Genomic DNA, 131,327 nt, shown 5'->3' on the forward strand with positions numbered 1-131,327 from the left:
TGTGTGAATGGGGATCTCCGTGTCTGCGTGCTCATGTTTGCTCAAACACATGCAGCAGGGTGTGATAATGTGTATGTGTGCCTTGTTTTATTTCAGTGGAGGAAGGTTGCTGGCAGTAAAAGGATTTGAAAAGTGCGATTTTGAACTTCTTCATGTAAGAAGTCAGTTTGATCAATGTCTTCTGCAGCTCTCTCGCTTGCTTGAGGGCACAGTGAGCCTCTGATGGATGAATTCCTCTGTGTGAGTCCGTGGACTGATGTGTAGGTGTACGGTGAGGGAAAAAGAGAACAAAAGCAAAGCAGAGTCTAAAAGCGTGTGCGTGTGCATTTACACCATAATATCTACATTCTGTATCTCTTTAGTATGGAGGAGGTGTGGGTGTTGTGTGTCTTGTGTGCCTCTCTGTCTGTCTGTGGGTCGTGTTTACTGATTCAATCACATAGACAAAGCCTCTAATTAGTATCATCTTTCCCGTGGACTCGCTAACAAAGACACCAATGGGTCTCTGGACTTTATCAGCCAGTCCAGCCGCAGAGTCCGCCTGGCAGTCAGGCCTCAGTGCCCCCGTCTGGCCCTGGAGCCCTGGAGCCCTGGAGCCCAGCAGCCTGCAGAGAAACCCATGTGCAGAAAACCTTTTAGAGCTCCAGCAATCCGATTAAGGCAGCTCTTTTTCTGCTGCACTGTTGATGCAGAGATAAGTGTTCCAGTGGACTCCTCAGATCAACCCTAAAAGCACTATTTCACTAAACCGAGAACTCAAATTTCTGAGTGGATCATTTTGGGTTTCTTCGTACATTTTGAGGTGAGATGGTCCGTGCACACACACAGATTCACATACAACAGCAACCATCAAGATGTGAAATAATAATGCTGGAAAAAGCTACTGCTGATAGAGTGAGCGGTACTTAATGGGTAGGCAGAGAAAGGACTTTTTTTTTTTTCACACTTTTAATTTGCAGAAATGGATGGAAACTACCAGTCTATGTATGCTTTCTCTATGTGGGCTTATGATTGTGTGGTTTCACATAGACAGGTACAACTTGAAAAAGCCCCCATATTTATCTCCAAGTGTTCTGGCAGAGCGTCAGTGGGATGATGGATGATGTCTTCATCGGTGGCCAATTCTCTGAAGTTGTGGTTTGAGCGCTGGACTGAAAAACAAGATTACATTTAATGGACATTCACTCCCATCTAGAATTAACTGCAGGCTAAACACATACAGCTGCTCATAACACGGCATCCAATAAACCATTTTGGTATCCAGTGTTTAAAAGAAATGGCTTAGGAATAGACGGATAAATACAATTTTCACAATAAAGTCTTAAGTATTTTTCTGGAGCGATGGAAAAACTAATACTTGACTGTCATCTGATTTGAATAACATGTTTTTACTCTGCCATTGGCAATTTTCAAACAACAATTATTTTGCAGTTCTGTAAGGATGTGTTAAACTTTTTATTGTTGAATGACAATAGATGTAAACAAAATGTGTTTTTTCTTGGAAAATTGTGTTCATTGTTCTTCTGACTGTGGTTTAGCAAAAAGGTCAAAATGTGATTTGTAATGTTGAGACATTGAGGGGTATAAAATTGTATATTTAGAAGTTATAATGTAAATCTTTATTTTGCAGTTTAAAAATATATATATATATATATATCTGGAACAAATGCATTACCTTTAGCTATTAACGGAAAAAAAATTGAAGAATGGGAAGTGACAGAAAAGCCTTGATAATATATCAAATTAAGTTAGTAGCTCAAACAAGCTATAATTTATACTGATAATTACTGGATTCTGCAGGTAACTGCTTAATCAACTTTCTCATAATTGTACTTTTTTTCATATCTAGTAAACAACTATTAATATAGTCTTGGTATTTTGCTGTTCTTCCTCCTCCTCCATTTGTCATGTCAAATTGAACAATCACTACATGTAAAACAGATTTTTTTTTTTTAAATTAAAGTGTGCGAGCATGTGGATGGGCTTAGTAATAATATTGTAAGATTGTTCAGACACTAAATAGGTATGCATAGCCAGTTGCAGCTCCCTATCTCCATCAGAGGGTGACCTTTAGCACGGCCTGTTCCTGTATAGTTTTCCTCTGGGTGTAAGGATGTGGGCAGAGCTCGACTATATACAGTTGGAGTGCTCAGTAGGATCAATAGCTCCTTCTAAAGCTGTTCCCAGACACATCTGCAGTACCTAGGGTGGCCTTTGTGACACAGAGATAAAGAGAAAACACTCCCCAGGCTTTTAGTGTCTGCCGATCTCCTCCTGTCCCTGCTTTCCCTCTTCCTCATCCTCATCCCGCTCAGAGGAAGATGGATAAATCAGATTCGCTTGGCAAAGGGGAAAGTATTGCTAATATTTTCATGATTCACAACAATATTGTTGTGACTTAACCTTTTTCTGAAGGCGAGGGAAAAATCCCCCCCGCCACCCCTCTCAATCCATCCACGCCGGGCTGTGCTGAGACAGCTGAAAGAGCTGGAGGGTGGAGACCATGTATATTTACTAACTCTCCACTCCATCCATCAAAAGACACGGCATGTTGGCTCCACCTGTCTGTCCATGTCCTCTCGCATTCCCGGGCAACTTCCTCTCCTCCAGCTGCTCCGTGGTATCCAACACTTGATATGTGCATGTTTAAGGAGAGCACTCTGCTCTTTGTCTTTGCTGACTCTTTTCTCTCTCAGGTCTTTCCCTTCCTTTTCACTCCTCCTTTTCTTGTCCAACTCCTGTTCGCATTTTCCCATTGCTCCTGGAACAGTAGTAGTGTGTAGTTTGAGTGTGCTGCCCGAGCAGGTTAGAGAGGGTAATTTGAGGCCCCCGAGAGAGCCGTGAGGCTGGGATTTAGTTTTGGAAGGTGTGCTGACAGTCAGCAATCTGGCACTGATCACACCAAAGTCACACGGTTTGGTAAGATGTGTAAAATCCTGGTGGGAAGAGGGTGAGTGTAAATGAGTCAAGGAGAGAGCGCAGTGGAAGGAGTGATTTTAGTTTTATCCACACGGACAGAGTCGACAGAGATGTCACTTTCACCGTAGGCCATGCTAGCTTTTGAGCTGAAGCCCATTTACACCTGACACGATGGGAAAGCAAGTTTTCTGCCTGAACCCACACGTGTGCAGGTTGGCCATGTGTGTTGGGCGTGCAGTGTGAGAACTCCGAAAAATTTCCTCCACTGTTTACATTTGTTTGACACAGAATATCCGACCTCAGCTTAGTTTACTTTTGACAGAACAATTGATACATAGTCACTTGTATACCACAGAAATACACTCAAAAAGAAAGAGAGTTGGAGTTGAAGTTGGAGTTGGAGTGCAGTAGACAAGCGTCTGGTATAGAAGCGGTTTTAATATGGGAGCCTGTCTCCCTGCTGGCCTCCCCTCCCCCTTTCAGGGACGGCACTAATGCCATTAAGTGTGGGACAGATCTGTTCCATGTCTGCAGGCCTGCCAGTCTACTGGTCTGCCCCGAGACCACTCTCCATCTAATCCTATCCTCTCTCTCCCTCCATCCTCCTCCTCCCCTCCGCGCCAGAGACAGGAAGAGGCGGCTGGGAGAAAAATCTAATAAATAAATGAGAGGATGCAAGAGGAAAAAAATATATAAATTAAGTTCTCCGTTCTCGTAAATCATGTTGCCAACTTCCAGTAGACAGGAGGGCGGAGCTTAGGGGAGAGCGAGGGGAGACCATAGGTGGAGGAGGCAGGGAGAGGCAGTGAGTAAGTGAGCGAGGGAGAGAGAGGGGGGAGATCGTGAAAGGGAGAGAAAGAGGTGCGGGAAGCGTTTCTATTCCACCCTCAACCAAGGCTCAGCTCTGGAGACTCGGCGGCGAGGTGTTTTTAATTGATTTTTGATTAGATCGACATGAGGAGGGTGGTTGTCCATTAGCATGAGGGGAATGAACCTCTGAGAGGAAATGAGTGAGAGAGGAAGAGAGAGAGAGAGAATTGTGAAAGACACTGAGACAAATGACAAGTAAATAAATGCATATACATATTTCATTTGATATGCACCAATGGGATATAACTTCTTTTCTTTTTTTTAATTCAAACTGTTTGCAGCTTAATTGACTTAATTATATGCTTTAATTATACCCCATCATTCGGGGGATTTAAGGTTTCTACTGATACAGGAACATTTTCAGACCCGTGTCAGGCCAGAAGCATTAACCATAGTTTCTCCAGGATAGTTCTGATAATATGAACATTCTGGTTCTTTCTCCCGGGCTTTTCCTGCTGAGAGACATATTAAGAACAATGCAGGTAGAAAGTAGTATTGTAGATGAATGTTATCTTACCTTCCACGCCACCAGCAACACCCAAGTATTTTCCTTTATCTAAACAAGGTGGAAAAAGTAGATATTTAAATTCAAGAAGAAAGCTCTGGGATTTCTAGTCTCTGAAGGCACCACGTTTAGATTTACAGTAAATGTGTTGATCCAGAGTGGAATTGACAGCTCTGTAAGTCCGGCTAACCATGCTATCCTCTCTCTTGCATTCGAGTCATCATGTAACAGGAGGATCCTTTGGGAACATGGAAATGTTGTGGCAGTTATATCAGACAGTAAAAGGCCCACTTGTAGAAAAATATATAAAATGCAACAATATAAAAACATATGGACAAAAGAGCCTGAAGCAATTTATTTTTTAAATGAAATGAACACGTGCGTACTTCTGTTGGTGCACTTACATGTTGGTACACTTACTTGTGTAGTGCGTCAATATTGTCAGGAAAGTGTTGTCTCAAATCGTGCACTGCACTTACTTAAGCATGATTGCTTCTGTCCAACAGCAGTGCAGTGGTACTTAGGAAAAAAATAAACACTTTTGTGTGGACACGTACAACTTGTCCCACAACAGCTGCAGTTTCCTCGGCCGCTGCAGTTTGGAAAATAGGTTGTTGATCCATCCTTTTGTGCTTTGTATCCATGTTGCAGACTGCTGAGGGGTAAAAAGTGTTCAGTGTTTCATGCTCAATTTGTACCGGATTGAGTACACCATCCGGGTACTCATAGTGCACTGCATGTTTCCATACTTTTGATGGTGTGAACGCACTTACATACTGAACATAGCAAGAACCAGTCTGTCATTTAAGACACACTCATACATCCTCGTAGAAATGAACAATATGTCAAGTGGCTGAAATGAGCCTTCGGTCAAACATGCTTTTTTCTTTTCTTTTTTTAACCAGATTTCTGGATTGAGTCTTCTTCAGAGGCTCCATAAAGGCTCTTTAAACATTCTTAAGATTTTCATAAAGTTAAACACAATTTCTGATCAAATTTATGGTCTGCATTTTTTAATAATAGTTTTTTCAGTGCACTGAAAAAAAAAGAAGACTTTTTGGCCTCGTAATTATTACCTCAATTGTTTGTGAAAATTCTACAACAAATCATTATTTATGTGCCTTTTACGGTGTTATGTGATGTGCTTAATTTCCTTGTTACATTCTTGTTTGCTTGCTGGTTAAAGTCTGTGTTTCCGTAATGGAAACTTCATATCAGCATTAGGTTATTAGGTTAGCTTGCTAGATAGCTAGTCATCGTGCTGTCATACGTGCTTCCAGCTTTTATTTACAGTCTGGCGTCGAGCACGCATGCTGCTAATGTTTGTGGCCAGGTTTTTGGTTGCAGAAGAGGATGTGGTGATTTTACAACACTGGTAAGAGTCACACTCATGCTGTATGCACCTTCTGCTCGCCAAAATGCCATACTTGACTTCTGTGCAGCATAATGTGCTGATGATAAATGTAAAGGCTAAATTATGTGGAGTAGGTCATTTTTTTTCTCATTTAACAAATATCCATCACACTCACATTTGCATGAGGGTTCCTGTCTAATATTTATCTGCAGTTGATTTGCTGTTTTGAATGAAAAACATGATCTTGGTATATTGTACTTGGTAACGTAAAGATATTTCACTTATTTAAGACGAGTATCTATTTCAAGCTGATTCATTCCTCATTTCTGTATTTCAGACGCAGCTTCTTCCTGTTGAGATCGGTAACCCCCGCAAAGCTTCGCATCATTTTGAGATGATGGCGGTCACATGAAGACACAGATTTTTTTTTTTCTTGGACAGTTTAGTTTTTAACATTGAGCTCCATTGAAGAAGTACTCGAAAAGGCAACATTAAAGCTTGTAATGACTCTCCACTTTTCCAATCTCTGGGTCCTGTGGAAGTATCAGATGTTGAATCCTCCGTACCGGTTAATGTCCCTCATCTGGATCTCAAGACCCAGTCCTGTTGTCCTCCTTGGATGAAAGTGGATCCTACAGTTCTCAATGGCGAGCTAAGTTTCCAATATCTACAGCCATCTGCTGCAGCTAATACACTGACTGTTGATGTGTGTCATACAACTCCACATAAAATTATTTAAACTATCTCTTTTAGACATCCGATGCACCACGGAGGTCAAATGTCCATTTTGAAAATATCTTTTAAGTCAGACTAAATGTTTTAATGAAAGTTATTAAATCAACGTTGACAGCACTGATTTGAACTTGACTGTATTTGTTTACCAGTGTTGGGTAAAGCATATTAAAGGTGCTCTTGTTAAAAAAAAACATGTTTTATTTCATATTTTTCAGAAGCCTTATATTATGACAATTATATTGAGTGAAAATTAACCTATGTTTAAAATGCAACAAATCCATATTGTAGTAAGGAAGATAATTGCGAGTAAAATCTACTTGAATACTTTTGATTTTACAAATATTAATAGTAAGTACATTTTACTTGAGTATTACCCAAGTAAAAATTACAAAGGATTTCTGTGTGGAAATGTGACCGAGCTTTTTCTAAGTAAAAGTCACTCCAAATTTGTTTCAGTGTATCAGAACTGTATTAAATTAATTAAAACCAAAGTCTTCCTGCTGCTGCTTTATATTAAGAGCATTCAAATGATAAAACATGGGATGGCTGTTATTGTGAAGCTGTCACAGGAAACACAATGTATTTGTGATTTTTTTTTTTTTTTTATCCAAAATGGATCTACAGTAATCCTTTCTGACATCTTTATCTCTCTGTGGATCATTTTTACTTTCTGCAAGAGAATGGTGGGATTGAAAGGTTCCACGGTGAACTGATTAAAAGCTGCATTTGACAAGCTGCTCCTCAAACTCCTTAGCCAACTCTTTATCGCGCTGTGCTTTTGTGTGGAAAACTACTCGTGCCATGTGCAGTGTAAAATCACATCAAGGTTGCAATAATTTTTTTTTTTTTAATGATTTCTTTATTAAAACAAGGTGCTTTTGTTTGGCTGTGTTGGGAACCGCTGCTCGTCTGTTGTATTTCAAGTAGCTTGTTAAATAATGTTTCTCGTTGTTTAATAATTTATGAATGTAAGCCATGGGTGTTGCCAAATCAATTGGGATTTAAATTAGCTACAACTTCAAATGTAGACTTTATCACTAATTTTAACAGGGTGTAAAATAAAGTCTGTAGTCTAATCCACTATACACCGACTTGCTACTGTACAAAAAAAAAAAAAAAAAAAACTACAACTGTGGAGAGATCATAAAGAGTGTCTCCTTTTATCTCATAGTTAGCCTTCCCTCAGTCTCAGTGCAGTTATTTGCTGCTATTTGGACATCAAATGGCATTGTTTTCACTCACAGTAACTGTTTCACAGTTCCAATAAACTGCTCCAGACATGTTTGGCGTGATCACACTAAGTGTCCCTTCATGCCAATAGCAATCAACACAATAACTCCCGCCTCAGTCAAGTGCTGAAGCTAAAACCTGGTCTCACTGTTTTATACAATTGATTCCTGTTCTTTAGCAGTACAAACTTCAACACGTCCATGATTTTTTTTTTTAAACATAATAGATCATGTTTGCATTAGACTTATTTATTTGTGTACGTTTCCAACTTTCACAAACCTTAATAAATATATACATTTATAGATTTTAAAAGATTAATATGGACTATAATTAAGTATTTAATAATTCTAATTCAATGAGCAAATCCTTTTTAACCTTTAGAGCTTTTTGATATAAAAGTATATTATAATTAATAATCAGTATTACTGTTTGTGTAAAATGACCCAAATTCCCCTGAGCAATCTGTTAGTACTTTTATCTTTAGCCCACCTCTTTACATATGCGGGCAAAGATCCTGCACTAATATGATGAAAACAGAAGGGAATTTACGGCAATTATTAGAAATCCCATATTGGATGACTGTATTCATCAAAAAAAAGAAAACAAACTATCCTCGCACAGAAAAAAGGCATTGACAAATGACCTCTCACACATTGATTGCTGTACACCCAGAGCCTCACGCACAGCATAATAACAACCAACATCGAGCACGACAGCGCTGATATTTGTTGTGTGTTTTTTTTTAATATTTCCTATTTGTCCTCCGGTTTAGTTTTAATGGCTAAGCGAACCAAGGAGAGAAACACAACATGGTATTCTCCAACCATAAATTAGATTTGCACCTCCAGCAAACTTTCACTTTGCTACTTGGTAACTTATCTCAGTTCTCATAAGTTTTCTCGTCTCCAGACGCCCACCCCTCCCCTCCTCAACTCTCATCCTCTTGGTCAGTGAAACCAGTCCCAGCTGCACTTAAACAGAAACCCAGAGCTGCGGACGTAGACACATTCACACACTCCCACTCCCTCACCGATTCCCTCCGAGGCACATAGGGTTAGAGTAATATCCAAAGTGCAGGTGGGACCTCGCTTTTGTAGCGAGACCGAACAAAGCAGGGCGAAAGCATGAACCACGTAATGGAGTGATGATCACTGCAGAGATTGAACAATCAAAATAGGGAGGCCGTTGGTGGGGGCACTCATGGACTTAGGGAACTTGCACACTAATTGTATCTTATGACTAATTGGTAAATTAGTGAAACCTATTTCAAGGCGCCAGGCTTAGCTTTGGGGGACACCCACAGCTCATTATAGACTCATATTCTGGGCAGAGGAGGAGAAAAATAAAGGAAATTATACAATTGCTCAGGTGAGAATGGCAATTAAGCAAGTGCTTAAGAAGAGCAGGAAATGAAGCCTCATACACACATAATTTACTATATTCTCTTGTGTCAGGCTTTAAATCACCACTGATCCAGGGCATGTATTTATGGTGGCACAGTGAGGGAATGTGCGCTCTCTGTTTGTACTTATTTGCATCAATATGTTTGCATACATGCAAATATGTGAGCAGAAGTATGTATTGCTGTGTTGTGTGGCTGTAAATATGAATAATTATGCATAATAACTCTTTATGATGCGGTGGTACTGGATATTTTTATCAATTACTTAAATGCAAAGTACAGGATTTTTTTGGTAATATGCCTTCAAGGTCCATAAATGGTAAGTGTGCTCTCCCAGTGAAACCATTATACATCTTCCCTGAACAATATTTTTTACACATTAATGTTTTGATTTGGTACAGTTTAGGCCTGATTCAATGCAGAAGCGCTTTGCCAAGTCCTGCAGGGTTTAAGAACAGAAGAGGCCAAGTTTGTTGAGAGTGATACACTGGCTAATGTAATTCACTGGATATATAATCATATTTTTTTAGATTCAGGCCAGTTAGTTTTAGAGGAAATGAAGCTAATTCAAATCCATGCTGAAAGATAGCTGCATAGATGAAAACACTGGTTTACAGATGAGAGCTAACTGTTCCGGTTTTGAAAAGTTGATTTCAGTGTAAATTGTGTTTAAGTGTAGATTTGTCCTGCTCCACTGTGAAACTCCTGAGAAAACTGTGAGCCAAGTAATAAAAAAACAGAAATATGAGGCTCTGCAATAGTTCAGTTGTTAAGAATTGAAAGTTAGAACTGTTAATAAACGGATGACAATAACAAGGTTAGATTTGTGTCCTCAGTCTAAAGGTGTAGCTTTCCCACAATTGCAGTATGTGTCCTCAGAAGCATTAGAGGTCAGACAAAGGGTTGCTTTGGATAAGATCTTAACCTTCAGTCCTGCTCATCGCATCCCTTCTTCTCCATTCCCCTCTATAGCATCCTCTTGTCACACTATCACTGCATGTTAAATATTTCTTCACCTAACACGGCCTTCTCTTACGCTTTTGTTCTGTGTCTTCATCACCATTTTTGGGACATTTACCGTATTTCCTCAAGGACACCATTGATTCCTACAAAACACCCCCACCCAACCCCCCCTAACCAATTTGCCAGCAGTAAAACTAATATTGTCTTTAATCAGATGCAATTAGGTCTGCAAGTTAAGATCTTCTCCCAATTAAAACTCATTAGGCCCATAATGTCATTAGGGGGAATCTTGAGTAACCACCACTTGCACAGGCAGCCCACTCGTAACAAACAAATGTGCAAGTCGGTAGCTTGGTAACTCGTGAATGGTTAATTGAAGGATAGCACAGAGGAAAGGAGGTTCAGGTGTGAAGGTTTATGTCGTTATTCCATTCAGTCGCTTCAACTTTAACTAGAGAAAAGCAAAAATTCAACCTTACAACTGTGACAATTACTTGCGATTAGAATGTTGGCTAAAGCGGGAGCCAGGAAGATTTTCTATATGACTGACTCATGCAGTATTTTCTCCACTGTATAAAAGGCAAAGCCACAGTTGAGAATAACCACTGCTGTTGGCATGTGTTCAGAGCATAACATTCATGTAAAATGTGTGACAGTTTTGTACATTCTTATCATTTATTAATTTTATTGTTAAAGCAGGATTTGGTGTTTTATCTGTTAAACAGATAAAGTGTGAGCAAAATGGTTCTTAGAAATAGAGGTTTGTAAAATTTCACAAAAAGGTATAAACTCACTCAACTACTTTTTAAGTGTTAAAATGTATTTTGTGAGCTGAAACAAAATAGGCATGATGTTTTCTGCTAAAATACGGCCGTACAGATGTTCTGTGAAAGCAGCTTAATACGACTCATGTTTCAGTTTATTGCAACTTCTAGTGGCCGTACTAATTATGATGGGAGCAAAAGAGGAAGTCAGGTGACGTAGTATATAAAGCCAAAGTCTGCGTGGAGACAAACACAGGACTTTCATCCTAGAGATGGCTATTTGTCCCATTTGACGACAAAAGACTACATTTATTTAATTTTAACTTATATATGTAAACTACATAACGTAATCATGTACCTAACAAAACCTCTGTCGCATACATAGCGTATCTCGTAACAAATGTACTCATTTGAACCCAAACCGTGATTTGTTTCTCAGTTTAACCAAGTAGTTTCAGTGCCTACACCTAACCAGGCTGCACTTGTTACACAATATTAACCACGTGATCATTATTGTTACCATGACGACGGAGGTGTGCTACATCTGTTGCTGGTACTGTCCAATGTCATGTAGGTATTGAGACATTTGAGTCCTACAGAGGGCGCAGAACATTTTTATATCTGTTTTTATGGGTGCCAGTGAACATTTGGGGTGTTTTGATGATGACGGAAAAAAGTGATGGATAAAATGGCGACTCTGTGCCAGCAACATGTGTTGCTTATGCTCACGGCGATACTTCCAATTTGATGAACCGTTTAGGAAAACTTCACCCCAGTGTGTGTAAGAGCAACTCCTTCCCTGCAGCATTTAAACAGCCACTCAATGCAGATTCAGACAGGGCAAAATCCGTAACTAAAGCTCTAGAGAAAAATATATGCAGCCCTATATAGTCATGCATGGTGCAGGTTTTTAGCACAAGATAAAGTATTTAGAGATCGCTATAGTATCCCCTCCTGCTGACACTTCATAAACGTAATAATTCACAAACTTCATGAACAGACATGATGAGAAAATGTGAAAGAATTGTCCAACACAGCCTTCATTGCTGATACTACTGAAGGATGGACCTCCAGAGCTACTCAAAGTTACTTAACTGTGACTGGCCACTGCATCACTCTGGAGTGGGAGATAAAAAGCTCAATTTTGCAGATACGCCCGCGTTATGAGTGACAAACAAGTGAGCGCCTCTCTGATGCACGCTTGGGTCCACTTTGTTGATGGCCTTTATGTCTTTAATTTGGCCATTTTTTTTGTTTTTAAATAACAAAGCTGTATTTTTTTGTTTAGCTAATTAGAAAATATTTTCTTTCATAACAGATTTGACAATTAAGAATTATATTCCTTTTGTTCTTTCTGAAATTGGCATTGCACTCCCCTCATGCTTTACCATAAATGTACTGAACTCTGCTGAAAATCGTGACTGCAGAACAGTCCTACGAACCAACCCATAATTTTTGTGAATCGTTCTGACCCCAGCGGAAATAGACAGATTTGATCGTATCGGTATGAAGACGTGTTGGCAGTGATTAACACAGTGTTGCAGCATTGCTGGTACAGCGTTCAGTAACTATATCATGGTGTTAGGTACGTTCAAAATTTTCCATCAGCACTCATTTTAGTCTTCAAATATACTAATGCAATACTGATGTGATACATAGATACTGTGAAGTGGTCATGCATTTTTCCAAAGTTTAATTAACTTAGGCTCAAACTAAATGAAATTATATTAACAGAATGTACATTTTAAATAATACACATAACATTTTGAATAGAGGCATCTAACAGCATTAAGGACTATGCAAACCTGTAATGATTTTGGGGAGCTCTGATGACTAGCTAGTGAATAAAGTAACACTAGGCATTAAGCGCAGTGATCAGCACCTGGCCTACATATGTGCATGTTGCGGTGCTACGTGTATTTGTCTTCATAATTGTTCAGAGAACAAACAATCCATAACATGGTAGACCATGGCCCTTCTGTAACAAAACTAAACAAAAGCAGCGGCAAGGTCAAATTTTAAATTTTCATTACTGACTGCAAGACAAACAAATAAATAGATCACAGCGCACAAAACCTAATAAAACACAAGATAACCACGAATGCACAACAAAATGAAAATATATGAAATAACTGATTCCTTATTTTGCCTGAGCTACCCTACATTAGGCTCTTATAAAATGTTGAACAAACCCAGACAGCGAAACTGCTGAAGGTATATTGAATCTGTGGGTCTCTCCGTCGTGCTCAAAAGCAGTTCATCATTGATTCGTGTGCCCACTGCTGAAGACTTTTTCTAAAGCCTTGAGACTGAACTACCTGGAAGTTAATGTGCTAAAGGCTCACAGACATGGGGCTCTTGGTAGATAGAAAGTCATGCCGTCTCGGCTCTGCCTTTGAAAGCTCTCTCAGCGCACCATTTTCCTTCGGCATGTAAAAAAATCTTAAAGGATATTATGTAATTCTGCTACTATTAAAAGACAAGAGCAGCAATCTATTTTAAATGTACAGAACGTTTGTAATAGAACCGACATGTATGAACACAGGGGTTTCTGCTCTGTGGGCAGGGCCTGTAGATTGTCTGTGCGACACCAATCAGCTGTAATTACCGTAGGGGTTAGAGTTTTCATCCCGCCTCTAATTGGCCTTTGCTGTCAATCAACAAGTGATTTCTGTTCACAATTGAACTAAGGGGAATGATAGAGGCAGCGATGGCGGGATAATTGAAAATAATTGAGCAAATTGCAGATTTGAGAAGTTGGCTTCATCAGCACTGCGGGGGAAGAATATGAGCATGTGGAGAGAGGAAAAGCCAGATCTTAATGATAATGAACAAAACACTCGTCTCCATTTTGCTTTCACCCCCGAGGATATATGTGCTTATCTGAATAATCAGCCCGTACATGTCTCAATGTCACATGCATGGGAGAAGACGGCACCTTTGATCTCTGTATCCTGAGCTTCAGCAGCTATCCAGCAGCCCGAGGGCTTACATCCTGGCCCTGTACTGAAAAGCCCCTCAACCACAGAGGAAATGTACCTCTGTGGTGCAACTATGTTGTTGGAGTCTCTGCATATAGTTAAACGTGGGAAGTCTGCACTGGGCATGTGTGAGCCTGAGAATGATGGAGAGTGTGTCCACATATGGAGCATTTGTGCATGTTAATTTTATTGTAGGTGTCGTCAAAGTCACATTTACAAATGTACGATATCCTGGCTGATGTGTACACTTTATATGCAAACTTTATTTGGGCTTTAGTGTGTCTGTGTGTAATAATATAAATCAACCTCAGCCTAGAAAATGTCCTTCCGTGGGTGGATTTGTGTATCTGATAGAGTAGCAATACTGACAAGCTATTGGGACTTAAGGCAGGTCCTCAGTTTCAGTTGTTTGTCATCTCTTTCGTTTCTTCCTCCTACTCGCTGCATCCTCAAGACCTTCCACATCGCTCAAAAAAAAAAAAAAGAAAAAAAAAAAAAAGCATCTTCGCCTGTAATTTACATTTCCATATGCTGCCAGTGGCGCCAGGGAGAGTGGATAATTGGGTTGAAAGTGGTGACGGTGAGAGCAGGATAGAAAGGGATACAGAGAGAAGGCCAACTGAAAAAAACAAAAAACAAGCCATTACAGGATGGTTTCTTTTTTTCCTCTCCACTCGTCATTTTGCCATGCTGCTCTTAACCACTTGTGCAGCTGAAAAGATTTACCATGGCCTCCCATTCTCTCTCACTCAGTGCTCACCTCCCCCAGAGCCTCACTGCCGCCCTGCTTCTGCCTCATCCATATTCATCCTGTGTCTGAATCTCTCTCTCTCTCTCTCTCTCTCTCTCTCTCTCTCTCTCTCTCTCTCTCTCTCTCCCTCCCTCCCGCTAGCTCCCTCTCTCTTCCTCTCTCTCACTGTGCTGTGTCACCCACAGCATGGCGTTAATACACCAATTAGTACTAAGAGCAGATAATGGACTATGTCATATTGCAATAGGGAAAGAGAGACACAGTCAGAGCAAGTGAAAAAGAGTAAAAAGAGATTGTGAGTGTGAAAAGGAAAGAGAGACAGAGGGAGGGAGAGAGAGAGAGTTGGTGGTGGTGGTGGTGGTGGTGGTGTCTTTATGGATGCAGTCTCTGAAAATATTGAAATGCTGCATTTACTGTGAACATCCCAATGGAAAGAGGGTGATAGGAGGAGCGTTCTGGTGGTCACAGGTTGCTGTATAAAAGTAGAGGTGTTACACCAACGCTTTGCTGGCTCCAAATACTGACGTCTGTTTGGCTTTGTTGGACTCTTAAACCCTTTTCATTGGTTTCCTCCCCTTTGGAAATGCCATACAGTTTCTTTCCCTGCCATTGTGCTCATATCTACGCCTACAGGTCTTCTACTCCACTACACTGCATACACAGGGCATGCACAAAAGACTATAAAGACTTCCTCCAGTAATGGTGCTTCTGTACGGACATGTTTTATTTTTATACTCTCCACCACGTCACAGAAAGCATTGATTTTTTTTTTGAGCTGATGAAAATGTACTTATTAATGTTTTATGGCAACAAGCTGAAAAGAATTGCAGGTAATGTGTCGATTATTTTTCCACAATTCATACACAGTGCATAGTAGTGATTTTATGAAACAGACACACTTTGAATTGCAGGTTTTAATATATAACTAAACATCATCAGTCCTAATACCCTGAATTCATCACAAATAATCATCCTATCTCAACTAAAACACACACAAACATTACTCTGCTGATTAGTTCATGCAGCACATTGTAAAATGTTTTGCGTTTTCATAACAAGTCTCGCAATAAGACAAAATTTTGATTTGTGTTTTGTGGTAAAGGAGATAATTTGTCAATCAGTGCTAAACAAGGAGCTGCATAACTGTGAAAATAGGAGCTATTTGCAAATAGGGTAAGGGGTTATGTAAATAATGGTGCCGCATAAACATGAGCTCTGACTTGGAAAAATTGGCATTAATCAAACATGAGCTCGAACAAATTAAAATATGCCAGATGTACGAGTCCATTTTCTCCTTTTCAGGAGAAAACAAGAAATATTCAGGCAAACAGCCCCACTGATGCTTGGTTGATAAAGTCTGTCTTATCGTGCAAGACATCGCTGTATTGAGAATATAAATGTAACATGGACCACAAATGAACAAAAAGAATGATTATTAACAATGACTGAGATTTTCAGAGCCATGGTCGAGCCTGAATGAATTTATTCAGTGCTAGAACATCCCCACACACCAGTACAAAGCCGTTTCAATGCTGCACAGTGGCACAGGCTCTTATCTAGGGTTCTCTTTAATTTTTTTTCCTGTCCTCTGTGTTCTTTAAGCATGATATTTATCAACATTTATCTGGATGATTTTATGTGAGCGAAAGCAGGAAAGTAATTACGATGTGGTGTCTGAAAACTGAAGTCTATTTTTGAAAATAGCTGGACTTTTGATGTGTATCCGCTCCAAAAAAAAATCAAATGGTTTCCTGTGTGTCTCCGAGAATGCATCTTTTTTTTTATTTGAGAGCCTCTTCAGACAATACACTCATTGTTGGAAAGATTGAAGGCAGATGTTAATGATATTTGAGCACAGTGAACTTCAAAACTAGAAAATGTTTAAGTTACTGTAAAAGCACATTGACAATACAGTCCATTTGGAAATGGAAATCTTAATGAATATGATATGCTTTACTTATAAAATAACCCTATTGTCTGCAGAGCGTTTTCGGATAAACTGTTCATTGTTTATAATGTATTTATTATGCAACCACAGACCATTGAAAAACCATTCATGTAAATGTAACATAAAGTATAGAAGTATAGAGCATGTAGAAGTCTTTACATAGAAATCATTGTTTGTTTATCTATCTTTTACATCATTTAACTTTCAAAGATCATGTTATTTATGAGTTAAGTGATCAAGCAGTGAGAGCTGCACTATTTCTAACAGACCACTGCTACCATTTAAGTCGGCCAATCAGCACTTCATCATTTGTAGTCTTTATTGTTGTTGCTAAGAGAACAGGGTGCGATGAACAACTGCTCAGAGCCTGCAAAGCTCGATGCTTTAAATCTGTCCACCTTTGGTTCTTAGTGGTAGTACAGTATGATGGGGTTTGTCTGCAGACTAATTACACGGTGGACACTGTGACTTTGCATGAATAACATCTGATCTTGGAGAAAAAACAAATACTGAGAGTGTGAGACCTACACGGAGCACAAACTACATTATGGTAGCTGTTTATTGACACAATGATTCTGGCGGCCCATGAAGGTCAATTGACTAGATTTGAGAGCAGTATAACAGAGTAGGTACTGTTTGACAGAGAGCTAAGTGGCGAAGGCGTGTAGAGCCTAGTCAGTAGAACCCAACATTGGCAGTCATAATAGAAACTGACAAAAAGTATTTTCAGACGAGAGAGAAAAAAATGCAACATGCACTGTGCACTGGTGCAATTATTGCATGTGATATGGAAGTTAAATAATTTCATCTGGCAGCGGAGAAAAGACTGCCCGGGATTAATACAGAATTATTATCACTTTTGGCGAGGATAATCTGAAAAATGTAAACAAAACAATATCAGGAATTCTGTGTTCAGATATTTTAAGTAATTGGTTAAAAATGTAATATATATTTAATGGATTTAAAGCGGATGCAGCAAAATAGTTTCCACTAAAAACACGTACCAAGATGCACAGAGGAAATCTGCCTATGCAACTTTTCCCAGTATTTGGAGGACAATAACTAAATTAAATTTTCTCACACTTCAAGCAAGGACATTACCATTAATTGACCTCACTAAAATCTATAGTGGAATTAAACCACAAATAGAGAACAGTAAACATGTGTGTTAGCTTCTCATTGTAATAATGTCTGATTGTCTGTTTGCGTAATGTAATAGTAACGCAGTGGAGAAAAATCTACAGACAGATTGATGCAATAATGTCAGTTGCATCTACCTAAAATGAGATCAAATTAATTAACAATAGTTATTATTATAACCTAGGCATCATACCGGATCAAGTGAGGCTGTGGCAGCAAAACCCTTCAGCATGTTGAATTGAAAAAAGACACTTTTTATAGCTAATTAATTTGGCTTTTCATTCATAGGAGAAAGAATATTACTTGCTTTTTCAAAAATTGTATGGTGTTGCTTTAACTAGAATATATTGGTTACGGGAGGAATGTTACCGTCAAACATCTAATGTTTGTATTCATGGTGTGTAATATGTTTGAATATGAGCGTATTCAATGCACTGTGTGCTGCATATTATAAAATATTGTACTGGGTATTGCTTCCACCTGCTAGTGCACTTCGCTCTGTGCTATGAATTTGATGTGAATGGTAATTTATATGAATAAGAGATCATACATGACGAAATATAATGACATGTGGTATAGAGTATAGCATAAATGCTGGAGACGATGTGCAGTGTATGCCCCTTGCCATACATCAGTACTGTATATGGCATGTAGAACTTTTCTTAGCTATATCACTATGTAGATTATTTTGATGTGTCTCATCACTAGAAAACAAACTACAGTAAATTACTAACAAATGCTGTGAGTTAGTGGATAATTAATTTGTCAGTTACTTTGTGCAGTTGCACCAATCTGCACTACCACAGTGTTTTTACAGCATACAACTAATGTGGTTTCTCGGCAGGATTCTATTCATACACAAGAAAAAAAAAGTGGTAGTTCAGCAGGCTGAAGACAAACATGTACTTCTAGTAGGAGTTCATACTCGGGTTGAAACTGTTGCTGTGTGTCATCCCCTGACTCGCTCTCTTCCATTGAGCATCTTGTATGTGCTGTGGAGCAGCTAAATCATGTTCCAGTGAAGGGTTTAAAGTTGTTCATAGCTTTGTATTCCACAAATTATTTTTTCTCTTCACACTCTCACCTGTGAACATCCTGGAGAGCACCTGAACTGCCAGTTTATGACACTCCTTCAGCCCATGCAGTGCAGATCTCCATCTTGTTTTTTCAGCAACTTGTCTGTCAGTGAAAGGACCAGAAAAATGATCTTTAGAAAAATCTGTCTGTGCCTGTGACGAGGGGCAGAAAACTGCAACCTTCTGGACGTTGTTATTTCTGCTTTGACAATAGTAAGAATTGTTATCTTAAGTGCTATAAAACTAATGAAAAAAATTATAGACAGCCCATTGAGATACATTTGAATTCACATATCAGTACAGATTCATTAATGTTGTTGTACGGTTGCATTTAAATGACTCCCACACAATGCCATTGTGGCGGTCTTTATTAATTCACTGAGAATTCAGTGAAAATTATTGAATTTTTTTAAATAAATCTTTATCGCTCACTGAAACACACTGTCCAACACGGAGGCTCCGGCTCCATCTTCACATCAAAATGACTGAGTTTAAAGTCTCGCACAGCAAAGTTCAGTAGTATGCTGATTGCTTGCAGCCACATTGGCAACAACGTCATTGAAATTTCTACTTTTTCTTTAACTTGAATATTTTTTGGTGAAGTACCCATTTAAAGTTAATGCCCAGGTACTACGTTGCATTTCTGAACAGATGTAGACACCACTTTTGTGAAGTATTGTGAAAAAGTTGTTATAAAAGACTTTATATAAAATTAATTAATATCTTAGTGAGCTGGGAGATGTGTGTGTGTGTGTGTGTGTGTGTGTGTGTGTGTGTGTGTGTGTGTGTGTGTGTGTGTGTGTGTGTGTGCGTATGTGCAGTTAACCTGTGAATTACGTTTGTTTTTTTAAAGCAGGTGCTTCTGTAGAATTACACTTGTGCTATTAAACTACACCTATAACTTAGCAGAACAGTCACAGACGACCATTTGGCGGACCTCTGTTGGTTCTCGAACCCCACCTTGGGAAACCACGTGGGTGAGGCATTTTGAAAATAAAAAAATAAAAAAAAAGGTGCTAGTGTTATACCAAGAAAGCAATTTAACTAGTGGGCGGGCAGGAGTGGTACATTTTCCTGCCTTGAGCCAACCTAGGTTATAAAAAGTGTCTTGAAACTGTCTTTAGGTCACCAAACTGTATGTGAAAGGCAATGACGAATGCGCTCGGTTGTAATAGGCCTGATATAGAACTGCAGAGGTTGAAAATACCGTGTGAATGGTCCTGATGAGAGTGTGCGCTGCTGCCTGCCGACAAAGAGGGAAACTAGAGACGAGTGATCCGCTCGGTGCGTCAGGACGCACAAGATAACCCCATTTGGCCTGTGTAGACTATTCTAATTCTAACGGGTGATTTCAAAGCGTAGAGCTGCGTGAAGGTGAAGCGTACAGTTTGAGGGGGGGGGGGGAAAGCGTGAACAGAAACACATCAGACATTCAAGAGTCTGATTTGCCTTACGCAGACGTTTTGCGACGGTGGCACATTTGCTCACCATCTAAGCAGCGACGGACGGACAACACGATTACAACTTAGATTTCGTTCATATTCCACGAGTTTAGTTTAACACTCGGTCATCCTCAGCGTTTTAGTTAATCGCATGTTGTTTTTAACCTGGACAATGGTGTCGTCGCTGTTATTTATTTTGATGCCCACACGGGCGCATTTCCGTGAGAATCTGCTCTGTCCGTGAGGATTTTCCCCCTCTGCCTTTTCGCATTTTTAGTGGGGTGGATTTTTCCCTCTCCTGTTTTTTTGTAGGTTCGTCTTTAAGATAGCAGGCTATTAATTTTTAATTCTTATGCATCCACACGAAGACAGTACCAGAGAGGAGAAAACGAGTGATAACCAGCGGGGGAGAAAAGGAGCAGGAGGCAAGAGGAGAGAAACGAGAATGAATGAGACACACTGAGCAATCAAGGAGATTGGAGGAATCAAGGTAAGACCGACGCACAGTTTTTACTGTAGCCTGTGTTCTTAATACATGTGATACCAGTACGACTATAATAGTAATGTGCACCAGCCGGGCTTCACGTAGGCTATCAGCCTGCTTGAGGTGTTCACGCGTGTAATCCGATTTATATATTTAATATTTTATGATTTGAGGGATGCGGAGTTCATGTTTACGGTGCGTCAACAGCAGTCGCTTCATATTTAAAATGCGTGCTGGATGCTCTAAATTTAGTCGAATCTGTGAAGGACTCCCGTTTGTGGGCCCATATGCATTGCACCGTGGCCTGCACACTAACTGATTTTGGCAATTTTAATTAATACATACAGTCTGTGAGCTTGGAAACGACAGTTTGCTTGTCCTGTAAAAGCGAAGTGGTGTAATTCAGGATTTTTAGTTGACAATGGCAAAACTAGAAGCAAATTCTGAGTGTGTTAAATAACCCACAAGTGTTTATCAAAGAAAAAGAGACATCCTGTAATAGCTACACAAGTGACTTTAGTAAACATCTCCATCATTGTTTTCTCTGTATTTTCTTTACCTGAGCAGAGCACAAGTTGTTTCCTAGAGAAGAACAAATTAAGTAGTTCATTGACAATTGGAATAAACACATCAGAGCAAAGTGTACAGCCTCAAAGTGAACTACTGTGTCCAGTCCCCCATGTCCAAGACTACAACATTAATCCTGTACCTCAAATCAGTACCTATGGGCCAGCTGCTCTCATACAGGTCTGGGGAGCCCCAGGAGTCCTTAAAGAATGTGTCAGGGTGTCCCCAACTAAATGACAAGTCCCTCCAAATTTAAATTAGATAATGTATACAAATGGCATCCTGAGAGGTTGATGTCCTACTATCACCTCCCTGCTGCATAAATCCACACCAGGAAAAATATCCTCATGCATCCACATTTAATCGAATGTGACCCCGTCATGTTTAGGAGTTCATATCCCTAAAAACTGAGCCGCCATTATAATGTTACTGCTGATCTAATTCCCAATTTAATAATAAAACATCTAATAAAAAAGCATCAACAGACTGTATTGTAGTTATGATGGATGAAATTAAACATTTTGTCTTTGTGTGTTATTATGATAAAACTGAACCTGAGGAGGCATAGCCCGAAAACAGTTATTTTCAGCTGGTAAGCCTTTTCCTCATTTCACTGGGGGTGCATTGTGTTTGTCCTGCCAATTCTTGGGGAAAAATTGGCATGTCTACTATTCTGAAGGGGCTGAATGAAATTCAGATTCTTCAGGTGGTAAAACAGCAATATTGCAACTGTCTGATTGCGTTATCTGGCCATTCAAGAAGCCAGACTTGGAATTGGTTTACTGCCAAACACACTTCTCAGGAAGACAGAAGGATTTATTTCCCCCTTGTCTGTGTGTCACATCACCATCAGAAAAATTATTCCCGACTTTCAATGGTTGAATAATAGTCATATATTAACATGGCATTAATGATCGTCAAACATTTAAAAAGTCACTAATCATAATTCGATTTATTTCTCTGTGATTTTCTGGAGGCTCTGTGATGCTGTGGTCAGGATTTAATGACCGTATTATTCTGTTGAAAGTAGTTTTGAAGGAAATACTTTTGATCTTTGCACTGAAAAAGTAGGATTATTTATATTTATTCAATGCATTCGGTTTTACAGAGTGTGTGCTGAATGCACATTAACACGACACAAGAAATGCACAGACTCTCTTTCATTTACAGTCTGTGTGTAGATGCATGCGTGGAGTTGTGCAAACTCAAACACACACACACACACACGCACGCACGCACGCACACACACACACACACACACACACACACACACACACACACACACACACACACACACACACACACACTCAAAACCTCATACTCTTTTTATGAATAAGAATAAGAGTGTTAAGGTTCCAAAGTGAGTAATTTTACATTCCTTTTGCATTTTTGTTAGTCTCTCTTTTGTGGAATACGTATGTGCCCCTTACAACTCTTTGACAAGGAAGACTAAATGAATATGTTAATAGAAAATAAACAGAAAGATAAAGCACTGATGTTTCACTCTCTCAGGACAGCTAAATGTAAATGTGTCGATGCTGGTTTTGAGATCAACATTCACTGAATTTGAAAGAAGGCTGAAAGCTTTTGGTTTCATGGTAACACTAACATGTTTTTATGCCCCCGCACTTCACCCCATGGCTATTAATCACAGCAGCACATATTGAATGCTACATGCCAGTAAAACGATTGTTTATTTTGACACTGCACGGAGATTTATCCTTAACCTGTGAGGGACATTGACATCTTTTTCACGCATAGGATGGTGTGAAATGAAAATGACTGTGGCTTTTAGTAACAGCATAACAGTACATTATTGTACAGTTGCATTGGGCTTTGGGGTAGCAAATTGACATAATTCAAAAGGCAGAGGAACAAAAATACATGTGATGTCTGAAAGAATTCATAAATCCACGATGTAGTTATATTTTCTCTTTTGAGATTAAAATGATTTTCTAATTTGTCCCTCATCTCAAAGGGAAATTAGACAACTAATGTCACTTAGCAATCTTTTGAGTTATGAACAAAAGTATAATAAATATAAAAATGAGCAGTTTAAAGCCACCGTCGGTCAAAACGAGTGCAGATTTTTTTTAATGTTGTGAACAGAACAAACATGCTTCAGTTAAATCTATTTAGCTGCACAGAACAAAACGTTTAGCCTTGGGACTTTTTTTTGACTCCGTAAAAGCATTGACCCTGTCTATACTTAACATCAAATCATTTTCAATCGTTACAATTGTTTATATCCAGCTGTGTACTTATGTAGTCTTTGCAAACACACTCACTTTTACAACACACACTTTACTGTACACACATGCTGCAACTATAAGCTTGTTCAATCTCCAGGAGGGAATTATTGGAGAATATTTAGTGCCAATACACAACAGAGGACTTCTACAGGGGTTCTGCAGTATATTCTGCTGATAAACTTAATCTCAGCGTTGCCTTTTGATGATGAAAGCTTCCCAGATATGATATCCGATTAGAACTACAAGCCCTGCATGCCAGTCTGCCAGTCCCTGGCCTCTCAGACTCCATAGAACAGGGGAATATATTTTGAATTATCATGCCCGAAGTCCTTTTAGATTTATCGTAACTCTGAAGATTATTTGCAATTGTAATGAATGGAAAACAAACCTTTGCAAGATTGAATTGTATCTGGATGTGAATTTTGACCTTTTGTTTTTATAATCTCATTTATCCAATAGCGTAGCACACTAAATCATTCTAATGTCTGTTATAGCATCATTGCACTACGTGCTAAGAAAACTCTTTTCTGCCTATTTCATCTCATTAGGTTTGAGCTATCCAGTGATGGATGTAGCAGGGATAGGATGCGTGCCTATTTTTATAGTTGTCTCAAGAGGTGCTTTGTACCCGTGTACCCTTTGTGCATGGGCAACGAGTAGTCTTTTATGCCTCGTTTTGTTACGTCAAAAAGCTACGTCTGTCGGGTAGATTTTCTCAGGACTGACCTAGAAGCTCTTTTATTGTGTACAGTGCCAGGTAGCTTGTCCTCACTCCTTCCCTTTGTAGGCAGCTCTATTTACCTGGCAGTGCTAGTCCTGCAGTGTTCACCGGCCTGATAAGACTTGTCCTGACAGGAAAGCCATTATGATTATAATGACAGTAATTGTGGTTCAGTGTTTTACCACTGCTAACAAAACATACTGGAAATGGTTTTAAACAGCTGCTGTTGGACAAATTATTGCAATCAAAAATACCTTATTGTGTTTTCTAAGGCTATTTGTAATGTGTTGGCTGTTTTCACCTTAAATGTTAGATTATATTTTGGGAGCATAAATATGTAATAATGGATTGGAAATGAAGGGACAAGGAGCGAAAGAGAGGAAAAGAACAGGATGAAGGTTAGAGCGTGCAGTAGTAAGGGGGGAGAGGTACATAATGGGCAACAAGCAGAAACGGTCTATGCTGTGGCAGCGAGGTGCACAAGCGATGGGCAATATACATCCATTTTGAAGCGCGCGGCCTTTGTGCTGTGGAGATTTCTGTGAATGTAGCCTTGCACTCATGCAGCAGCCTGTAACTGCAGGTTATCGGTTCTGTGGTCTCTGCTACATCTGAAGAAAGTCTGAAGGTGTGGGTTTTGAGAAGCCAATCTTACAGGAACCCCACCACACACTAATTCAATTCAAGGCAGCCAGCCTTGAGCACGTGTAGGCGCCGGCATGGCGAAAATGAACAGGAGCAACAAGAGCACATGAACAGAGAAAATCGATGAGGACTCTTTTTCATAAATGGAGTGGGTGTTAAATTAGCTGGATTGGCCCATGTAGCAACACATTGGATTGAGTGCCTGGTGTATTTGGGTTGTGTCTATCGACTCAGAGACAACTTGGTGTACAGCAGTGAAAAGACTCAGTGATGCTCAATCAATGTGACCAATCAGCCTCACCAGCAATTCATTCGGTTTTCCACAGATTTGTCAGGGGGTAGGGGACTCTGGTGTTTTAAAAAGTGTGTGTCGCTGCAGTTTCAATGACCAAATTCTAACCTCAGCTTTAAAAAAATAAAAAAAAAAGATATATATATTTTTTGGTAATTTTCTGTCTTTATTAAATAGTCACAGTGGTGACAGGTAGTGCAAGGAGATATGTATCCTATAACCACTTGGCTATCAGGTCAACAGTAATCGTCAGCTCTAATAACCCTTTAAGCCTATTGGATTTTTCTATTAATGTTGTTAGAAGCAACTTCAAATACCCGTTATAAGCTCACTCTGTTTGCCAGTTTCCATTTCTTAACATGTATTTCATAGGTTTTCCGAGGCCCTTTGCCAAGATAGGAATTTGAAGGCACTTGAGAATAATGATCACAAATCAGTATAATTTTGCCCTGCGGGTTGTCTGGCACTTTAGGGAATCAGTTATGGCAGCTCCTGCCAAAGGTGTGCAGAATAATGGCAATGGTGCTCTTAACATCTTGAGATCCATTCCAGTTCTTCTGTACTGGTAGCAAACCACAGATGCAATCCCAGAGAATTGTATGAATGCTAATATATGCATAGACATACAGGTTGCCAACACAAACACGTGTTCATACACCTTTTGAAATCTTTTGACACAAATTGAGTGCTGATTTTTATACAAAAACTAAAGTCCCCGTAGAGCAGAAGAAAGAAACTTTGAATAAGAAAACCTGTCCATCTGAAAAGGGAGGAGCACACAGATGAAAGTAAACAGGGATCAATTGACCTAATAGCTTGTCCAATCAATCCTTATGTTTTTCTGATAGCTTGACGGAGGGCGGAGACCGGAGTGGCGGATGAGCCCCCTCTAATTGGCTTGACCAAAATGGACAGAGCGGGAGGCTGAGTGGTAATGGCAGCAGTAGTCGTCACTCCTCCTCACACCGGGTGCTTCTATTCTACCAGCGTCAATACTGACACCTTTATCCTCATTACCTTCAGCTTAGTGCCATGTACAGACCCTTCATCTGCTGCTGCCGGACTCCAATGTTCCCTCATTACACCACCATTTACACAATTCCCTTTCTCACTTTCTGCCACTTTCTCCTCACAGTCAATAACTACAGGAGTTACTCAGGATTGTCTTTGCTATTAACACATTTAGTTAGGCAGTAGAATTAAGAGAGACATGTATATAAACAAGCCATTTTCACTTGAGACTCACCTGAGTCATTCCACAGAGGACAGCTATTGTGTGCTCGTATTTGTGTCAGCAGCACTCCCCTCGGAGTATATGGTGTTGGACTGGTGTGAGCATGCTTGTGTTTGTGCGTCGCCGTGTTCCATGCTGTGAGCTGTGAGAACAGGCAACACCACGTAACAACACGCGACCGAGAGAAGCTGCTTGTTTTCCTGTCTGCCAAGAAGGGAGTTGGAGGGAAGCAGGTAGATGAAAAAGAGACGTGGGGAGGGGGAGGGGAGATGGAGCTCCGAGAAAGAAAGAGAGAGAGAGGTGTGAAAGGGCACGTATATTCATAAACAGCTGCAAAAACACCTAGAGCATTATACATACAGTTGGCACATGCCAGATAAGACAGAGGGGGGAGTGCACTATGATGGAAGAAGCTCCTAGAGCAATGAACTTTGAGAGGGAGTGAGAGCTAGCGCATCCGGGGTGGATTAATTAAGGATTATAATTACATTGGGACTATGCATGTCTCACCTGAGACTACCCTGGGCCGCGCCTCTCCAATCCTCATGGCCTCTGCTCCTTTTGCGCATATGGACACAAACCACTGAAAAATACTAGCCACACTTGCGGTATCATAGATTCACCTCTCTGACACTGTGCAGAAAAGTGAATGAGTGCAACAGCGCATTAACCTTTTTGCTGCTGTTTTTTTTTAATCAGTCCACCACAACATCCGTCTTAAAATGTTCACCGTTGTACTCCTGGAGCAAATGTGACAAAATGAATCTGTGTGGTACACAGTACACAGTGCAATGAGACCAATGCTGAGGGGAAAGTGGGTTTGTGACCAGACACTGGTTCACATCCCCAGTATGTGGTTTATGGATTCAAGACAATAGTGGTGTTCATAAGAATCGGTGTTTAAAAGTAGTTACATAGCTTACTATTTTTAAAAAAAGCACTTATTAATTTAGAAAATCGATTTAAACATTGACATTATATAAACCTTTTCAAGCTGATAATTGTGATTACAAACAGCTGCTTATTGACACATCCAGTGGATATAAAGTAGTAGCATTTATTTGACGTCTTTCTTCCAGCCTTACATCAAAAGGATAACACTGGCCTATTCTTTAAGGGGGACCAAAATTGATGTAGGCGACCTCTGGTGTTCATAGTAACTGCGACAGGAGCTGAGGACGAAGTCGGGTAGTTTCAAATGGATATGGTTAGTTGGATGGATCAAACTCAGGACTTTCCCCCAGGAGAGCGCTGTTTGCGTCCCGTGTAAAAACAAGTCAGCATTGATTTATTTTAACTTGCAAAAGTAACTTGCTTAAGAAATGTACTTGTTTTCAACCCAACCAGGATTTTTTTCCCCCCTAAACCTAACAAAGTAGTTTTGGCGTGTAAATCAATCTCTAACGTTAACGATTTCTTCATTATTGTCACTATGACGATGAAGGTCCGTTACACCTGTCGCCGGGACTGTGAAATGGTCATATACTCTTTGGCAAATGAGCTGTTCTGTTACGTAGGAATCAGTGCATGTTGGTCCCATAGAGGGTGTTATAAATGCCTATGTGGTATGTTGTTGTGGGAGTCATTGCTAATCGACCTGCTTTGTTGTTTCGGTATATGGATGGATGGATGGATGGATGGATGGATGGATGGATGGATGGATGGTATGAGGACAATGCATGTGTAAGATTTATCTTCCCATTACAAAGATTGATGCTGTAATGTCCTATGCCACTAAGTGGAATAAGCTTTGTGTTTTACTGTGAAACTGCTCAACAACCAGCAGCCAGGTGTGGAATTAGGATGCTGCTGAAATGGACCATGCATGCTCAGCAAACCCTGTGTGGTTTGGGGATTTTTTTTTTTTAAATTTGTTTCTAAAAACTACACTGCAGTGCAGCAATTTTTAGCAACTGAGTACTTTCAGTTGAAACCGGGACAGAAAAATGTGGAATATTTTGTAAAATAAAATAAAATCTGATTAGATGGTGAAAGACATATTTCTATCAAAATAAACCTTGTCTTGTCTATCATAATAACAATGTGCTTATGGACCAGTAACGATCACTATCACACCACATTTGCTCCTATAGTGCTATTAGAGAATGAACATGAACCACACGTTGTACGTCCTCTGACCACAGAAGATATTTGCTAGACCACAGCCTAACCTCTGGTCATCGCTCAGACACACACACACACACACGCACGCGCACGCACGCACGCACGCACGCACGCACGCACGCACGCACGCACGCACGCACGCACACACACACACACACACCATAACATCAGCTGACCACCAAAAGCACACATACACACATTTTCTCCAGCCACAGAGGCATTTATGGAACAGAATGGGAAAGGATTTAATTGAGTCTTTGATCATTATAGAATTACCATGTGCCTTCTTGGCACCCTGGTTATTGTTTCATGGATTAATCATTCAACAAATTGTGGAATCCACACAGAAAATCAGTGTGCTGCCTGCTTGACATAGATATGCAGTTGGACCAAGGGAATTTTAATGTGTTCTTGCCCTCCAATTGGCTCCAGTCATCCATGCGACTTGATTTATTTGACAGATTGGTTTTATTGATTTACTGAATTAATGTGGTGCCAGTTTAATCAGTGCACTATGGAACTATGTGGAATTTGACATCTCTGTGAACTCAAATGAGTGTATAATATTGATCTGGTTATCTACAGTATTTATTCAGCTATTTGTCTGGGAGCTGATTAAGTCTGTGTACAAAATAATTCAGGCACGTGTTTATGAGGCCGTGCAGGTGTTGAAATTTGTCTGTCTCTCTCGCTCTGTGTATTTGCGTAACTGGCTGTGCATCTTTTATAGACCGAAGCTATCACCCAGTATTTAAAATTTACACCTTTTATTTTCTGCACATGCAGTAGCAGGCTGCTACTTTATATATATAAAATGACACATGACATGCACGTTCAGCATTAATGCAGATGCGCACATGGGTGCACGCACAAATTCAAACAAGCACATACTGCGAGTACTTGATATAAATGTAATGAGACTGTGCTTGAATGTGCGCCATGTGTGGGGTGTCATTGTGTAACAGTAGCATGTGCTGTAATTGCACTTCGTATATTGCAGGGTTGGAGCAGTGTTCAGCTCCGGTATGGTGATTGAGAAGTATCTGTCAAAGAGGGCCAGAAGAGGGAGAGCGGCTCTCTAATTAGAGCTCACTCAGGATGGATATGGATGCTTTCTGACAGCTGTCTCATCTGATTCGGCTGCCGCTGGAAGAAGAGCATTTGTTTGTAGATGTTTGTTTAGGCTCATTATGGATAAAGGTAGAAGCTTCACGCATCTCTTTCCACCGATTGCATGTGTAATGGAGGACCACCAATGATGTTGTTACACCGAATCTCTGATATCAATTGGTTGCCTGCGTTTATAGCGTAGTTCTATTCACAAGACAGTTTGCAGTCCTTAATGCATTCCTGCAGTACACGGTAGTAAAAATAACTGTCTCATTAGGAAGTTTACCACTGATATATCTCTGCAGGCTTGCCATGTAACACTACTGTAGCACAAATACTGCATGGTATTGTATACGCTACTATTTATCTTGAAAGAGAAAAAACAATTGAGAAAAGTGGTTATTAGTTATTAATGGAGGATAAACTCAACCATGTAATGTAATACAGTCGTTATTAAAGCTCTTACTCCACGTGTTTATTTAATCATGTGACATCATGGACCACAGATCAGGTCATAATTACCATACAAGTTCAGACACATGCAAAGGGCAGCATTCTGTATTCCATTGACATTTCTGCTGCGCATTATATTACACTATTTAATAACATGTGCGACAAAAAAATACTGTGAACCTTGGGCTTATGGACAAATAAAATTCAGGGGATGGGGGGTGTTTTCATTTTATAAGAATTAGTCTATTATTGTTGCAATTCATTGTGGTTTGTATTGTTGGAGGTTTTCAACAACAGCGATGGAGCGTAGCTGTAGATTATACTGTGTAGATTGTGGATTTAAAGGCACGCAAGGACAGTAATATACAACATTTTCATACTATGGAATGTTTTTTTTTTTTTTTTGTATACCACAATGACATCCAGGTAATGTGAATGTCTTAATCTGGTTATTATCAGTAAACTGATAATAACCAGATTAAGACAGTCAGGAAGCTGTCTTGTGAATGTGTTATTTTAGCTGAATTAAAGCCAGAATTGAAGGATGGATAACTCAGTTCACTGACCTCAAAATCAATCTTTTGCTGTACTCTAGTTTACACATCCACTCCGAATTTATTTTTCTTTAGTCTCTGCAAAGCAGTGTTTCTGTTTAAAAAAAACAACAACAGAGGCACGGCTAGCGACAGAGAACCAAGGAAAAAAAAATGCACGGCATTCTTCTGGGCGTCTTTTGTGTTACAACTTGAATGTCAGATCCTGTGTTACGGGGCGCTGTAAATTCATCATCACAACAAAAACAGACACAATGTCCCTACATTTTCCTTGTGCTGCTAAAAGCACGCTTTGCTTGGCTGCTTTGCATCAGACAAATCATGTGAACACCGTCTACCGAGCAAATCAAGTAACTGCAAACTATAATCAATCGCCTTGAGGTGGTTACTCACAATAAACGGGTGATAGCGTATTTAAACAAACAGCTCCACACCGATCTAGTTCTTTGTGTCTCTGTAAAAGCTGCTGGACTACATTTTTAAATTCCTCTTTCCATAAACCTGAATGTTTGTTTCTTTGTAGCAAAGAGTCTGAAAGCATCTGCATTAACCTCTTTTTCTGTGCTCTTCCTGTTAACCTCTAAACAATTTGTTCTGCCCTCACAGACTCTATTTGTCGTCTAGTCTAAATAATTACGGTCCTTCAGCCCACATATGTGTTTGCTCACCTACCATTTGCAGTTTACAGACCTAAATGTCTATGTGCTCACTGGTTCTTTTAATATGTGCCTGTTTACGCTCTCGTGCCCCTGCGCCCTGCACTTACATGCACCTGTGTGGACTCCCCTTCCTCTGCGAGTGTGCTAACGTTTGCCCTACACTCACCTTCTCTCCTCTCAATCACCTTTCGATGCAAGCAGATATGGATGGAAATACAAATGACCCCTGATGAACCCAGATATTGAGCTGTTTTAAACCTGGAGGCTTTAGACAATATCCCTTCCTTGCTCCGACATGCTGGAGAAGGAGGGACCGTGCTTTCTCACTACATCAGGGATTTTATGGGATTTATGACCCTCGTCCCTCCACTGGCACTTCTCCCACTGGGTAGAATTAGCAGACGAGGAAAACAAACAAATTACAAGGAAACAAACACAACATCTAATAAGCATGTAGTGACATGGAGAGATGGCTTTCAGCAGGACACAAGCTGACAGAGGCAGAGAGAAGGAAGAGCAGGGTATAATCTTCGCTCCCTCTGCCCTGTCTTCCGTTTTAGCATTTCCCTCTAATTTCCCCCTGCCCTGCTGTCCCCTTCACCCTCTGACTCGCCAGTGGGCCTCTCTGAGGAGATCATCTCTGAGCATGGGCAGTGCGAGGCAGATGGGCGGATGATGGATCTGACGTGATAGACAGCAGGGTGATGGATGGCTGGCTGGCTGATAGGGGATTAATGCAGTGCTGAGGCCGCTGCTGCACAGCGGATGGCTTAGTGATAGATAGATAAAACTGACGAGCAGATAAACAAGAGAGCACTAATCCACGCCCCCTTGATGGACAGAAAATCAAAGTGAGGGAAAAGAGCCACAGAGGGAGAGGTGGACCTTTATATTGCCATCGCAGGGTGTAGAGCTTTCACGGGAGGGAATGTAAGTGGATGCAAGGTGAGATGAGGTAGGGTGCTGAGGAGAGTTAAGGAGGGGCATTGTTTTGCAGTATTGTGTAGGCGTGGGTCAGTGGCAGCACGTGTCTGTCGAGGATTTTTTTTTTTTTCATTATTTTTTTAATGGACAAGAGTGTGAGATTTGGTGATACAGCATGGCGGGTGACAGTGAGGGCCGGTGAAATGCTATTTCAAGTGACGGCGAACAGTTTGACTGCAGAGGAGAGATTAGGCATAGCAGCAAATTGGCCCTGGAATGTGATGGGATGATTGGACAGCAGAGAGCATGCTGACTGGGAATAGAAGTTGTTTTTGTTGGTATTTTTTAATGCACTTCCCTTAGTGCAACAGCTTAACCTTCTGTGTAATGTACGAAAATAAAGGTTTTGGGTCTCTATGTTTATTCAATTCAGCTAACTGGTGAGTTGAAAAGGCCTGTCGTGATGAGAGGACAAAAATAAAAAGTGAGACGAGTGGCGAACAAGCCCAGGGAGAGTTCCTCTGAAAATAAGGAGCAAGCTGCCTATCCTTGCGTTATTATCGAGCGCTAAGCTTTGTCTCTGTTCACCGTTTCAGGGGACCCCAGGGGTTCTGGCATCGATCCGGTGTGCTTAGAATGCACTCCAGTGTCACCTATTTAAACACAGTGCGCCGCTAGCCAACAGAGACAAGCCTTTATTTATCAAGCCTCTGATTTTGGCTGCGTGGATGACAACCTGATTAGCAGTTAAAGGAGCTCTTAATTCTTATATTGGAATGAGTGGAAGCAATCTATACAGAGCGAGAGACAGCAGTCTTAGCAGGAGAGAGTTATGGAGGATGAACAGAGAGGTGAGGGCCTGTGTCATCCAGGGGGTTAATGAAGGAGAGGGACAGACTGGATGACAAGTGTGTGTGTCAGAGACGAGCAAAAGACGAAGAGAGACAGGGACCAATGGGTAAGAAGTAGAAGGAGCAAGTGGATGAGAGCAAGCGTGAGCATGTGACAGAGGAGTGATGGCAGAGATCGGCGGACCAGATGAAAGCACAAGTGGCTGGGACAATGAACGGATGTCAGATGAGTGGGTGAGAGTATTGTGAACAAGTGAAGGCCCTGAGCAAATGAACAAATTGCTAAGCAAACAAGTGGGTGATGACTGTGTTTGTGTGTGTGTTCGCACCGATTGCGGAGGCGTCTGTGCACATGTGCGGATGCAAGCAAATGAATGAGTGAGGCATGATGGAAGAGATTGAGTGAGTGAGTAATGGGGGTTAGTGATGGGTGTGTTGACAGAAAGTGTCAGCTTTAACCACACTGACCTGCGAATACAGGCTGCATGCACAAGTGGCTGAATTTGAGTGCCAGCTTGGACGTGAACTGACTGTAAAATTGGATGTGAATTTAGAGTTGGATGTGAAATGAATGTAAATAGGAAAAGTAGGTGGATGGTGTTTGCACATTTATCTCCATGTGTCAGTCTCCTGTCGTTTCTACATCATGTTAGATGAGCCCAGGAGATGAGCATCTCTCCAGGATCTTTGGCACACAAATGCAGCTACATTTGAACACCTAATTTGATCTTCTGTGTAATTATAGCCAGTGGGTTTGAGCTGTGTTATTCTTCAGTGAGGGTCTTCTATCCTTGCCTCTTGTCATCATCGGGGTACCAAAATTAAGGTTTATATTTTTAATTCAGATTAAACTCTATTAAATAATAATCCCAACCTTCTTGGCACGCTGAAAGTGGGAACCATTTTGTTTTCTGTAATAGACGAGTATATTTACTCTCACAGGGAGAGGAACACTAAGCGATGCCAGTGCTCGATTAGAGAGGAGCTGTTACTGGAGAGCAACAAGATAATTTATTCTTGCTTTCTTTCCCATGGGATGCAAATGGCCGATTCTCTTTCGACGCCAAGAAGTACATGTATGTTTGTCGATGTGTGTGACACTGGCGGTGGGATGATGTACGTTAGTGATGAGGCTGTTGTCTCTCCTACACCCCGTGCTACACTAAAATCCTTCCCCTTCTCACCTTGCATCCATCCGTAACGGCAGCCACAAAACAATACTGCCTATGAAATGTCAAGAGAATTTGCATGGCGTCAATGCACACGCATTATTAGCTGTCCCTGTTTCTCTATCAGCCTTTCACTTATTTCTGCTCGCTTGTCTCTCTCACCTTCTTGTCTACCACGGCTCTGTCTCCTGCCCTCGCCACCATCCTTGCCTGCAGCACTCTTGTCTGACCCTGTCGTAGTCTCCTTCAGGGTCTGTCTCTTGGTGATCAAGCTCCATTATTTATGCTGTATCGTGTTCCACCATCAATTCCTGCAATGGAACAATTGAGACAGATTTCCTTGACTGTCACAATAGCAGTGAGACTCAGCAGAGGTTGGAAATGGGATTAGCCTTAAATGGAATTTAATTTTCACCGTTGTTGTCTATGAAGCCTGTCTACCACCCAGACACCATGACTCGCCACGGTAGTGCTTTCACCATTGTGTGTGTGTGTGTGTGTGTGTGTGTGTGTGAGAGATTACTATTGTGCGGCATAATGGCGACCGTAGAATTCGAAATGTGATGCACATGTGCAACTGCTTATTTTTTCCTGAACCACTGTAATGTCATTGTGCTTCAGTTTTGCTCAGTTTTTATAAGAGAGTCTTACACTGACATCCTACAGTTAAGATTATAAGATGTCAATGCCTTAGTCCATAATACAGCAGGAGATGGAGAGGGCTTTGTTTCTTTTTTCTTTTGATTGATGGGAAAATACACAGGCCTGGCAAAGTCTTACACCACAAACAAAAGAAGACAATTTTGTGTCTAATGAGTAAAAAATAAATAAATAGAAATAAAAATCCTCCATGAGTCAATCAATTATCCGACTTCAGCCACAGCAGCTGGCATTCCTTTGACATGAAATGTATAAGCGAATGAATGAGTAAATAGATAAATGAATAAGAGCTGTCGAAGTGTGAATCGATGTTTATAGATCGGCATCCAAAGACCTGCTGTGCTGCAGATGAAATTAATGTGGCAGGGGTAGTGTGTGTGTGTGTGTGTGTGTGTGTGTGTGTGTGTGTGTGTGTGTGTGTGTGTGTGTGTGTGTGTGTGTGTGTGTGTGTGTGTGTGTTTGTTAGTAAGGCGGGATCTGTGTTCGGTAGCTGCAGTGATGCTTTGAATGTATTTTCAGCTGTATTGGTGTGCATGTATATGTAAGATGCATTTGTCTATCCTTAGGAGTTGAGGTGTGTGCGTGTGTGCGTGTGTGCGTGTGTGCGTGTGTGTGTGTGTGTGTGTGTGTGTGTGTGTGTGTGTCAGCAGCGTTTTTGTTTCCTGAATGGCAATGGTGGCGGTTGTTTCTGATGAATTCTGTTTGGTGTTTTTCTGACTTCTCTGCTCTCCTTTTCCTCGTGCTTAACACAAACACGATCAATACTTGAATTAATGTGTAAGTAAAGAGGCAAAACATGTCACACGGGCCCTGGCACTAGCTGCTGCCCTGCCTCCACCCGAGCAGCCTCCAACCCAGCTGGGCTCAGCGAAGTCAAGGACGGAGTGAAAAGAAAGCGCAAGAACGTGGGGAAAAGAAATAAGTGTTCATAATGAACACATTATGGAAGTAAATTGGAATGCATTCAGAATATGTCTCTCTTTTTTTTTTATGCAGCTGTAGTCATTTTACTAATCATTAGTCTAGAGGTAATTATGTCTTGCTGCATGGGTGATGCTATTCGACAAGGAAGACAGCAGAGTGGTGAATGATGTGTGCACTCAAGTGTTGTGGGTGATGTTAGGTATAAAGAGCAGTGACTGCAGATGGCTAGACGGGCCACAGGTGTGGGCGTCGGCTTAAGGTGTGTGCATGTGATGTGAACATTAGCATGTGTGTGTGTGTGTGTGTGTGTGTGTGTGTGTGTGTGTGTGTGTGTGTGTGTGTGTGTGTGTGTGTGCGCGCGCGCGCGTGACACGGTGCGGTGATTTGTGACTATTGTATTGCTGTAATCTACTCAGATCAGATCAACCAGAGCCAATAATGCAACACTGAGCCAAATACCACACTGTTCTTTCTTTATCTCTCACTCCTCTTTCTCTCTCAGTCTATGTACTCCCCATCCAAGTCTTTTTTATTTTCACTGCAGTGGGAGCCAGCTTTGCTGCAGAGGGAAAGGTGGAGAGAGAATGAGAGAAAAAGACAGACTAGAAAGAGTCAGGAAGATTGATGGTGAGAAATGGAGATAGGACTAAGAAAGTGACTTGGAGAACAGAGGAGGAAGGTGGACGGGATTGAACAGTAAACGATTACTGCTCTGCTTGTGTGTGCTCCTGTTCGAGCCTGATACCGAATCAAACAGTGCTCTTTCTCTCTATTGACACACTCACACACAAGGCACAAACAGACACACAAACACACACACACGCACACTGGCCACAAGCATTTGAGTTTGTTTTTGGCCAGTGCTGGGTGGTGCTTGGCAGAAGAAATTAAGCCTAACAACCGTGGCATCTGTCTCAGCAGCAGGAGAGTCCCGCCTCCCCACCCACACATGACCTGCCCTGCTTTCATTCACTGAGCTGCCTGCTGCCAGCCTCAGGATGGGCCGCTGCCTCCGCCACTGCTTGCCACCCCCCTCCACCCCGGCCTCTCTGTACTGCCAACCACTCTGTGCCCGAGCCCATGTTTCCCCCTCGAGCAACAACCAGGAGCCTAGCGATATGGCTGCTTCAAATATTCATAACAGCCACGCTGCAACACACAGCTCCCTGCTCCCCTCCATTTTGAGAGGCAGTTCTCATGCTGTAGCTGCTGTTGGCCTGAACATGGTATCAGTGCTCCCAGTTAACTACTCTGTGGTCAGTGTGTATTAACAGTACTTACTGTAAGTATTAAGCAACGCTTTGAATCTTCGGTACTGTTTCCAGACTGATTATGTGTGAAGCTAAATATAAACACTTATCTTTTCTCTTTCCCACCATCCCTCCATCCACGACTAACCCTCCCTCTCACCACGGGCTGAGCACAACCACCAGCCTGCTAAACTGCTAAAGGGGTCGTGCTGCTTTACACTCCACTGAAACCCAACCGGAGCCAGGGAACAGCGAACTAGTACGCATGCAAAAGAGACGTCAGTGCTATACTTAGGCACAGGCACACCACTGGGCCAGTGCGTAATACATGCAAAGACTATTAGGAGCCGAAATGTATCTGGGTTTTTTTCTGCACACACAAACATGAAGGCCTGCAGAGTGATGTGAAAGGCGTCTTCCAGTGGAAGAAGTTCTACTATGTGCCTCCCAGGAAGCCACAGGCTGGATAAACATCCATGTGGAGCAGCAGCAGATGCCTCCGTCTTCCTCCAATGCCCACTCCTCTTCACTTTCATCCCCTTACATCCTACCACCTACTCATTCCTCTCTCACTCTCTCCTTTCTGCCTCCTTAATGTCTCTTTTCTGCTTCCTCTAATGAAGAATACCCCCCCACTTACTCTAGCTTTTCTTTGGTTTCATTGAGCCGTATTCCTTGTCTTTACTTAGTTTCCCTGTGTTGTCTCCAGTTCTTATTTTTCTCTCCATCTTTGTCCCTCTTTCTTTTGTTCTCTTTTTCTTCTCATCATGCAGGCCGCCTGCCAGCACAGGGCCCTGCTGCTTATCCCCATATTCGCTCATTGTATCTCCAGATTATTTCTCTGGGGGGCATCCTGTGTGTGTGCTCTCCACCATACTGTGTTATTTCGCTCATCAAGTGGGTTGGAGTGGATCGGGATGGGTGAGGGTTAAGGCTTGATGCTCTGGCTTATGGCAAACAGGTGGCCCATTGGGACAACCACTAACAGCGATAAGTACAAAGGCATGGGAGGAAGGTAGCGTTCGTTTCTATAGCAATCATTTAGGAACTGGCATGGTTTCTAAACAACAGGCCGTTATTTGTTAAGGCGTACCATCAATATCATGAAGTTGTGAAGCTACACAGTGGGCCCCCCTACCGCTGGTGAAGAACAAGATGAATGAGATGGCTGCTGGAACTAATGTGGCAGTGGAGTCTCAGGGCATGAGCCTGAATAATATCTTGCTTAGCAGTTAAGTTCTAGAGATTGCTTTTATGCGATTATTTTAACTGCATTGGGGCACCTGCAAATTGGCATTGATCATTGTTGGCTGGCTAGTTTTTAATGGCTAGGCCACTTTTTAATGTTCCTGTCAAGGAGGGGTTATCATGTAACCTGTTTCTCCTGTCTCCTGTCCTCGCAACTGCTAAATGGCAAGCCATCTTCCACAGAGAGAAGGTGAGAGAGCATAAAAAAGAGAACGGTGCAGCACAGAGCCCTTATTAAAGCTGTCCTCCAATGCTGCCCTCTGACTGATTCCCCCTGTAAATCTCCCCTTTAATTGGAGAGGGCACAAGAAGAAAGGTGCTGTCTCAATCACAAATTTATTCTGTCTCCACTGGATGGGAGACAGAGAGAGGGAGAGAGAGAAAGAGAGAGAGAGAGAGAGAGAGAGAGAGAGAGAGAGAGAGAGAGAGAGGGGTGGGGGGGGGGGAGACAGACAGCATGTTTGGATGGAGACCAAACACAAGTCAGGTATAAACACCATGAGGGATTGAGTAGTGAGATGACATATTTACATTTGCCTGGGAAGTAGGAGGCAGGAGGTGAGAAGATGAAAAGGTAGCATGGTAATAGAGATAGACGGGCAGAGAGTTGCGCCAAAGGTGATGTAAGGAGAGGAGGAGAAGGACAATGGGTGAAGAAGAAAAAGTAATGGAGGGAGACAAATAGAAATGGCTGGCACTGAAAGAAAATGAAGGTGTGTGTGTGTGTGTGTGTGTGTGTGTGTGTGTGTGTGTGTGTGTGCGCGTGTGTGTGCGTGCGTGTGTGTGTGTGTGCGCGTGTGTGTGCGTGCGTGTGTGTGTGTGTGTGTGTGTGTGTGTGTGTGTGTGTGTGTGTGTGTGTGTGTGTGTGTGTGAAAGAACGAGAACGAGAGAGAGGTAGAAGAGAGACAGGCTGATTTCACCAGAGTTGCAGCCCTACTGTCCTCCCTTAATGGGGTTGCCATGACAACAATGTATAAGAGAGTGAGGCTCCAGTGGAGTGTGTGGTATGTGTATGTGAATTTGTGTGCGCGTGCACTCCTCCTCCAAGTGATTGATTGTCCGTGAGACAATATACAGTACAACACTGTAACACAAGTGCACCTTAGGCAGTTTTTTGTAAAAAGGTAGGTGGGAGTTTATTTCCTTTTACTGTTTGTTTGATCCTATGTCCTTCTTTGAATGATGAAAAGAAGGTGGGAGGGAGGGAGCGGGAAAGAAAGGAGCAGCTTCTGTGTCTATGTCATTGCCCTTCCTGACAGAGCCAAGGATGTGTGCAGTAGCTGTTGTGGAGTGGCCATGTCCCTTTTACCGCTGGCAGCCATGTTGAATGAGGTTAGGTGATGTCATGCCAGTCAGGTGACGTTGTTTGCAGGACCCAGCTGTCACAGAGCAGAGGCAGTCCCACAGGAGCGCCAATCTGTCATCATTATATTAATGACACCCGTAACACTGCAATGTCATCTCTTGTATGTGCCAAAGCTAATGAGCAGAGCCTTAATTGTAAAATTAATTGAAAAACATTTTGATTAAAGACCACTCTCCCCCACCCAGGCCTTCCTCCATCTTCATCAGCTTCCCGTTCACTTTCTGCTGCCATCGCTCTATCCCCCGGTTAAATCCTTTTGAGTTTCCTCCCAGGCCCAGAAGCTCTCTCATCCACACACTATTCTCGCTTTCTTTTCTCTGTCTCCTTCTGCATTTGCATCTCTGACCTTCTTCCGTTTTAGTCAGTGCTCTATTTCTCCTTCAACCTTTCCAACCCAACATGTTCCCTAGCCCATCATTTTCTCCTCCCCTCAACGTACTCATTTTTACTGTCTGCCACTCTCTCCTTTCGTTAGGCAAATTACAACTCTTTTATGTGCTCAATCTCCATCCTTATCCTTCCCTCCTCCTTCTCTTTGTCTTTTCCCATCAGGCCCCCCTCTGTGCTGCTGTCTCTCTTGTCTTTTCTCCTCATGTCTCCATTACTAACTGTTTTGCATCCTCAGTATGTCTGAGGATCAGTGTTAAGATGCAGAGGTGGAGTTGTAAGGATGGGAAAGGAGTCGGTATGGTGGTTGTCTGTGCCCAGATTTGCCTTTTTACTGCACCCTCACTCCTCCTTAGCCTTTTGTAGTCTCAGAGGTTGGTCTGTCTCTGGTCTGACTCTCATTCACTCACATTCTTTCTCTTTCCCTTCTGTCTTGCAAAGCCCCAGAGCCTGAGGGGGAAAAAAAGGGAGAGAGTGATATGGTGGTGTACATTCTCTAACCTCCCCTCTCATCTTGCCTTTCCTCCTGCAGCTCTCCATTTCAACCCTCTGTGGAGGTAAAGTTTATCATTCTTCCACAGACTCCATACCAGATTTCTGCCTTTTGTGTGATCATGCCTGTGTGGGTCTACACGCGTTTGTGTGCTTTTTTGCACATATCACAGTCTAATTAAGTAAATGAGACATTAGGTATTATAGCTTCCTCTGTGTGCCTGAGAGTATACAGTGTGTGTGAGTACAAAATTCAAAGGTGTGAGAGAGTTAGAGTATATATAGACCAGGATAATGAGAGCACCAGGGCTCATTAATGCCACTCGTTGCAATAATGATACAGACAAGGAGGAGACATTGATCATCAGCGAACAATCAATAATAGGCCGTATCGATCAAAACAACAGTTTGTCACCATGCGGATCGACGTCCCTGTAGGACACCCAGCTCCCAGGGGAGGGTGTTACTGCCTCAAGAATTAACATGGGCATAAATGAATGTCTGGTTTGAGCATAATTTGGTAAACATAGCTCTGAGTCAATAGGAGAATAGATTCCTGAATTATATCTTCCTTTGTGAATAATGTGCTCTAAATATGGGTATTGAATAGAACAGGAACATCCCCAAATTCGTCATGCTTGCTTTAATAGCTAAGTAGAGAACATGAGTAAGGGAACATGAGGGAAACATGTCTTGTACAACAATATCAGGTGCTGAGATGAGAGAGTTGAGATTTCAAAGTTATCAGCCAATTACATGGCCATTATCAGATATCATCACGGCCATGAATGCACTTCGGACTGGGCAAACTTACTGCACCCACTAGTTATCCTCCAGTGGCTATAGTAATTATGACGGAAGCAAAGGAGGAAGTCAGGTGAGGTAGCATAAAGTTAGAAAGTCGGTGTAAAGAGGAGGTCCGGGGTTATTGGATGGTTGAAACGAAGGACTTTGAGACAGGAGGCTGCTGTTTGTGTCCTGTGTGAAAGTCAACATACAGTACATACTGTAACTTACATGCATAGCCTCAGTAAGTAATGTACTTATTTTAACTCAAACTCTGATCTTTTCAAAAACTTAACCAAATCGTGCCAAATCCCGACCAAACTGCGACCATGTCACGTTAACTACATGTTTATTGTTACTACCATGACAATGAAGGTCCGGCATGCTGCTCCAATGGGTATATATCTCATTGATTGCGGCCTATTGAGCCGACTAGGAGGTGGTCTTTGGTCCCTCTGGCAGCTGATTACAAACATTCAAAGGCCTCATAACATTTGAACCAGATGTTTCCACAGACATCTCCTGCTGGCCATTTTTCCAGGAGCTAAACTCTTTTGGGAGAATAGCTTGCAGTGGAAAAAAAGACAGACAAATCACTGTAACACCAGGTGGAGTGTTGCCATAGAAACGCAGTGTCACAGCTTTTAAGCAGATAACACATTCAGTGCTATTCCCTTCATCGTGATTCCCGCATCCAAGGATGAAGCGGGGAACAGGTGTGATCAACAGCTTTCTTAAATATGAGAAGGGAGGGGTAAGGGAGTGTTTGGCATCAGGAGAGACAGTCTCTCTCTCTGAATTTTGAAGCTTGAGAGTGAGACAGGTCTGAAGCTGCACCACCATGCAAGATGATGAAAATAGAGGGACACTTGGTAAATACATTTGAATAGTACAGTGCTTTCTGCATATAAGTATCTAAAATCCAACATTTCCTGTTATTGACAAGCAATGATGATCTGTGGCTGTAATTTCAATCATATCCCTCATGCACACCCTGCCTTTTATACTTGATTCTCTTATAGTCTAGAAAAAATTAGGAGATGGCAATGTTGTACAAGATGTTCAGTGTGTTCCTCTTCACATTCATGTGTGTATGCTTCTGTGGGGCTGGCCCAAAGGCAGATCACCAAACAGCTGTACGTTAGTGCCAGTGAGTAGACATTTGGTCCACTCGACCTGCAACGCTGGCACAGACGGTGAGGAACGGTGTCCAAATCTCCCTCTCAAATCCTCGGTCCATCCTTCCATCCCCTCTCATTGTCCCCGGGGCAGCAGGCGGCCTCGGCTAAATACTGATCTGCCTGAACGGGTACAGGTGCAGCAGGGGGTCTGTCCCACTGCCAAATGTTGTGCCTCTGTTTCTTTAGGGCTTATGAGATGGTTGTGCTTCTCTGCCACTCTCTTCTGGAGGGATTGAAAAAGCTGCAGATGCAAGTGTTTGATCAGCCTGTCGATACAACAGAAAAGTGTCTAAAGAAAACAGAAGCTATTGAAACAACAGAGAAGGGAAACTGATGAGGATTTTGCAGGACTGGAATAAATAACAACAGTAATGCCAGTGTTTGAAAAGTGTTGTGCAGCACTGCGACTCATGAGAAGTGGAATGGAGGCCTGGTTGTGTGGACGGACACTGCAGAATGCTTGCAGCTGTCCTCTGGGAACTGTGTTTGGCGTGGATTTGTGTGCCAGGGGTATCTTTAGAGAGGCGCGCTGCAGGCATCCCTTTGGGATTGTAGGAAGGGGAGGGAATAGAAGAGAGCTTTGGTTTCATGTTTCAATCAGGGAGGCTTCAGGAGTGCCTCTCAAGGCTCAAGTAGAAGCTAACGTCCATTTGTACTGTATTTAAAAGAGAATGCCTGCACTTAAGTGTTGCTGATTGCTTCGTGTAGCCGAACAGAGACAGCGAGCGAAAGTAGATACATGCGTAAAAGCCTCGATACACTTAAGAGATGGACACATAGCACAGCAAAACTCCCTCTCTCTCTCCCTCTCTCTCCCCCTGAACGCCCTTGCTTTCTCATACACTTTATGTCTCCCAGGACAGTGCTCAGAAATCTTGAAATGGGGCCTAACCCATGAAGCAAAGAGGCAGAGTCGTTTAAGATAAGTTAAACAAGGGCACTTAGATTTTAAAGGGCCATAATCTTCAAAAAGGGGCGCTTTAAAATCAATTGACAAGACATATAAAAGGTAAAGACAGATTGAGAGGAGGAAGGTGTAGTTGTTGGCAGTTAAGTCACTTATTTTTATGAGTAGGCATTTTTAATTAAATGTCACTGATACATGTTATGTGTATGCATCTTTGCGTATGTGCATGTGTCCACGACTGCAAGCCCTGTGCTCATGTGTGTCTGGGTGTGTGCGTCCGCGAGGCAGTGCAGGTGGGCTGGATCAGCATCCAGAGTAAGACTGAGCCAGTGATTCAGTCCGCACAGTTTGGGCCAGAATCCAATCAGGGCAGCCATCTGGTGACCAATCAGGGCCTTGCTGTGATGTCACAGCGAAAGCGATTGGGGATCCATGGGAGCTGGGAGGGGTAAATGAATCACACTGGACCTCTGTGCTGGTAAAGCCGGTTAGCTGGGCTGCAACTATCAGGACATGGCTATGTGAGTTTCAGCGGATTATGACGCATGAGGTTGGCGAACTGTGCTGCTGATCAGGATGCTGGGTCACTGAAACCAGGCTGTTGTGATTTGTGCGCCTGTAAACGTGGGACTTGTTGTGTTTGTATTCAATGATAAGCAGGATTTGTTAGCCTTTATAAAAGCTGCATCTTTATTTGCGGTTGAAAAGCCTAGCACACGTGTCCTCGCTTTCAGTGTCTTGAATGTACATATTTTGTGGAGAAATTTGCCATTTCTGTCTGTGCTTCACTTTTCTGATGGTGATAGTGACACTGGAGGCCACGCACTAAGGGCATGAGGACAATGCACTGTAGCTGGTGTGATTGACAGCCCTGCTAATTCTAACGTGATTAATATTTTAAGACTCTTCTCTATTTGAATGCCTTCATAATGTTAAACAGTCTCAAGAAGCGTAAGCCAGGTCTCCAGCACCCAGTGAGTCTCTCTGACCCAGACCTACAGTGGAAATGTTCCCGGCTTTCACACTACTCGCGGTTAGCGGGCCAGAGGGATGGTCGATGGTTGGGTGACAGAAAGAAGGAAGTCACAGGAGTGTGGCTGTCACTCACAAAAAGGCTCTCTGCAGGGCATCAGAGGGGAAACAGGACAGGCTGGCAAGAACGAGCCTCAGTAAATGTTGACCTTAAAAAGCTTCACGTCAGATATTGCTGTGACACTCAGGTCTGTGAATATTTCATCACCCTTTAAGCAAGTTGTAGAATGTAGCAAGTTGCCGATGGTGGTACACCTATACTGCAATTCTTTACTGTGAAGTCACATACTATATTTCAGGCTTTATAGAACAAGGGGGTTTCATTTCAATGGCAGCAGAGTCCAAACTAGCCTGTAGTATTAATGCAAATCCCTCAGTTGGGATGTACAGTAGCATGGATTTATTGTCGGAGGGGGATGGACTGTTGTGATTACTAAAACCAGTTAAATCCACCCTCCTTCCCTGCGGTGCTTATCTGATCAATCGAGCAACCATCTAGCCCCTCCTGCATGGGATTTAATATCAAACACAGGCCATAAGCCATGTTTAATAGGCATGACAAGGATAAACATCAGTGGAAACGCGCATTGTATTGCTGGCCTTGCCCTTCCCTAGATGGTCAGCAGGGGTGACGCGAGTGCAGCATCTTGACATCAGTGCATACGCAAGTAAGCAGGGGAGAGCCCACAAACTGGACCTCACATATTATACTTCACACAGAGAGTGAGTGCAGAAAAAAGCATAAAGAAATATCAGGGAACAGTAGAAGAGGAGGAGTGAGAGGTGGCAGCAGTAATGCGGAGAGAAACAAATCTAAGGCCCTTGCATGGAGGTGCAGGGGGTGGGAGGTGTGTGAACTTGTGAGACTGGTTGTGTGCGAGTATTTGTATACTCTGCGTGTGTGTGCCCACTCTGCTGCCACCCTGGTGACTTCAGGTGTTATCTTCTTAGCCTCCAGACGTGACAGTGAGATAATTAGAAATGTTAACAGTCACTGGAGCTTGTACCTCTATAAATTCTCAGTTTCTTTCTCTCTCTCTCTTTCATTTGCGCCATCTTTCATAAACACACACAGACATTTACACACACAAACGGACGCACTCTTGAATTCTATTATCTCCCAAAGCCCGTGTTATGAATGACACACTTAAAGCCTGGAATGACTTGGCCATGTGGCAGTGGATCACAATTAAACGTCAATGCCAGCATCTGTGGAAATAATTGCCACAGCTCAATTTTAATGTGCTGATTACTCCATTTTTCGTACATTAAATAAGAAATACTTATTTTAATTAATGTCTTTTAGTACATCGAATTAATCATTTGTTTGGTTTATTTGTTGCAGATTTGATCATTTATTAAAACTGTGAGAATTAATAACTGAATTTCTAGAAGAACTGGGAAAAAGGTGACAATTTAATGATAGATGTGTTGTGGCATAATTTACATTAACTGTTGGATTGATCAGGCTGTAGAATAGGGAATTAAGGATGGTAAATAGTCATTGCATTTTGTTTCCTTGAATAGACATAGACAATAGACATCTTTTTTTGGAGGCAGTCAACAAACAGAGCTCTGTTTATTGAAGCAGGAGGAGGACACTGTTGAAATTCTGACAAATGTCTTGGCTCAGGGAAAGGGAGGGAGCTAGAGAAAGACATGTTCACTGGAGTATTTCACATGGAAAAATGAAAAGTGACAGAAAGCTGACGGAGGGATGACAACCTTGTTTGTCCTTTACTGGATGATCAACATGTGTTATGTGGATATGGGTCCCCAAGGTGGACATGGGGCGGCTGATACTGAAAGTTCCACGCTCCACTGGAATTCCCCTGCCTTTAAATTAGCATCCTAACTCCGCTTACTCAGCCAGCGACACAAGCTGTGGAGCTGTGTGTGAACACCAGTAATAATAAAAATGCACACCGTCGACATCATTAAGGATAATCTTGGCTCATTTTGTGCTGGGACACATAATCTCAGGAAGATGCCATGAACAACAGGAGGAACTAATTTTGACTGAGCAAAGCACATAAACACCTTCCTATTATCATCTTGCTCGCTCGCTCCCACCATTCTCCACAGTTCTGATGCTTTGTTGGCGGGATGAAGTACTATAGGTTGGTTTGCAGGAAACAGATCCCAGGTCAAGGCAAAGGCTTGTCTGGAGGCGTCTCCAGCGTGTGTCTAATTGAGCGCTGTGTAGTTAATTGTTTGTGCGTGGGAGGGGAGAAATCAATCTGTTTTCTCACTGCCGTGACTTCTAGGCCCCGGGGTGAGAGACTGAAGCTGGCAGACACAGACACACACATACACACACATCAACAGCTCTGCCAAAAAACCCAAAACCATGCCTTGCAAGCACAAACTTGCACATGCAGACCCAATGCCTTCCTCTGCTGGCACACACACTCAAACCCGCACATGCACACTCATTCCTTAGAGGAAGAGGATGTGCATGAAAGGTCATTGAGTCAGGGAAAGTCAGATCCATCTATTGATCAGCTGCTTGCTTAGAGAAGAGTCAGGAATGTGAGACCTGCACAGGTCAGAGGGCTAAGAGACAGTGGGGATGAGAGAGAGTAAAAGAGAGAGGGGGAGAGCGAAACCCACAGAGCTTACAGCTAGCAGCAATCCCTCCACATCCATCTTCTCTGAATGCAGAGCCAGCGTTCTGCTTTGACGTGGATATTCAGAGAGGCTCTGTTCAGCTTCATGAACATTAGAATGAGATTTTTTCAATTTGTAATTTGGGTCAGCGCCATGTGTCAGATCAGTGGGACCAAAGGAGACGTATAAAGGCAGCTAATTGTTATCTTTTTATCGGTATTCACCGCAATAGATTATTCTATACTTAATATATAATATATAATTAATCTACAGTGAGCCACTGTGTCAATTAACATATAAATGCCTTCTACAAATAATGATTTAATTTGCATATTCAGTTAATCAGCTCACTTGCATGTGTTTAGTTATCTTTAAGGGTGTTTCAGTTTATGAGTGAGTACTGCTGTCACTGAATGCCTATTTGCATTTTAAATATTTCACTGTGCGGAAAAAAACATAGTTTTCTTCGATGCACAGGTCTCCCGCAGCGAGCAAAAACACGGCAGGTTTAGAGGGAATTTGCAGCAAAAACGAGTGCCACCTAAATTATTTACTTTTTCTGTCAATGGGATCAGAGCCCAAACTCACTTTTTATTTCGTTTGAGTCACCAAAGCTTCTTTCCCATTGGTGAAAGTAGCGAATGGTATGCCTGTGAGTCCCGCCTTGGTTGGCTGAGAGTTATTTATTTTCACCCAGTCAAAAACTCTTCCATTATTGATGGGAGTGAAGCAAACTGGGATCTAATGATGAGATGTGAAAATAGGATGAGAAATGCAGAGAGACGGAGAGGGAGCTTGCGAGTACAAAACAGTGGCAGTGGGGCAGAGAGGCATGGTTGAAGAGAGATATGTAGAGGGGAAGGGGTGATAAGGTGAATGAGTCCAAACAGTACTATCCTTCACTTGGAAAGCAGCAGCAGGCGCCATGAGATGTCTGTTGATTCATCTCCCTTTATGCGCTTGGTTCCTTTTCTTTGCCGAGCCTTTTTACCCAAACAAAAGCAGGAGTGGGGAGTGATTCAGAATGACCAGACGCCTGAGACTCCCAGAACGAAGCGGGAGAAAGGTCACATGAAACAGGAGGCTCCACAGAGACCAACGACCAGAATGAAATCTGTCGATGAACCGATGTACTTAGGCCTCCAGGGTGCAGGAGGAGATGGAGGGAAAAATTTGTATTTGAAAAGAAAGAAAAAGAGTGTGGAGAGAGGCTCATTGAAGGTGTGTGTAAGGGTGTACTCAAGGTGTAATGATGACAACAGACATCTCAAAGATATTGCGTGTGCAATGAATGCATGGGAATGTTTTCGTGCATGTGTTCGGCTGGGTGTGCGTGTGTGTGTGTGTGTGTGTGTGTGTGTGTGTGTGTGCGTGCGTGCGTGCGTGTGTGTATATACTTACTAATCCTCAGTCTGTTGGTAGAGAGGGAGGTGGTCAGCACAGACCCTCTGGGTCCTCTCCATGCACTAATGGGTGTTCACCTGGTGTGAATCCCAGAAAATGTTTCCAGCGCTGCTTTGTTGATAATTAACAGAAGCAGACAGTGGAAAGCAGCACCTGTTATTGCCTGGCTGACTGAAGCCCTGAGCTCTGGGCTTTTTCTCCCACAGGTCCCCCCCTTATAATCCGACCACCCCCACCACCCGTCTCTCCTTCAGGACCTCAGAGCATGAAATAATGCACTTTGGTATGTGATTGTGTGTGGTTCAAATCAAGAAAAAAGGAGGTGCAGACATGAAAGGAGAAATTGTCTAATCATTCCCAAAGTAACAGTAGTAGCCTCGTTCCATTCCACATATAGTTCGACGCGAATGTGCAAGCGTGTCAAACATTTACCTGTCCTATTCAGACAGCTGAGCAATAGACAATTTCAGAGGCTATTGTTTTGCTGGAGACATGATTTTACTGTTATGGTATAAATCTGTCAGTGGTATATTTTTGCCACTTCTATACAGTCTTCTTTTTAAAAGCTCTGTCACAGATTCAGTGTTTTTCAAATTACAGATACAAATGAATAAATGAGCGGTTGAGGTGTAGTTAAATAGGATGACTGCGAGATCATTTTTGCATGTGCCCATGCATGTGTGCACTTTAATCTCTACTCAGTTATTCCTGAGGGACTACGAAGGTTGCCGCTGTGCTGTATGTGCACCTTCATGTATGTATGTATGTATGTGTGTGTGTGTGTGTGTGACAAAGGAGCACAGAGACAGTAAGGGAGAAACAAAGTGACTGACAGCCATGTTTTAGAATTGGGGCATGTCAGCCAGGCCTGCTGTGTCAGAATCTCCTCATGCCCACTCTGCACATCTTAAAGCTGGATAACCTTGGCAGGCAGATTGGGGTCACTACTATCAAATTAGATAAATCACTCATATACACACTTTAGCACAATATAAATCAGTCGGACATGTGTATTTGGAAAAGGTAGATACTGCATGTTTGCGCTGACATACTGTACTGTGATGCATGACAAAAAGTGTCCTAAACTGGGGAATCTACTGCCCAGCTGTCTTGATGAGAGAATGCGCGGGGTTGATAGAAATCCAGATTCACTCTCCTGAGGTTTAATTAAGGTACTCGCATGGTAAAGGCTAAAGCATAATGAAGTGCTCAGAATGTAAATTGGTCTGTGCCAGTGTGGGTCATACATGCTAGCGTGAAGCTCTGACATAAGAACCGCTGATAAACAGCAATCTGGAGGTGTTGTGTCAGAAACCCAAACCGTAAAAAAACATCTGTTGGGAAAATTAATCAAACACCGACTTTGTCAAAAGGTAATCACACATTTGGTGGCTTCTACCCTGTTTAATTAGCGAACTGCCAATATTTGAATCCCAAATGCTCTCACAACCCATGAACGCACCACAGCACAACAATTTACAAAACAAAAATCAATCAAAACAAAATATTGACACATTTCACTCAATCAATTGATTCACTTTACTGTAAATGAGAGAGAAACGTGTTTTGTCTGCAACAATGAAACAAGCAATGATTGATTTGTTTAAACTGTGCAACATATATAAAGTTTTGTTTTTGTTTTGTTGGGCCCTCCTGCCTAACTGGCTCTTCTAAAACCAAACCGAGGCCTGTGTAAAGAGCCTGGACCTCCAAAGGGACAACTTCAAGATGTGATGGAATAATTAGTTGATTGTGCCACTGACACAAAAGATGGATACTTCCATTGTATGGGTCTCAGCAATGAGATGAAAAGAATGTCAACCTATTTTTAAATGTCACTGTCTCTTTTTGTTCTGAATCCCTGCTCTACTTTGTGCCACAGATCTAAACTGGGTCAACATCACATGTGGTGCCCCGGTGGGCTCTGCACTGTGTGTGGACGTGTGTGTGCACGCATGTGTGTGAACGTGTGTGTGAATGCTTACAGCCATGATCATGTGCATCTTACACAGCATACATCAACACTCGGGGGTTGGTGACTTCAGTTTGCCGAGAGTGAATCCCAACGGTGGCAAACAGTTTCCTCACGTAATTATTGTCTATCGTTTCCAATTAGGAGCGAGAACGTATTATCTGCAAATTGTTTAAGTCTGTTGCTGTACTCATTATTAGAGAAAGAGAGCTCTGGATGGGCGGGAGTGTGGCTGTGTGCTGTGCATCCGTGGCGTGTTTGTACATGGCGTGCGCTTTGCTGTTGTGTGCTGTAGTCCAACAGTGAGACGGGGGTTGCCCTGCTGGAGCTTTCAGATTAATAGACACTGATAATAACACACACAACTCACAGTGCTTCTGTCCTTAATGAAGATGGATCTAGCTGGGTCTGGCGGTGCACAGGCACTTGGGGTGGCAGCCTGCCAGTCACAGCCAAGTGACATCTGGGAACAGCTCAATGCAAAGGGGTGGGAGGGAGCTTCACGGGAGAGTACAATTTCATAACATTATCATGTTATATCATAATCCATTGTTGGTGGCTCATAAGATTAATGTCAGGGCTGGCAGTTATCACTCTTGTTGTTTAGGCTTAATAGTCATAGTGAATTATTCATTTCATTTCATTGATTTGCAATGCAACTCACTGACAAAGTTGACAGCGCAGGTTGACTGATACGGAGTGTACTTAATCTGACTGTGAGTTTGGGAAGCAGCGGGAAAGTACTTGAGTAGAAAAGCAAAGTCAAGAAACAAAATGAAGTTGATGTGATGAAGTAATATAAAACATTTTTAAAAACAAGCTTTGTCAGTTGTCATTGCAAAACTGCACTTTTGAGACTGAATTAATACTTTTTCCAGCTGGTCAGCTGGTTAAAAGGTGAGTGCCAAATTGGGTCAGAGGTCTCATTACCTGTAAGATATTAGAGCTCATTAGACCATGGCTGCAACCAGGTTTTGTGTGAGAAGACAGGTGGGTCACTTCCTCTGGCAGCTGTGGCAGGTATCACAGGGCCAACATTGATGGGTGGTGGCATTGCCTCCTGTTGCATCAGTAATAATGAACAGTGACAAGCTCTCCAGGCACAATAAATCACAGGCCACACTGGAGACACCGAGGACCAGGCCAGGGAGCATGCTCTCTCTGTACCACGGTGTCAGTGCTGAAGAACACACTGACTGGCTTGCTTTGCTTGATATAGGGGCAGGATATCTCTATCAGTCATTCACAGATGCAGTAGTGTTATCACACACAGTCAATCCCCCTTCATGCACTCTGATTAGCATGTACAGCTGTCACTCAGGAATATCAGCTAGCTGATATTTGGCTGCTTTATAGGAACTAGGACTCTTTTTAAAAAAAAAAAAAAAAAAAAAAAAAGATCTACTACTGTTTTGGAAATAATAACAGTAGTCAACGTGTAGACTCTAGAGATAAGGAGGTGTGTGGGTTGGGGTTTGTGGAGAGCTGCATCCAAGGGTGGATACTGAAGCAGGAAAAAATTGTACAGGAGTGTCGATTGACTGAAGTGAGAGTGGCTCTTTTTCTCTCTCTCTCACCCATTCTCTTTGCCTTTACCTTTTTGGCAGTAACACTAGCCCTGTTTGATATCCCTCCGCTGTGTTCTGCAGCTCTGCAGATTCCCTTGTCTCATTTGCATTCCCTTAAAGCACACTTCCATTAAAGTCTCCCCCTGTTTTTTTCCCCTCTTCCCTTTTTCCTTCTGTTTCTTCAAATAAGTCTTTTTTCCCTGGGTTGCTCTTTTGGAGGGAGTCTTATTCCCTGTTGACTACACAGCCTATCCCTGCTCTCCCTGAGTCAGTAATCAAACACATTCGCCCTAATACACAGGCCATTACAAAAGCTCTGATGTTCCATCTGCACACAGACAGCACAATGGTGTCATTATATAAACAGCCCTACTGCTGCAGCCAGCAAGATACTACCACACCAGAGCTCCAGCCTTAACTGACCCACCCCAGTAAATAGAGAAGTGTTGGGATGATCTGACCTGAATATGCTTGTGTTGTTTCTGCTATCTTAACAATATTATACATCCTGAATGACTCCTCCAATGTTAACATTACAGTAGGCTATCAGTTCTCACTATGGCAGAGACCATGTGGGCTGTTGAGCATCAATGCAAATGTAATAGTATCAGGTTGTTGTGAAGGAATAATATGTAATGCTATTATGTTGTCTTCGCTAGCGATAGCCTCACTAAAAAAGGATTAGGGAGATTAGCGATAGGCCCAACTGGAAGATAACAATGACGGGGTTGGGAGGGCAGCGGTTTATTAAAGCTAGTATCATATTATTTTTTAGCTGTGACGATGATTCAATCTTTTTTTTGGCAGCTTTTAAATGCACAGAGTTGGCGTTGTGACATTTCTGGAAAATTCTGTAAGTTATTTTCAAAGTTTCTAAAATTAAAAACTAAAATGTCATGGTTTCAGGTTGTTTTTGATTTCATGTTTTCCCTTAATGTCACTTTTAACACTGTGATTTAAGCAAACTCTTTCTCATTGCCACCATGATTTGATTCCATGTGCTTCATTAATGGGCAATTTTGTCACAAACACTATAAATGGTGAGTATGAGTTACCACTTTGGCTAATTTGAATGATCATTAAATCACTAAATTTGACTGTCATACCTCAAAATCCTGGAAGGCAGGTTTGACAGTAAAAACACAACCTCCCACTCAGCAAAGCTTGATTGCAGATGGTAATGGTAATGATATTTCATGGTATGTCTGTTACATTTCGAAAAAGAAAAGTAGGATAATTATATTCACTTTGGCGAGTGATTACTTTTATGGAGGTGAAGAAGTAATTAATGAATTCCATCTCATCCTCATCTATTGTTACACTTCCCTGTACTGCTCCCTCTTGCCTAACTCAGGAGAGTACAAAAGAGTATCGAGTGTGACAAAGCTTCAGCACCAATGAGTCAGTGGGAGAATTACCTCAGGCAAAGCATAGGTTTTTGTCATTCTCTGCAGTCTCATCATACTCCACACAATACTACATAGCTCGCCTGCACTGCCTGAATGTAATGATACTTTCCTCTGAAATATAATGCCTTTCTTGGACATGACTGATGCCAAATCCGAACTACATGGAGCAACAAAAATGCAGTTGTTTTCAATTTATTCCAATTTGAGTGGATGTCTATTTGCACAGAATTTTTACTTGATTACAAATATTTAATGCAGCAGTTTGCATCACTTTCTGATTTGTAAGTGAGTGATTGCCATTCAGTTTTGCACGCTCGGCTGTGCTGGTTGCTAGGAGGCAATCATTTCCCTCATAGCGGGAGCTTTGCCACTGAACCAACTATTTGTTGTTGAAGCATCTGAGGCATAAACATCATTCCTAATAGCTTGGGAAATGCTGGTGCTTCATCATGAGACGCAAAGGCTTCTCTTTGCATGAAGAAACTGACCGTCATAATTTATGACTGTCAAATCTTTAAATCAATCATGAGTGTTTTCCCAAGCGAATAAATTTGTGTTTGTGTTTTCCCGGCCCTCACGTTGCCCCCCATTACCCTGCATGATTTTTACTCGTTCATACAGCATACCTCTGAGAGTTGCACCAGCTTTTCTAATTATGCAGCAAAAACTGTAGACGTAAACTCTTTGTTCTCCCTCCTTTTGACTCTGGTCGGGTAATGTTCCTAAATGCCTCTTTCTTCTGCGTAGAAATTATTTGAGTGATGGGGTCAAAATGAATGGTTTCCGTGACAGACACACAGAGCCTTGAACAGTACCCACCACCCTGCATAAAAAAACCCGATTTGTGACACCCTGTTCTTGATGAGCATGTCTGCTAAAGCAAACACATCCTAATGATCATGGTGATTATCGTAATGATCCAATAGAAGTAGGTAATGAGGTTATTTGCTTTGGATCAGGGCAGCCTGTAAATTAATAGCCAAAGAAAGAGAATGTAGCATTTGAAACAAGATGACGGAGCTGTGTACTTAAGTGCAACTCTGCTGCCGTACCATACAGACAGCCGCATGTTTCTTTGTGTTCATACAACTGGCTGTCATTTGCGTACCTCCCACTTTCTCTACCGCTTACCATCCTCACCTTTCAACCAGCGCTGTGAAATCACAGGCCATTCTCCCATTTTGTGAGCTACAGTCTTATAGGGATATGATGTTCTGCTTTATTAGAAGAGAAACAGTGATGATAATAATGGTGGATGTGATCAGTACAAAAGGTCAGCCTCTGGCCTCGGGCATGTAACATCCTCCAAGTAGGGAGAGCGCGGAGGGCGAAGACACCCATCTCACACCCTCCAAAGACTCCTAACCTTCCAGCACCCAGAGGCAAACTGACTCAGAGACACAAGCAGAACGAATACTTTCTCTTCTGCCTTTACTTACTGATTTTTTTTACTATTCCTTTGCTGTTCTCACTTGGCTATTTTCAGCCATTTCTTCTGCCATTTTGTCGTATTTATTCTCCTCGTACAGAAAATCATACTGCTCTCCTTTTATTGTCCTTCACTTCCTTTGCCTAATGCTTCCTCAAATTTTTTCATGTCACCTTTTGTCTTCCTCCCTTTACTTTGGCCATTCTTCTGTTCTCCCTTACTACCACATTGAAATTGAATGCTGTGTAATGCCAGCTTTCTTTTGTCACAAAATAAAATCAATTTATCCGCCCTGCAATTTTTTTTTTTGCCTTTCCTCTGTCAGTCCCCAGGCTGCCCTCCCTCACAGCTCTCTTTCCCTGGCCTTCCTCATCTTCTGTGACCACGGGAGAGCTATTGTTGAAAAGCACAGACAGAAGCGCAGTCAAAAGAAACAAGAGAAAAGATAGATGTTTTCTTATTAAACGCAAAAAAGTTGTGGAAAAAGCAAATGCCTATCACTGCACAGGATGGAATCACTTTTTGACCATTAATAATAAAGTGAGATCAGGGGGAAAAAAGAGGGAGCGGGAGAGTAAAGGCCGCGTGAGAGAGAGAGCCGAGCAGCCGAGGCTTGTACAGTGCAGCATTGCATGTCTATTGATGTTTGTTGACTGCTTCTTCTACTTTTTCTTTGTCTTTCTTGCCCTCCCTCTGAGTGTGTCCTTTTCTCTCAGTTGCTGGTCATGGAGGGTGGTCACAAACAAACTCAAATTAAGGCACAAGCTGCATTAGTGCAGTGTGTGTGTGTGTGTGTGTGTGTGCGTGCGTGTGTGCGCGTGTGTGCGCGTGTGCGTGTGTTGCGCGTATGATGGAAATAAACACTGGGGTAAAGGACATCTGCTGCTGATGTGCTTTGCACTCTGTGTTCTGCTTTCGTTCTCTCTCCCTCTCTGCTGTTTGTCCTCTCTCTCTCACTCCGACTTGCTTGTACTGTACGACATCCAACATACTAATCCACGCAGCGACACCCAGGCAGGTCGGTGGCTGTGGGCCGTTATTGCCACAAGGGAGGAGGTTAAATATCAGAGAAGGTCACGAAGAGGAGGGGCTGAAGAGGTAGAGGGAAAGCCAAATCGGTGATGATGAAGGAGGAGGGAAGGAGGATGGGGGAGGGAGGGGGGTGAAACCTCCAGTCACTCTAGACCTGCCATCTTTGCTAAAGAAAGCCCCGGCACGCATGCATGTTATTTTGTATGTTGTAGAATACATCCATAAGGATGAAAAGATTTTAAAAAATTAGAAATGTTGGGACTTTTATAATCCTTAATGTCTGTTTTATTTTTTAGGGTCAATAATCAAGATTAGGATTATGTTGATTATGTTATTAGGTAAATAGTTTTTTTCCCCCACATTGTTTATGGACATTACATATTCTCCAGTCAGCAAAATCCGGCATCTTTAAACTTTATCACGTTATACATCTATTTTGTTTAAATTCTTTGGATGTGTGTAATTCACCTTAAGATACTTGCTGAACGTTGGAAAGTATTGGCTTTTGACCAGGATTACAGAAGTTTGAAAAGGTCTGTAGGTTTGTCGGAATAACATACAATTGTAGAGCTGGAGCTGCCAAACAGTTGAACTGAAGTGGTAATTGTGAAGGTTACCTGAAAATGTTAGAGCACATGCTTTGGAAATGAATAGAGTCATAGAAAACCAACAAAAGCTCCCATATAATATCCAAACCAGGGTGTGTGAGAGTGCTTGCACTGAGTTCTTTTATGCCCTTTTACAGTATGATCAAATAAAGGGACAAAGCAACCCGCCCAAAATGAATAAATAAATAAATTCTCAAATCGACCAATCTGTCTGTTTCATCAGCAAGCTCAGCAGGAGGAGTATTAGCGCTAACAATACCGTCTCTACTGTTTTTTTGTCTTTAAGCCCCTGGAGGGGCAAAGCAGGCTCTGCTGTCAAAAAAATCAGAGCTCAAGTTCCAGATTGTGATTTATTTCATTAGGCAAATGAGATGTGTGAGCCCTGCAGCACTGCTAACTGAGTCACCACTTCTCACTCTTGATTTGTATGTTTTCCTGTGCCTTTATACGCGCACACACACACACACACACACACACACACACACACACACACACACACACACACACACACACACACACACACAGAAGGCATGTATTTTTCACATGGATGTAGCTTTGTTAACAGCCCAAAAACATATGTAGCATGTCCGATTCAATCAAGCATCCAAACACTTCAGAGTGATAAGCTGGTAGTGACAACAGCTGTTGCCATGCCATCCTGCACAAAATGGCCTCAGATCTCCTGTCTGATCATTCTACCTGACCACCACAGGGGGAGCCTCTCCTCTCCTCTCTCCTCTCTCCTCTCTCCTATCTCCTATCTCCTCTCACTCTGATGCTGTAAGTCATGAGCCACGCAGTTAATTATCAGGAGTTATTATACCATATTGCAGTGACAAATGCAAAACACACCAACACCCTGTAATTGAAATACCTTACAGAAAGGGAAAAGAATGAAAAACAGAACGAAAGAATAATTACTCTTTAGTGACACAGTTGCATACAAGTTGTTATGAGGCACTTATCTCTGTGTTATTTGTAACTTCTTTGCTTGCAGGATCACCCTCAGGGAGGGTGTAAGCTGAGGAAGTGCCACCACAATCACCTGTGCCTGCTGACTGCCTCTACGCTTTAGCCCCGCCCCCAGCCCTGCCCCCTCCCGCTCAGCCTCCAACATGGCTCTTGCTGTCTGGATCGTCTTCACCTGTGCTGTGGCTTACAGCAATATCGCTCCATCCTCGCAAGGTATGTAATGAATATCAACTTTATGTGGTACTCTTACATCATTACATGCAAGTTAAGTAAAAATATGTGTATCTTAATTCAGAGTTTAAACTGCATGTATTTATAATTTATGTACGATTTGCGTAAGTTTGTGTCGATTCACTGAGCCAGCTTGTAATGTTGCACATGAGCTCCGGTTGGTTTCATGGCTCCCTGTAACTGGCCTGACCGGGTTATTGCAAATGAGGATGTAATATTTATATGTTAGCTACGTGATGAAGGTTGTAAGTATATTGACTTGCTGACCAGGCTAGAAACACTGCACTTGATTAACTAGACTGTCTCTACAGGAGACAGTGTGTGTGTGTGTGTGTGTGTGTGTGTGTGTGTGTGTGTGTGTGTGTGTGAGCGTGGTGGAGAGTGCATGCGAAAATGTCAATAACATTTCTTGTCATCTCGATGTTAGTTGGAGCATAGCGAGAGAATAAGGGGGAATCCGTGCATGTAATGGCGCCATACTGTATGTGTGACCTCCTTGCAACATAAGATATTTTAGTTTTGTGTTTGTGTGGCTGTTTTTGCGCCTGGTAGCAGGTGACCTGGTTGGGCTAAAGTGATGCCGGAGGGTGTGTGTATGTGTCAGAGCATGTGTATGAGGGAAGGAGCAGGGATGGGAGGGGGAGACAGCGGGCCGAGGAGGGAGAAGGAGGGGCTGTTGGGTGTCCTGCTAGTGGCCTGCCACGCAGACAGCAGCACACCATCTGCTTTATGCTCTCAGTCAGCCCTGTGCCAACGAGCTGCTGCTGGGTGATGGACAGCAAGGATGAGGAGGAGGAGCGTCATGGAAACGTGGTCAACACAGGGGAGGAGCTGGTAATAGAGAAGGAGGAGTCGAGGAAAGTGAAGGAGTGAGGGTAACATTAAAATGTGTTGTGTACGTTTGTATCAGTATTGACTGTAGCATTCCCTCAGCGAAGACTCTGATTGGTCAGGTGCAGCTTTGATTTGAATAGGTGCTGGGTTTTATTCCTTCCTAATTTGGCTGCTTTTTTAACATGGGATTTGAGTAGAGTACGCTCTGTTCCTCTCATTTAGCCTCTGTCGTTTTGTAGCTCTGTGTTAGTGTGTGTGTGTGTGTGTGTGTGTGTGTGTGTGTGTGTGTTGATGTGTGTATTTGGATGAAAATAAGCCTCCAACTATCTTTGTGACCTGGCATTTTGACAGTATTAATAATGCATTAATAATCAATTGACTGTTATCTGTATTTAGCCTTGAAGCACAGGCACAGCATCGGGTTTGATGAAATTAAGAAAATCTTTTTTTTTTTTTTGCTTATGGAATCAGGCACATTGACACATGCTCATGCACACCCACACTGTTGTGGTGCACATAGTTTTGGCAGTCAGATTTTTGGCACAAAACACATTCTCTCTTTTGTAGTGTGACCAGAGGAGCAGGAGAGAAAAAGAAACGAGAACAAGGGAATTTTAAGGAAAGGGACCGGGTTTTGATGTGACGAGAGCCGCCGAAATCCCTCTCAGACTAATCAAAGCTCATTTGGAAACCTGCGCGATCATCACACATGGCTTCACAGTATAATGTGTACTCCTGCTCCCCCTCACTGTCCCGGCTAATCTGCCACGCTTTAACCTCACTCTGCTCCTGGCTGCACATTCTAATATTTACCCCTAACACTCGCACATTTATTCTCCTCTGGAAGCGGCTCTTTAGTGCAAACGTTCCTAACCAGCATGAGCTTTGTACACATACTTCTTCCCTGCTCTCTCACACAAGCCTCACTCACACGATGAATATTTATCCACTTAAATCATCTTAACTTTTCTTTGAAATGCAATGGCTGCTTGAAGTAAAAACAATATTTGTTTTATCTGTAAATACAAAGTCACACCACCTGCACATAAAGTCATTATCATCGTATTGTATACTGCAGAAAAATCTGCACCACTCTATACTGGCATGCCCTTTGACAGACTGACATGTACCTTGACAAACAAAATGTCCCGCTGATTCCACAGAATGTTTGAGAATGTACCACCCTTCATACCCAGTGCTGTTTATCTGAAAGCCCATTAGGTTTGCTTAATGTGGCAGGGATTGCAAGCAGCTGTGTGTACGTGATGAAGTCCTGACAGACAACTTTCATTTAGCACAGCTAAAGCGTGAGTGTGTGTATGTGTGTTTGTATTTAGTATTTATGTGCACCAGTGGTAGCAGCCAGACCATTACAAGGCAATTTGTACGTCTTTTCAGTTTGAAGTGTGTGCGTGATATGTGTGAATTTGCAAGTATACAGTACTCTGCTTAAGTGCGTGCACGGTATGTTTATGAGTGCATAGTGTGTACATGCCAGAGTCTGTGGGGGTCTTTGTGTTTACATGAGTGTGCTCACATGTCCAGATGGATGCGTGTGTGTGTGTGTGTGTGTGTGTGTGTGTGTGTGTGTGTGTGTGTGTGTGTGTGTGTGTGCCGTGTGCATGTGCACACCACTCATATGAGGATGGCAGTGCCAGCTGACTGGTTGAATCTGTTCTCATCTCCCCTGTATTTAAGCCTTTGCTCTCGGATCAGTCGTGTGGAAAGGCCCCTGGTCCTTTAGTGCACACGCAGACATTTTTATCTGTCTTCCCCTCCTCTCCCTGCCTTTTTTCTTCCGTGCCTTTTCCCCTGAACAGTAGCTATTATTTAAGGACGGGGGACTAGCTGTTTTTACACATCTTCTCAACAAAGTGCTCGGTCTCTCGACTGTCCTTGGATGGTGACAGAATGTCTAAATGGGGACTGATCTTAATGTAGTATTTTGCTTTCTATATAATGCAGGGGTGGATAGTTATTTTTCATGGGCCACATGAAGAATGCACTGCCTTTGCAAGTCAGATGCTTTTTTATAACTGAGCTGAGTTATTTTGGGTCTAAGTGTTGCTCAACCCCAGATTTAAAATTCTGAGTGAAGATCAAAAAGAAAAAATTGTTGACCTGAAACCACATCCAATATTGACTTTTAGCAGAGAGAAAGAGAAGACTCTCAGTATTGCAATGCAATAATATTAAAATTATAATTTCAAAACTACGACCTACTCACAAATTCATAAGAATTGATTCTCTGACAGGCTCATAGCAATAACATTTTGAGAGGAGGCAATAAAGCGGTAGCGCCTCTAACCTTGCTACATGCACTTGGCTTCTTGTTGTTGTATAATTTGCTGAACAGCATATTGCCTTTGTTTTGTAAACTCATAGCTCCACTCTTTTTTTTTTTTCTTTTTTTTTTTTTATAGTTGCAGTAGTTTTGCTGAAAAACTGAACATATGTCAGGCAAAGCTCTGAAGTTGCTACTGTTATTAGTTGATCAGAACAGGTGACACTGGAATAAGAAATGACATTCACATTATGATAACCCTAGAAATTACTTCCACATACAACTAATTTGCCTCAGTAAATACATTCTGATTGGAAGTCATACCGACATATCATGATATTGAATATATAATTAAGATGTCACTGTCACTACACAGTATAATATCCACTTGCAAGTCTTTTAATGTCACGTTTCGGTAGTCACTGCACGTTTTCGTTTTGTGAAAAAGTCTACTGAAATTCGAGACATGATGTGTTTATTTTAATGTAACTGAAACCATAATCTTTCCCCAACTGAAGTGCTTCTGTTGCTTAAACTCAACCACACATGGGAACCTGGTGTTGCAATTATGCGCTTTGTATGCCCACCATCCACCCCATCCACCATCTGGAAGCTCCGCTGCAGTGAATATATGTTGCACTTCATATATTAAAAAGAAACAAAACCATAAAAAACTGTTGCCTCTGAACATAATCCAGCGATTATGTTCACCACCCCTCTGTAATTGGAAAAACATTTTAGTAATATATGAACTTAATTTCTTGGAGACAGGGTTGTTATAACCTGTCAGCCTCACATTTTCTTCTCATTGCTCCTGTACTGCTCCACCTGCTACTGTTAAAGTTGTGCTGATTTATTGTTTGTAATTATTCGTACATGGCGCCTTCAGTGTTGTGATCAGGATCAGTTAGGTCTTTTTCACATCTTTATGATATGTGAGTTCACTGAGTATTAAATTCATATGGGAACTACTCTCAAGAGCACAGTTGTTGTTTCACCAGATATAACAGTACGATGGGTTGCTATGGTCCATTTTCCTCTGACAGGAGTATTAGTAGCAGAAACAGACAGATAAATTACACTGGCTTTAAATGATTAAATTATACAGACAAGTTATCTTTTCAAGTTTCTAATAGCTTGGAGTTTTATAGACCAAGGCCATCAGAACTGACTGGTGTATGTTCAGAGACGAGTAAACACTCCCCCATTTTGTCTGAAAATGACCTTTTAAATATGTTTTACCATGATTTTTCTATTTCATAAAGCTGAAATCCACAGCCTTCTCTGACACTAATTGCTAATCTGGTGGCTTGTGAAAATTGCGTATCATCTGGATTTTGCAATAAAGAACTGCTGTAGAGCCCCTTTTTTTCTTCCTCTTTTTGTCTGTCTGCCGCTTGTGTGTGTTTTTATGCTTTTGTCGCTTCCCTATCTTATTAGCAACAGTCAGTGCTTCTCACTTCTCTCACTCCTAACACTTGCCTCTCATTTTCATCCAATCTCTCTTCTCTCTCTCCCCTAACACCTCGGCTTTTACTCCCTCTCTCTTCGTTGTGATGTCCCTCCCGCCAACTGCACATTTTTTCTGGCCCTCTATCTGTCCTGTGGCCCCTCTTCATATTCCTTCTATCACAGACTTTGCTCTCTTCCTTTTTCAACCATCCCCAGCCTTTACTCCACTTTCCATCCCACCTCCTTCCTCGAGATTAACCCTCCCACCTCCCCCCAGCTGCTCTGTTTTCCTTTCCTTACCCTTTGTCTGCCATCTGTTAAAAGCGCACATCTCTTGTCATTGTCATTCCTTTCTCTTGCGTTTCTCTATCTTTTGCCTCTTTCTGTCTTTCTCTAATCTTTCTTTTGCTACCTCCCTTGTTTCCTTCCTGGTGCTGGAGGTTGCTGCGCTCTTCAAAGCCCTTGGCTGAGAGCAGTAGATCACAGAGAGGCCTGTGTGAGTGAAAGGTTAATGGATAGCCTTTGAACATATATTGGGAGTGGGGGGTAGGTGGGAGACGGAGGGAGCGGCCTGGGCGGCGTGGCGGTGTGTTCTTTCAAACCTCCCTTTGAAGATGACGCACGCCACTCTGATGTGTCTGTGCCTGTATACAGAGGCTGTGCCTTTTTGTTTATTCATTTGTACACAGCGTTAGTGTGCGTTTGTTTGTGCCCATTTTGTTTGTGTGTTTGTGTTTGCTTGTAGTTGTGTGTGTGCAAGGGCATGTTAGTTTGTGTACATTGATTTGTGTACCGCAAACAAGCTCCTACAGAAAGGGTTGGGGACTGTGTTCCTGTTTGTGCAGTCGTGTGAGCTGCCTCTTTTCTCTCAGGGCCCTACTGGGTAACTTTGAGGCTTTGTAGCCATAAAGGACTGTGTGTGTGTGTGTGTGTGTGTGTGTGTGTGTGTGTGTGTGTGTCTGTGTGTATTTGAAAGCACTGGTGCCTGTGTGTGTGTGCGTCAAATATGTCATATGCTCGAGAATGTGTGCATTTGCTTCTCATGTGTTTTGTGGACTGCAGATTGATAATTACCAACAGCAGCTTACGCTGGCCGCCAAGGGCAGAGAGGGGGAGAGAGAGACAAATGCGGGGAGAGAGAGATGGATGAGAGTGGACGGGCTGGTGGAACGGTGAGATGGGAGTAAAGGAGGTGAACGGAATGGGAAGGGAGGAGGGGGAAAACTGGAGGTGAAGGGTTAGGACGGGAGAATGAAGACATGGAGGAGATGAGGGGAGGGTGAAGAGGACGGGTGGGGAGGGTAAATGAGAGCGTTTCCGGGTGGACAAAATTGGATGAGGGATCGAGGGATGGTGCTGAGGAGAAAAATAAAAAAAAATAAAAAACATAGAGAGAAGAAAACATATGGTATATGTTCATCGCACTGCAGCTCAGTAAGATGGCATACAAGCAGTATACGAGGAATTCAGTGGGGTCTTGATCATGATCCATTTTTTTAAATACGTATAGGTATGAAAAAGTAAAAGTAGAGGAGCACCCAAAACACTGTAGTAACCTGCACGTACTTGCAAACAGATCGATCAGCTCATAAACATGCACAGTAAAAACACACACAGATGCACACACTGTCCACACGCCCAAGCCTTTGGCTGAGCGTATAAGGAGGTTAATTATGTGTCTAATGCAGCGGCAGGGCTGGGCTTTGACACTCATCTTCCCTAACAGGTCTCTGGATGCGACTAGCAACTTTTCCAAATGCACACACACATCTTTTTGACAGCGCACCCTGCGAGCTACTCACTCAGTCTCCCCACTCACTCCTCCACACTTTATCTCTCACTTTCTCTCCTTTTTCTTATCACTTTCTTCTCTTCAGTCTCTCACCATCTTTCTCACTTTCCTGCCTCTGCTCCGTTCTTCCCTCATCCCTGTGGCTGTTTCCCTGCAGCACCTGCAGTTTTACTCCACCACAGTTTTCATATGAATCTAGGTCTGATTCACTGTCTGCCTGGCCTGCCTCCTGTGATATGTGCTGGAAACAGAGAACAGAACAGAATTCTGCTGGGCCTGTAGCACAGCTCCCCTCCCAGGGGAGATGGAGGATATTTTACACCGGGTGAATCTCCTACTTTTTAGGCAGGCTGATTTTTATTTTGGGCTATGTCGTTTCCCCCTGTTGAGGCGCTTTTATTGCATAATTAGACGCCGGGGCCAGCAATGAAGTGGTTTGACAGTATGAGCACGTCTCGTCTCGCCTCCCTCCTCAAGTTTGTGCGAGTGTGTTGTTCAGTGTCTCTGTGGCTTTTTAACCGCCCGCCTTAATCTCTCGACCATGCCTGCTAGTTCCCCCCACAGCAAAGTTTGTCAACACATAGAGTTCTCGAGGTTGACGATGGATGAGGGTTAGGGCTTGTATGTATCCGAATGCAAGAACTTGTGTGTGCGTGTGTGTGTGTGTGTGTGTGTGTGTGTGTGTGTGTGTGTGTGTGTGTGTGTGTGTGTGTGTGTGTGTGTGTGTGTGAGTGTGTGTGTGTGTATCCCATTTCCAGTGGGAGCAAGTTTAATTCTCTTATGAATGATGTAATGTTATGGGCTGTGCTGTAATCCAGTTCAGTCAGAGGACTGGGCTGCTGAGGAGAGAGGCTGTCTGTGGTGAGCAGATCCGAACAATAGAAGGTCTTCTCTCCCACGAATCTGTCTGCCTCATTCCTTTTATGTCGGTGACCTTGTGCCTCTACAAAGAACGGTCGTTATGCTCATCTTCTGCCAGCATTTCGTTTGAAGGTTTCTATCTTTTTCTATTGTTACTCTGTCTCATTTACTCGACCATGCCATTTCTCCTTCCTTGTGTGTTAGCTTGACTCGGCTCCATCACAGTGGATGTGTGTCATTTTGGCGCTGCTTTGTGTTCTGACATTATAGCAGGGCTGGTGACTCCCCATACAGTCACTCTTCATCTCATCTCCTGTCTCCTTTTGCCTGTAGCAGACAGGCAGAGGAGTCAGAGATGAGATTGCATCCTAGCTTTCAGGCCAGCGTTACCCCCCCTGCCCTCCAATCCATACGCATAGACACACGCTCACGCACACGCACACACACACACACACACACACACACACACACACACACACACACACACTGTCCCACAAGCTCATAGTGCCCCCACCCCCTGCACCCTCATGTTAGGCCTTTAGGTTTGTCTCAGCATGTCACTTTGTCACAACTCCTCAGCTTGAAGGCTGCCTGAATGTGACAGTTCTGGCCGCATCGCCTCAGCTTGTCTGCGGTGACAGGCCATGCTCCAGCGAGTCATTACACTAACTCGCAGTGCTAAGTGAGTCGCTAAGATGCAGCGCTAAGATGATAAAGGGCTGTATAAATTGGTCAGGATGATTTTCTGCTACAGAGGGATTCCCATCAGTGAGACCTCTCTGTTCTGTCCAATGACTGTAAAATTACTTGTTCTTCCCCGCCAGCTTTATGAAAAAAAAACTAACCTGAAACTCATGAGGGAGTTTGCTTTTTTAGCCAGTGCTGATGTTGAGGGCATATGTATGCAGTATACTTTTAATACTCCAACGCTGTAGCTGGCCAAAAAGAGGATAATCACCTATTAGCTGTGGTGCATTCACTTAAAGTTCAATTTAAGGACATTGATATAACAAGAATCCCACCTCATCAGCAGGGTTTCTCAAATACTGATACTGCCTGGCGAACATGTTCTCTGGCACTTTGCTTCAGTGCTATGCTAATCCATTAGGAGATGACTGCTGGAACAGACAAAGGGGCTAAGAGGGGTTGATCACATTTTGGCCCACAAAAGACAGTTTGCCAGCCACTAACAAGTCAGCCACAGGGCCACAGAGCTCCACAAGTATAATCTCCTATTGTGACTTAATTGCAAAGTCGCTGGCTACCATGCAAGGCCAATTCTTTTCACTCAATTATTACTGACAAAACACCCTATAGAGCTTCTGCGATAACACAGACCAAGGTCAAACTGCAGGAGATGTTGAAAACAAGGTGCTTTTGTGTTTGAAAGCACACTGCGGCTGATTAAAAGTTATAGGGAATTGAATATAATTAATTCTTTTTTTGGCCAAGTATGTTTCCACAGACAAGGACTGCAGGTCGAGTGTCTATCAATGTGCTTTCACAAAATAAAGACAATACTTAAGTGAAGTGTTTCAATGAGGACAACTCTTTATATATTAAAAATGTGAACTTCTCACAATTTGAAATGTCATCTCTCCTTGTCGGTTTTTACATAAACAAAAGACTTGCTTCTAGCGTTTCTCAAGTGATGGTGACGCCTCTGTGTTGCGAGTCACATCTCTTTATCTCTTCTTATCAATCATGTTGGAGCTTCCTATACATTTGCGTCTGTCTGCGTGAGAGACTTACAATGGTAGAGTGAGTGTGCGAGTGGCTTCTGTAAAATGATGTTCTTGTCTGATGGTCCAAGCATCTATCCACCCTCAGGCTTTAATTACTATGTGAGCATAATGAGTCAAATCTAATCAGTTCTCTCTCTTGCTCTTAATTTGTATGGAGCTTCATTTTTGAAGCCAGCTCTCACACCAGCTGCCCTGGAGTGACACCAGGCCCTTGTCTGTTGTGTGTCTGACCTCTGTCTTTTTGCACACTGCCACGTCCATGCAAATCAGCTGGTATAATTACTAAATTGGCTCATAACATTATCATTTGTGACAATTGGTACCCATTACTTGCAGATGACAGAAAGAAACACAGTTTTATATACCATGGGAGATGAGTCAAACTCTCACTCTGAGGGATTACATCCACCTATACATATGGCTGCTGCTGAGAAAGACACTTTGTCATTCAGCTATTAAGAGTCTGACAGGCTCGACTAAATGGCTAAGTGTGTGTGCGTGTGTGTGTGTGTGTGTGTATGTGTGTGTGCGTATGTGTGTGTGTGTGTGTGTGCGTGTGTGTGTGTGTGTGTGTGTGTGTGTGTGTGTGTGTGTGTGTGTGTGTGTGTGTGTGTGTGTGTGTGTGTGTGTGTGTGTGTGTGTTGTGTCCGTCCGTATGTGTTGGCTAAAGAGACCCTGAAACCTTAATGGATTCCTGCAGAGTGAAGGACAATTGTAGCCCATGGCCAGTCCAAGCTTATCCTCAGCTCATCTCATCTCAGCTCAGCTCAGAGCCAGCCACAGCTCCAGCTAGGCCTCAGGCCATCTGGCTGACACACTACCACACACACACACACACACACACACACACACACACACACACACACACACACACACACACACACACACACACACACACACACACACACACACACACACACACACACAGACACTGATTCCCCCAAGTTAAGTTCCATGCTTGTTTGTGAATACACCATTCAAGAAATCTCTGCATGAAAGTAAAGTGCATCCTTCTCTATTTACACAGTAAAAGCCACCTTAGACCAGCGACTTGTCAATAAGTGGTTGTGTAGGTGTAAAGTACACTGGTGTGGAACATGATACAATATGGGAGGAACAGGGTTTTGCAGTGGTGCCAGAAATAGGCTAGTTATGGTGGTTGCTGCCACCATTGAAGTTTACTGGCTTAGTAAATGTCTGTGTTCAATTATGGCTAAAAATGTACGGTAAAAGCTGCGCCAGAAAAAGAAATGCCTGAAAACAAGATAATGGATTTCATGGATGGACTCAAACAACACAGTAGGCATTAATCTGAACTAGTCAATTTTTTCTAACTATACATCATTGTGATTCAACAGGGTCATGGTATTTTGCTTTAGTCTTTACTCCAAAACAAATCTGTCTTAATAAGAAGCTTCGTTTGACTAAATAAATACTTGGCAGTGAGCTACAGGTGACTTACCAAACAAAACAGTGATTGTAACTAGCTGCAATTAGTAACACTTAGATAAAATGATCACTAGAAATAAAACTGTTGCAGACCGTGGGTTCGTGTGGCGGTAGATGGCCCTGATCAGCCAGAACTATTTACCATGTAAAGTGGGCTTTACTATGTAAAGTACATTTAATGTGTGATATGCCACCTCTGGTGTGAACCAACGTTCCTGTTGTGTCGGTCCTCAGTGAAAGTGTACTAAGTGTGATCACTCCTGGTGGCCCCCTTCACTTTCACCCTCCTCTTGGCTGACTGTGTGGTTCTAATCACTGGCCAGCTGTACACTGCTGTGTATTTACACCACAGGGTAGTTAGAGAACAAGGCCACACACTGGCACTACGCATTGTAATCCCACTGTGACACCATAACTTTGTGGATGTGTGTATGCATGTATGTGTGTGCTGGACTGTGAACATACACACTTCTCCACCCAGTACGTCTGTGTATGTACTAATTTGCTTGTGTGGTTTTTTGCATTTGAGTGTGGACTTGTTTGTCTGGCCTCTCCTGCTGTTTGCATCTCCGTGTGCTTTAATTAGTATGCGCTTTTGCATCTAGGCCTTTGTGATTTGGCACTGGCACTGCATGCTGGCGAGGCATAAAAGATTTGAAGTCTGTCTGAGCTGGTCATTCAGCCTTAATGGCGTTAGTTACACAACTGAACTGAAGTCCCCGCCGCATAAATGGGTGGCATTTAGAAATATGAGCAAGTTCGATGGCAGTGAATCATGTAGCACAGTGCTGTAGAGCATGTCTGGAATGACTGACATTGACATTGACCCAGATAGGCACTCCTCCTGAATGGACAGCGGCTGAAACTTAAGTAGTGCTAGCTCAGTGTCAGGAAGGGAAAACAGCCCCGCTCTGTGGGTTTCAGCATTAACAGTAGTGGGGGAGAGGGGCTGACTCAATGCCCTTGTCTGCTGCTGGGCCCGTCTTGCAGGGGGACGTGCTGTGCAGTAAAAGCCTCAGTTTATAAAGAACTTACCACCCTGTTAAAGTGGAACTAGCACTGGTCTGTTTAGGTTTGACAGTATGCACACCGTCAGCCTAATGGGTCCCATGTCCTTCCTACTAACATTGCAAAAGAGATCTCAGTCAAAGCCCTCTGGTCCGTCAGGACAGCGGACAGCTCCACACCTACCAGCCTGATGTAGCTCCAACTCTTGGGACGTTATTTTCCCAAAAGTTGTTTAGTCAGTTCAGCACCATGGACAGCAGCTCTCACAGTCCCTGGCATGAGACTCTCCACAGAGGAACGCTGGCTGTCCTTCACTTCCAGATCACTCACTCTGTCTCTACTTCTCTTGTGTTTCTGTGCCCCTGCCTCCACCTGAGCTGTAAAGGAAGCTGGCAGCCATTTTGTTACTTTTTGTATGCGAAGCTGAATGCTGAAGCCGTTGGAAAGGTATGCAGTTATTGAGAGAGCTGGAGAGACAATGAGTGTCTCTCTCAGCACCTCTTTGCAGCCCTCTTTCATGCCTCTCAGTCTGGCTCAGCGATTAACCCAGAGTACCCCGCTGTCCCTGCTGACCCTTCTCCACACAGAGCCACAGCAGTACAATGACATGCCTCTCAGGCGGCTGATTACCAGCAGTGGGTGTGCAAATGGTGTACACACCAAAGGTGAAAAAGTACACGGATGCTAATTCTCTGTCCTTTTTTTTTTTTTTTTCCTGCTTGTTCTGTCATTACTTCCTCTCTTGCACAGACTGAATCCAAAAGTTATTTTCTGATGCCTGGTTGAGGTGAAAAGATGCCAGGAAGGAAATAGAGTTCTTTTCTTTTCTGGTGTGTGGATGAGAATGATGAGCTGCTGCCTGGCTGTGTGTAGGAGTTTGTTAACATTTGAATCTCTCACAGTTTGTTAGACAAGTGGCTCAATATCTCGTTGGAGAAGCTGGTATGGCTGCAAATTTGTCGTGCCAATATGTGATCTGGTATCATCCAATGTGGAATGTGGATGGCCAGGCTGTGCATCAACAGGACTGAAATATTACGACTCAGTAAAAGGAAGTCAATAATACCAAATTTGTGTTTCACATCAAGACTTAGAAACCACTTTCATTGCACCTGCTTTTGTCAAACACTACATATAATATTTACAATTAGGTAGAATAATAAAGTGCCTCCTCAAAGTATTAAGGTTCATTGAATTATCAATAACTTTGCCTCTCTCCCTCTTTTTACTCCAGCTCTGAGCCGGTCAATGATGCCCTTCGGCTTGATGCGTCGAGAGTTGGCGTGTGAAGGCTACCCGATCGAGCTGCGTTGCCCTGGAAGTGATGTCATCATGATTGAGACGGCCAACTACGGTCGCACTGACGACAAGATCTGTGACGCGGACCCCTTTCAGATGGAAAATGTGCAATGCTACCTGCCTGACGCCTTCAAGATAATGTCACAGAGGTAACTATTGATCTGTTTAGATCTTGTGTATGTGTTTGTGCAGAGTCGGAGCCTGTTGTTCGCAACGGAAACAAGACACTATTTCACAACATAATTCCTTCAGCGTTTCTGGCTTTTTTTTCTCAATTTTCCTCCTGAGGTGTGTTGTTTGCTCACCTCTGGGCAAATTGTCATTTTGTTGAGTTTTGAAGTGAAAGAATGTAAAAAATACAACCCCGCTGGTTTTTATTTTATGGGTTTGAAAAGATGGGAAAAACTTACAGTAACTGCACTAAGTCTCTGCTGACTAGTGGAATTTGTCTGAGAATTACTTATTTAACAAGTCAATTAAGGTCTAACAAGTTAATGAATTTCTGAGAAGTAAAATGGTGCCCAAATTTAACAGTTTTTATTCCTATTTTTTAAATATAAAGGAGCAGTGCCTTAACTTTAGTCTATTTTGTTTAATCATTGTTTGCTTCAGGGGTTGTATTTACTTCAAATCATACAAAAATTAACTTAACAATTTGTTCAGGGTTATCCAAACTTTTGCATACAGATGTATCTCGTGTGGAATACCCAAGTCAGCATCCTTTTTCTGTACAGAGCACCGCTGCATCCTGCTGAGACATTTGTGTGTTTGCTGGTGTGTGTAGTGCATGAGTGGGTGTATGTTTAGGATCGTTGCAGGAGTATTTGTAGGGCTTCCTACAGCTGCTCTCTTGTGTTTGCTTTCAGCATCTGCTTCCTCTGAGCTCAGATCAATGGAAGCCCTTTCCCAGCTATCCATCACGCTTGTAATGGAGGCACAGGGTACAAGTTGGGGATGAGCGCAAGGGAGGGAGGGCAGTAAGAGGGGGTTGAGGAGAGAATTTAGGGGGGGGGGGGGGTAAAGGAAGAAAAAAGACTCCTAGAAATGATGGGATGATAGAGTGAGTGCAGCAGAGATTTCAGATATGAAGGGAGAGAAAGACTGCACTGTGGAGGAATGCTCAAAGCTGGATCGAGAGGGATTATGTGTTTAGAATGACTGAGTACATGCGAGAGCGGAAGTGTATTTTTTCTTCTTCTTGTGTGTATGTGAGTCCGCAAATGTGAGAAGGCATGCAGTGATGCGGTTTAGACGTAGGTATTATGTGCATATAAATGTTTTCCCAGTGCATTGTGGTGTAGCGTATTTGCCTTAGCCCCCCCTCGTCCTTCCCTGTTCTCTCACCTCTAATTGCTCCCACTCACAATCCCCCAGGAGAGGAGGCTCTGACGTCACTCACCCTCTCTCTGCCTATTCCCACCCTCCTCGCCTCTCTCTATCCTTCATCCCACTCCTTTTCCCCCGTTCTCCCTCCCTCTCTGTTTCGCACCTCCCCTCGGGTGCAGCTGTCACATGATCTAGTCTAGTGTGAAATTACTCCCTTCCCTACCGTTCCCTCTGTCTTGCCGAGCCTGAAGATGTTTTTTTTTATTTATTTATTTTTTTTATAACACTCCTCTTTGTCTTTCTTACAATGGCACTCGTCATTTATTTTTTGTATCACTTACTTCCACCCTTTTCTCTCTCTTCTCCCTTCCTACCCCCGCCTGTCTCATCTTGCAGGTGTAACAATCGCACTCAGTGTGTGGTGGTAGCGGGGTCAGATGTGTTTCCAGACCCCTGCCCAGGGACCTACAAGTACTTGGAGATCCAGTATGAGTGTGTCCCCTACAGTGAGTACTGAGACACCGTCACCCCCTCCCCGCCTCCCCCCCTCCTCACCCCATTCACCACCCCTCCCATCCCTTTCTCTACCCCCAACCTGAACCTCTTGCCCCCTCTTCAACCCCTCAAAAAAATAAATAAAAGAAATGACATTCTTACACTCACATGCTCTCTCTGGATCTTCTCAACACAATCCAAACAAAACAGGACAAGACTTTTACCCTCACCTACTCTCTCTGTCTCTCTCTTCTTTCTCTCTTCTACACTGCACAGGCACACACATGCACACACTCACGAGCACTAAACTTTTTTTCCTCATCAACAGAGTGAAGCACCAGTAGTTGAGAGGGATTTTCACATGGGGGAAGGTGCTCCACAAGCACAGGGTCCGATAAGCTCTTCACGCACACCCACTGCAAACACAGGGTCAGCCCTTATTGGCAATCACAACAGTGTAGCACACACCGCCCCACACTCATGCACTGATTAACCCAGGGGCATGTGACTGCCTTTATCTGGTGGCAAACACCTTTGCTGTCCCCCTGACTTTCCAATAAAAATAAAAATTGGGCGCAGTGAGACTTTGAGGCAGGAGGTGTTGTGTGTAGGCTGCACCGCACAATACGAATGTTAACACAAACAGCAAAGGCCTTATTTCAGACCACATGACCTGGAGCGCCACACGTTTTAATGTCCCCATGGCAACAGCTGACTTCCTCACAGCGCTGCTCCAAACTCTGTGGCAGGTGTGACGCACACACACACACAGTCTACCTCACACTTACAAAAGGGGGACACACAGTTGCTCTCTTTCTCTCTCGCTCTGACTCTTCCTCTCTGAGCAAGCATGTACACACAAACAAGAGCACACTCACACCGCCAAAGGAGCAGACACAGCAAGGATTAAATCATGTTGTGTTGATCCTCGCTCATGTGAAAATCTCCGCTCAGCCTCCCCTCCTCCCTCTCATGTATTATTACTCTCAGCATTGATCCCCTCACTGTGCAGGAACACCTGGCTGGAGGGGAGAAACAGTGGCACTCCCCTCCACTGGGCAGAAGCAGAATTGGGATTCAGGAGAGGGTGGAGGGAGGTATGAGGATGTTGGGGTCCGGGAGGGGTGAGGGGTCTTATCGGGGTGTGGGGATGTTTCATTTATCGGGGTTGGGTATCATGGGATGATTGTCTCTTTTTCCTCAGGTGCAGATGTTGTGGTGAAGCCACCGGACTGGGACCACGCCAAGCTGCTAACTTCCTTTTCTCTTCTTCCTCCTCTTCATCTCTTCTCTCTGAGGTCTCTCAGTCATGCTCACTTTACCTATTATCTCTCACAGTCAGCATCGCCTCTTTTTTCATGTCTCTTCACTCCTTTTTTCCTGTCCTCTGCTCCTCTCTCTTTCGATCTGCGCTCCAAGTAAATCTTCAGTCCTGTTACTCATTCTTCTTCTATTTTTACTCTCTGTCCATCAATCTACCACATCTTAGCTTTCCATTCTATTCTGTTTCTTCTACTGTCTCTGTTTTTTTTACAGGTATATGCAGCCATCCGGGAACATCTAAGCACCTTCTTTCAGCCTGTGCCTTTCCTCTGCTCAGTGCTTTTCTGCCCTCAGTTTGCCTTGTGAGAGACTTTGTTGAGTCAGGTTGCAGCCTCAGTCACAGATAAGAAGAAGTTGGGTTTCTTGCATTGGGGATTATTCTGTTAGTCTGAATCTTTTCTTCACAGCCTTCCAAGTGGCAACAACTGTTTTTCTCAAGTGTTCTCTACCCTCTGTTCCCCTGCCTTTCAGTCGATGTCATTGGAAGTCACATTGACCCTCTACAATGGTATGACTTTGCTTGTTAGTCCTCTGATAGTCTCAAGCCGTAGCTTGGTGTCCTGTATTGTATTGTCCATAGAGGGTCACGTTAGCATTGCTTAGTAGTAGCCACTTTCTTCTCTTCATGCATTCTAACCTTGTCTTTTTCCGTCTGAATGCACAAGGGAGCTTGTTCTCTCTCTGCAAGGCAATAAAAGGGATGATTAAATAGCTGCTGACTTGCATTTTTCCTCCCCGTGTTTGGAAAGAACTTTGTTGATTGCGTCTGAAGTATGGCGCGGCTTCGAAAATTGGAAGCTGATCCCTCTGATGAAAAGTCCCGCCAGACAAAGAAGAGCCAATTACCCCTGTCCTCTGCCACTCTCCTCCACCGTAGGAACGCTAGCATGCCATACTCACTCACAGCCACACAAAAATAGAAACAAGTATGGATACAACGGGTATGCACACAACTCACTGCGGGTATTTGTGCCCGTCTGATAAACTAAATACGACCTGACACATTCTGACTCAGAGCTGAAACTGTTCATCCCAAAACCTAGTCACCATCGCACCACACGCCACTCAACTCGGCCACTTTTAATTACCAGGAGAGGGGGGCGCGTCGCTCTCCTCAGTTCTGCCTCAGCAGAGATTTGTCAAGATTAATTGAATTTGCTGCTACTAATCGCTCTGGTAATGCCCCATCATTCACGTCTGGCTGGGAACGATGGGCACTCTGGTATCATCCAAGGCCGACGCATGTTTTTTTTTCTTTGGTTGTCTCGACAAAAAAAAGCGAACAACTGAGAGATGATATGTAGAGGTTGTATGTCATAGCAGCCGAGATGGTGTGCAGCCGTTTTGATGGCTGTGTGTGATGTTTGCCTCTGACAGGGTCCTCCATGTGAGTGGCGCCTGTGTCACACGGGCGCCATGTTGCCAGTCACCTGAAACGGCAAGGTGACAGCCAGAGCCGAGCTGACACACACACACACACACACACACACACACACACACACACACACACACACACACACACACACACACACACAAACACACACACACAACTCTGCCCAGCTGAGCTCAGACATGGGTCCAGAACATGTGTGTGCTGTTGTGTATGGCATCGCCTTGGCAAAATACAACGTCTGCCAACAAGTCAAATCATATCTCATCGAGCCAAAAATCCCTGCAAGGCCTCCCTGTCATGTAGCATTGTTTTTGGCCATCCGGAACAGAGCAAGACAAAATGGCTCAACTGAACTCTCATTTCATACTGTCACAGCCTGCTGTAGCCTGCTGGATTCCATTAAGACATCACAGATCCATGGATACAGCTGCAGCATGTGTTTACTGCAGTGAAAACCTGACACTGCAGTCTTAACACAGATGTACGTTGAGTCAAAGTAAATCTACCCCACAAGAGAACTCTACCTGACCCTCCTCCTTCTCCAGGAGACAGTGCTACATCATTATTGATCCCTAATGCTCTCCGTGGAGAGCATCCATGCTAACCAATCCAGGGCCATTAGACCTAGTGTTGAGCCTCTGCCATTTAATCAGCTGTGATTTATCTTGTTAATATGCACAAGGTACAGCAGGTAGCTGTACAGGTTGTACAGTAGAGATTTTGAGCTTCTTAGCTTAGCTCCATATCCTCCACTTTTCCATTCACATTTTGTTACTCTGCCACCGTTCACTATAAAATTGATTCTCCCCCTCAAATGTATTCAGCGCTGCCTATTCATTACGAGACATTGCTTTTTGGACACAAAGCCGCTGGAAATGATAGTTGACTTGTCGGGAAGAGTTTGTCAGTAAAAGGAATAATGGCATTGTAATATGACAAGTTTTCAGGGGAGGAAAGGAAACACTTTGATGTAGCTCAAAATGAAATTCTATTAATATGTATAGGGACACCATTAGACGTGGGACTCATAAATGTTTAGTGAATGAGAAGCAAGAGGCTGTGCTCGGGCCACGAAAAGGGATGACTCTTTACCGTGAGAAATGTAAAGTGTGAGAAGGGGAAAACAGAGAGGGGAGAGAATGAGCACTGTAAAACAGACAGAGCAGGGTAAGTTGTCCCGCAATGCCCTTAAGAATATGTGTGTTTATTTGAGAGTGTGTGTTTTCTAGCTGTACTCATTAGTGTGGGAGTATTTGATAGGGTTGTAGAGAGCACTGAGCAGAGTGATTAAGGTGGGAGAGGGCAGTGGCTTATTTCTCAAAAGAGCCCTGAAAGAGAACTGTTGAATGAATCAGACAAACAACCAAGGTGGCCTTAAACTAACCTCCGGCTCACTGTGAGGACAGTTTGATGAGTTTCTGTCTCTTTTCTCTGTGTGTGTCCTCAGGAATGCGTGAGGATCTTGTGTGTGTCTGTGCTTTCTGTCTATTTTTCAGGACAACCCAAGAGTAGAAGAAACACAAGTCAACACAAGTCTTCCTTTTTTATATATATATATATATATTGTCTTTCTGCAGCATTTGAAGAGATTGTATTTCCCTTTCTCTCTTTCTCCCTCTTTACATACCACAGCTATGCATCATACATCATTTTCCTCCTGCTTAGAAAAACATACACAGTGGTCCATTTAGAATACATCATTTATCACACCATCTTTTAAGGACTGTAGCCTCACACGTGGAGAAGCTCTGCGGTCAGTCGGTTCCTCAAACCTCTGGAAAAGCTCCATACGTTGGAGCTCTGCTGATTTCTGGTGTCGCCATGCACCCCCTGCAGCTGCTACAATGAGGATGAAAGCTCTGGATGCTCCGTGGTCTCTCCCTCCCCTAACCTTGGAGCTAATGATTGCACTCGCAGCTGGTGGCTGGGATGTAACACTTTCTTGCCACTACCCCAGCTTCACAAGACTCGCACTCGTTGCTCTGCCATGTTTACCCCTCTAGGCTGAAAATGGATTCCATTCCCCAGGTCTTCATGGAGGTTGTTTGTCCACTTTGATCTTGGCATAGGATGATAAATGATCAGTGTGGCTACTGATACTGATGCTGCCTCTGCCAAGGTGCAAGGCCATCCCCCCCACAGCTCAGGCTGCTGCTGCTGCTGCTGGTAATGGACCTTTCTTCCTTTTGATTTGATATTTTGTCTCTTTAAATCTCTGTCTCTCTCACAATTTTTTTTTTTTTTTTTTACGGGCAACCCTGCGAAGGTGTCGTGACAGTTTCACAGGCCTCCCCGGGGACATCAGACTTCCCCTGACACACACACGACAATCACGCTCGCGGCGGGGAATCCATCAGCCTTGTGCCTTTTGACACGTCTTTTCCCGAGAGACATGAAGATACTCTGGTATACCACTTGTGCCTCAGCAAACACATAGGCAAGGCGAGTGCCAGCGCTGTAACATGAACGGCAGAGATGGGATCCTTGCTTGCTCCTCCTCTATTCTCCAGCTGCTCACGGGCCTCCCCAGACGCTGCGACACAAACAGGTTCCAAACAGCGTCACAGATATCGAGGGAACCACGCCTCACCTGCTCGTGTCAGCTCAGGCCTTAGTGTGACTCAACAGACAACCTATTGATTTGTGTGTGATGAACCCGCTGTAGACGTTTCTCTCATCTCTCTTTTGTCTCTACCCTCTATTTTTTACCCCCTTCCCCCCGACTGTGTCTTTTGGTTTCTGTCTGTGTTTCTGAGGTAGCCCACTCTGTCAAGCCCTCCCTTTCCCCTGTTGTTTGTTCTCTTTTTCTTTGATGAGCCAGTCTCGGCCAGGCAAGCCAGCAGCTCCCCATTGATTGGATGGTCGATGGGTTGAGTGTTTTTGCAGCCTTCTATAGCAGGCATCCTGACTCTGTAAATTGAGCAAAGCCAAAAGCACCGCTTTCTTCAGATCAAGGGACCGCTCTAATGTCAACATAGACTGCGCTTTGCGAGAGAGAGGTTTTCAGTGATCTCTCTGAATACAACTGGACACAAATAGAGACATATTCATCACCACCTTTCCATCCTCCATTCCTCTACCTCTTTCTCTACCTTTCCCAACTGTTTGTTTACTTCCACAGCCTAAAAGAACGATGGCACCAAGAGGCTCCTCCTTCGTTTCTCTCTCCACCAGGTTTCCTGGAGCTGCACTTCTGGCAAAGTGGGAGGGAGAGAGAGAGGGATTTTGCAATAAAATGGGTGGAGGTGGGGTCGAGAGTGTGTGGTTGGGGTTGGATTGTGTTGTTGGGGGGATTATTGATAAATCTGAAATGAAATGGAAATGAATTTAAACCTAGGTCAGGCCATTTTCCCCTTCTCATTTTCCATTTGAGCCATCCTTTCTCTGAGTAGCCAACCATAACACAGACAGATAACTTGCTTTAAAAAAAAAAAAAAAAAAAAAAAAAAAAAAAAAAAGAGAGAGAGAGAGAGAAAGGACAGCGTTTTATTTAATCTAAATTTTCTCTTTTTTCCTGCACCTGTTTTTCTTTCATTCTCTTTACTTTCACTCTCTTTCTCTCTCTCTTTCTCTCCTTCTTGCTGTCTTTCTCCTTTATCTTTCTATCTCCTTCTTTCTCCTTTTTCCGATGCTTGAATAGAAGTGGATCAAAAAGGTAAAGACCACAATGAACATAACAACCACAGCTCGCCCCTTCCTCCCTCCTCCTCCTCCCTTGTCTCCCTTCCTTCCCCCATATTCCCTCCTAACCCAGCACCTTGTGTAGTGGTCATGTTTGATGTTGATATCCCTCCCTTTTCTTTCTATCTCTAATCGCCTCCTCTGCCCTTCTCTTTCTATCGCTCTTTGACTTGTAACCAAAATTCTAAAATCCTTCTAGATTTCCTCCTTGGTTCTGATGACATCAGCCTAACCTGCACTCATGCACGCACGCACTCACACACTCACTCACTCACTCACTCACTCACTCACTCACTCACTCGCACGCGCACATGCGCGCGCACACACACACACACACACACACGCACACACACACACACACTCAAACTCAAAAGGGCATCATGGAAGGTCAGTCCAGTATCTATGAGAGATAAAAACAAGAAATTAACTTCATTCCTTTCCTGTACCAAGTATCACATCTCAACCTAAATGTACAGACAAAATATATTCTTATCATTTCATAGATAGCAAATCTCTCTTTTAAATCATTTTTTTCCATCCCTTTCAAAAAAAATTTCGTCTTGTCACACACTTGACAATAGAATTTTTTCATTATTCAGATCTCAAATTCACATTTCTCAAGTAGTTCCACTCATTTTGCTTTTTGCAATTTGCCTCTACCTACAGATCTAAGAAAAAACGTTCTCCTCTCTCTCTTTACATTATCTGACTGTTTCTTTTCTCCATACTCTCTCTACCCCTCTTTTTTAATTTCTCAGGACCAATTCAGAGTTTGTTGTTGCTGTAATCCCAAAGCAAAAAAAACATTGTGTTACGATATAACAGTAACTGGGCAAAGTTGCTGTCAGATCATCGTTATATCCCATTTCCAGGTTCTTCAGTGTCCTCTCTTTCTGTCTCGGTTCATTTTTGAATCAATCACACTTCCATTTAACTCCTTTTCTCTCACTGTCCCCTTACTTATCGCTTATTTTTCTCTGTTGTGTTTCACATTCTCTCTTTCTCTTGCCTGTCTCTGATTGGTTTATCTCTCAGATCACATCTGGCCATCACAAGCAACTGCAGGCTCTTTTGAGCATCTCTTACACTTCTATCCCTTCTCCTCTCTTCTCCCTCTCTACCTCTTTGTACAGTTTGTCACTGCCACCTCTCCGTTTTCTTTATTGCACAATCATGCGCAGTAGCCCCCATCGCCCTCCTCCTCCTCCCTCTCCCCTCCCCCCTTCTCCAAATACCTATCCACATCAGTCCATCCCTTATGGTTCCTTATGTGTTAACAGAGAGGGGAGGGGATAAGGGAGGGAGGTGCGTCCCCTGTAGGGAGCGCTTCAGGTCCTTGTAATGGCTTCTCTGATGCAGCCAAGCCTTGCCACAAGCACTCGTAAAGAGCCCCAATCAGCATGGCCGGGGACCTCAATCACAAGCTTCTTAAAGAGCAAAGATAGACCTGACCCATATCCAAGGTCAAACTGAGTGAAGTTGCCATCATTTCCAGCTTTCCAATGAGCCTTAACTCCCCCTCTCAGGTCCCCACCCTCCTCAACTCTCTCTTAACCCCCTACTCACATCTGTCTCAGTCTCAGCCATTTCCCTGCCTGGCACCATGGCTACATCCATATGTTGGGAGGAATTAACTCCTATAGAGGTTGCCATTAACTGGTTTATGGACCCCCTTGTCTGTCGTTGTGTCCGTGGCTTTTCATTAACATGGATCATTGTCTCACATTTTTCTCCCACCGCAAGCAGCCATTTTAACTCTCTCCCTGCTTGCGGGTGTAATAGAAAGCTACAAAACCCTCCTCCTCCTCCTGCTTCCACCTCACCCAACTGGTTATATTTTTTTACTACTTTTCCTCCCACTAACACAAAAATGAATACCCCTCTCCTTTGTCTGCACTCGTGCCCGTGTCCACCTTAATCCATTCCTCCACTGCTGCTAAACACACTTCCTTTCTCTATTTTTGGCTGAACTGATATTCCAGACTTGTGTTTTGCCCGTGTCTGTCAAATTAATCTTCACTGATTGATCAGCTGATTGACAGATTGGGTTCGGGATGACGTGCATCGCGTGGTGATGATGTCACTGTTCAATGAATGTCCAACACTCTGTCAACCTACCTACTGTCAGGCTATTTTAAGACTATGTCTACGACAGCCGACCCTACCATCCCATCATTCCCTTCTTTCCCTTTTCTCACCCTTTTTACTGACAGTCTAGAGGGGTACATTACCCACATCCTTATGGTATTTACTTTATCACTGCTGACTGGACCAAACAAGTGTTTTTCTAACCTTTGTTAGTTTGTTTACTTCCAATGGAAAAGAGGCCGGAGAAGAAAGCAGTGTTAGTGTACTGTGGACAAGCTCAGTATGGCTATGAAAGGTGGGACCAGTGAGCTCACAAGGACAGAACCATCACTCACACAAACAGCTCTCTACATGTGATTTAGAAAAGTGAGAGAGAATGATTGAGCAACCACTGCATTGTGTGACAGGAAAATACAAAGAATGGCTGTGAGAGGAGAAAGAGAGGAAAAGCGGTTGCTATAGAGACAATGAGTCAGGCAGCATCCCCTCATTAGGAATGACCCACCACACACGAGCACAGTCATGTGACCGAAGCAGTGCAGACACCCTTTTTAGTGGCACAGGGAGATAGGGACGAGTGCGAGGAGTGACTGTACATGTAGAAGTCCTTGCATTGTTAGAGCCAGAGTACAGAGAGGTGAGTGAGTGAAGCAGGTGGTCATGAATATAAAACACAGCAGCTGGTTTCAGGACTGTTATGGAGGAACAGTATCTCTGGGAGACCTGAGTCAGAGCAGGGGGGAGGGGGACGACTCAGGGCGGTGGCAGGCTAGGCTAATGTTACAGGCTTGTTGTTACCCTACCTCTCAAGCCCCAGTCAGCCAGTATAGGGTTTGCCTCTCTTTCAGCGACTGTATTTGCAGCCTGTAGCCTCTGCAACTGTGTCCCGATCAACTTTCCTGTCACTCAGTGTCAGCGTCACTCTGGGGCAGATAAGACTTTGCTTTCAACGGTGGCTATCTCTTGGTGTTGCTTGGTTGCCGCTTTTGGTCTCAGTGAAGGGTATTCTCTGGGGTGAATGTTTGGGTTGATAAAGGTGCCAGTTTGACACCTGCCTCTTCCAAAGTCTGGACAGTGTGTTTGTGCATGCATTGTCTGAGAGTGTGTGTGTGTCTGTGTACGGCTGTTTGTGCTGTATTGTGTTTTTACTCCCAAGCCCTGACCCCCTTGTAGTCTAAAAGGAAGCGGAAACACACGGGGAGACCCTGCCTCCTCCTTCCTTATTTCTCTCCTCCTTTCTGTCACTATTTGTTACTCCTCAGCAAATTAACTCACTCCTAATTCTCATTTCACAGGAAATAACCTATTTACTCTCTCTTACTCCACTCCTCTCTCTCCTCGTTTGCACACACGGAATACGCTCACATCCTTCTTCACGCTTTCTTCCCTCTTTCTGCTTCTCTATCTCTCTGAACACATGCATGCCCACACACACACACACACAAACACACGCTCAAACACACACACAGTAAGATACAGCTACACGCACTAATGGGCTAATGAATGCACCGACATACCATCAGGGGACTCACTGCACACTTATGGGCACACACTAACCCTTAAAGCCCATTAACTGTCCAGCATGGATGTGGGGTACCATGCCATGCTCCTTTCTGCCCCCTGCTGCCTGTTTGCTGCACCTGCCAGTAACAGGTGGGGAATTCAATTAGAGCAGCATGCTCTCAGCAGTCAGTCCTGTGAGCACGCCATGACTGGACTGGACTGGACTGGGCAAAGGCTTGGGCCAGCAGAGCTCTCAGATCCCCGTAGGTAAAAAAAAAAAGGACAAAAAAAAAAAAAACATAGACACCACAGGGACGCCACTTAAGAAACAGCTGCCAACCATTGGCAGGGGGTGTTTAGATCATCAAAGTCAAACATTAACCATCACCATGACGCTGTCACATCAAACGTGAAGGCAGCATGGATTCCAGAAGACAACCACAATGAAAAGTCTAATTTTAGCCTAAAGCTGTCAGCGTTCACTTTTAATTGCGTTACCAGTCGATCACCAATGGGTGCAAGACACTAATGGGAGATATTTACTGTCATTTTGAGGAAAGTTCTGGTACTTCCATCACTTTATACTGTAGCCTCATATAGACAAGTAACAGCTGACCTGTGCCTGGGAAAGAGGATTATGGAGATAAATACTCAATTATTACAGCAGTATTTTCCAGTATGTGTGGCAGTAATTGGCACGCTAGAGTACGATAGCTGCCGCCTGTGTTTTTATCCCTGATAAGGTAAGTTTCATTAGCCATCTGGCTAGTTGGTAGGGTAAAGAAGTGTTGTGTCTGTGCTGCCTGGTGACTTCACTGACTCCAAGATTTCCGCCGGCACCCAAACAGGAATTAATCTATTAATCTATCTATCTCACTTAATCCCAGATGGCTCTACTACAGCTAACCTGCTCTAGCCAGACTAGGATAATGCCTAATCTCAAGATTAGTGCCTAATGCCTAATGCCTAATACCTCATTCATACTGTGGTCATAATAGCCTCTTGTACTGTCTGCTCTACAGCTAGGGTTTGGCTGCTAAGTCCTCCCCGCTGCTACAATCACCCTTCACAGTGAGAAGAAGGGAGTGGGAGGCACAGCGAAGGAGAGGCAGGCAGAGCCGGTAAACAGGAAGGCAACCGGCAAGGCTGGGGAGTGCAGGTCAGAGTTAATGAAGCCCCCCAAGCAGTGTTTGCAGGGTGTGAAGCGTGGCCACTGGTTTCGTTTGGCCTGTGAGTGTGCGGATGAGTGTGCATGTGTGTGGCTCGTGGCCTGTGTGAACAGCCCAGAGGCCGATGATGAGGCCCTTTGACACCGGGCCCACCCAACGACCAGCTCATTAGAATAAACCGACGCTCAGTGATCGTGGGAGAGAGGAGTGAAGAGAGAGGAACACAGAGGAGGAAGGCAGAGGATGATGGTCTCCGCTGTGCTGCAGTTTTATTGGGGTGATGAGCACAAAAGAGTACAAACTGCTGCCAATTTGAGACATGGCTGGAAGGTTAGGTGCAATAATGAACAGAATCACGCAGCATTTTGGGGAAGGCACTGTGGTGGGCACATTTATTTTTTAGTAAATTGGATTTTGGAGCAATAAAATACTGCTGTTCTTCTGTGTCTTTTACCTGTATATTATGGCCAGTCAGGACTCATTATCACATTGACCATCTTTTGCCGAAGCTCCAATCCCAAACTTTAATTATCGTTCTGTCAGGAGCTTAAATCTTGACACTATGTACAGTATAGTAGGGTCTTTAGTCCAAATACAAGAGTGGTTAAAGCTAGCATATGCAAATTTTAAACAAAAATGTAATTTAAAGCACAAACGAGCGTTGGTACATTGGTAATATTTTCTCAGCTTTTTTTTAATCTTCCATAGCGGCATTACATGCTCTACCCTCTGCTGTAATGTAATACATATCAATTTCACTGTACTGTGGCATCAGAGATGGATGAATGCTTGCATGCATATTAATACTTACTTTTCTAGTAGGTCATCCTTTCTGTGACAGTGGAGAATAGGCTTGCATGTTTATTTTTCTTTGTCCTTTATTCTACCTTGAGGCAGAGTGTTCCTGGCTTTGTTTATGGGTCACCTACATTGCAGAGCCTTTCTGGATGCTGTTTATTTCTCTATTTACAGTACCATTGTGCTTGTGAGGGAATGTCCTACTTGTATTGGTCCCCCCCCCACCCGTTGCTTTGTGCACCTCATAATATGTCAACCTTTAAAGTCTTGGTTTGAAACATTTTTGAGCACAGTGCCAGATTTAACCATTGCTCTGAACATTATTTTGCATATTTTAGATATGAACATTCATATTTGCAAAGCTAAAGCCTCAGGCATCAGTACTTTCGAGCATTTGGTTCGACAATGGAGCATGACAAGAATTGTTCTTGTGAAGAGTCTGTATTCAGAGTTTGTTTGTGCTTGAGTTTGATTAGTTTCCTGTTTTGCGGCCAGTCTCAGTCCCTGTTAAACCCCTCAGAGAGAACAGGTTATTTCTTAAGTAGACCAGCACCACAGATCACCGGCCACTATCAACAACAGCTCACAAAAAGAGAAAGTTGGATCTCTGAAAGCCTGAAGTAACTCCTCCAGCTCTCTGTTGTGATTCCCCTCCTGCACCAGACTCCATTCAATATTCAAGACAGTTTGAGCCTAGATGGATCCATCACTCTAGCAGTCACTGTGTGACAGTGTATGCATATGTGTGGGTGTGTGCATGCATGTTGTGTACTATCCTTGTGTGAATGGCGGCAGCCTCAGTCTGTCTGTGCATTTGTGTGTGCTGTGTGTCGTCTGCGTCCAAATGTCCCTGCAGTGTCCAATTAGTTCAGAGATGCATTCAATCATGAGGTGACCAGCAGGTGTCTGGTTCTGTTGCAGCCCCAAGCCAAAGAGACACATAAATAAACTGGCAGAGGAATATGCTGGGCCTCCTCAGCTGTTTTACTCTGTAGTGCCTCCAACTCTCTTACTCTCTCTCTCGCTCTCTGATGCTGGGACCTCTATGATGTCAGAGTGGTGAGGATGCCAGTAGCTTTCCTCATAGATCACCTGACACGCCCGGTGGTCCCAGGGCAGTCTCTCTGTCAGGCAGGGACACACAGCGTCAGCCAACCAATTTACACCAGTCCCCAATGGATGACCTCCACCTGCCTGAAGCAGTCCTCTCTGTGTGTGTGTGTGTGTGTGTGTGTGTGTGTGTGTGTGTGTGTGTGTGTGTGTGTGTGTGTGTGTGTGCGCACGCGCGCGTGCGTACGTACGTACGTGTACATTTGTTTGGTATATGGATTGTGTGTAAGGGTTCCCACTTGTTTTTGTGTGTGCATCCATGTCTGCTTGGAATAGGGAGTGTTGTTAGTGTCTGTATTTGTGTGTGAGGGTGTGTGAGGCTGAGTCGCAGTTGCAGAGGAAGGGGAGGCCTAGCCAACCTCGCATCTTTACCCCAGGATGCTTTCTTTCTTTGAGGCATTACTCTTGACTGAGAGCCAAATTTGAGTCCTAATAAAACAAGCTCCACAATTACTGTTTTACCACCCAGTGGCAGAGCAAGAAAGCAGAGGCCTTTGAAATACAAAATGCACAATCAAATAAAAAGTAGGCCAAGATAAATTAGATTAGAGACTTACATCTAAGCCGCAGCCGTGGCCAGAAATCTCCCATTTATCATATCCAAACCTTTTCCAACTATAATGCTGAAGTGAGCTTTTATGTGTTCCTTCATTTTAAATCTGATAATGTACCTCATCTTACTCCCTTTTCCTCCTCTCTCACATTCTTCTCCTAGTCTCTGTCTCCTTTTCAATTCTTAACTTACTTTTATCTACCAACATCTTTCCTTCGTCCCCTCCATGCCTCTTTCTTCTGTTCTATATTCTACGGTCTTTGGCCTTTTCCCATGTCCTCTCTCCCTCCCTTGCCATATCCATGATATCTTTCATTCTTGCAATGCCTTGTTTTCATTTTGTGTCTCTTCCTTCTTTTCCCCCCTCTTCTCCTCCACTCTGCTCCAGTATTTGTGTGTCCGGGGACACTGCTGCGGTTGCAGGTGCCCAGCTCTCAGCAGGAGGCAGAGCACCAGGCGGGGGCTTGGTGTAAGGACCCGTTGCAGGCTGGAGACCGTCTGTACGTCATGCCCTGGACCCCCTATCGCACTGACATGCTGTATGAGTATGCCTCCTGGGAGGACTTCAAACAGAACCGAGCCACCACCACCTACAAGTGAGTGCGCCTCCCATTGCCCTGGATGATGGCATCTGCTGCTGTATTGATTTATTGGCTTTTGATGTGGATGGCGATAACACAGTAGTCCCACCGTTGCATCTGCATTCTCACCATGAGGCCATCTTGGAGGACTGTGCCATGCGGATTAGATTAATTGATTTCTTCATCTGGATTCCTGCACCACTTATGAGATTCTCTCTCAACAGGTTGCCCAACAGAGTTGACGGCACAGGGTTTGTCGTATACGACGGTGCTGTATTTTACAACAAAGAACGCACACGAAACATAGTCAAGTACGACCTGCGTACGCGCATCAAGAGTGGAGAAGCCATTGTCACAAACGCCAACTATCATGACACCTCACCCTACCGCTGGGGAGGGAAGTCGGACATTGACCTGGCAGTGGATGAGAACGGCCTCTGGGTGATTTACGCCACTGAAGCCAACAACGGACGACTGGTGGTCAGCCAGGTGGGAGAACAGCGGTGCACAGAAGGGAATAAGATGTGGATTATAAATGCATGAGTGGATTATGTCGAAATCTCATCTGACTAGTCAGGCAAAAGATCAATAATTTACTACTGAGATTACACAAGGGCACTGACAAATGAGATAGAGATGTTGCTGGACAAGTAAAAGAGTCACATCAACATCATCTGCAAAAGGTTAAGCCTGATTTGAAATCCCATCACGTATTACAAAAATAAAAAATAATCTTCACTTGTCAGGTAAACATTTCATTTGTTTTGTGCACCACAACAAATTTCCTTCTGACTTCAAACATTATCTGATTTTATAACCAGTACAGTATCCTGCACATATATTTTAAACATATCATACTGTTCATCTTCTGTAATACAAAGTCATATTACTTTGCCCTGCTCACTCTGCAATCTCAAAATGTGATCCATCTCTGTAAAATTGGCAGCGTTCATATTTTAATACCAGTTGTTTGTTTGTTTCTTAATAAACAAATATGCAATCAGGCAGCAAGTTCCTACGTAAACAGAGTTTAAATTAATGTGTTGTTCGGATAGACGGGTCCCATTTATTATCACTATCTTTGACCTTACCAGGAAATTGTTTTTCAAACTGTATAACTTAAACTATCCTTCTAAAATATCAAACCCTGCATTAGTTATTGGAGTTATTAGAGTAATAGAGCAAAAAGAAAGTGATAATTTTCATCATCAACGAATTGTTTGGTTTTTGTGTGTTTTATTATTTTTTTTCTACTTTTTGTTTCTCCTTACAAATAAACTTGTGGAGGTTTCTATTATTCTTCCACGTGCAATTGTAAGGTGTACTCCCAATATTTGAGCTGCTACTGAGACCATAAACCTCCACTAGTTGAACTATGGTAAGAAAGCCAAAACTAACCATTTAACATACTGTATCTTTAAACTGTGCACATAGAAAGAAAACAGGATATAAAGAAGTCAGATTTTAAGACCTTTCTAAATAAATAAGAAAAGAAAAATTCCTCAAAACCTAAATTGCCTCTTCAAGTTCTTTAGAAATGTAGTTTACAGCATTTCCTCTTCCCCCACAGGTAAACCCTTACACCCTGCGCTTTGAAGGCACCTGGGAGACCAGCTTCGACAAGAGGATGGCATCCAACGCCTTTATGGCGTGTGGGGTGCTTTACGCCGTGCGGTCGGTCTACCAGGACGACGACAGCGAAGCGGGCGGCGACCTGGTGCTGTATGCCTACAATACCAACCGTGCACGCGAGGAACCTGTTAACATCGCTTTCCCCAACCCCTATCAGTATATTTCCTCTGTGGACTACAATCCTCGAGACAACCAGCTCTATGTCTGGAACAACTATAACGTGCTGCGCTACCCGCTAGAGTTTGGACCACCGGACCCCACCACTGGTAAGGAATGATCCCAGAGAAAGCATGCAGCAACAAAGTACGTGTCTGGATATTATTGGGGTTTTTTTGATAATGGGAAATTGTGTATGTTTAATTGGTAGAAAAGTATACATACTTCTTCTAAATCCATTTCATGTATACATTTTATGTTATCCGAGTTAAAAGTGGAATGACGCATATCAGACAATTTGATAACAAGGTATTGTAATGTGTTATTTATTGCCAAAATTGAATTACAGTTGACCTTCAGTTGAGAATTACCATTGGGCAAGATATTTAACATGAGTTAGTTCTAATACCCAGCTGATTTAGTGAGGTATTTACACTTAACCCTCCAAATAAGGAAAGCTATATTTTCTTGATACACACACTACCACAAATATTATGAATTGCAATATTAGGAGTACAGACTTCACAATATTTTCTTCCAGAAAAAGTTACGAGAATTTTTTTATTTATTTTGTATTCAAATCTCAAAGATTCATGTATTCAAAAATGATGTGATGTACTAGTAGTAGCTACATTTCTCGTTTTGTGACATTTTGTGTTTGGCCAAAGAGAGTGTTTGCTTGAGTTGGTACAACACATTTTAGATTAATATCCCACATTTAAGCAATTTCCTTTGCTGTAATGCATAATGATGCTTTTTTTTTTCTTGCTCAGGGAACACTTCAGACAGTCCATGCAGAATGTGTTTATCTGACATTTGGATGCCTCTGATATCAAATCATTATATTTCCATCCCCAGCCATAGTTACAGTAAAGAGCAGCCTCTCAGGTACAACTGCTGTAGCACTTCATATCAACTTCACTGTGTCATGGATAATGAAAGAGTAATTCTGGAATGATAAGGGGGGAGGATGAAATGGGAGCGCCACACTGCATTTTGGCAGTCCATCAGTATGAGAGGGTGGTTTGGATGTACTGTATATCTGAGCTGCATAAAGGCCTGTATGAAGCTCGGATTAGGCCCAGAGAGAGACGAGGCAGAGACAGACGGGCGGCAGCACTCACAGAGTTGTGTGCTGACTCTGCGTTTGATCAGCTAGGATTTTGTAGTTGTGATGTGCTGCTTTTATCTTCGCATTAGGTTTGGTTGTTGGAGATGGTGACTTCTCTGATACATTTGATAAATTATTTACTTCTCCGCGACTTGTGATGATGCTTTCTCGCAATCTCCTCCCCTGCTTCTCCTCTCTCTGGAGAGCAGGCTTTGAGAGGCTGAAAAAGTATTTGTCACCCCAATTATTGTCAGACTAACTTTTGAACTCAGCTTCTGAGTAACATCTTACATTCACATGCATGTGTCCTTCATTCTTTTGATCTCTTTTTTTTTTGCTTTTGGTGTCAGGTTTCGCTTCTCTCGAATAAATCCCTCACATCCTCTTATAAATCTCTAACTCGCTAAGTTTCTCATTTGTCTCTCTGAATTACTTTCTGGTTACTTCAGGCCCTCTGACCACTACACAAGTGACAACCACTCTTCCAGCGAGGCCGTTCACCTCCAGTGCCAGCCCCTCCACTGCCCGCCCTCTGGCCCCCACCTCACGCCCAATTGGCTCCATCAACAAACATCCTGATCTTCGGCCGATCACAGCCACCGTGCCTGTCACCCGCCGGCCTTCCCGCCCTCCTCAAGGCTCGGAGCCGCATGTCTGTGAGGCCAAGCTGGTCCGTGGTGTCCAGTGGCCCACCACACAGCGAGGAGAAACAGTGGACCGCCCGTGTCCCAAAGGATCTCTAGGTGAGGACTTCTATATTTTTAAACCTTAATGCATTTTTTCTGCCTTATAAAACAAGCATGTGTTTCAGGTGAATTGAGTGACTGCAGAATAGAGTGAATTGTGGGTGTTTCCAATATATAGCTATGCGCCCAAGTGATCATCATGTTTGTGCTCTCACTTGTTTTTTTCCCACTGTTGTCTCCTACTGTCCCTGCGCCAGTCCCACCACTAGGCACAGTCCCTGAGGACACACAGATGAAAGCTCGTCCTCCAACAAATGAAAGGCTCATTTCCCACAGAAACAGAGCTGATTGAAAGTGGTGAATAATGAAATGAAAGGCCACACAACACAGGCTTCCCCTTCCTTCATACTAGCTGCTATACCACGAAATGTTCAGACATAATTTTTTTTTAAAAAAAAAACCTCTCTCTAGTCGCAGAAAAAAGGCATCTCCCTCCATCTTCCTCTCCATTGCCAATTCGCTGTGTCTTTATGTTCTCTCCGTGTTAAATTAGCAGCTGGCTTAATTGCCTCGTCTTGGCAGAGCTCTCAAACCTAATCTCTGGTCGATGGAGGAGAGTATAGAGAAAAGTGGGAGAGAAAAGAGAAAAATCAGTGGGAGAGCGAAAAAGTGGGGGGTGGATGGGCGTATGAAATGCAACGCCACATCTGCTGTGATCCTTCCACGACTACGAAGCGTTGCTGCATTGTCTCTGCCGTCTCTGCTCTTCCTATCTCTCTAACTCTCTCGCTCTCTGTGGTCTCTCTTTTCTCCGCCTTGTCTTGACTTGACGTTGGTTATTTGTGTTAGCAGCAGCAGCAGATAGACCCTTCTCTGGTTTTATCCCCGTGTGGTGTCCTTTCTCTGAACTCTCGTAACTGAAAAGAAAAACCTTGCTGGAAACGAGATTTGGTGGAGGGGGCTTCCCTTCAGGTGTTTTTATTTGACAGTGAGGGATCATACAGGATGTGACTGTGTGCTCAGAGTAAATGTTATGCGGTACATGAGCATACTGTATGTTCCTTTAAAATAATTTCATTTTACAGCATGAAAGCCTGTTCTGCCCCTGTCGTTTTGCTCCCTCCCTTTCTCTTCCCTCACTTTCTCACTTCCCTATACTCCATTATTTAACCTTTTTTCCCTTCTGACCCATTTTCTCTGAGACTTCTACTTTACCTCCTCCTTCCTTCGTCCCTCTCATCTTCAAACACTTTAAGTATTCCATTTTTAAAATTCATTTCATTCCATTTTTCCTGGTTAAAAAAAAAAAATCTATGACATGTTTTCTTTTTTTCTTTGTTCATCCCTCTCCTTCACACTTTCTCCTTTAATTGCAGACACCTAATGCTTATTATCTCTCCATTAAAAGCCCCCCTCCGTTTCTTCTCATTTTGCTTTTCTCCAGGCATTGCTTCGTTCCAATGCTTGGCGGAGCAGGTCATGTGGAACCCGCGGGGTCCTGACCTCAGTAACTGCACCTCCCCGTGGGTCAACCAGGTAGCCCAGAAGGTGAGACCTGAAGCTGTACCCCCTTGCCTTGGGTCCGTCCCCTTCCTCTGCCCCACTGCCCCGGCCAGCCTCTCTGTCCACCTCCACACACACATTAACATATCTCTAAGGCTGTCCTGATTAAAATATAGACTCATTTCAACTGGCCCTTTATTACAAGGCATCTGCTCTTAACACTTAATTAACTCTATTTTTTCACTAATATACTTTAATTACAGCGAGACTAAATTATTTTTTAAAAACCAGGTTTAGGGTCTCACAGCTGCCATTTCAATTTATTTTTTTTTCACTTTGATCGTAGCCTCATATCATCCATTATGTCAGTGCAGTAGCTAAACATCATGGCCCCTAGATGAAGCACAGTGATATTAACTTTACTAACCGCAATTTAAATTTACACACTGTGTTCCTTTATACACTTTAATAATATGATCATTCCCAAGTTTTGACAGTAATCAGATTTCACACACGCCATAAAAAATGAATTAAAAGCACATTTAACCGAGCTCCACTTTAGCCTGAGAAATCTTTCATTATTTAGCCATGCATACGGTTGACCAGCTTTCTTAAAGGTTTTTAACTGTCTGCATGTGCCTGGAAGGGTTAGTAGCACTCATTGGAAGAATCCAATAAACCTTCTCCTTTTGGCAAAAATCAATTGCAATTGCAAGGCTAAGGGTGTGATTTGAAAGTGAAACAGAGCCAGAGAGAGTAAATGCTTCATGATGTGTTCTACAAGATCCATCTTTGTTTACAATGATGCAAGAAGGGCTGTTAATAAAGAGTGAAATCTAAACAAACAACCTGAAATTTTGTGTGTGTGCACAACACATTTTGTTTTGTTGTGACAGTACTGTGCATGTGAACAGTTTGGGGTTTCCAACAGCTTTGAATGTGACTCAACTAATCAAAGCAAATCTGTTTCTTGCATTATCACTGAGTGTAAACGTATATGTGCATTTATGTGTGTTCATTTGCAGATCAAGAGCGGGGAGAATGCTGCCAACATAGCTGGTGAGCTGGTGAACCACACTCGGGGTCGGATCCAGGCTGGAGATGTTAGCTCCTCCGTCCGACTGATCGAGCAGCTGCTGGACATACTGGATGCCCAGCTTCAGGCTCTAAGACCCGGGAACAAAGAGTCAGCTGGACGGAACTACAACAAGGTAGGAGAGAGTGTATACACACGCACACGTGTAAAAGTATATTTAATTCAAGCGTTAGAAAACTGTAGTGAGGTGAATGCAAATTCCCTTCCCTTGTGCACATGCAAGGACCGGTGAGTTGTTTTTTTTAATTTACTGGTTTTTTTTTCTTTTTTAAATTGTTTAATTCCCAGCTTTGTTTTTTTCCCTTCCAGTTTCAGAAGCGAGAGCGGACCTGTCGGGCATACATCCAGGTAGCTTTTCTCTTTTATCTGCCTGCTTTACTTGCCTGTGGTACAGGACTGCTCTGTGACTTAGAATAACTGAGGGAAGATAAATCCTTCAGCAGACTAGCTTTGTGGATGAGATTCCTTTAGCTCAGTGCTCTGTATTATGATTGATACTGCCTCTGGAATCATCACTTATAGAATTTCTGTTTTGTGCTGAAGAGCAGTGTGAGTAAGATTTGGAATAATTCCTGGCAGACACCATGTACAGTTTTTAAATGTTGAAGTATTTCCCAGAGCAATGAAAGCTGATTGATAGTTTTTCCATTGCTCGTGGTGTACATATGTTTGAAATATGGCTTCAGCTGATGAAGAAATCGTCTGTCTGCGACATGATCTTAGCTTTGTTGCACTGTGATAGAGTTTAAATGTCTAATACAGGCCTTGGCCTCATTGTGTTGCACAATAAGGTACAATATCTGCAATCTCTGAGAAAATGTAATTTGACTATAGTATGAAAGGCAACAGTTTGTGTTACTACACCCTTCTGTGCTTTTTCAATATTTGTGCAATGTCTCTGGTTCTGAGAAAGCTGTAATCTAATATCATGAAAAGGCCTTGTGTATGCTCCTCTGTAATGATGAAATGCGGCACTCTGCAGCACAAAGTCTTTTATGTGTCTTGACCTGTCTGCAGCGTACTGTAATATGACCCCACATCTTCTGATCTCAGTCGGCGCAAGATTAATGTAAAAGTTGCTGTGTAGTATGTAACTCGACCATTATTTTTTGTCACTCGCTGCAAGGTAGCTCAGTATAATAACCACTGATCCACGGATAAACTGAAAACACCCTCTGTCTTTTTCTTCCGCCGCAGAGAGAGTGCATTCTGATACTAAATTCATTTTCTTAACAGCAATGGTCTTTATTCCACATAGCAGTCAATCCTTCATTTTGAGAGGCCTGAGCAAGAGAATTACATGATTCATCAAGCAGGCTACTCTAATAAATTGGATAGCTGATACAACCATCAAAATTGCCATTAAATGAATTGTAAGTGTGAAATAGAATGGTAACATGTCTGACATAGCACAGTAATAAATGTAGTGCAGGGGAGTGGGGAGTGTCTTGGAAACAATAATAGGAGAGTCAGGTCTGCACTTTGAAGCCCTCGTGTAATACGGTTACACTTTACAATACAGCACACAAAATATATAATTACCAAGAAAGTGATAAACAAATCAGGAGGGAACTGCTAATTACTATGGAGTTAGTTAATAGCTAATAGTGCTTCCTGAGACTCTTGAAAAGGCTGTTAGAAACAGTGTTAATGAACCAGTGTCTCATAATCAGTTACGAGATATCCAGAATTGGCTTTACCCAGAATTCGGTGCTAAATGACACAAAACCAATATGCAATAGAGGTTTCTGTCCTATTGGTAGTGTTATTTTGTTTTCCATCGTGAGCTGTTGAGGGCAATGCTAAGTAGCTGCTACGAAGCAGGCTTCATGATCACCTTACATTACATGTAAAGTAGAGCTAAAGCCTCAAGAGGTAACAAAGGCCTACTGAAAAAAAAAGATTCCAAAAATGTAAAAAATATTATTATTCAGATCATGTACCTAAATTGAATGAATACAAAATCGAACTATTTATGAGCTGTCGATTAATTAGTTAGTACTGTTAGTTCCTCATTTGTCACTTGTTCTGCGTAGTACTTTAATACTAACATTAATACTACGCCTTCTGCATGTGCCAGGCGGTGGTGCAGACAGTGGACAACTTGCTCCGTCCTGAGGCCCTGGAGTCGTGGCAGGACATGAACAGCACGGAGCAGGCTCACACTGCCACCATGCTTCTGGACGTCCTGGAAAAAGGAGCGTTCCTACTGGCCAACAACATGTACGGGAATCGCTTCACTGACCGTGCCCCCAGCATCGGTAAGAAAATAGCATTCATGGTATTAGTTATGGCGAACGTATAGATAGATACATGTAGTTTGGACCGCTGTTTGTGAAACTGTGCCGGCAGGTTGTGGCTCTAAATTTCTCCTGCCTGGTTTTTGCATCTTTGACCTCTCAGAGGTTTTAACAACAATGTCTGCACGCTGTGTTTCCACCATCAGATCTCGAGGTGCATGTTGTAAACACGGAGATGGACCTGCAGGACTTGTCCTTCCCGCAGAATTACGCCAGCGACAGCACCATCCAGCTTTCAGCCTCCACAATCAAGCAGTACAGTCGCAATGGTCAGTAACCCTCACCCCTCCCTGTCCTCACCCGTGGGACTGAAAAATGACACTGTCCTGTGCAGCCCACTCTCTTATGTGGCCATTTGCATTTTCATGCTAGCTTAAAACAATCTGCATGCAGTTGACCAAGTTATTGGTTCATAATAATAGGCTAATCAGATTAACAAAAACGCTGAGACAATTTCTTTTCCTGATGGTTTCTTAACAGCAGTCTTTAATAGAATAGCTGGGGAGGCGTGTAGATTACAATCGGCCCCAGTCTGACAGAGCAATCTCAGCACTCCCTCTCTTCTTCCTTCCCCCTTGCGTTCCCTCGCTCCGTCTCTCCACCATCTTATCCACCTCTCCCATCTCTCTTGTTTCTAACCCCTCCTCTGTCATCCCCCCTCCTCTCCATCGCTCCCCTCCTCCCTGCGTGGCCCCTCATCCCTACCCTTTTCTGTTTTCTGTCTCTGCTCGGCTCTGCAGTGGGAACGAGATTAGAATGATTGAAACAAACGCACATGAAATATTCATATGGAATAATAAGAGATCTGTGAATGCTTGAGGGATGAATGTTCCATTGCCCTCCACATTAAATCTCGCTCTCTTCCACCAGTCAAAATGAAACGGTCCTTACCATCATTCTAACCTTCACTAACTCTCTCTCTCTGTCTCTCTTTCACTCACCCCGTCACCCCCTACTCTCCATCTCTGACACTCTTGCTTCCATTACCATATTTCACCCCCATTTTTGCTTTCTCCGGCCGCCTTCTCCTCCTCCCCCCTTTTACCAATCTATCTGCGCTTCCTTTCTCATGTAACATCTGCTTTTTTTTTTTCACATTTTAATTTTACTCATTGTTTCTCTTCTTCTTTTTGTGTCCAACGTGCAGGACAAGTCAAGGTGGTATTCATTCTTTATAAAAATTTGGGATCCTTCCTGTCCACCGAGAACGCCACGGTGAAGATGGAAGTGGATGGACCAAACCAGGATAAAAGGCGCCTGGCGGTCAACTCCCATGTGATTGCGGCCTCAATCAATAAAGAGTCCAGCAGAGTGTTTCTCACTCAGCCGGTGGTCTTCACACTTAAACACTTACAGGTATCTGAATTTAAATTTTAATTAAACCATTCTGATACATACATTTCCATTGACATTTTCCTTCATGCCTCTCTTTGTTTTTGATTTTTTTTTTCTTAAGTTGGAGAATTATTACACTCCGAACTGTTCCTTTTGGAACTACTCTGAGCGCTCCATGACAGGCCAGTGGTCGTCGCAGGGCTGCAGGCTGCTGGACACCAACAACACGCACACCACCTGCTCCTGCAGCCACCTCACCAACTTCGCGGTGCTCATGGCTCACCACGAGCCCGATGTAAGTAAACAAGGGCGTGGCAGGCACACAGTTAAAATGGAAGCCGTGGTAATTTATGCAGACGTTAGTTCGTGTGAGCATTAGCGTTCAGTCACACACCCTCACACACACACGCACGTTAATGTTCCCTCTCAAGGCTGACAAGCTCTTTGTTTTGAATTTTCTCTTTTCCTCCTTTCACTCCGACATTCACAGAGGCACAGGCTTACAAATTCATGTCCCTCCACTTTTAGCTGACATTCACATGAATTTGAATGTCTTGTATTTTTTTCAGGATGTCTTGTCTCTTGTCTTTACACTTTAGCTCCTTGCATATATTTACAAATATTAAATTAAGCAATTTGGCTCTTTCTCTCCCCGGCCCCCGGTTTACCCATCCCCCTATTGTTCTTCTGCTTATCTCCCACCCCACTTTCCTTCTAACACTTCCTCCTATATTTTTCCCTCTCTGTTTGTCTTATTCTGTTGTGTCTCAATGTCCATCTCCCCTATTTTTCTCCACGGTTTCACCTTTAATTTACCCGGCGCTGCCCAAACCTCATTTCCAGGGGCGGATGCACGAACTGATCCTCTTTGTGATCACCTGGGTGGGGATTGTCATCTCCCTCGTGTGTCTAGCCATCTGCATCTCCACTTTCTGCTTCCTGCGGGGGCTGCAGACCGACCGCAACACCATCCACAAGAACCTCTGCATCAACCTCTTCATCGCCGAGCTGCTCTTCCTCATCGGCATCGACAAGACAGAATACCAGGTGAGTTTGTAGCCACACAAACTGATTCCTGATGTGAATGTTAAGTTTTTCTCTCTTCCTGAAAAGAAATAATCTTTTGCTGCTCTTTTTTTTAAGAAGTGGAGTAACTACTGATTACTATAGCATTATATAGCCTACCCTTCTTTAAAACTCAGTTGACACGCGGCTGCCCCTAATGAAAGTAAATCACAAGATCAGGTTAGTTTTTATGTATTCCAACTTGAAAATGACACGGCGAGTTACAGCATAACTCAAGCGACTTTTTAACTTTTTTATTGAATGACTGTGAAACTGAAATTGAAGCAGTGTGTCATTACGTTACTCTATAAAATATTTACTGCACTGAGTAATGAATTACCACTCAATAATATGCACAGAGCCGGTCACCCAGGGGGCAGCTTTTCATTTTTCCCCTGTCAATGTCCAGTACTACCTGACAGTGACTCTGTTCTGTCCTCTCTTGTTTTTCACTCGGTTATATGCCTCGATCTAAACTGTTTCTCCTCCTTCATCTTAATATTTTCCTCCCTCCTCTTCTTCTCTTCTCTCGGCTCTCCCCACGGCTGCTGCCCTCAGATTGCCTGTCCCATCTTTGCTGGCCTTCTGCATTTCTTCTTCTTGGCTGCCTTCTCCTGGATGTGTCTGGAGGGTGTGCAACTCTATCTCATGCTGGTGGAGGTCTTTGAGAGCGAGTACTCCCGCAAAAAGTACTACTATCTGTGCGGCTACTGCTTCCCCGCACTGGTGGTGGGCATCTCTGCAGCCATAGACTACAGGAGCTATGGGACCAAGAAAGCGTACGTGTGAAGACAGGCCTTTTGCACCTGCAGATTGAGAAGTAGGATCATGCTATTCCCCCAGCTGGAAATGTAATATGCAGTGCTGTGTGAACGGCTCTTGTGCCTCCCTACAGACTTGGTTTTCTGAACACACTTAGCCAAAGCCTGATGATTAGCCTTCATAAGATAATCCGCTGAGACAGGGAAATAGTGTGCGCATGCATCCTGGTGTGTGCGCGTGTGTGTGTACGTGGCTCGGTGTGAGTGGATGTTTGTTCCTGGGCTTAGTTGCATATAACTCTCTCCTCTGTGCCACTCCAGATGCTGGCTGCGAGTGGATAACTACTTCATCTGGAGCTTCATTGGACCTGTTTCATTTGTTATTATGGTATTAGCTTTACTGTCAGACAGTATTATTTCCTTCCCTATTTTAATATCACACAGTCAAACCAAAAGTATTTCACAATGCTTTCTTTGTGAGGTTATTCACAATGGAACGTCAGTATTTTTACAGTAGACCGTAAAGTCGCCTGCACATTTATTTATATATTTGTATTTCCTGTCCTCAGCTCAACCTCATTTTCCTCATGATCACTTTACACAAGATGATCCGCAACTCTTCAGCACTCAAACCTGACTCCAGCCGTCTGGATAACATTAAGTGAGTTCAAATTACTCAATGAATCACAATTCTTTCTTTTTCAAGTGAAATAAATATATCAGATAAACCACCATGTGATGTATATTCTAAACTGATAAAATGTTTGCTGTGTATCAAGTCATTATTTGTGAACATTTCCTTTTCTACTTCCATCAGGTCATGGGCTCTAGGGGCCATTGCCCTGCTGTTCCTGCTTGGGCTGACATGGGCCTTTGGTCTCCTCTTTATTAATGAGAACACAGTAATCATGGCCTACCTCTTCACCACCTTCAACGCCTTCCAGGGCATGTTTATCTTCATCTTCCACTGTGCCCTGCAGAAGAAGGTAACGCACAAGACTCGTCCTTAAAGAGTTACTTTATATTATGGCTTACAAAGCAGATGAAAGGTTGTGTAGACGTATGGATGAGTGGAAGTTTGATTGATATTTGGCCTACATGTTCGGACTGATTTGCTGCGGCTGTGCGATGAAAAGCTCTGTTGCTCCACACTGGGTTCAGCCTATTGAAACGAAGTGTTTGTGTTTGCGAGGGATTTTAAAACCCGCCCGCTGTGCCGATGGTGTTATTATTTTACAGGTCCATAAGGAGTACAGTAAATGTCTGCGTCACTCCTACTGCTGCAGCCGCACTTCCACCAGCAGCTCCCACGGTTCCCTGAAGAACTCAGGCCTGCGTACCAACAACCGCTACTACAGCGGCAGCCAAGCTCGCCATGCAGCGGCCCATAGACAGGTGCAGGCAGGAAAACAGCACCCACAATGCTGCACACACACGATGAATCTTTAACACACTAATCAGACCACAACAGAGTTGTACATTTTTTTTGTTTTTCTTGGAACAAAAGAAAAGTAAATTTGCCTGTGTGGCGAGAATATTTTATTTTTGCTGACCAGCTTGTTTCAGTGGGATGAAATGAAAAATCAATTTTTTTTAAATCAAATAGTCCTCATGATATTATCTGACTTTTTCAGAGAACTGTCAAAAAGGATATCAAAACAAAACAAACAGCTTTGAAATTAAGTGATAATTCCTCACTGCGGCTGTATTTTACCCGTTTAAAAGGTCTGTTACGTAAGATTCTGAAGTACAAAATGAGAGCATCTGCGGGGGTTTGATTGCTGATCAATACCAATGACTCACCGATTACTTTGCGAAGCGCTTGAATTCACTTATTTAACTTTTCAGCCCACAATCAAGTGAGATGTGTAGCAAGTGAAACGCCATTGTTATAAAACATTTTGTTCACAGTGCCAGAGCAGAATTAAAGTGTATTACGTCGTGATTTATGTTCATTAGACGACACTGTTGAAAATCTGGTCTAATCAGTCAGCTTACTCACCTCTGTTGTGAAGATTTTCCTTTTATGTTTCCACCCATTACTGGCAGCCCGGTTCTTAGCGGGGTAGATGACTCACTTATAGAGATATCCTTTGAGGGCCATGTATTATATAAAGACACAGGCACCATACGAGATGTCCAAAAATACTGTACATGCTGGCATATGCGTGATGGCACAGACACATGCAAACATTGACAATTACACGATGACAATCCACAAACAAGCTTTCCCACAATGTAATAAGACGCTTCCAAATAACAATTGTATCGGCTGCTGCAATCATGTCTAACATATCTCTAGCTTATTAGACCCCTCATGATAACATGACAAAGCTTTGTGCCTCTTGCACCCGACTCCTCAGTCTCTTTGTCTGGCGTGTTTGCCCATTGTTCTTTGCGGATTAGAGCGAGCCCCACAGTTTTGATTACAGCTGCCCCACTGAGTTACAAAGTCTACCCGCCGCGTTTCTATATTTAACTTGTTGTGTGTTTTCTGCCACTCACTGTGCCCTGCTCCTTCTTCCAGAGTCGGATCCGCAGGATGTGGAACGACACGGTTCGGAAGCAGACAGAATCTTCCTTCATGGCGGGAGATATCAACAGCACCCCGACACTCAACCGTGGTGAGACCTCCCTCTATAGCTGCTGTTTCCCCTCCGATAAAGTATGCACACTTACATGCTCACATAGGTTCAAACAAACTCATGTATATTTACACAAGTGAATAAAGGACAGAGGGAGATGAGAGTCATACTACGTGTGCATTAAGGTTATTGATTCAATTTGCTTTGCAGCTCTTGGTCCAACTAACAAGTGCAGTTAAGAGCAGTGTTAGTTTAAACTGAATAACATAATGAGTATGGGCTGGTTGGTGGATGGTGGGTTTCAGTTTGCAGTGTAGCAGCAGCCAGTGGTCAGTAAAAGCACTTAGCAGCAGCAGAAATATATGGAGCTCAGCTGCTATGTTATTTAAATATGTGTGTGAGTTCATGTTCCTGCATGAATCTTTCAAAGGAGCTCCTGCTATTGTAATTAAGCAGATTTAGGTGTAATAAAACTTTATAAAAAACGAAGCAGTCAAGCCACTTGCCTACATCACATACTGTAAATTACAAATATAATAATTTGTCAACCCTATTACCATCACAAAAGGCCATGCAGTCATTATCAGTAATTATTTTGTCATCAAGGAAGAGACATTTGTCTTTTGCTTTATTTGTTAATTTTATTGTTGTTGGTTTTTTTCCCAGTTTTTCAATTATAAATTTCGGCTTGACACATAAGTTACTCAGAAATCTTAATGTTTTTAGCAATATATCATACAGAAATAAATGTTCTGTGGCATCATTATAGCACAATTATTGTAATAACAGTGTTCTGTGAGTTAGGATAAAATTTGCCAGCCCTAGTTTTTACCTCTGTCCTCTCAATCTTTTATAGTTTCTTGGGATTGTCACATCCAAACACATATCCATACCTTCTTTGCCTGAATCCAGAGAAACATGCAGTCCCCTCTAAACTCCACACTGTACATGAATTGGGGAATAGAAATTATTTAAGACCTGCAGACGTGAAAAATGTGTGGAGGCACTGACTGTTTCAGCCTCAGCAACTGGTGGCGTCACTGCCGCAGCAATCAGTGACACTGAGACGATCAAGGTTGGCTCAGGTTCCAGATTGGGTTGGGGGAGGGGGTGTTGATCATGACACAGAGGCAGTTGCTAAATCAGCCATCACTCTCTATGCTAATTTCATCCATTTTGTTTTTAATGAACTGATTAGCGTGTGAGCGAACAGGGGGTAATTATTTTAATTGAGGAGAGTGACAGGAGCAAGGCAGGGGGGTGAGGAAGAGGTGTGCAGTGACTGAGGTGGATGGATGAGAGGTTTGTATGTATGTATGTATGTATGTGTGTGTGTGTGTGTGTGTGTGTGTGTGTGTGTGTGTGTGTGTGTGTGTGTGTGTGTGTGTGTGTGTGTGTGTGTGTGTGTGTTTGTTTGTTTGTTTGTTTGTTTGTTTGTGTGTGGTTGGGTGAGTCGTTTTTTCCGGGGCTTTTCGTCACGACAGAGCAATCACCAGGCCTGGAGGGGAGACACTATGTGGATCATTCCATGGTGCGCTGTCAAACACAAACAACTGTGCTGAGAAGCCTTTATTTTCTGCTTCTGAGAAAAGTTTGGCAGAAAGTGAAAGACAAAAGGCAGCATGGGAGGGAGGGAGAGGCAAAGAGAGAGATGGAGTTAGGCGCTATCATGGAGGAGTAATTAAAAAGGCAGAATCTGGAGGAGGGATGCTGCGTTGTTATCACTGGCATCTAAGATCGCTTTGATTTCCCCACTTCACTTCTTTATGAACCACACTCTCTTCCTGACAATAGTAATCTGTCCAGAAAAAAGGCGTGCAGTACACACACAGACACACACACACACACACACACACACACACACACACACACACACACACAAGCTCCCATGATTCCCCTTGCCCTACTTTTCCTGCACACTTAAAGTTAGTTACTTTAATTTTCAACAGGGTATTTCAATGAGGTACACAAAGACAGCTAATCCCAACTAATTTGGTGGTGTTAGAAAAAATTCTGGCATGAGGAACTGAGAAAATGTGGTTGAATCGACACAGCAAAGCGAGCCAGAGAATGAAAGGAGAGGGGTTTGTGTGGCATGCCAGAAAGATGGACTGAGGAAGCGTAAGTGGAGGGAAAAATGACAAATAAATAGCTGTGTGTGAGTGCATATTTTACTTTTTTAGAATTCCCTGCTCCCTTGCTGTGTGATGAACGGTAGGCAGGAGACCTGAAGGTTGCACTTTGCCTTGGACGACTCTCCGTCATGCTGTCCTATTTTTAATTTCATGGCATTTCTGTTCCAGTTGCCTCAGGCAGGAGCCATACATGGGCATTATACAACATTCTCAGTGTGCCATTTCTTTGAATTATATTTGTCTTGTAGTGGCATTCACATTTCACTGTGAAATTAACTGTGTTTCAATGGCTGCGCCCTTAGACTACATAATGGCATGCATTACTGTTCTCCCCCATCTGACTACATTGTCAGGAGCCACAGGAAAAAAGAAAAAGAATGGCAATGCTCCAAACGCTACCTTTCCCCCTGCAATTGTATTTTTACTCAAAGGTTACAATCAGCAGGCATAAACACAGAGGAGAACACTGTGAAATGCATTACTCCATAAAGCAGTGGCATAACAAAAAAATAACCCCATCTGAATAAACAGTAAATATTTTTATGATTTCAGATGTTATTAGAGTCTGGAGATATGAATATTAGAATGTTACACCTATTGTGTGCCGCGTTTCAGTGCTTACTTTGTATACACACATTCGTGTTTATGATCATGTTCATATTTCAGATGTTTTGTGTCTTGCAGCGACGATGGGCAACCACCTTCTGACGAACCCGGTGTTACAGACTCGCACTGGCACCTCTCCTTACAACACTCTGCTGGCTGAAAGCTTCACCCCGCCCTCCCCTGGTGTCTTCAACTCCACCGGTTAGCTCCTCATAAACACCTCAGTCAGTGTGTGCAGCCTTGTCAGTACGTGTGTGTATATACAATGTGCACTCAGCTTGCTGTCCTTCTGTCTGTTACTCTGTCAGTATGTTGACATGGTATATGCACACTCACTGCTGTTGAGTGTGTGTGTGTGTGTGTGTGTGTGTGTGTGTGTGTGTGTGTGCGCGCACGCGCACATGCTATTTTTTTTTGTGGTTTTTTTTTTTTTTTTTTTTTTTTTCTCTTCAGACTATGTAGCTGTCAGACGGATTCACTAGGCTGAGCAGAACAGAGCCAAACAGTGCCTGCAGCCTAACCAGCCATCTGGTCAGATCTTGAATCTTCATGAGAACAGCCACAAATTGATTAGAAGTTTAGCTACAGCTGTGACTGCCAGAAATCTTTAGGATGGTTTTCCTGTTCCCCGGCAGAACAAGTAGTCTATTTAAATCATGATGGCCATAGAAAGGGATTATACAGCTTTGTGGCCAGGGACAGTCCATCTGGATGTAGGTTGGTCAGGTGTGAGTGCTCACTGTAAGTGTCTGTGTTTGTATGTCCTCGCTTCTGTCTCAGAGTGGGATTCTTTAAACAAGCCTGATAGCTGTCTTGTCTCATTCCTGTGTTCCCACTCCACTTTTTGGATGTCTATACCTGCAGAATTAGACATGTTTTGTTTAATTGCTCTGCTGCGGTACCAATATTCACTTGGCAAATGAGAACTATGGCTGTGTGTGGCTAGTGGCTGGCTGAGTGTGCACCCGCAGAGTACCAGGCTTAGTGTCTGAGGACTGAAATTGAAGGCGGCGTTTCTGTTAAATATTTTAAAGCCTCTCTGCACAATACGTCAAGCCTGATGGCCACAGGCCTGGCAGCCAAGTCATTTTTAGAAGAGAGTGGTAGAGCACTTCATTAGAATGTCTAATTTCCCACACCACCATCGAAGAAGAACGTTGATTAAAGTCATACTCCACATAAAATTTTAAAAATGAACACGCTTCTCGCTTTTTAGGCGGCTGTAGATTTTTTTTTTTTCACTTTGCTGTGATGGTAATTTGGAGGGGGAAAAAAACACAACATATTTGGTGTGTGGCAGGGAATTCATAAAATAAACATTACTACTGCTGTACAAAGTTTTGTATGAATTATGTATGTATCCAGGTATCATTGACTAGTAAATATACAGTATATCCACACAATTTTTCTGGAACTAAGAAGTACTGTAAATGTTAGAGGAATATGGTGTCAAATCACCTGGACTAAGTCTGCATAAATCAGAATGAATGTGACAATGCATGTGTCTGGGCATGTGATGAGAGTTGTATGAGAGAAAGAGAGAGGTGAAAAGGTGGGGATGGACAAGAATATCTTTTACATTATGGTTAACCGTAATTGTTGCATCAGTAAAAAGCACTTACTTACTTAGTACTGAGTTTCATTTTATTCACTCCACATGACTTTCTCTGGGATGCACAGGAACCTTCCGTGACCCAAGTAAGTGTAATTAACATTTTCTTCTCATCCTGACATTTGAATCTCACTGTATGATAATTATGGCGAAACCCTCTTGTCTGTGTTTGGATCCAGAGAGTACATTATCTAAGGCCCGTGACCCCTGTGGAATGGAAACCCTGCCCTTGAATGGTAACTTCAACAACAGCTACTCCCTGCGCAGTGGCCCAGCAGGTGGAGGCGGGGGCAGCTGTGACTTCTTAGGTGGCGAGGGTGGAGACTCTCCCCCGCCCATCTTCAATCCCCGCAGCTCAGAGACCCTGGGAGGCGGAGGCGTCCGACGAAACCTCTCCGATGCCGCAGCCTTTGAGAAAATGATCATCTCTGAGCTCGTGCACAACAACCTGAGAGGTGGCGTTGGAGGAGGAAGTGGGGGAGGCCAAGGTGATGTAGGGGACAGAGTATATGGCAGCTTGGCCAGGGGACGTCCTCACGGTGGGGTCGGTCGGGGGACAACGGTGGCCGGGCCTGAGCCGTCTGTAAGCATGGATGAAGACGAGGACTATCTGAGAGAGGGGCGGCAGCGCACACCGCAGGATGTAGAGCTGCTTTATAAAGCTCTGGAGGAGCCCCTTCTGTTGCAGCGTGCCCAGTCAGTCCTCTACCAGAGCGATCCGGAGGAGTCGGAGAGCTACACGGCCGATCTCACAGAGAGCCACAGTGGCCAGAGTGGTGGCGGGCAGGGAAACAACAGAGTGCCAGATTCCCCTGCCCGTGACTCCCTGTACACCAGCATCACCAACCTGCGAGACTCACCCTACCCTGACAGCAGTCCTGAGCCCCTGGAGGTGGTGCCCCGTTCAGCTCAGCCCCCCGAGGAGCTGTACTACAGCTCCGGGAGGCCCGCCCTCGGCTCTCGTGGGGCCCCCATGCAGACCTTCTACCAGGCCCCACCCCGGAGACCGAGTGGGGAGGGACATCAGGCTCAGGAGCCTGTCCACAATGAAGGAGATGGACAGATGCAGCTGGTCACAAGCCTGTGACTGGAGCCTGAAGGAGGAAGTTGGGGACTAATGTGATGGCCAGAGCCTCCTCCTCCTAGCCCGTCTCATTCTCGTGTCTCTCCACTTTCTGCTTGTTTGGTTGCCTTTCTTTCTCTTGACTTTATTTAACATGTGAGCAAACAGAATGACCTTCTGGGGGAGTCGTGGCTGACTCTGCAGAAGCAGCCTTCATCTTCAATCCTCCCCCGTCTTATGGAGATGAGTGATGGGTGTTTTTCCACAGAGTGTTCATCGGCTCTGTATAACCCCAGTCGTCCCCAGTTCCTTTGGTACCCTAAGGCCAAGTCCAGCACTCTGAATGTACCAATCCACCCCCCTTTACCTTCGGATATTTCAAAACTTTAAAACTTTGTTAAAAACATTTTTTATGTCATTTGTCTTCAGACCTGCCTCGGGAGATGGGAACATCATTTTATATTTTATCTCGTTTCCCTTTCTTACCATCCATAGGTCTTTTTCGAGTCATCCTTTGATAGGAGTAGTTAGCTGTGGAGACAGGGAATATAGTACACTATTATAACCTAAAAAATGTCTCAGAAAGCTCTTCATTGTTGCCAAAAATATCTTTTATTGAGCCAGAACAGAAAACTAGAACATTCACAAGGCAAACACACACACACACACGCACGCACACACGCACGCACACACTCACACTCACACATCTAGAAGTGCTCATTACCGCACATCAAAAGTGTAAACAGTACTCCATCTAAGTAAAAGGGAGCAAGAGCTTTTGTTCCAAACAGGCAGTGGGAGCTGATTCAGTGTAGTTGCCTTCATTTTCTCTCGCTGTGAATTGACGACTCTGTACAGAAGTGGAGTAGAGGTGGAGACAGAGACTGAGGAGGCGCTGCACCACCCCTCAAGAGCGGGAGAGCCTGCACCCTTAAGACTGGCCAATCCTCTCCACTGTTCTCTCTGGTTGTTTGCTTTAGGCATTTGAAAAGTTAAATGACTGCCTTGCTATTGTTTTGAAGAGAGTATTTCATTTGTTGACTGGGTCTACATCCTGTAGGGGCTGCACGTATGGATTGGTGTCGCCCTCTACCCTTGTACTTTGCTGTTAGAGCCTAGCCAGTTGAAGTGGACTTCATTTCTGTGTGCTGTTGTGACAAGCAAGACTGTACACGTCACAAACGCACCGGCCGACCACTTGGTATAACCGTGTACATAGGAACCACACATGAATACTTTATTCCTACTATGTAAATAGACACCAGATGATCAAAAGCAACAAAAAGTAATAAATACTATGAAAAATGATTTCTTGTACTGCAACAAACTGACAAAAGAAAAGAATAAAATGTTTTGGAGTTTGTGACCTGAATGATACACTCTATCTCTCTCTCCCCCGTTGCTTGATCTCTCACTCTCTCGCTCCTCTGCGCCCCAGTTGTGTGTCATTCAGTGAAATTCCTCAGAGATCCAAAGGAGAGAGAAAGGCAGAGAGATTGAGATGTGCAGTAGGTTTTATTTATACAAAGGAAAAATGGAACAAAAAAAAAAACAAAAAAAAAATCCTGGCACAATTTTTATGTGATATAATCCATTACATGATGTGGTTTGACCTTTGACATTCCCAGGGTGGAATTAGCAAAGGCAATGGGAGTGGGAGGTGCGGGGCAAGCGAGATAGATGTTGTCAAATGTCATTCTGTGCCTCACAAGCACGAAAAAGCATTGTGGGTGAATGACAGCATCCATAAAGTGATTTGGTTTGTTCTTGTATTATTTGGAAGATATAACCAGATTACATACTTTTAACAACATGGGTTTTAGCATGTATGATAATGACATTTGTTTTGCTATCAGAGAATATTGCATTTTGCTGTTTCTTAAAGATAGTTTCAGCATTAATCTAGAGCCTAATGTGACAATTCATTATTTTCCTGTGTGCATGTGTTTGTGTGCATGTGTGTAAAGTATGAATGCATCTGAGCGACTGGTTGTGTGTGCTTCGTGTTTGGTTTGAGTGCGTACGCGTGCGATCCATGCACCACACTTTTGTGTGCACACACATTTCAAAGGCTATTTTTGTGACATGACTTGAATGCACATCAGACGGGGAGGGATACTCATCTCAGAGAGCTGTCAATACTTTTCCGCCTCAAATGGAAGTTGCTCTTGCCGTGATGTTCAGGTACAAGGAGGACAGGAGAAATCAGATTGCCTCAAGAGACGCGAGGTAACACGATACCAGGAAAATGACAAGCAGGGTTGACCGATCGGGAGGAACATGTTTCCAATATGCCACCTTATGCAAGCGAAATTAGCTGTCAAGAAAGAGTCATGAGGCTTCCTTCATGCAGATGAAATCTGTTTGACCTTTAAAAAAAAAGAGTTTGCCTTCTTTTATGCTTTATTTATCGGTATTTGTTAAGGTTTATTTATCAGTTTTTATATATTTGCTTGTTATATTTATTTGCATTGATTTATTCATGGCATTGTTTTTTTTTTTTTTTTTAAACTATCTCCACTATCTGCTGCTAAACCTGCAGCAAGTGAAAAAGTGTGATATGTGGACACAACGTGAGCAGAAAATAGATGCAGCCACTGCAGTGTGACATTTGGCTCGGGCCTGAGTGTCCCACTTCTAAGAGAACCCAAAGGACAGCTTTTAGCTGTGGCTCCTGGGGCTGAAAGAGAGGGTTAAAGACAGATAACGGAGAGGGATTACAAGGATTTGCCACCATTTCTTCTTGTTATTCTAATCACTGGTGTAAGGAACACTGTACGGGCTGTGGAGCGCGATGAGGCTCAGAAAGGAGGACCTGGTATCATTGCTTGAGCCATAGGGGGAACATTTGCAATACTGGTTTGATGGTACATGACGTGATGGCGTCTGAACTTGGGAACTGTCTGTGTTTACAAATGAAAAGACAATATGCACGTGTATTCTGCCATGCTGCAATTCTGGACAAGTGAAGCGCAGATCTTATGGCTCAGTGGTGGGTCAGTGTACCGAGGCAACACTCGCTGGTCAACTGAGGACAACTGAATGTATTTTAACAAGCAGGACTGAAGATAAAACAATTCACTCCAGGGTGGAAGTGTTAATGGGAAACTCAAGACGGCCATCATTATCCTCATTGTTCTCATCACCATCATCATTAACTCCATCTTTCCCTCATTGCATTTGACATAACTTGCTGATGCTGATCTCTCGTACTCAGCTGGGACTCGCCCCGAGGAGAAATACTGTTTAGACAGACACTACCCATGAGAGGAGGAATGTGCGTCACCTCTGGCCTGCTTCTCTGTTTTTTTCCAGCACCTCCCAGCTCCTTTTCTTTTTTTCTATCCCCCAACTCACCCACATTTTAATATCAATCTCAATGGACTCCATTAGCGCAACACTTCTTTGAGAGTGTTAATTTGCTTTGTCATAAGCTTTGTTTATCCCAGATTAATATCTCAATAAACAGAGGAGGGCTGCACTGTGGTAAATGATAGTGATTATACAGTAGAAAGTCTGTGGCCCACGCTGTCGGACGGAGGCGCACACAATGGGAGTTTCATTCAAAGCCCTCCAAACCTCTGATTACAATAATAATACCGTGGGTACTAATTTACTGCAGTGAACTCACCCTCACTCTCTTTCATTCTCTTGTCTTCTGTCTCTGTTTGCAAATGTTTAACTCAACTCCCTCTCCATGCCAGTAGCAGGCCTGGCATGTGTGCTTCAGTACTTATATGGGAAGTTGTTTAAAAGGTTGGATGCCCAACCTTTGACACAGTGCTGTTTCACCCCTGCAGCTTGGCGTCATTGGAGAGTGAGCTGTGGCATCGCTCAGTCTATCATTAGACTGTGGTCCCAGCAGGCCTGCTGTCTGTTCACTTGCAGTTGACCCTTTCTCACACACGCACACACACACACACACACACACACACACACACACACACACACACACACACACACACACACACACACTTTTGTGTGGATCACATCACACCAGGAGGGCGGTTTGGAAGAAGCAGGAAACTGGTGTGTGAGTTCAACAGCAGCACACGAACAGATAGTCATTATGGCTGCAAAGACTGGCCTGAGAGGAGAGAGCAGGGACCACATCAGCAGAGGTGTTATAGATGTCGCAAATACGGAGAGCCGTCGGCAGAGTGAGGGGGAGCGTGGCTGGCGAAGGTTTGCAGTGAGGCTGTGCAGGATTGTATCCGGGGATACAGAGATTAGGATGTGCTACTTTTTTTCAGATGGCTTTCTGTTGATGGTTTGCAGACCAGGGCTTATCGCTCTATAGTTTGAATTGATCAAGCCGGCATGTCAGATCTCAAGTTCACTCATAAAACAAAATCGGCCTGCAGAGGAAGAAAGATGATGGGATTGTTGTTTGGTCTAATGGATACTTCCTTGGAAAAAATGTGAAAATGAATCCACTGCCGCATCAGCCAATTAAAGCACGATTTTTCGAGTGCCTGCAAATGCAACAGCATTTTCCTAAAGAGATTTTAAAAAAGCAGATATAAACAGTGATAAAATAGTACTATTTTGTTAGTGATTTCTTGTAATGTGACTACATGATACAGTACTTTTGAGGTAGTTACCAAGAATATTTAGGGGTATGGCGTAAACACAGTGATAAAGATTTTGCTCTTTGTCTTTTGTGTTGAATATGGAGCTGTGCCAGCATTTCAGGAGAGTGGCCATCTTTGATGCACAGGCTGTGGCCAACGACACAAGGCCTTTTGTGTAGTATGATCTTCGAATGCTAAAGTTGTGAGGCGTATTTTTACAGAGATCCGAGGTCCAAAGACCAAAACAAGCATAACTTTTAATACAGACATGTATACCATACACACCTTTAAACAGGTAAAGTACTTTTAGTTCCATACAGCAGGAGCAGGCTGAATCAATTGGTGTGATTTTATTTGATGTTTTTCTTCTACTGGGTGCACTGCCTGTGAGGAGCTGAACTGTGCCTGCATCTCCCTGTCTATGACTGTAGTGATCTCTATCCATGATCGTCCATGTGACAGGCCAGGAAATGCAGCCCCACACGATCTGTGTCCGTCTTTAGCGGTAGAAGCTGGCTACAACAGGCATGAATGGGATCAGCCAAGGGCTGTAATAACTAGCTCAGTACAGTAGAACCTGATCAGTATTCGACATCCCTGAAATGCTGAGGTTTATGGAAATGAATTATTGGTGGCCAGTGGTTTTACGTAGTAGGCTGTATGCATTGGTAGAAAGAATGAGCACTGAATTTGTGCCATATGAGGTTCTACGTATAGCACCATTTCTGTGATTTTTCCATGAGATGGATATTTTATCATGTACCGCCGAGACATTTGTAAACTGAGGTGAATATAACACTTTGGTTCAGTTTCTGTTTTCTTTCAGTAATGATGTTCATTTGTCTTATTTGAATTATTTTTTTCTCAGTCATTGCTTTGACAGCTGTGTGGGCCAAAGGGGATGATTTTCAGTGAGTGTTTCCATCATTGCAGGTCAGAGCGACCTTGTATCAGCACATATTAATAAAAAACTATTGAAAATATACACTTTTCGTGCTTGAGGGTTTCTCTGGGAGCGTCCTGAAGCGGCCGAATTGTGGTGTGTGTGTGTGTGTGTGTGTGTGTGTATGTGGTTGCGCACTGATGTACAGCAAAATTGCTTGTGTATTTGCGTATGTGCTAATGTGATAAAGGGGTAACAGCACACAGAAATGATTAATCTTCTGCTATTTCATATGCATATAAACTTCAATATACCTACCTGCCTATTCAAACTGGAAATGAAAACATGTCTTTAAGTGCTAATACAGGGGTTATGTTTTATTCATGGTCTATCCTGCAGGTCACAACAGTATTGTGCTGTTCATTTGAGTACCATGGAAAGCAGGGGACTGAAGCCAAACAACCCAGCCCCTTTCTGAGTCAGCTCCCCTTTGAACCACACAGTATGCATATGTAGATTTGACCCAGTGGCCGGGATTTTGTCAAGCACGGGTCTGTGTATAAAGCATAATTTGTAGCGTGATCAAAGAGATGCAGAGAGAAAAGCAAGCTGTCAATTTGGGAGACAAAACCCAGACCCGTGGTGTTTTGGATTGGTCTAATAAATGCTTTCTGAATCCAGCGGGACGGCTGAGAGGACTGGTATTGTACTAATCTGGAGAGAGAGCGAGGCTTTATTTCACTACAGTAACCCTGAGTCAGTATTAGTGAGCCCAGCTACAATGGTGCTTTCAACCATCTCATATATATGTGTACATGCAGACCGGTGGGCATACTTGCTCTGTTGGATTCTGCTTTACAAAGCATCAGTCAAGGTTAATTAATCATACGGTGTGGTGTGATCCCTGATGTAATCTTTTAATAACTGCGGTGTGAGTATAGATTACTGACTTCTCGATGCAACACTGTTTGCTTGCAGCTGTCTTGTAAGGCACAGCAGCACACAACAGGCTACCTTTAGCACACTCCAGAGTAAGCATAAACACTGTGATCAGCTAGATCAGTTAAGGATGACACACGTAAGTGTCTGGGTTATTGCGGCCCATCTACTGCAGCTTCCCTTAAGCCCTCTTATCCCCGATGTGTGATCAGTGCTCAGCTCCCGCTGAGTTTTGTTTCCTGACTGCTTATAATCTTGTTCACAGTGAAGTGTGAATTGTAACTAATCAACCGATGTCCAATTATTGGAGTATTTATCTGTAATTACAGCCTTACTGCAACTTTGCCTTGCACATAAACCCGTGTTCTCACGTCATACTGGACATGTAAGACTCCCTGCCGTGCTCATGTCCTTTCTGTGAGACTCCCTGAGAGGTGAAGCTCTGACGCCTTGACCATTCAATCACCCTCTTTTCGCCGGAGCCACGGTAACGCGTTCACACACTAACATATCAAACATGAGCAGCAAAGCCCTGTAACCTCGGCCACATTCACGTCCCAGCACTCAGTCTATCTGAGAGGTAAAAAGGGGCTTCTTCAAGGTCATTGCACATTTAGAGAAGCTTAAAATAGAGTCGGACATTGACAAACCAAGACTCACAGCAGGTGTCAGCAGATCCAAAGAGATAGAGAAAAGAGATGTATTGAGCTCAGCCTGAACCCCTCTGTGTTTGTGTGTTACTGTAATTACCATCATACATCAAGCCACAGGGGCGACTAATCTTTTAAGTGCCGTAACATACACTGTATATAACACTTGAATTACCAAGCGATGTGTAATGTAATTCATGTCCTTTTATGGATTGACTGGAAAATAGTGGAAAATACAAACTCACACTGATTGCATAGAAGAACAACACAATAGTCAATCAACAGTACTGTAAAAGGGGCCTCTGTTTAATCAAACAGAGGCATATTTAAGTCCCGCCCACAGTGATTGATCAGAGCAATCCAATATGTCAGAAAGGATATTTTGTATGTCTATATTGCAATCTGGAATAAATACGCATTAATCATATTTGCATTACTCAACAAATGTAATAAGAGGTGTAATTGGGCTACCCATGTTCCTCACTGTTGGAGGACTCGTGAGTCTTTACTGCCCCCTTGTGTTGACCTTAATAGTTAAGAAAACCAAGCTAAAAAAGAGGGGGACATGAAATCCGTGGAGTCATTTTTTTTTATGTATATATTTAACATATTTGTTGTGATTTACAGTGATTGATATTAATCATTATAATCATTGCACTGATTAAAAAAAGAAAAACCAAAACTTACACGATCAAAATAACATTTGTAAATTAAAAAAATGTGTAAAATGCAAGCTGTATAACTAATACTAAATAACATGCATGAGGGCTATCATTCAGGTAATTTGAAAAAAAAAATGTGGCTATAATATGAGGTGATAATGACCATTCAATCATCCTAATTAATGGAGGAACAGCAACCTTCTTTGTATTATGATTAATCAGAAAAAAAATAAAAGCAAAACATTTAAAATCAGAAGAAGCAAACGTGGGACGTGTATAGTATATATCAAATAACTCTGTAGTTCAGGAATATATAACGATATTATATTTATGTTTATCTCACAGCAGTGTAGGTGGTACATTTTCTGACATGTCTTCGGCACACCCGTCCTTGGGTCAAGCCAAGCAATTAATATTATCAGCAACAAACCTCCCATAATGGGATTCGTGTACATTGTGAAATGAGACCACTGTCTTCATTTCATCCATCAAGCTATACTGCAAGATAATGTGATGATAACAGACAGTATACTGCCTTGTACAGTACATTTCATGTACTGTATGTATAATGCATGTACATGTAAAAAGAATAACATACAAGCTGAATGAGTTAAGAATGTTGTGATCATGTAAACATCTGCACGATGGGCTTGTTAAAGATGAATGTTGTAAATTTGTACTCATGAAGAGAGAAAAGCATTGTGGATTGAAAATCATCAGTTAAACAAAAATGCTGTGCTTGATCCAAAGGGAGATGCCAGTAAATGTACCACATACTGTGAGACAACGGTATGAATAATAATAATAATAATAATAACAATACTAGGGTAATAACAGTGTCATCATTATTGATGTATACTGTTACTACCAGGTCTTCATGATGTGCATTGACTTCACGCCAGTCCCCTGGAACAAAAAAAAATAAAAAATTGCTCAGTCTCAAAAACGCATGTAAACAACACAAAATGTTGGAAATCCTCCTACTTACTAGTGCAGCAGAGCACTGCTGACGTCGTCCGGGTTGAAGCCGTGCTTGTCCACCAAGCCTGCTTCACCTGTCTTCTCAAAATGCTGGAAGGCAGCTCTGGAGACAGAAACAATAAGGAATAGAGACATGAAGCTCTGCACAGTATCAGCGAGGCTTGGTTTATACCTCTGAGCAAATGTCAGACGAGTTCTGAAGTTCAGACTGGCCCTTCAGATTTGGGATGTGGGTGTAAAGAGCAGTTTATAAAGTTACTCCTGACAGCTGTCCAAACAGCAGCCAAGAGGCCAAATTAAGCAAGGTATGGGAGAAACTGGAAATTACAAAGTGACAGTTTTCTCTTTGGTCACAGTTATGTGTGTGCAGTGACAGAACAGGAGGCTGTCTCACCGCTGATTCGGCAGCAGCTCTGTGGTCTCAGGGTCTCCAGCATCGTGGTCACCAGCTGCCTGTCCACTGTCCATTTTCCTGTTTATGGAAAACCTCAAGGTGAATACTTCAGCTCATTTTACTAGAAGATCACCATGTAGTGGTGCATGATTGTGCATTCTCTAGTTTTATTTGATTTGCTGTGTCTAGTTTTAGTTCATGTTATATTTGTTCACTGTTTCTGTGTATTTTCTGCACCTCCTATGCCTTGACAAATGAAAATTAAACTGAATTTGATATGACATGAATCTACATTCATCTAAGAACAGGATGATTACATGGCTTTTCTTAACACTTTAACCAATTCATTTTATGTGTGTGCAGTGACAGAGGAAGAGGGAGTCTCACCGTTGATTCGACAGCAGCTCTTTGGTCTCAGGGTCCTTAGCTTCATTATGACCAACAGCCCGTCCACTGTCCATTTCCCTGATTGTGGAAAGCGTCAGGGTGAGTACTTCAGGTCATTTCGCAAGAAGATCCCGTGCATGCATGATTGCTGTGCATTCTGCCCAATTTTTTTTTTTTTTTGTTAAATTTTTTTTACTGCTCCGTTGTATTTTTTGTACCTTTCACAAATGAAAATTTAACTAAATTTGATTTTATATCAATCTACGTTGATATAAAAGCAGGATGATAACATGGCTTTTCTTTACACTTCATTCTTCATTTTAACTCAATTCATTTTATTGGTTGCCCAGTGACAGAGTATAAGGGACTCTTACCCTTGAGTCGACAGCAGCTCTTCAGTCTCATGGTCTCCAGCATTGTGATCACAAACAGACGATCCACCGTCCGTTTCCCTGATCATGGAAAATATTTACAACCATCATCAGTTATCAAAAGGCACAGAAAAACATCAGGGTGAATACTTGAGGTCATTTTACAAGACGATCAACCTGCATGCATAGTTGGGCATTCTCTCTAGTTGTTCTTTCTCTGTCCAGTTTTATTTGATGTTTTATTTTGACTGTTCCATTGTATTTTTTTTGTACCTTTGACAAACAAAATTTAAACTACATTTTTATTTGACATGAATCTACAGACACTTATTTATTTTATGTGTGTGCAGTGACATATAGCAAGAAGGAGTCTCGTCGTTGATTTGACAGCAGCTTTTTGGTCTCATTGTCACCAGCATCGTGATCACCAACAGCTGATCCACTGTCCGTTTCCCTGATCGTGGAAAACCTCAGGGTGAGTACTTTAGGTTGATTTTACAAGATCACCCTGCATGCATAATTGTTGCGCCTTCTGTTTTATTTTCTCTGCATAGTTTTATTTTGTGTTTGATTTTATGACTGATCCATTCTGTTTTGGTGTACCTTTGACATATTTAAATTAAATTGAATTTGATTTGACATCAATTTACAGTCATCTAAAAGACAGCGGGATGATAATATGGCTTCTGCACTCATTTTTCCATCTTACAACATAGCTGATATAATCAGTGGGATGCTGTAAAAGTAATTATATGTAATACACTAATACGCATGTAATGATAAAATAACAAATACTTTATTAGAGCCCAACCGATATCAGCCGCCTGATTTCATCAGCCAATATTGCCCAATTAAAGATATATTGGTATTGGCGTATACGTTGGCCAATATGAAAACTTTTTGTTACAGAACATAATGCAGAAAAAGATACTTGGGGTAATCTAGAAATTGCTCTATTTTTATATGCTGAATATATAGTATCTACACATAAAGAGTATTGATTTATTTATTTAAGAATTATTATTTTTTGCTCCCTAATATATGCAAATTCTTTGAGGCTGATGGCATAAAAAAACAATTCAGAATTATCTTCAGTAGGACAAACCTCACCTCATCGTAAGAGTCATCGTATTATGTAATGCAAAAAAGTAAACATTCGAAAATCCATTCAGTTCAATTACAAGGATAATAATTATCTAAATTATTAACATACTCAAAAATGTCTTTTCTTTTATTGCTCTTCACTCCTCCTGGATCATCCCTCATGTTCCTGTTGCAGATGTTTACAATTGCCATAAGATAATTGTGTTGACGGAAGGGAAAAAAACAAGAATGAATGATAAGTCCATCCGATACCAAAGGTTTACCTGCTCATGGCTCTGTGATGGGAGGCTCCGTTGACATTAGGGGCTCTTACGTGTCCACTGCAAAACAAACACAGATAAGAAATGGCACAGCATCTCCAAAGAAATGTCATTCACTACCTGCCCAGGTAAAGGGGGCACTTGACCTAAATCTTCAAAGGAAAATAGGCTACAGGCGCAAGAAAAAGTAATCAATTCTCATTTTCACTTTTTAGTTGGCTGGATTCTCCCTTTGCTCAAGTTGCGGTCCAGACAAAGGGATTGAGGAGTCTTCCCATCAGCATTTGAATCAATACTATGGAGACAAAGGTAGCTTTTAGCAGATTAGAGTCTAGACTTTATATTGTTAATGAAAAACACACACACACACACACACACACACACACACACACACACACACACACACACACACACACACACACACACACACACACACACACACACACTTTGTAGGTCCTGACAAACAGGCTAAAGGCGGTCAGAATGATAAAGATGTTATATTGTTAAAGTGGTGGCGTCACCGATGAAGACACCCATTTCGAAGTGTGTTATCATGCGCAGCACCATTTTCACCACTTTCACATAGATCCCCGTCAGACGGTTTTACATTCCAGTAATAACAAAGGAAATATATATAAGTTTAATAGAACTCATGGATGCATTTAACTTTATTGAGCTCTGCTGAAAGTAGTTTGTGATTGTTAGCTCACCTGATATCACCGTTGTGCTGAGTATACAAAACACCAATGACCTCCATGGCTGCCTGGTCTCTGAAAGGGACATTCAAACAAAATTTGATTCACCAACACCATCACACATTCAGCTGAAATGAGTTAGCATTTACTTTTATTATCAATCTTATTCACTCTGCAGCAGTTCAGCTAAAGAACATATTCAACAGAATTGTTTTACTATTGAGCATTAACTATTGTTAATGTAGAGAGGATTTCACTACCTGTAAATTCATGTCAGAAGTGCATTTACAGGTATGTGTGCACATATGAACAGGTTCTGCTGAAGCATACAGAATGTTAAAAGTAAGACTGACCTAATTTCTTCTTCCTCTCTGCACTCTGGCTGGGAAGTCCTCTTGCTGAGACAAAGGCAAGTCAGTAGGTATGTAAAATACCCAGACACTGTGGCTGTCCTGCCCTGCCTCCTGGCAGAGAGAAGAAACAACAAACAAACTCACATCTCTGAATCCATGTAACACAATGTGTAAGTATATGCAATTAAATTAACGGTTGATTGTATTATAAACAACAGAACTCACTTCATCTTTTTTTTCCAAGATATGTAACTCCAAAGCATTGCAATGACAATCACAATCACAATCATCACAATCACACCAAGTGATCCACTGCCTGTATGACAGACAAAATGCAAACATCAGATATCCATTTGAGTTATTGTCATTCAAATTAACTGATTGTATTAACAACAAAAATGTTGCGAGACACTTAAATAAGTGCACAGTGTCCCTCAGAATGAACTTTGTACTCACAGATGAGGCTACATCGTGTTGGTAAATCAACGGCATGAGGATTCTGTGTTTCTTCTGTTTAAGATCAAGAGGTGAGATAATTTTATATATTATGTACACTTAATATAATCATGATCAGTAATGCAAGATATGATTCAATATACAGTTAAATCATTTAAAATACATCTCATTGCCATACCGGTAGTTTTAAAATCCTCACACCACTCATCTATAAGGTCCTTTCCCTAAAAAAAAAAAAAAAAGAGATGATTTAATGTGAATATTTCATATTTACAATAAAAGCAAATGATACGATTTTAATAGATTAAATTCATGAGTATATAGAGGAAAACCTACCAGGGAATTTTCACATTTTACTGAGAAATCTGTGCAGTCTCTCAGAGTAACCGAACTGTTGTCCATGTCAATCACTGCAGGCAACTTCTGGTAAGGCGGTTTGTTGAGCACACCATGCGCAATTGTAGACTGTTGAAAAATAAGGAAGGAGTGAGATCATACGTTCACTCTCTCTTACTTTCCCTTTCTCTTTCCTCAAACACATAAGTTTACAAAGATTTTGTCAAAATCGTTTCATCAAACAAAATATGAACTGCTACAAAGTCAAAAAGCAAATCAAAATACCGTCTTATTAGAGATGTCAATCTTCTCAGAACAACTATGTGGGAACTTGTATCCATTGATGACCTTGAAGTCATTGCAGGAAACGTTTCTCTGAAGGCATCCTGTGAGAAAAGCACCTAAAACATTTTGTTTTGTTGAAATTTTTAGATCACAAAAATCCAGCAACAACAGAAACAATTGAAAGTACAAATCGACTATTACAGGAAGTAAGACTCGGTGAATAACTCAGAAAAAAAAAACATGTAAAAGAGGGGAGAAATACATATTCACAATGCTCAAATACATACCCAGTGACTGTACGATGCATGTTGATAGAGTTGCAAAAGTAATCAGACGCTTTGAAAGAGTCATTTTGTGGAATTAAAGCTCGACTGCTTGTTAACTGGAATAAACTGGTTCGGTATGAGGAAGTAGCAGAGGCACGAGGTGGACTGAGCTCATATCCTGCCCATGTTGTAATATGACAATGTCTGTTTAGTTGGGCTTCCTGTGTGCCTCGCATTTATTTATCACAGATATTTTTTTCATGTTTTTATTTTGGTCAAATATCATATTAGTAAACAAGAAAAAAAAAAATTGTATTCTCCCCAACAAAAGCATTAGGACTTCAGCTTACAATGTGGCACCCTGTCCATTCTCTCACCTACAGCACATTCACCGGCAACACTTTGGGACTGCCAGGATGTTGCACTAAACTCATGAGTTTTTATTTATTGGTTTAAGTTTGTCCTTTTGGCCTGTAGTCTGCACAACAAACACAAGGGGAGGCCGTTGTCCTGTGGGTCACAAGTAGACAATGAGCAAATGATTGCTGTGAAGAGACACTAAATCACCACAGGGGGTTTATTTTCATTCTTGATAAACTCAAAACAAAGAGAAGACAACAAATAGTCTATCTTACTAAAGCTTATTCGAAGAGAGCCAGTATGGAGTCTGTATTTGCCGCAGGATGTTTTCACCACACAGCTGGACGGATTTGAATTAATCAAAGTTAAAATTTGTGTTTTGGATATCTTCCTGTGATCTTTGGAGACACTTTGTGGACAGAGGATGGCAATCATCCCAACATATTGTAACCATGAGAGAACAGAGGTCTCTGAGTACTCAAAGAGGCCCCTGTCATTTCCTTTTCACACAAATACACACACACACACACAGACACACAGTGCAAAGATAAAGCAGAGGCCGCCGTGGTGCACCACGCTTCATTTACACGACATCTTCTCTGGTCCATCGAGAAAACACAGACCATCTTCTGTGTCACTCAGTGTGGGCTATCTCTTTCACTAAGTCAATTTCTTCCATCTCACTGTTCCTCCCAGCCTCTCCTGTACCCTCCCCTGTCTCTTATGGCAATAATGTATTCGAGTAAAGATGTTCGTCCAAAACAATACTGTCAAGTTTCCTCCTTAAATGTGGGAATAGATAATGTGACATTGAAGACAATAAGATTTACTTATTAGTCAATTTATTGTGACTAATTATGTTAACATTGCATCATTCTTGATCACTTCATCATCTCTTGGCTGGATCCATAATGAATAAAGATGACAGCATCACAACAACCATGAATGAGAGAGTAAATGGACTTGTCTCAGCTCTCCAGGGGGGAAGCTGTGGACTTGTCCAATCATCTGATCCATTTTCCATAGATATCAAGTGACAGTGGGAGGCTTGGATATCCTGCCACGCTCAAAGCAAGGAACATGCATGTCCCATGGCTCCCACTACATCTAGTTCTGAAGTCTGAATCAGTGAATTACAAAAAGTCCAAGCAGGACTTTTAGGATAAATGATTACAATTCTGCTGCTCTTGAGTCGTCTCCGCATCTGTCACAGCTCTTCCCTTCTTGTTGTGTTCATAAGAGCAGCAATGAGAGATGAACAGCTCTTTTCCCGACTCTCTGCCACCCGCTCACACCCTTGTTCTCTATCCATGTGGAGGAGGGAAGCATAGTTTTGGCTCTGGTGTTTTGGAGGATTTTCTCTTTGAGCAAACGACAGACAAGGATAACTGAACCCCCATTAAGTTTGTACAGTTCATTATGAACTGCAGTTTAGAACAAAACAGGGTGCACCGTTTGAGGTGTGTGAGTTGTGGAGTCAAAGCTGAGGCAAACCTACATCCCAAGACTCCTGAGTAGGTCTGAAACAATAGTGCTGGCTGCCCAGTACCCTGCTTGGCTTGAGTTTGCATGGCTCCTCAACGGTTTCAAAATACACCCAGTAGAAAGTCGACCGCAACCAAAACAGCAGATACAGGCCAGGAGTGACTCCTTTTAAGAAAACAGTATCATGTTCACACCCTGACAGTGAGTATTTGGACTTTCTCCGTAGATTACGCCAGTTTTCCAGTTTTATTACATTATTATTACATTTACATGACATATTACTGAAGCAACATCACAGACATTTACATGACATTTACCATTTTCCCTGAACCCCAACATTAGAAGTGATAGTGCTGTGCCGGGGAAAAGCACTGAATCAGTGGGGGTGCTTTCAAGTAAAATGGTAATAAGTATAATCCATCATTCTGAGAGCAAGACCAAAGGAGAGGAGAGTTTAGAGAGTGGCAAATCGTGCTGGGACTCTTACAGAACTTTGGTCTGCCCAGTTGGCTCAGTATGAATCCCGAAACTCCCACTGGCACAGGTTAGATATCACAAAGGGACATCTACAGTCTGCCTGCACGGGAAGCACACTAATACCAGTGCACACTGACATACTAACTTGCTTACAGAGAAATATGTTCCCAAAAATTCTATGTTCACTCATAGTACAACAATGTGTCAGTTTTCTGTAATACATAAACATTCAGTAATGCGATGTGGTTACATCATGGCACTTACTGAACATAGCATAAAATAAAGAACAAGTTAAAGTGAATTTGTCAGCACAAATATTTGTCATGGGTGCTTGGAGTGGAGCTGCCATGGGAATAAACACATATATGAAATCACAGGGCCTCACACAGTGCCATGCACACCCGCTAACCCATCCACACCTCCTACAGTACACACATATTAAAGCCCCTTCCATTCTCTGCCAACTCTCCCCTTCCAAAACCACAACTCCCCTTTGCAGAGCTTAGTTAGTCTGGGCACAGCAACCTGATCCTGCTGAGAAAGTCTTATAAAAGGAAGCAAACAAAACAATCCAATCAAAAACACCTCTCCTCCACAGTGCCAAAGATAAAATATCTGAGAGATGTTTGCGAACAGACCAATCCCAGCTTGTGCATCTATCACTGTTCTGATATGAGGGCTTAGTGAGGCTGCATTAGGCTATAACGTCCAAGCAGTCATGTCCCAGCACTGTGATGCACTGCAGCTTTTGTTCAAATGGTGCTGAGGCACATGGTGCTGAGGCACATGTTGCGCAACTTGGACATAACTGTAATCTGTTTTCCAGCTCAATCTCCTGAGAGGGATCTCTGTCAGGAAACAAACCTCTCTGTTTGAAGCATGGCCTCCAGTTAAACTTGTTTAACTTCAGCTTTTCTCTATATTTCACTCTTCTCCTCACTCTGTTTCCCTCTCACTCCACCTCTCACTCCTCCCTTTGCTCTTCGTTCCCTCTGTGTTTCTTTTCTCTTCTCTCTTCATTTATTTCCCCGCCTGTGATCCGTCAGGGGAGTAAGTCTCAGTATTTGACTGGGCAAACCCAGGGTGAGTGTGTCTTATTACAGCAATTCAGGCTCTCTGATAAAGACTTGCATTGTGGAGGATAATCTCTCAGAAACAATCAGGATTTTTATATCCTGCTCTGTTATTTTGGTAGCCTCACACATACACTCACAGCATGCACACACACACACACACACACACACACACACACACACACACACACACACACACACACACACACACACACACACACACACATACACACACACACACACACATACAATGCAACTCAATTGATAAACACCACCACTTACTCTGACACACAGACACACATTTACAAGCACTGGCATGCACTGCCCACTAAGTGGACTCATGAGAAAGTATGCAAGAGATTCTGATCAAATTACCAGTTTGGTTAATTTAGTTTGTAAGCTGCTCTCTGTGCCTGCTGTTTCCTGTGATTCACAACAGTATCCACGACTGTCTGGCCTAATGAGTAACATGACAGGAGTTTCAGGGGACAGGGATTTGTAAACAGGGAGCTGCTGCAGCGCCGTAAAATGTCAGTTAAATCAGTGTGTCTATCAGTGTCGTGTTTTGTTAAGGCAGCCCTTGTGTAGCCGTTCACACTTGGCTGATCCCTATTGTTAAATAAACAAAGCCTTGTGTTCGGTTGTGCTGCGGATCAGTGAGGCACTCACCTGAAAAACTGGAGAGGAGAATGGCTAAAAGAGCGAGACAGCGAGAAAAGCACAGTTAAAGTTTCTCATCAAAACCAAAGCGCCATTAGAGGGTTTTTTTTTTTTACAGCAGTCATTTTGAGATTTAATAGCATGGAAAGCAGGTGAAATTAGTAACATTAACAATGGATGTGTGCCATTTAAGTGCTCCAGTTCCAGGGTCCTGCTAACACAGTGGGACATTCAAATTGAGCACAGCCGTCATCAGGGTTATTAGTTCTAGCAGTGATTTTCCTGCTTTTGCAAGTCCAAAAAAAATCCGCTGCAAAAAAGACCTATTATATGAGACAATTTTCACTCTCCAATTTCATTGTCTTTAATGCAAGTCTGACTACTCAGAACAGTTCAATGATGTCCATGAAAGCAGGTGATTTTCACTGTCAAACAGTTAATTCCAACCTTATCACTTTTTTTTTTTATTTCTGCAGTGTGCTAGTTCCAGCTGTTCCGTGTCTAGACAGATAGACATCTCTGTGGTTCCTCGCCTGCGATTGCCTTCCTGTCTCGGCCGTCACTCCTCATCTTCCTGCAGGAGGTTTCCTTTCCCTCTGCTTTTCCACTGCCGTCATTGTCCGTCACCAAAACCAAGCGGAAGGAGAAACATAATTACAGGACAGAGGTAAAGAGCAGAGCGGTAGCTGTCAGACTGACATTGTTCAACAATTACATCAAATAACTGTAAACAATCCATCGTAAAGGTGGTTGTAGTCCATCTGGCAGGAAAACGATCATTTATTTTAAGAGATACTAAGAGACAAATAATAAAAGAAGAAAAGACAAGTTATGGGTAACAGATTTTGATAATGCACCATTACTGTTATTAAATATAATGTCTGCTACTTACTGTACTGTACTCACTGTCCTCTATCCACCAATTATACACAAGCTTTCCTTGGCAAGTGATATTAGTGGATCAGTATTACACACACAAATTACTCACTAGCTCTCCTCATTCACCAGTAGAAATTAAAGGAATATTGTCGGGGGTCTGTTGTGTGCATGCTCATTAAACTATCGGCACTAAGCTATCATCATACTTACATGCACATAAAATAGATGAAAGGATATACATTCTCACAGACACACACAGGAGAAAAAAGAACGAGAGACCTGCACTGTAATTAACAGTTTCCTGAGCTCTAACAAGCACATTTAATTTACTTTCTGATGTACTTCAGTGTCATGTGACATCAGCACCTCAGGTTTTGAATATTCACTCGTGCTGTCTACATATTGCGTCACAATTATCATTTTTTTCTCTTTTGTCCTCTTAATATATACAGTTTAGTCAATCTCCCACACACAGGAATCTCCTTCTAGAATTGTGTTTATCAATGTTACTCATACACACCATAGTGCAGTAGAGGGTGAATCACATGAATGGAGAATATAGTGGTGTATATGTGACATTATGATGGTTTGCATAAGGGAAGGAGCGTTTCATGGCTTGAATGACCTCTTAAATACACACACAGATGATTGTGTGCATTCTCACACATATTTAAAGACATTCGCACGTCATCTTATGGGCAAAAAACACAAAGTGAACACACAGAAAGCTGTAGCTCGTCTGAGAGTAAGCAATGAGGTCAGCTGCATTCATTCAACTTCATGAGCTTCACTTGCATAATATATTGTAGCATGCTTAAGTGATGAATGAGATGTTTTCATGATTCTCCTGTGTGTATTAACATGGGCTGAGTGTCATGTCACTATTATATTACACCACATGTGAATGTTTGTGTTGCAGGAGGCTTTGCTTGTTGACCTTGGAACCCAGGATCCTCCTCCCACCGATCCACAGCAGTCGTCACTGACACCTCACAGGACCTGACTCTTGTTTTTATTTCCATGATCTTGTTTTTGCATTCCAGTCTGCCTTCAGCAGCCTGCGAGTTATGGAACAATACGAACACAAACACACACACACACACACACACACACACACAAAACATCCCTCATGCTTCAGACTGCACAATATACACAAAATGGTTGAGTGTCTATTGACAACGAGTCTTGTTAGATAAGATTTTTATATCGAAAGAGTGTTGTGTCAAAGTCCAACCTGCTTTTTATGAGTCAGATCTGTCAGTTTTATCATTGTGCCTGGAAAGGCTATTTAAACATGTTTACTTCAGGTTTGTTTTACAGGTGACACAGAGGAAGACGAAGAGCTGGTTCGTTGGCTCGCTCACACCTCCTCCTCCTCAGAAAAGAGACGCTGCAGGTAACTGAGGTCACTCTACCCTAAAACATTCAGCTTGACACAAAGGTAAACACACCACGCATTATGGTGCCAGGTCTTATCAGATAACCTTTTCCATTGTCTTGTAATTTCCTAATACCTCTTTAATCACGCAAATATGACTAATAATATGTAATATGACCTTTAGGATAGTAAATAGTGGCTTATGGGTATGTTTTTATCATGTCTAATGATGAACTGTACAAAGAGGAAATGACAGTGTTGCTTTTCAACAAGCATATTGTGGTGGCAGGGTGTGGTTAGCTCAGCTGCAGGGGGTAGAGAGTGGGAGGAGTGGTTCAGGGAACGGTGCCGGGAAGGTGTAATGAGCACAGCTGAGCCAAATAGGGACTGATGAGCTCTCCCCCACAAAGGGAGCAGGGAGAAGGAGGCTGGGGAGGAGCGGTTGCACGGAGACATTGGTGTATGGGCGGGGCAAATAAAGGCATTTTACACCCGTACGTACGACTGAGCGTGTCATCTGTGTCCAGGAGAGACCCCGGTAGCACCAACCTTGCTACACATTGCTATCATTTAAATAATTTGTCACCCCCGAGGAAATGTTCAGCTCTGAGCTATCCAATGTTTATTAATTTCTTCAAAAAGCTGACAGGAAACTCAAGAAACTGTGCGTATCTTGTTTTTTTTATTCTAATGTAAGTCACATAACGGAGACATTTAGAAAATATACTCTTCCAATGAGGTATTGCAGCATTTTATCAAATACATGTTTAAGCACTGACTGACTCAAATCTCTACCTCTGCTGTTAAAAAAAATACTCCATATGGAGTCTCAGCTGACCAGCAGTACTCTATTGTGCAGCACGTAACAGAGTCTCGATCTGCTAAGCGATGCTGTCCTCATCAGATAGCATGTGCACTATCTGTGTGTACATGTGTGCTGGACTGATAAATTAGGCATGCACATGATTTTACTGTTGTGTAGTTGAGGAAAACATGCAGCTGGTTTTCCACATTTGGCAGTGACTGTGGCGCAGCAATCCATGCCGTCAGCTCTTTGCGGATCAGTTTTGGAGGTGATTTCTTAGCTCACTCAGTGACTCAACACGGCTTGACGCATCCTAATCCCTGAAGAGGAGAGAGAGAGGACAGGGGAAGCAAGACGATTTATCTAACCAGGAACATGCGAACAAATGTTTTTCATATGCACACATGCAGTCCTAATGGCTGCATCTTGTGTATTCACTGACTGTCATTACTATAGGAGATTTAAAAATATGCATAACAGTGAGGCTGGGGAAACAGGCCTGAACTTGAGCACACTAAAGAGCCCATTAATCCTTTTTAATTCTATTAAGAATTGGACTACAGCTGGATAAGAGGCCAGCAGAGTTCCAGAGACTAAGTCTGTAATGCCTTGGAGACCCATAATAAAAAGCTCTTACTTAACGAAAATTCATATGCTGGGAAATTTCTTTTCCTCTTCACACTTGAATCAATTTACAGTGTTGAGCAGCTTTTACTTGGTAATAAACAAAGATAGGTTGAATTACATTTCGACTGTGTGAGGAAGTGTTTCATCTCCATTAGAGAGGCTTCAAACACGGGCACATTTTGTAAATGGAATTTGGATGATCTGCAGATGCCTTAATGATGTTATCACTGTCAGAAAAAAAAAACACGTCCTTTCCTCACACATGAAGAGATACGCAGGTGAGCTACGTGCCTTCCGCAGCACATTTATCCGTGTGTTGATTTGAATCAGTGCTAGCATCCGCCCTGCTATTTTTGCACCAGTCCAATTTTAGAAAATCATAATCTTATCATCCAGGTGTTCCCCAAAGTTAAGCATGAGGAAGAGGGGGAAGAAAAGCTGAAATTTTATTTTAGGATGAAGCGTGTGCACATTAATAATGGCTTTCACCTGTTGAGATAAGTGTTCAAATACCCCCCTGCTCTAAATGACCACAGTGCTGGACTACTGTTCCATCTGTGTGCACAGTCAGGGCAGTGTAAATATGGAGGCCTTTCCGCCTGGACTTCAGTAATCTGAACATAGAGAATGTGCCTCTGCTTGTTGACTCCAATTCATTTACATAAGGGCCAAAGGGTTATTGAGGAGCACGCCGGTCGCAGTGTAAACGAGATGTCATGTTTGACAGGGTGTGTAAGCTCAGCGCACTGGAGCCTTCCTCTCGCTCAGCTCGGTCGCACACACCTAAACATGAGACCAAAACAAGTAGCGAGGCAGACACAGCTAGACAAGAGCCTATCACACAAGCACGTTGCTCAGGAATGAAATGTGTCTCCTCAGTTACAGTATTATGAAACAAAACAGGCCTAAAAACCATGATCGCATTCCTTCCCACCCTGACGTCCCACACCCTTCACCCTCACTCTCCCCAATCTACCACCCCATCTGTTCTGCCAACTGCTCTATTACTCTTTCTCGTCATTACTGGATAACTTCTTTCTGCTCGTCCCCATCCCTTACAGTCATGCACACAGCCATTAGGAAAGCTCTGCCCCCGCCTCTTTGCTCTTTTTCCTCTCTTTTGCCCTCTGTGTCTGATCTGTGCTGCTTTTTATACTCCTCCCTATAAGCTTGGAAGTAGATTGGAAAGCGAGAGAAAGAAAAAAGAAATGAAAAGAAAATGCCTCAGACGCTCCAACCTGTATCTGGCTTAGCATCGCCATGGTAGCATGACCCCCTGAAACAGCCCATCATGCTCCACTGCACTTGAAAAGGACTGAGTGCAGAGAAGGGGCAGAGCGAGGAAGGGGGTGAAGGGCAAGAGAGAGCTGAGATGAAGGAAACTATCCGAGCACTGGAGTGGAAGCTTCCAAACACAACACGTAGTTAAATCACTTATCATTTCAGTGTTTGTGTTTTGTTTCAGCCCATATTTCATTACCCCCACATAGTCCTCTGGTATCCCATGTGTGCAAAATCAATGGCTGTATGCTGACTAACTCACAAATGGCCAAATGGCTTATTTTACCAACTCTGCTCGTGAGTATCCAGAGACAGCCGAGATGTCATAAATATTGTGACATTGAGGTTAAGTATATGTGTCTCTGGTAGGCATTAGAGACAATAGGGCATTACTTTTCAGTCTGCTGATCCTAAAAATAACAGGACAGAAGAAGTAAAAAAAAAACATTCAACATTCATTTTAATGGTTTGGTTTTTTTTTTGTTGTTGAGTACAGTGGTTATTTCTGCCGTTGTGGCGTTCACAGACAAAACAAACAACAATAACTGGGAACACAAAAAATATAGCTTTCTGATAATATCTGTGGCTCAGTCTAGTAGTTATAACAGGTACAAAAGCAACTCTCCGTACCTGATCAACACAAACATACAAACAAACACTTACATAAACATGTAAAAACCGTCCAAAACTTGAACTAATACTTTTGAAATTCTGTGTGGTTTATAAAATGTCATAGCTATTTACATTCAGTTTGAATAATTATCATCTCAAGAAAAAAAAAACAATTATAGTGTATGAGTCTGACATTAACAAAAATAAACACTGATTATTCAAACTTGTGATAAAATATATAATATTGATTATAATTCAAAGGTTCCATTATCCACGTTCAAGTGCTATTAATAAAGATGCACAGGAGGGCCGCTGGGGTCGCAGCCACACATCTCCTGTCTGAGTGGCTTAATTAAAGGTGCAGCTCAAGAGATTGGAGTCCAGGGGCAAAACTTACAAAGGTTACAAAATTCAGTCAAACCTCCACCTCTGAGACACAGTCGAAGTGGTTAGTACATGAAGTGGAAGTGAAGGGAAGTTACCTGGTCAGATTCCTTCCCCCTCACGGCCTTGGTTACACACAAAAAGAAAGATAACATTGTATTACAGCGCGAATACTGTTTTTTTTTTTCTCTTTGTTTACATAAAGGTTATTTTTTTAGTCATTGTGATGTCAGGCAGTCTGATTAGAACAGTGGCACGTCAGGCCGCTGAGAGTAAAGATGGTTAGAAGTTGACGCCAGTGCTTGTTCCTTTGCACAGAGCTGTCTTTACATCTGAGGTTTGACGGTCTCAGTTCACAGCTGCTGTTTTTTTCGAGCCGAGCCGGGGATCAAAAACAGAGAGGAGGCTCATATTTAGCTCGTCTCTCACCCAAGACCAAAGGGTGACCAGTTCTGATTTGAAAGCTAACTAAACACACTCAGCAAAGGCCTCAATCCCAAAAGAAAACTAGTTAAACTGGCAACTTTCAACATTAGCAGCTTCTAAAAATCCCCATGAAAAATATACATATTTTTTTCATACAAAATATTTGTCATATTACAATGCAGTTCTTTTCACTGGATGGGTTTGACTTACAGTCAAATGTGCTTCTTGTATTTCACATGTGAGTGCGTAAATATGTTAGATGAATGTATGTTTTTGCATGTGTGTGCATCAGTATGCCCCAAAGTGTAAGCATGTGTTAGATTGTACTCTTTAATCAGATCTTTCTCTTAGAATGATTCCCTTTCTTATAAACTAAAGTTTTGTCTCTACTCCTCTGCCGTTCTCCCAGTATTTCTGCAGTCCGTCTCCTCTTATCCTCTGATTCCTGGGATAATAGCGTGCACCTGCTAACAGACAGTTTGCTGGCTGGACAGTGGACTCTCCAGGGACATGCTGTTGGGAGACAGGTCTGGACGGGCGCAAGGCTTAAACATGGAGGAGATGTAGAAGGCCTGCAGGCACAGACAAAAAAAATAAACATGTCAGGTAATATACACAGACCACACATGCTGTCAATCATTCACTGTTTATAAACAGCACGAGAGATCAGAATGAGGAAGATGAGGGGGAGAGCTGATCGTTTAGGCTAAGCAAAGCAGAGAGAAACAAATCCCGTGAAGTCAAAGATAACTCTTTCCAAGACTATTTAGACAACAGTGACTTTGGACATACCACCCAGTATGCAGTGAGCCCTCCCTGGATAAAGCCTGTGACGACGTCAGATGGGTGGTGACGGTAGTCCGAGATGCGGCTCAGGCCGGTGTAGATGGCGATCATCACTAAGAGGAACTGTATCAGTGGGCGCAGTATCCGAGCTCCTCGCCACAAAAACCTTGCCTGCAGATAGAACTGCAGAAAAGAAGATAAATGTTTTTATTATATTCACTGCAGACAAGTGAATATATGCATTTGTAAACTTGTCTGTTAATGTATGCCCCAAAAACACAAACTGATAATTAAGTTTAATGACTTAAGTTCTGTGAAGTCAGACAGAGCTCTTTAAGTGAAACGTGGGCATCCATTCAATCTGCTACCGAGAGGGGGAAGAGAAGCTTGGCATGATTTCATTAACACTTTCTAAACCCTGTTTCCTCCTGTTGTTCAGCCTCATCTCCTGCATCAGTGCAGAATGGATGCACGCGTCTGTAAAAAAATGGGGTCACAGGGCGAGCGAGATGCAGATGCGG

At 42.8% G+C, this 131,327-nt stretch overlaps 3 protein-coding genes across 9 annotated transcripts in view; 1 reads left to right on the forward strand and 2 right to left on the reverse strand.

The window, feature by feature from the left end:
* The first annotated feature begins 19,828 nt into the window (after window positions 1-19,828).
* adgrl1a (adhesion G protein-coupled receptor L1a) lies at window positions 19,829-107,878 on the forward strand. Of its 2 annotated transcripts, XM_069148912.1 has the most exons (26): window positions 19,829-20,570; window positions 25,890-25,972; window positions 57,382-57,569; window positions 70,247-70,460; window positions 72,034-72,143; window positions 86,139-86,346; window positions 86,556-86,820; window positions 87,902-88,229; window positions 89,680-89,973; window positions 91,361-91,464; window positions 92,445-92,630; window positions 92,825-92,863; window positions 94,596-94,776; window positions 94,962-95,084; window positions 95,963-96,171; window positions 96,272-96,445; window positions 96,994-97,197; window positions 97,774-97,994; window positions 98,298-98,364; window positions 98,546-98,637; window positions 98,794-98,962; window positions 99,216-99,371; window positions 100,504-100,600; window positions 103,381-103,503; window positions 104,983-105,000; window positions 105,094-107,878. In XM_069148912.1, exons 3-26 carry the CDS (start codon window positions 57,500-57,502, stop codon window positions 105,999-106,001), a joined length of 4,560 nt encoding a protein of 1,519 aa, XP_069005013.1. In that variant the 5' UTR covers window positions 19,829-20,570; window positions 25,890-25,972; window positions 57,382-57,499; the 3' UTR covers window positions 106,002-107,878. The 2 variants fall into 2 exon arrangements, with proteins under 2 accessions (XP_069005013.1, XP_069005012.1); XM_069148911.1 differs by lacking the exon at window positions 25,890-25,972.
* A 5,368-nt stretch (window positions 107,879-113,246) lies between these two features.
* On the reverse strand, window positions 113,247-119,712 carry LOC138197899 (uncharacterized). 5 transcript variants are annotated; one of them, XM_069148916.1, is made up of 15 exons: window positions 119,595-119,712; window positions 119,308-119,423; window positions 119,023-119,151; window positions 118,865-118,910; window positions 118,687-118,740; window positions 118,456-118,546; window positions 118,231-118,338; window positions 117,893-117,952; window positions 117,186-117,242; window positions 117,032-117,088; window positions 115,822-115,899; window positions 115,448-115,525; window positions 115,061-115,138; window positions 114,674-114,769; window positions 113,247-114,591 (listed from the first exon to the last, which is right to left on the reverse strand). In XM_069148916.1, coding segments are annotated over exons 1-15 (1,113 nt in total). In that variant the 5' UTR covers window positions 119,659-119,712; the 3' UTR covers window positions 113,247-114,590. The 5 variants fall into 5 exon arrangements, 4 of the variants coding, with proteins under 4 accessions (XP_069005017.1, XP_069005018.1, XP_069005014.1 ...); XM_069148917.1 differs by having other exon boundaries at window positions 113,248-114,591; window positions 118,231-118,341; window positions 119,308-119,408; XM_069148913.1 differs by having other exon boundaries at window positions 113,248-114,591; window positions 118,231-118,341.
* Window positions 119,713-129,041: 9,329 nt separating this feature from the next.
* Window positions 129,042-131,327, reverse strand: part of ppap2d (phosphatidic acid phosphatase type 2D) — a 16,245-nt gene continuing 13,959 nt past the window's right edge. For both annotated transcript variants that reach the window (XM_069148919.1, XM_069148920.1), the window contains 2 exons: window positions 130,813-130,989; window positions 129,042-130,592 (listed from right to left, as the gene is read on the reverse strand). In XM_069148919.1, coding sequence (XP_069005020.1) covers window positions 130,488-130,592; window positions 130,813-130,989 — 282 coding nt within the window. In that variant the 3' untranslated portion in view covers window positions 129,042-130,487. The remainder of the gene's footprint in view (window positions 130,593-130,812; window positions 130,990-131,327) is intronic.

This window comes from Embiotoca jacksoni, unplaced genomic scaffold, assembly GCF_022577435.1.
Source record: "Embiotoca jacksoni isolate LCO1_2020_lvr unplaced genomic scaffold, fEmbJac1.0.p SCAF_15, whole genome shotgun sequence".
NCBI lineage: Eukaryota > Metazoa > Chordata > Actinopteri > Embiotocidae > Embiotoca > Embiotoca jacksoni.

What these genes read in the sequence shown, in the direction of transcription:
- adgrl1a (XM_069148912.1), top strand. Translation starts at nt 57,500, where the DNA reads ATGGCTCTTGCTGTCTGGATCGTCTTCACCTGTGCTGTGGCTTACAGC. An exon ending in CAAGCAGTACAGTCGCAATG is followed by an intron (nt 95,085 to 95,962) that starts GTCAGTAACCCT and finishes TCCAACGTGCAG; the next exon opens with GACAAGTCAAGGTGGTATTC. An exon ending in CACCCCGACACTCAACCGTG is followed by an intron (nt 100,601 to 103,380) that starts GTGAGACCTCCC and finishes TGTGTCTTGCAG; the next exon opens with CGACGATGGGCAACCACCTT.
- LOC138197899 (XM_069148913.1), bottom strand. Translation starts at nt 119,658, where the DNA reads ATGACTCTTTCAAAGCGTCTGATTACTTTTGCAACTCTATCAACATGC. An exon ending in ATGCATCGTACAGTCACTGG is followed by an intron (nt 119,424 to 119,594) that starts GTATGTATTTGA and finishes AAAATGTTTTAG; the next exon opens with GTGCTTTTCTCACAGGATGC. An exon ending in GAGCTGCTGCCGAATCAGCG is followed by an intron (nt 114,770 to 115,060) that starts GTGAGACAGCCT and finishes TTCTGTCTCCAG; the next exon opens with AGCTGCCTTCCAGCATTTTG.